Here is a 129,554-nt window from a genome sequence, read left to right on the forward strand (position 1 = left end):
GACGACTGTAAGTTGTTTCAGATCAGCTTTTGGAAGTTGAAACAAACATCTAAGGCCATTAGGTTTAACATAGTTTGTGTCTCTTTTCCCTCCTTTTATCGGTTTCTCTTCTCTATCCAGCTGTGTTGTACTTCCTGCTCCAGGTCAGCTTCCTAGTGGATGAGGGTGTTTCCCCAGTACTTTTGCAACTGCTCTCCTGTGCCCTTTGTGGCAGTAAGGTGCTGGCCAGCTCCTCCTCTTCATCATTCTCAGGAGGAGGATCGAGTAGTGCTGGACAGGCAGGAGCTTCTCAATCCTCTCAGAGCAAGTCCTCCAGTAAAAAGAGCAAAAAGGAGGACAGGGAAAAAGACAAAGAGGGTGAGACAAGACGCAGACTTTCTCATACTTGATTTTAGTTCCTCTTGTTTCGATGACACACATTGAATGCTTAACAATGAACCTGAACAGGATATATGGTTATCAAAAAAGGATAGTAGGTGCTAGTGTCTTGACTGTGTTGTGTCTTTGTGGACTGACCACAGGTGATGGAGTTGGCAGCCAGGAGGATCAGCTGTGTATGGCTCTGGTCAGTCAGCTTAACAAGTTTGCAGACAAGGAGACACTGATCCAGTTCTTGCGTTGCTTCCTGCTGGAGTCAAACTCATCTGCTGTGCGCTGGCAAGCCCACTGCTTGGCACTTCATATCTACAGGTACTATAGATATCTAACACAGTGGGACATAGACAGCCTAGTTTAGTCCAAAACTCAAACCCAAAGCGTGTCTAGTTTACACAAGACAGCCTCTTTAAAGGTATAATATGAAGTGCTTTCCTCAAAAAACAATGTATAGAATTATACTCAAGTAATAGTAATAAGTAATCCCTCTCAATCATCACTTATGACCCAGTAGATGTGCATAGTGGCTTTCCCCCTCCCGTCTCATATCAACGCACAAGTCTAACTGACACACACACACACACACACACATACACAAAAACTGCATTAGCTCATAATCCGAGAATGTGGCACCTTCCCGCGGAGGTGTGGGTTTGTTATTTGTAGAGATGTTCCGATACCGATACCAGTATACCAGTATCGGTATCAGCTCAGATACTGCCTAAAACGCTGGTATCGGTAAGTACTGAAGTTTATGCACCAATCCGATACCACATAATAAAGCCCTAAAGAAAATCTACGTTAAAGTAGTTTATGTTCTTTTTCCATCATAACCGACTGTGAAACTGGATAATAAAAGAAACTTCTGTGGCATTCATTGTTTGTGTTTGTTCTTGTTTCACAAAGAGTTTAACCTGAGCCAGACCGACAACAAAGATAGAAATCATATCACATCCATACAGGGATAGTAGTATACAGTTGTTAAAACATAATAAAATATATGACACACTGGTATCGCAAGTTCAGGTATCAGAATAGGTATCGGGAAGCAAAAAATGGTATCGGGCCATCTCTAGTTATTTGTGCTTTAGAACATAACCCCCATGCAACAAGTTTTATTCCTGCTTTGCGCAGCGCTACCTCTCTTCATTCTCTGTCTACCACGCTTGACCCCCCCTGCGTTCTCTCTGGCTGTTGAGTCGAGAAGGAGTGGCCAACTTTGACCACTGTGTTTACAAACTATAAGCGATACTCAATACATATTTTACCTTTTTAAATGCTTCCTTTTAAATTTAGACTGCCTCAACCCCTTTTTAAACTAATGTGATTGAACATAATGTTGCAGCACCCATGAACAAACAATGGAAAGAATGTGGAAATTAAATCATTAATACATTATTAAATGGTGAAATGACATCTTTGACATGAATATCTCTCTCCAGGAACTCCAGTAAATCTCAGCAGGAGCTGCTGCTGGAACTGACTTGGGCCATCTGGCCTGAGCTGCCTGCATATGGTCGCAAAGCTGCCCAGTTTGTTGACCTGCTTGGATACTTCTCGCTCAAAACCCCTCAGACAGAAAAAAAGGTTTGTTTGAAGGCCTCACAGGCTATGGTTGTACTGGTTTTAGTATAGTAATTGTCATAAAATCTGACTTTGGAACAATATTTTATTAGTGTTTGTACTTTGCCTGGGAATGTAATTTGTGAGCCTTGTGTGTGATTTAAGTCCTTCCTTTTATGTGTAGTCCCTTCCGATTTGTCTTATAGATCGTTTGGCTGCGCTTTAATGTAGTTTGGCCATCTTGCTTAAAATACAGGGATAATTGGACACAGGAATGTCCAGACCTTTCAATTAATAAATGATGAGTTTGACTGTGTCCAAAATATATCACTCAGAGCTCTTATCCTGGATGATTAAGCCTTTTTATCATTCAGCACAACATAGCTATGGCAATGATACTGCTACAAAGTCTCTATAAAATAATGTTCATTGTTTCTTTATTTTATTACAGCTAAAGGAGTATTCCCAGAAAGCTGTGGAAATCCTGAGGGCACAGAACCATATCCTGACAAATCACCCTAACTCCAACATCTACACGTATGTCTACACAAACATGCTATATTGTCAGAAGGATAATGCAATTTCAAGTAATGACATAATATCAAAAACATAAATGAATGATTTGATGTTTCCTCCTGCAGCACTCTGTCTGGATTAGTGGAGTTTGATGGATTTTTTCTGGAGAGTGACCCCTGCTTGGTGTGCAACAATCCAGAAGTACCCTTTTCAGTATGTACAACACAAATTCACTAAATGGACACAATCTCTAGCCATTAAAGCAACACTAAAGAACTTTTCCTGCTTCAGTCCCCCTACAGGTTGGATGCGGAATTGTCCATTACATTACATTGTCCAGTTCATTCGAACTATAGATCCGCTACCCAATCTGGCAAACTTGCATATTGTAATGTAATGGACAGTTCCGCTTCCAACCTGTAGGGGGACCGAAGCGGGAAAAGTTCTTTAGTGTTGCTTTAAGTAGACAAGACATTTAGCTAATAGAATTCCAGTGTACGTTTTTACACACTTGTAAGTTTGTACGGTTTTTGCATTGGTTAAGGTTAGTTAAACTATGGTGTAACATACAGCTGTGGCTAATACAAGCTGTGACAGGCTTAGGATGCTCACCTGTATATATACTACTGTTTTTTTACTATTGTTTATAAACAAACCATGGCAAAACTACGAATATGCAGACAGAAAAAGGACAAGTCACAAGAACACTAGCCATAGTGTCTTTGTAAGACCCTACTGGCATAAACAGTCTATTATTGTTTTAAACATCGTCTTATGTGTCCTCTGTTTGTCCTGCAGAATATAAAACTGTCATCTATCAAAGTCGACACCCGCTACACCACCACACAGCAGGTTGTCAAGCTTATCGGCAGCCACACCATCAGCAAAGTCACGGTTAAGATTGGTGACCTCAAACGCACCAAAATGGTCCGCACCATCAACCTCTACTACAACAACAGGACTGTGCAGGCTATCGTGGAGCTGAAGAACAAGTACGTTTTAACAAAGAGTTCCTTCCTTTTCACTAATTATGTCTTCATAACAGTTATTTATAAATGAACTTTTAAGATACAAAGATTACGTAATGGCCACTTGCCACAGTTTCACTCTCATTCACTTGACCATATAAAGTAAAAGTTCTGTCTTTCTGTCTGTTTTAAGGCCCGCTCGTTGGCACAAAGCCAAGAAAGTTCAGCTGACCCCAGGACAAACGGAGGTGAAGATTGACCTTCCTTTACCCATTGTCGCATCCAACCTGATGATTGAGTTCTCAGATTTTTATGAGAACTACCAGGCCTCCACCGAAACCCTCCAGTGTCCACGCTGCAGTGCCTCTGTGCCGGCCAACCCTGGGGTGTGTGGCAACTGCGGTGAGAACGTGTATCAGTGCCACAAGTGCAGGTGAGCAGCAGGTTTCCTCTGCAGGTCTGAAAAGGTTGGGGAATGTGTGGAAATGTTTGGAGACGTTGAAGTTAATTGTATTTTAAATTTGTGGTTGTTGTCTATTAGGTCTATCAACTACGATGAAAAAGACCCCTTCCTGTGCAATGCCTGTGGTTTCTGCAAATATGCCAGATTTGACTTCATGCTATACGCTAAACCTTGCTGTGCTGTGGATCCCATTGAGAATGAAGAAGACCGGAAAAAGGTAAGCATGCACTCGTGTGAAAAGGAAAGGAGACAAAAAGGGGCTTGCCATTCCAAATAATCAGCTTGCATGGCAAATCATAAGTTTTGTCCACATGTTTTTCTGAGTTAGGCAAATCTGCTTCACTTCTTCACTCCGCATCTCTTAATATTTAATGTATTATTTTCCTGCAGGCTGTGACAAACATCAATACCCTGCTGGACAAAGCTGACCGGGTTTACCATCAGCTGATGGGCCACCGGCCCCAGTTGGAGAGCCTCCTGTCTAAAGTCAATGAGGCAGCACCAGAGAAACCACAGGTCAGTCACAAAATGGGCCTTAACAGTACTTTTTTTGTCTAATGCTAGATGTTGGATAAGAAATTGTGGCATGATTAATGTGAAGGAGGCCACTTTGAACATATTTGCTATTAATTGAAATGTATACAAAGCACAGTTTTTTATTATTTGGATTAGTCTTTCTAAAATCTATTTTCAGCCTATGTGAATCTCTGAAATACTTGATTGCAGTTAACTAACAGTATTGGCATGGCAGTAATACATCATGTCCTTTTCATAAATCCCTCTCTAGCAGAACTGCCAACGTTTTAGTTATAAGTGTTATTTCTACAGTTTTATCTCATGGTATTTTTTTCTTTTCCTCTGTTGCACTCAGGATGACACTGGAGCAGGTGCAGGACTTGGTACCTCCTCTGCTAATGTGAACAGATACATTCAGCAGCTGGCTCAAGAGTACAGTGGAGATTGCAAGACGTCATTTGATGAACTTTCCAAGATTATACAGGTTAGAGAGGAACAGAGTTCATTTCCCTAGAAACTGCATTAGTTTGTTCCCCTGCTCACATAGAACTCTGGCCTCTCTCTTTGTTTACAGAAAGTGCTTGCATCTCGTAAAGAGCTCCTGGAGTATGATCTACAGCAGAGAGAGGCTGCCACCAAGTCATCCCGCAGCAGCAGCAGCCACCAGCCCACCATCACCGCCAGTCAGTACCGTGCCCTCTCCGTGCTGGGCTGCGGCCACACCTCCTCAAACAAGTGCTATGGCTGTGCCTCAGCTGTCACGGGTCACTGCATCACACTGCTTCGCGCACTGGCCACAAACCCAGCCCTCCGGCAGATCCTGGTCCTCCAGGGTCTCATCCGTGAACTGTTTGAGTATAACTTGCGGCGAGGTACAGCAGCCATGAGGGAGGAGGTGCGCCAGTTGGTCTGTCTCCTCACCAGGTATGTCCCTCCCCCATCTTGTTAAAAACATTTTTTTATAGTTTTCCATAACATAAACTTAGCGTGGCACTCAACACGGTCAGAATTATGGGCATTCAATTCCACTGGGGCCACACATGCTCACCAAAAATTATGATATATCCCCATAATAATGTTGTACAGAGGGTACTGACCAAAAGGGTTCCCTGAGGGAGGGAAACAAGTCAACTCCCTAACTGCCTTCCACGTCAATAGGTGCAGTTTAGATTGAGGTGGAGAGACTGTGCAGGGTCTTTGTAGCCTAAAGGGAAGGAGGGGCTTCCTATGCCTATGTTGTACCTCATTTTCCTCCCTCAGGGAACATTGGTCATGTGCATAACCCCCAGGCACTAATGCTTGATAAGGTGTTGGAATGACAGCATATATTGTACATCTAGATTTATCTTTTCATACATACACCTTTAACTGTGTATGTATACAGTGTATTGCAGTGATGATTAAATATCATTCTGTCTCTTGTTTCCTTTTGTATTATCCTGCTTTAGAGATCATCCAGAGGCCACCCAACAGATGAATGACCTCATTATTGCCAAGGTGTCTGCTGCCCTCAAAGGCCACTGGGCCAATCCTGACCTGGTATGTCCTATTACATGTCCTACTAGAAGCTGAAGAAATTAAGTAAAACAAGCATTGAGATTCTGTTGTTGAAATAAATGTTTTTTGTTGGAAAATTACATTTTTGTTTAAAACAACAAAGCTCCTGGATTTAGCAGATTTTTTTAATGAAGGTTATGTCTTTGTTGTTAATAGGTCAGTAATCTGCAGTATGAAATGCTGCTGCTGACAGACTCCATTTCAAAAGAGGGAGGATGCTGGGAGTTACGGTTGCGTTGTGGTAAGCCTAATTTCCTAACCTGATCAATTCAAAGGCTGTAGGTGTATTTTTTTTTTAAGATCTGTGTGTCAGCATGTGGGGATTAGTTTAATGGGGAGTAGCTTATGCATTAGTCTGATTTACTTTTTCAGATTCCTGACTTTGGTCTTCAGACCCTTTTTTGTGTATTGTTGCAATTCTATGTTCTTCTGTGAACGATATTGGTCCAGTTAATAAACAATATGATGCATCACAACAATACATACTATACATCAATCTACCATAGACCTAGTCGGAATTACTGGGAACGCCCACTAAAACGTCATTTCTGTTTATGCATTGAAGGAAAACAAACCATTCAAATTAATAAGGGTCGACCTTGTTAGCGGTTGATCTTTACTCTTTCTCATATTTATGATTGTTTTTTTGCTTGGTACAATGCCGAAAAGTTGCCGTGTGGCATCGTGTGCCTTTAAATTACTTTTTAAAAATCCTGATCTTAAGTTTTATATACTGCCAAATAGATAGACGGTGTCGGTGTTGTCTTGCTACAGTTTTAACAAATTAAGCTCAGGTCTGATGGGGCTTTTCAGTAACCCTCCAAGATGGCTTTACATCACAATGAAATAAACAAATGTCGCTCCCTGATATTTTGTGATGTAAAACCACTCTCACAAAGCCACTGGCGAAAAAATTGTGAGCCTCCAGGGATCTGTAATTCTAATACAGTCAGATTGAATTATCTAAGATTAGCTTACGGTTAACGTTAGCTATCTCTTACCTGGAGACTCAATAAGAGAACAAAAAATGTCGGGAAACGACAACTCTGGCCATTCCATTGGGTCGTTTGTCCAGTCACACTGTACGGACAATACGGCTCAGTTTTTTTTTTTTATGCATCTTGCTCAGTCAAGCAACAAAAGTGCTTTTGAGTAGACCATACTGGGTTAACGCTATGTTATCCGGTCAGGGGGAAAGGATTGTTTTCCCCCATGGCGACTCTGCGCCAATCCACGCCCCCAGCTATGACGAGTCACCAACCAAGTGTATTCTATACTCTTCCCTAATACTACTGTTGTGGCTTGAATTAACACTTGGATCTACCCCTTCAGATTTTACAGTGTCATGTTTTCATTTAGCTATCACACAGACGTCGTTATGATTGGTTGCATTTTAGGTCTTTGTCTGATAGCATTGTAATTTTTGTTCTTGTAGCCCTCAGTCTGTTCCTCATGTCGGTTAATATAAAGACGCCTGTAGTGGTGGAGAACATTACTCTCATGTGCCTGAGAATCCTGCAAAAGTTGATCAAGCCCCCTGCTCCCACGAGCAAGAAGAACAAGGTAAATATGCCATAACGATTCAGCTACTGCTTTCATGGTTTTCCTTTTGCCCTTTAGAGAGTTCTAAATGGCAATGGTGCAAGCTGTAATCTAGAACCACTGACTAATTATACATTCTATATTTGATTTCAAAAACACCAGCTTGGGAAATGTAAGAATTACATATGCAGTGTCTGCCATTTTCTACTTCGTTGAATTATGTTTCCTTACACAACAGTATATGTTTGCCTCTGGTTATAGGATGCTGCTATTGAGTCCCTAACCACAGTCAGGCCCTACAGTAATGAAATCCATGCCCAGGCCCAACTCTGGCTCAAGAAGGACCCCAAAGCATCTTATGAGGCCTGGAAAAAGTGTCTCCCAGCAAGATGTAAGTACTGTGTCTGAACAAATATGAATTATATCAGTGTAGCAAGATGGTTCTCTTATTGTTTTTCAGTGAAATAATAAAAACCCACGATGATAAGATTTTCACTGTTGAGTTTATCTTGATAACCACAGGCCAGGAAACTGTGTCAAAGCCTCAGGGGAAGACTGAGTTGCGAAGGCAGTACCTGTTGGAGAAGTATGTTTGGAAGTGGAAGCAGTTCATGAGGTCCAAAAAAGGTGAAGGCCTCTTCCCTCGCCTGCTCAAACTGAGCCACAACAACTGGCTGCGACAGGTACAGTCTTTTTTCTGTTTGTTGTTAGTGTCAGAAGTGCATATATTTTGTTAGAAATCAAATAATAATAATTTTGAAATGATAATAATACTGACGTATAGCTTGTTATTTAACAAACTTGTTAAAGCAACTTGTTCAAATGTTGACTAAAGTTATTTTTGATGCAGGTCCTTTTCACACCTGCCACTCAGGCAGCCAGACAGGCAGCTTGCACTATTGTGGAAGCCCTTACCACAATCCCCAGCCGCAAGCAACAAGTCCTGGACCTGCTCACCAGGTATGAGCCTCAAACAGAAAACCAGCAAGTTAAACAAACGTCACATTATGTGGTATTTAGATTTTTAGATCAGATTTTTATCAGATTAGATTTTAGATTAGATCACAAAGATTTCCTCATTACTAAAATAATATACAGTATGTTAGTGCATGTACTCTTTGTTGCCTTAGTGTACTCTTTGTTACCTTAGTGAATATGTTACCAACAACAGAAAAATAGTTAGAAAAATTGTAATGCAGCCGACGTATGAAAACTGTTAAAAATAATCAACTAATATCAAGAAAAGTAAATGTAGTGTGGAGACTCAAAGTAGGTTTGAGCGCTTAGAGCCCTACTGTAGACCTGACTTGGTGTAAAATGACTCTTACTGTGTGTCTGTCAGCTATCTGGATGAGTTGAGTGTAGCTGGAGAGTGTGCGGTGGAGTACCTGGGTCTGTACCAGAAGTTGATCAAGCCAACACACTGGAAGGTTTACTTGGCAGCCCGTGGAGTCCTGCCCTACATCGGTAACCTGATCACCAAGGTAATGGTTAAAATAATATAATTTTTATAGAATATATAGTACTATTTAGTATATGTAGATAAACTCAGTGTTTTTCATAGAATATCTGTACGTGCCACTGGCTTTCTTGATTACAATATTTAGGTGCAGTAAATTGTGTAAATTAATGAAAATCTGAGCTTTAATTTCATGAACATAACATTGTGCTTTTTGTACTTTTCATCATATTTCAAAAAAGGTGGTACTCATGCTATTATTAAATATGGCAGTAGAGGTATCCATATGTTTATATCATACTTGATGTCAATATAGCAAATGTAACTGGATCTTTCAATTCTCTGTCTAATTCCTTGTTCAGGAAATCGCCAACCTGCTGTCTCTGGAGGAGGCGACACTGAGCACAGACTTACAGCAAGGCTATGCCCTCAAGAGTTTGACTGGTACGTTAGTTTTGGTCCTGTTTTTCTGACCATGACATTAGACATGACAAGGTACTGTAGGGTTTAGATGAGACTTTTAACACCATTTCAGAATAAATGATACAGATGATTTTTTTAATTACCACAGATAAATGTTGTTCCCATGCCTTTTCTTGAATATTTTAATGATATGAATGTTGTCGGTGCCACTGCAGGATTGCTTTCTTCTTTCGTCGAGGTGGAGTCCATTAAGCGGCATTTCAAAAGTAGGTTGGTCGGCACGGTGCTCAACGGCTACCTGTGTCTGAGGAAACTGGTGGTGCAGCGCACTAAGCTCATCGATGAGACTCAGGACATGCTGCTCGAGATGCTGGAGGACATGACAACAGGTCTGCACTGACTCAAACAAAAAAAACAGACATGATTATCTAACCATGTTTAATTAATGAATTAATTGTTGTGGTTCCAATGCTGCATTTTGCTGTTTCTAGCTGTTTCTTGTTATTATTTGTGTCTATACTAACATAAAAGACAAAGTCCAATCACAATTAAAGCTGCAAGCAGCAATGAACGGGCCCTCGCCCCTCCCGGCACGTCAGGAGTACTAGCAGGACGCCGGTTTATGCAGCAGTAGATTTTCTAACCATCTGACCCTGCGCACACGAGTTAGACATTATTTGCTGGGTAGATTGCATGGCACTGGAAATGATGTATTGCACATTTTCCAACACTTCCTCGGTCCATGTATAAACACTAAAGATTTGCAGTTTGGCATTGTGAAAGTCCTGACATGCTGACCTAATTTGAGAAGGAGCTGTTGAGTCCTGTAGGATGAGTTTTAAAAAGTCCCTTACCTGCAAAGGGCCTAAAATGGTGTGTGGTTACATGACCAGTGAAATCATCTTTCTTCGCAATTTTGGGTTACATTAGTTGGAGGATTATAACAAATTTGAAATGAATCCGATAAACACCCTGGAAGGAGTTTGGAAATATTTGAATAAAATACATGAAAAACGCATAAAATTGAAAATGTACTTGATAATTGGAGCAACTTTGTCAAAATTAGGGCCTTCCATGTATTAGGGGGTCGCTATGGAGCCCGCTAAACAGGCATGGACCGAATCGCTCTATAATCTCGCAATACTCTCAGGTGAGTGCCATCAAAAGTATTCAAATGCTAAAAGTAATGGGGGGCCGCTAGATCCGACGTGCCATGTCCAAGCCCAATTGCGATATCAATCAATATACTTACTAGTTTGAACATTGGTGCAAAGGTTTGTCAGTGTTTGTGCATCCCAAAGTCCTCAAACGTGTTCGTAAATTGAAAATGAATGCACAAAATCCAAGATGGCTGGCTGCCTGGCTTAAAATGTTTTTTTAAAAGTGTATATGTTCCTAAAGATGAGATCAATGTTCCTGCCATATTTCCTGAACATCAAAGGAACTTCATCCCAACCCTGGCTTTTGGGAGTGCTATGGAGCCTGCAGAACTTTGTGTGCCTTTTTATTGTGAGATTTCAAGCATCCCAAGTTCCTCAAAAATGCGATTGCGCAGCAGAAAAATAATATAATCCTTTCAAAAACAATAGATTGCTTGCACGTTTGTGCTCGGGCCCTAATTAGGAAGAGATTTGATTTAGTTAAGTCTTTAATTACTGCTTCCATATCCAAATAAATCTTCTACTGTTTCCTACGGATGAAAAACTCATTATGTGTTAAGAAACATTAACATTGTAAATCTTGTTGTGCTGTTCATAGGTACTGAGTCTGAAACCAAAGCATTCATGGCAGTGTGCATAGAGACAGCAAAGCGGTACAACCTGGACGACTACAGGACACCCGTGTTCATTTTTGAGAGACTGTGCAGCATCATCTATCCTGTGAGTTACCTTTACTCTGGTGCATTTCAGTTAGAAAAGTCCTACTGAAAAATGCTTACTGAATTTGTCTTCATCTGGGGCTTTTATTTTCATCCTTTGTGTTTAGGAGGAGAATGAGGTGACAGAGTTCTTTGTGACACTGGAAAAGGATCCTCAGCAGGAGGACTTCCTGCAGGGCCGCATGCCAGGAAACCCCTACAGCAGCAACGAGCCCGGCATTGGCCCTCTAATGAGGGACATCAAGAACAAAATCTGCCAAGACTGTGACCTGGTGGCACTTCTTGAAGACGACAGTGGCATGGAGGTAAAATGTATACTTTAAGCTGCCCTTTCTATCCCCTGTATATTTAAAACACAACTTCTTGTTTTGATGCTAGCTTGCATTAAACTCTTAACAGTTTCTCATTGAATTCTAAAAGCTGAGCTGTTGCAAGACACTTATTTAACGCAACCCTGTTTTCCTCAGCTTCTGGTAAACAACAAAATCATTAGCCTGGATCTGTCAGTGGCAGAGGTCTATAAGAAGGTCTGGTGCCCTACAAATGAGGTAAGAGTCTTAGTGAGTTTGACAGTGAATGGTTGACCCTTTTTAAGAGCATTTTGAATTGTGCCAATTGTCATTAAATGCTTAGAGTAAGCAGTATAGCAGTGTAATAATGCAATTACTGTTAGTCATGGAGCCTGCTGGCTTTTTCCCCCAAGGGTGAGCCAATGAGAATCATCTATCGAATGAGAGGTCTGCTGGGAGATGCCACTGAGGAGTTCATAGAGTCACTGGACTCAACCACAGGTTAGAGTAATAGTATTTTGTCCTAAATATCACATATATTAGTGATGCTTACCAATGTGTAAGCCATTAGCCTCAAGGACCTGCTCTTTGCCTTCACACGTATTCAATCCCTTCTGAAAGAGGAGTAGAAAAGATGAATGTGCAATGTCTCATCACAATTGAGTTTAACCTGACCTTATTACAGATGAGGAGGAGGATGATGAGGAGGTGTACAAGATGGCAGGAGTCATGGCACAGTGTGGCGGACTGGAGTGTATGCTCAACCGGCTTTCTGGAATCAAAGATTTTAAACAAGGAAGACATCTGCTCACTGTAAGCCCTTTACAATAAGACTGTAATCTTTGTTCGTCGACCTTCAAAACATACTGCAACACGTTTGGAAATTTAAACTATCTTCTGCCTACATGAAAAATAAAATGAGTTGTAACAGATTCCAACAGAATAATGTGATTGAAAGTCTGAAAAATTATCATTCAGCCCAATCGGCATTTCTCTCCTGTAGTCTAACACGGGTTATTTTAACATTTTAACCCTTTACTCTCTACTAAGCAGAGCATGGCTATTAATACTGACAATAAAACCACTGTAGAAAAAATTCCAGACTGTTTATCCATCCAGAATTCCTATCTCCTTTTTAAAAAGTATTGACATCATAAAGAAAAGGTTTTTTAAATATAACACAAAGTTACTTTTGGACGTCTTGGTTTTCCAACAACAGCAGAAATGCAGCTATCTCTTGTGCAGTTGTCATAAATACCAACAGCAGAGCTGCAGAGTGACAAGTATACATCTGTCTCGCTCACAGGTTTTGCTGAAGTTGTTCAGTTATTGTGGGAAGGTGAAGATCAACAGGCAGCAGCTGGTCAAACCAGAGATGAACACACTCAACGTCATGCTGGGAACTCTAAACCTAGTGAGTGTTTCAGTGACTATGTAACTGTGTTGTGTAGTCTGATTAGTGGGGAGGACGGTGATTCAGATACAGTTCAATTGATCAAATTCAAATTGTAGTGCAATCTTAACCAGCCTTTCATAATACAGTTTATTAGTTACTATAAGTGCTTTAGAGAACTGTTTTAATGTCCTTTTCCCTCAGGCTTTAGTGGCAGAACAGGAGAGTAAGGACAGTGGTGGAGCCTCCATAGCAGAGCAAGTTCTGAGCATAATGGAGATCATTCTGGACGAAGCCAACGCTGAGATTTCAGAGGACAAGGTGAGCATCTAAAGCAGATTCACCCTTTTGAGTAAAGGAAAAACGTTTGACACCATTATTAAAATCAAAGACAGTAAATACTTTATGCTTGTAACTTGTTTGATTCAAACAGGGACTGGTTTGTCTTTTGCAGGGTAACCTGCTGCTGACAGGAGACAAAGATCAGCTGGTCATGTTGTTAGACCAGATCAACACCCCGTTTGTGCGCTCCAACCCCAGCGTGCTGCAGGGTCTGCTGCGCATCATCCCATACCTGTCCTTCGGTGAACTGGAGAAGATGAGGATCTTGGTGGAACGCTTCAAACCATGTTGCAACTTTGACAAGTGGGCATCAGCTTTCACTAAAAAAATACACACGTATTTCGTGTTTTTAAAATGAATCCTGTTAAGGACTTTAAAGCTTTAGTGTGTAACTTTGTGACATTAATGAACGTCCGTTACATTCAAGCCATTTCCACGAGTTGCTACAGAGCTAATTAAGACTATCAGCTCCATACAACTCTCTCTGCATTTCTCAGTATGGCTATGTTCAGAAGATTGTGTCGTCCGGTGTGTTTGCAGTTTGTGACAAAGTAGAACTGATCCCTGGCTTTGTTTTCTAAGGTACGACGAGGAGCACAGTGCAGATGACAAAGTGTTTTTGGATTGCTTCTGTAAAATCGCTTCTGGAATCAAAAATAACAGCAATGGCCATCAGCTGAAAGATCTTATTCTCCAGAAAGGAATCACACAAAGTGCACTGGACTACATGAAGAAACATATCCCCAATGCCAAAAAGTAGGTCTTCCCTCATCTTCATTTGCCCAAAGAGTCTTATCAAGACTTGTTGGTATAATTAAATATATGTGCTTGATTGTTTAAACCATTCTCTTCTTGTTCTGCACTCTCATTAGTCTGGATGCTGATGTCTGGAAGAAGTTCCTCTCCAGACCAGCTCTACCCTTCATTCTCAGATTGCTCCGTGGTTTGGCTACCCAACATCCCCCCACACAGGTACTAAATATTATGAATGTTCCATTGTAAACAGTTCCCATGTATGGAGGAGTAATTAGATAAACCATTTAAACCCATTAGACCCAGCACGCAAACTTAGAATCAACAATACCTTTGTAAACAAACACACCTACCTACCTAACATGACTGGATGTCATCTTATCTTCTGTTCAGGTGCTGATAGGCACAGATTCAATAACCAACTTGCACAAGCTGGAGCAGGTATCCAGTGACGAAGGCATCGGCACGCTGGCGGAAAACCTTCTGGAGGCGCTGAGGGAGCACAGTGATGTCAACCTGAAGATTGATGCAGCCCGCAGAGAGACCAGATCTGAAAAGAAACGGATGGCGATGGCCATGAGACAGAAGGCCCTGGGAACACTGGGCATGACGGTACACACCTTACCTCTTTCATTTAACTTTTCCCTTTTTTTTTCCTCTATTTTCTTTTTCTTTACTTTGTTAAAATGGTAATAATTTGTATCTCTACCACTGTCACTTTGTTTCATTTACACATCCCAGTGTTGTTGATTTTTGTTTAATGTGTGGTTTATGTGTTTGCCTTTCAGACCAATGAGAAGGGTCAGGTGGTGACCAAGACCTCACTGTTAAAGCAAATGGAGGAACTGATAGAGGAGCCGGGCTTGACCTGCTGTATCTGTAGAGAAGGTTACAAGTTCCAGGTACACATCCAGGATTAAGAAAATTGCACTCTTTTAGTTTGGATTAAATTATTTTACGTATCAGCTGCCACTTATAGTAGTTGTAGGCAGATACAATGATATAACAGCATTCTGAATCACTGAGTAGGACATGGCAATCTTCTTGTATACTGAATCAAGGTGTTTTGAATTAACCCTTCGGTCTTTGTCTCTTTTATCCTAGCCAACCAAAGTCCTGGGTATTTACACTTTCACGAAGCGTGTGGCCTTGGAGGATTTCGAAAACAAGCCTCGGAAGCAGCAGGGCTACAGCACTGTGTCGCACTTTAACATAGTCCATTATGACTGCCATCTGGCAGCTGTCAGGTAGCAACAAACACCATAATGTACCTGCTGATGTTTAGAGTGCCCTGTAACAAATGTTCTGCTGTAAACTCACTTTTCATTTGTTCTAATCTGATGTTTTTTCATTTTTCCATTTCCCCGGGGCAGGCTGGCTCGTGGGCGAGAGGAGTGGGAGAGTGCTGCTCTCCAGAACGCCAACACCAAGTGTAATGGGCTGCTTCCTGTGTGGGGGCCACATGTGCCAGAATCAGCCTTTGCTACATGCTTAGCCAGGTAAAACCATACATCAACACACACACACACACACGTGCACAGGGTAAAACATTCCTTCGTGTGGCACACAATAAATCATTCCCAACTGGATTTCTCTCTGGCACACAGGCACAACACGTATCTGCAGGAGTGCACGGGCCAGCGGGAACCAACGTACCAACTTAACATCCATGACACCAAACTGCTGTTCCTCCGCTTTGCTACCGAACAATCATTCAGTGTGGACACAGGCGGAGGAGGGCGAGAGAGCAACATCCACCTCATCCCCTACATCATCCACACTGTGCTCTACGTCCTCAACACGTATGTACCTTTTTGATTTAAAAATGTACAGTATCGTGGTGGCCTCTAGCTCACCCAGTAAGAGCGTTTGCCCCATGTTGGCTGAGTCCTGCAGCGGCGCAGGGTTCGGATCCGACCTGCTGCCCTTTGCTGCGTGTCATCCCCCATCTCTCTCCCACTTTCATATCTATCCACTTTCAAATAAAGGGAAAAAGCCTTAAAGTCTTAAAAAAAAAAAAATATATATATATATATATATATATATATATATATATATATATATACCACAGAAATTACTCGTCACACATTCAATCTGTACCAGTGCCCAGATGCCAGATGACACAAACCCAACATTCAGCTGGTATAGTTCATGTATTTCCCTCATCTCACTTTGCTTTGCAAACTCTGTCACTGCAGTACAAGGGCTACGTCCCGGGAGGAGAAGAACCTGCAGAGTTTCCAGGAGCAGCCATGTGAGAAATGGGTGGAGAGCTCATACGAGGTTGAAGGGCCGCACTATTTCACCATCTTGGCCATGCACATCTTGCCGCCTGAACGCTGGAGGAGTTCACGTTTATACTTCCTGCGAAGACTCCTGGTCAACGCACACGCTCGCAAGGTCTCGGCAGTCTGCACCAACAAGTATGACACCTCCTTTTTTATTTTTCTGTCCCTCTTTATTTTAAAACTGACGCATGGTTGATGCAGCATTTTTGTCCATATTAGTTAAATCCCTTCACTTTGGATCAAGTTGCGATTTGGGAAGCATCAAATGATCATTTTGCTCCCATGGGGTTTAAGGATGGCTGCCAACGGCAATAATGAAGCCTGTTTCAAACATTTCTGATATACCGCTGTTGTGTGAAGCAACTGAGTTAACTGAGTTAAGAAAACCATACTGGATGCTGTGTACTGTATTTTGGATTATCATATCAAACAAAAGAATACAATATATTTTGAAAGAAGTTCCTACACTCATCATCTCTTTTTATTATCAGACTCACAGATAAAGCACCAAAGGAATATGCAGTCTATCGCTCGCCTCTTCTCTTCTGGGGCCTGGTGGATCTCGTCTACGACATGTTCAGGGTAAATGTGTATGGCGATGCCACTAACATCATTCAGATGATATTCTACTATGTTTATGTTTTTTGTTGGCATGCTTTGATTGATTGGGCCCTGATCAGTGTTGGTCATATCTTTGTAAAAGTTTTAGTGTGTTTTAAAAATGAATCAAAGTTAACGCCTAAAGAAAGGCTTAATGAACAGTAACAGCATAAAACAGAGCTGAATGTTGACACGGCCAACAGAAACCTCCTTTTAATATAGTCAAGTGAAGTTTGAGACCTCTTTTCTTTGACATTAGTAGTACTGACATCATGTATGATAGAACATGTATTTCCACACTAAAACTACAGTGACTGAACTCACTGCTTTTTTTCTCCCACTTCTCTTTTTCATCTCTTTGGCCGTACAGAAAGTACCCACCAGCAACACAGAGGGGGGCTGGTCCTTCTCGCTGGCAGAATATGTCCGTCACAACGACATGCCCATCTACGAGGCCTCGGAGCGCGTGCTCAGGGCCTTCCAGGATGAACTCATGCCTGCCGAGTCCTTGTCAGAATTCTGTGATGTTGTAGGTCAGTATACATACACACCTGATTAACTTTATAACTGCCCAATTATTATCAAAATTCAGATGATAGAAAGATTATACTCGAAATCTGAATTAATTTGGGAAAAGGGACAAATCTGCAACGAGCCAACTGGCTGAACTGGAATGGTCTCTGATGCAGCTTTACTTACTTTCATTTGTGACGTATAAGTTCTCAGATGTGATGTGACGTGAATGTTATTAAGAAGCTTGACTTTATGTTTTTCTTCCAGGTCTCCTCGCTGAAATTGCAGACCCAGACCTCTTCCTGCAGGATTTGTTGAACTCTTTGCCCTAATGGTCAACCTCAACCCACACCCCTCCAAAACACAACAGCCCTGCAAATAAAGTTGGGACACCTACCAACTGAAAAAACAACAACAGATTTTCTCTTTTTACACACTGACACATGCCGAGTACACACACAGAGTATACACCATGCCTCTTACTTCCCTCCCCCATATGACCTCTTCAAATTAACTTTAAGCAGAAACTATCTGTTGTCTAAAAATCATCCACTTTTGGCAACATCTCTGTAATGTTTAACACAAAAACACAATGGCGTTAAAGGGTAAAGGGGAACACACTAAAATAGAATTTACGCTTTGCCCCTCTGATTCAGTCTACAGTTGATGACTGAGTTTCTCGCCAAGCTTGAGACAAGAGATCTGGGACTCTGCTGAGACATTTTGTGTATTACTATCAGAATGGCGAGCTGAGAGAATTTAATGTTTAAAAAATAAACAATAGTTGTTCGGTTGATGGGAATAACTCGTGAATTCTGTTTTAGGTTGGAAACTTTTTTGGCTTTCAAACCCCTCCCCCTCCTCCCCTAATATTGGGGTGCCATGTTAAGGTAACTAAAAAGGTTTGGGGATTTGACCCACCGCGTGTTAAGAGTGGCATTTGATTTTATCTTGTTTTCCCTTTTGTTTGTTTGGTTGAAGTTTGTTTTTGGTCAGATTTTTTTAAAATGACATAAGGTTTCACTGTCACGTGGTTGCTAACCTGTCCTTTTCTCCGGGGCTCTTGCTGTTGGGTCTTCATGTAGGTTCGAACTGGAAATTGAGTGATGGACAGAAAAAAAATGTTTTTTTTTTTTTTTTTTTGATTTAGTATGTGTAAGGTTTCTTTTATCAACCTCAAAAGCAAAATGGGGAAAAGAATGAATAGTTTTTTATTTTTTTCCATAAAGCTATGCCTTTGTGACAAAGTGAACTTTGGACTTGTGAAAGATTCCATTTGTTGCAATGAAATACCAGACATGTCTAAATTAATAATAAAACAGACCTACATTATATCCTTTAACACTTTTTTCTTTGACTATTTATTTTGTTGAGTTTGATTTCTTCCCCAGCGGTTTCTTTATTTCTCGGGCCAACACTCTTGTGTCAATCCCCAGAATAGATTTCTGGAAAGCAAAGTGCCGCTGAGTTTTATCTTCAGCGATTGATTTTCAACATGCAGACCGTTACTTTGCCGTCCTTGTACTCAAGCTAAATGCATGGTGTGAAGTACACCCAGTTTATTGTTAGTTCGCCTATTCCCGCTGCTACAATGTTAAACTGTTGCTGAATGTCTGCTTTTTGAATTTAGCATATGATTAATAAAGCTGTAATAATTCCAAATCAGATCCAGGGTAACCTCTTCTGTCCCAGCTGCTGTTTACACAAATGTGCTGCTCTACAGACAGCATATTTGTTTTCAACTCGGCAAAGGCCTTTTTCACTGAAGACTTTTTGACATGTCCACACACTGTTACTGAATTGTGTTTTATTTTATATGTACCAATAACAGAATGGCCCTCATAATATCCTTGCATATTATTGTACTTTTTCCACTGTCTGAGAGCCAGTCAGGTTGGTGTTAGGTCTGGCAATGCGAGACTACATGAAGGCAAACTATAAAAGGCCACCAGAGGGCGATATTCATTAAGACAGTGATAATGTGAGATATGGAAATTGTAACCCCGTATTTCCTACTCCCTGTGAATCAAATACACTCCAGTAATAAACTGAACGCATTAAGTTTACATTTGAAAATGGCTATTCAATATAATTATCATTTTTAATAGGAAATCATTTTTTAATCAAACTTAATGTGAGGAAAACATTATCACTTTATTCTCAACTTGAATATGAAAGCGCACATTTAGCACACTTTCAGCGACATTTTATACTTGACTAAAAATAACCACTCAACACAATGCAAAAACATTTACAAAACAAAGTATGCATTGGCATACACATTTCCCCTTTTATACAAAGGAATATGGCTTTAGTTTAACAACCTCAACAACATGGTCTTCAGGTGACCCGTTTCAATGAGTACTAAGGCTTGAGGCATAAAATGCACATTTTAAGGCCAATTTGTGAATCAATAAGATCACAGGGTATATGGTATTAATCTCCCATCTTTTCCACATTTTCCACAAACTGAAGTGAAAACACCCAAGAGAACATAAGAATTAAAGTCCTTTTTCATCTGAAGAATGTTTTCCATTTGGAGCTTCTTCTTGACAATGTTCAGTACTATGAAGCTTGTAGACAGTCCCACACATCCCATCTCATTTCATGTCCTCTTTATGTGTGTGTCCACCTCTTACTGGCAGCACAGCGGTGTCACGTCCTCAGCAGGTGAGGGGAACAGCCGCATGGCCTCTCTGGAGGATTTGGTGTAGCCGTTATGGAAAATCAAGGCCTTCTTTACTGTGAAGAAGGAGACCGTCTTGTCCCACACATCAGAGCTGGATACCCCAGTGTTGAGTTGGCTCTCCAGTGCTGAGCGGAGCCTTAGTGCTCTGTCTGTGCATTTCCTCTCCAAAACCATCACCTTACACATGCTGAGGAGGAAAAAAAGGAGAAACATCAGATTAATGCTGGATACCCAGACAAAACACCAGTTGAAATTTTGCTTACAGAATCCACAAGTGTAACAAGGCTTGGTTGATCCAATTTACAAAACTGGAACATTTTCTCTCTTACCACAAGCGGTATCAAGCTGTTTAAAAACAGTTTTTTTTTAGTTCTCCATGTATGATACTTCTGCTGTTGCCCTAACACAAAGGAGGTGAATTGAGTTTTGTTTGTGGTGCTCCCAGCAGTGAAAAAATTACAAAACTTATCTTTCTAGAATTAGTGTCCCTGTTACTCTGGATAGTCCACATGCCTTTTTGTGAACAGTTTTCCTTGGTAATACTCCCTGTTGTTAGTATGATCTGGGCACTGAAATTCACCTCCATTGTCTTGGAGTGGAGGCAGAAATATCAGAAACTGGGCAAATAAAAACAAATCTGCAATAGAGCTAAGTGGGTGAACTGAGCCTTTAACAGATCACTTTGATCTTCTGCCCCAAAAAAGTCAACAGACGCTTCCATTCGATATTGGTGTGTTATTCGTGAGTCAGATTCCTGTATCAAGTGGCAATCATGGCCCTGATAACCTAACAAAACCCCACTAGCGAAAACCGACCCCGTAGTGACCTTGAATGAGACAAAAGTTCCAGGAAAAGAAATGAGTCAAATGAACTTCTTCTTCAGATGAGTTTTCTCCATTTGAGCTTACGTTGTGTGCTGATCCCTCATGGTGAATATGCAGTCAAATGGTGTCCAGTCAGTCCAGGCCTGTGTCAGCTACAAGAGGCGTTCAGAGTTATGATTTTACCCACTACGACCGCCCTCCTTTATATACTTATACCAACTTTCCCATCGATTTAATGTGATGCTGGTTCTCACAGTGTTTGGCCAATCACAAAGCAGTGTTATGACAATAGGATGTGAATGAATTAGTTGAATTCATGGGGTACAATGGCCCCAATCCAAACAAACAGGTGGGAGGGGCCCTTCGCTGGCCTCTTGTCGCTCAGCTGATATGCCACAACGAGGGAGATATCCTTGTCATTGTATCGACTGGGAGTGATATATGTGGTGGGAATGTGGAGATAAAATGTCAGCCTGATGACGTCCTACATGGAGAAGAAGTTTGTCCATTTGACAACATGGTGGACAAATATGTTCAGTCTAAACCTGAATGGCGTTAGACCTGCGCTTCCATTTTTTTATGTAGAAATGTAGACAAAGTTGTGCCTTTTTAAAGGTCTGCAATATGTAAACTCATCACAGGATTAATCACAACTGACAATAATATTGCTTCTCAGGTTGTTGACACTTGTTACAGTTGTGTCCTCAATGTGTGTATTTTTCCTGAGTCCACTTTTTACAACTTTTTTATTTCATGCAACTTATAATTTTTAGGCCCAAACTGTGAAAACACACACACACACACACACACACACACACACACACACACACACACACACACACACACACACACACACACACACACACACACACTCCGTCCCTTTTCTTCTCATTTAACTTTCTGTCTCTATTTCAGCCTCTCCAATTCTCACGGTGAGCGTCTCCCATGCTTGATTGGCTGACAATAGCTTACGATCCGTCCAGATGGTGTGCCTGGAAGCACTGTGTTCCTGGGTGTGTGTGTGTTGGGAGGGGGGTTGGTCACTCAATCTTTGTTCGATGGGGCACACTTCCTTTGTGCAGCCGGCCTCAGTGTCATTAACACTGAAGTGTGGGAAGCCTGGGACCACAGCGGCTCCCACGTTCCACACAGGCAGGAAGGGAGCGTGTGACTGAGACGTGGCCAGCGGCGGGCAGGTCAGCCAGCTGTGTGTCTGTGTCTGTGTGTGTGTGTGTGTGTGTGTGTGGGAGGGAAAGTGAATGAGAGTGTGGCTGTATGTATAAGTATGTGAAGGTTTTAACTGATGTGTGAACATGTGCTGGGAGTGTGGAGACTGTTAGGATGTTTACAGTTGAAGCAGTTTCCTTCTCTAATGCTTCAAATGATGTTCACCTGCAATCAAATTAAAAAAGACAGACTGAATTTCAAATGCATGACAACTGAGTCCTTTTAACAGAAGTGTCAGAACTGATTTGTCAGTGACACATATTTAGAATGAGAGCATCTGTAACTGTAAATCTGTATTACTGTAAATAATGCCTTTTGCACAGGAAAACAGCAGGCTATGATAGTTAAAAGTTAAACCAGGAAGTTAGATCTCTAAAATTCACCTGATCGTCCACTCCAAACCAGTGAGAAGAGAACAGACAAAACAAAAATACAGAAACTTAACATGCGAAAGAAGAATGAATGTTGCTCTATTAAAACGGTGTGTGGGCCAAAATCACACAGAAAGAGTCCATACATTCTCTTTTCTTTATCAAGTAGTTTTTATTTGAGTCCTTAAACTTGCAGAGAAGCTCTTTTGTTATTCATCTCTGAGACGTCTCAACTGTTGCACAGCTCCATGAGGAAAGTCTGCCGTGTCAAACTGGTGGAAGTGGCTGCATGTTGGCCCTTTTCTAATGGTTGGCCCTCTGTAACACCCACGTGTGCCTGGTGGCAGAGGCACTTTGTGCTCAATTACGTGGCGGTTGAGATGACATGAGACAGCGGCGTGCTTCCCTCTGGGGTCACCACTTTCCCATATCAACACAAGCACTGGGTCAGTCTCCCAGCTACACCCCCTCCTCCCTCCCCACCACCCCACCCCACCCCGGGCTCTTTCTCTCGCAGTCTATTCCTCCACCTGCTCCCCGGAGACACACTCATTGTCCCCACGGCTATAAACACTTCATTGAGCATGTGGCAGCCCTGCGTTCTTCAAAGCCCTTCCCAGCGCTCTCATTGGCTGGTGGACTGTGAGAAACTCCAACAAGCCCAAGACCCACACATTCATATGGAGATTTGGGTGTATAAATACAGGGCAGAGGCAGAGAAGAAGGCAGCTCAGATTCAACTGGCTCTTCGCACCGAGCAGGAACGCTCTAACTCTACAGCAATGGCGCCCACTGTTTTTGGACAAGCAAGCTATCCTAAGGAACACCTGACTCCTGCTCACAAGGTAAATTAGATTTCTATAAAGTCACTTTATAACTCCCTTATTGAATAGTGTTCATATAATATGAAAAGGTTTGATTTTATATTCTAAATGAATTTTTTTTCTTCAGCTGAGAAAGCCAATGGTGGAGAAAATGCGCAGAGACCGCATCAACACCAGCATCGAGCAGCTGAAATCCCTGCTGGGTCCTGAGTTCCTCAGGCAGCAACCCGACTCTAAGCAAGAGAAGGCGGACATATTGGAGATGGCCGTGTCCTATCTGAGATGCTGGCAGCAGCAGAAGCAGCAGCATCAGACCAGCGCGACCCCTGGCCTGATGACGGGCAGCGACGGCTACTCCCGCTGCGTGCAGGAGGCCGTCAGCTTCCTGTCCCACTGTGAGGTCCAGACTCAGGCCCACCGACGGCTGCTCAGCCACTTCCAGGGCTTGCAGGGGTCCAGCCACAGTCCCTGCACCCTCTCCCCTCCTGGCTCTCCACTCCATCAGGTCAGCTCCAGCAAGGGTCAGGCCAGCAGTGCTCTGTGGAGGCCCTGGTAGGATGGAGGCAGCATCACCTCCACACAGAGAGAAAGAGAAATACGTCTGTGAACGTCATGGACAGAAAGTTGAAGACTTACTGAAGTCTGTTTTATATTGTTGAGTGTTTTACTAGTGTAAAAGGGCACAACGTACCAGTATTCCTTTGGAAGGACTGAAATGATTCAGGTTTTACTGAACATGTACACCATGTGTATGCACAATATACACTTTATAATTTAAAGTGGTTACTCTGTCATTGTGTTAAATGTTCCTCTGGGGAAAGACAACTTTTGTTTGTTTGTTTTGCAAACGTCACTGAATGATCTTGTTGTAACACCCACATTGGGTTGAAACTATTTAAGTGTCTGAGACACTGTTTGATTTCTGTGTTTAAACTACTGTCTATCTTTGGTACTGAGTATCACTGACTGATACATTTCATCAGCTTGTTGTTGATGAATCAACAACATCCCATAAATGGATCCCATGGATCCTCTTTTACTGTAAATCTTATTATGATTATACTTGATTATGACTATGTGTAACCATTTTTTGGCCTACTGTATATGTGAAGGAGTGTTGTACCTGTTAACTGTTCAGTTGTAATGTTCATGATAGATGTTTTTTCATCTTCAAGTGAATACCTTTTATAAAGGCATTTTATGTCAATCTTCACTGAAAGAATCTGTTAAATTGCTTCCTTGAGAAGTTTGCCTTTGAACTTGAAAAATAAATGGAAAACTTCACATGAAGTTTTGCAAATATAAACAATAGTAGTGTCTTTACTTTTCTCAGTGCTGACTGAGTGTCAGAGGACAACGTTTATATAAAAACATACATTAGAACTGAAGTTTGTGTGTTAGTGCCGACATTAAGTCTTGAATGATTGAATGAATAATCAATGAATTCCTGTATGTAGGAGCGCACAAAGAGTTTGTGTTCTAGGCAGGGTTTTGGCAATAACTCCGTTAAGGACCACACATTTATATCAAGTCACACCAGAGAGTTTATCAGCACAGCATTCAACTAACATCACCTTCACTACTGTGCCTTGCTCAACAACATAGAAATCAAGGTTTGATTCCTCTTCTTGGATAATACTAAAAAAATGTGCTACATCGTCAGGTATTCATAATTTATTCTAACTCTGCACATTCACTTTGTTGCCATGTAGACCCCATACTTCAGTGTGCTCATATTTTAACAGTGTACACACTTTGCATTGTATGTTTTGAAGAATTATTTCAAGAATTGGAGAAAGCCCAAATTCTTCAGTACAAAGGAGCAAAGGAGAACACAGTTGTATTTATTCTGGTACCAAAGCAAATGAAACATAATCATTTCTACAGGTATTGAGTGGTTTCTTATTAGGAGCTGAACTGTTTTGCTGCACATTAAAACTGCATTTAAAATAATAGTCTTACTATAGTTAATTGATGTAAATGTGTGTTCTGGCACACAGTGATTTGCTTGCAGTGCAGATTATTCATTTTTAGTGCAAAATATCGTAATGACCTGATTTGACTACAAATGAGTTTTAAACCCCTCAGAAATATGATTAATGCTATTCAGGTAAACATTTTTTACTTCACTGACTTTTATCTTACTATTTGCCCCAGTATTTCCCACAGTGATCATTAAAGTTTCCTCTTATTTGAGCTTACTGGTGCACAGGTGTTCAAAAAATGGAAAAACTGGGGGGACACCCCCACATGTCACCCACTTGTGTTGTGGTGGTCGTGGCACGCTGTCTCCTGCTTGAATTATGTCTCAAGTGCCACAAAAGTCTTTCACAACTATTTGTGTGTGCAAAAGTTATGGAGAATGTGGCATGCCTGGGACTTTCTCAGGGTCTAGTTGGCCAGGCCAGATGGTCTGGCTGAAGCTGCCTCCCCTCCCTCTTCAACAGGAGATCAAACGCCGTAGCTAATGTGATGTGTAACAAGACACACTTCTATTGTTCCCGTCTCAGGGCCAGTGAATAGGCACAGAGTGTGGGAAACGAGAGATATCACACTCACAGAGAGATGGCTGACGGGAAGCCTCTCTGCGCCGCCGCAGGTCTGAGCAATGGGCGAGACTTTATGGCAGGAATTCAGAGCTCTCAGGCTGCTGGTGGGAGGGTAACTCGTCTTCACACACACTTGTAGACAAAGACCCCCAGCAGCCGCGTAGTGCACACTAACTTTCAGAGGAGGCACAAATTCACACAAACATGTCTACAATGAAATCAATGGAGGGGACAGATAATAAAGCCAAACATGGACGTGACTTGACAGTTTCTGTGCTTTTAATGCTGCAATGATGAGAGCTACAGACACAAATTAAGAGAGAGATGTTTACTTACATATGGCTAAATATGCAACTGAAGAGCAAGAAAACAAGTACTAGAAATTTAAAGCACCAAATGTGACACCAAAAATATCAACAGGTCACAAACCTGCTCAGAAGAGTACAGGAGGAAAGTAACTACTGTATGTACATTTACTCAAGTGCCGGTGTAGCGTATGATCGCAAGGTGCTGGTTCCTCATTTAAATATTTGTATTATTTGGTTTTCTATTTCAAGTTTGTTTTCCTTCTCATTGTCTTTTGCAGACTGTTTCAAATCAGTAAAGCACTTTGAAATACTTTCCATTTCATTTATTACACAGCTGTAGTTACAGGTTTTACATATTTGTATGGTGTAGTATTTCTGTTGTGGCATTTCTACTTTGACTTATTGAAAACTTCTTTTCAGCATTGTAGATGGGTGTCTGAAATGTTAAATTAAGAGAGTCAACACAGACTACGGGCAGACAGACTGCTCTGTGCCAGGCAGTGAAGCCAGTTGACTAGATTTTCCCCAGATGGACTGAGACACAGAGTTTCTGTTTGTCCTGCAACAAAAGATCAATTAACATTCCTAGTGGAGCGTTGAAGAACGGCATGGCTTTTGTAGCTCATTTACCCTGATGTTGGGGACTTGTGGGAAACTAGGGAGACGGGGCTTCACATCTGGGGCCAGCCAGTGATGGGGGCCCTCAGAGGCACACTGCCAACCCGCTCGTAATGCTATTAACTTGACACTAATTTGACACAGGGTCTGCAGTCCCACAGGGGACATTAGACAAGAGCTTATGATGAAAGGTTGCCTACAGTTTTTCAGCAGAACTCAGTGACTAATATGTGACTAAAAACAACAATAATCCAAATGTGATTTGTTTCACCTAATTAAACATTCAGTACAGTGTCTAAATAAAAATCCTCACAAAACATGAAACTAAATTAATGAAATATTCATAACTTGAAGTGAAATATAAAAATATAAATTATAAAAATATTTAATGCAAATTTTGTTTTAAAAATCAATTATTCAACTAATCATTTTGCCAACAGTCTCTATGAGGGATGCACTCATATTACAGGTGTCACATCTCCTGCCATTAACACTGACATCTGTGTTTAGGCCACTTAGGAGTAGGCTACATTTTGGTTAAGTAATAGGCCTGTAAAGTCTCATGAATAAAATCGTATTCATGACTTGTTTCCAGGCCCATGTAGACCAACATATAACTCCTGTCAGTTCTCCTCGTAGGCTACAGGTTTTCAATTATTAGAAATTAAATGTGTTTTCTGTCATGGCTTCTTTCTCTCTGAGTGTGATGTATTTAATATGAAAACATTACGTCAGTTTAGTCTTTCTGCATGAACTCAGATGAAAAAATGGTTAAAATGCGCCCCCGTCCTTGTTTTTTTTTTTTCTTAACGAGGGCAACAACAAACTACAGTAAATCAGAAAGTCATGCTGTGCACACGAGATCATTTGTTGCCCTAATCGCACCTCCGCCCAGCACGCGGTCTTCGACTCGCGCCGCCGAGAACGTGCGCCACTTGCCTGCTTTCACACGCGAGTCAGCAGTAGTCTTTGATCAGATTCTCTCTTCAGATTATTGCAGTCTTTCTTCACACATTACTGCTGTGGGAAACTGGCGTTTTCGAGAGTAAAGGTGAAATGTAACGTAAGCAGCGCGTGGCTGGAAAAGCAACAGTTGGGAATTTAAATGTTTCATCTGCATCCAATTGACGTCACTCTGTGGAGTTGGTGACCTCACTACTCTTTTACTTTATCGTCCTTATTTTAAACGTAATTTAGCCTAACTCCCAACTGTGACCAACGAAGGGAGTCACCTGTTCTTCTGAAAACAACATGTTTATGTGTCCAAATGCTCCTGTCTGCTACCAAAATGCTTTTTGGAGGAAGGGAAGCTTTCTTTGAAGAGAAAATGAAAGCCTTCAGCTTATATTGTTTTATTGCAGTGAAGCATTTGGTCCTTAATTGCAGTTACCCCCCTTTGAAGATGCTCACTTTTGTGCGCATCACTTCTCCTTATTTTACATCTAAAAAATATAATTTGGACCTTCAGTCCATGATTAAATCTCAGATGACCGCATGATAACATGTTAATTACCTGTTGCTTATCTTGGGAAACATGCCTCGCACAGATACATGCTCTCTGAGTTATTGACATGTCTCCCATTGTTGTGCTGGGAGTCCCACTGGTCAGAGTGTGGGAACCCCAGCCCTGCCTGAGCCACATGGCTTTGTTATGCTAATGTCTCAGTATAAAATGAGGAGCAGCCCCTCCAGGGACATCAGAGCTAAACACTGCAGTCCATAAGAAGCTGCTAACTTCACCTGCACAGACATGGCTCCCTGCTCCACCAACTACTCCTCTATTCACCACATCAGGATCTCTGAGAAAGACAACATCAAAGTGAGTACTGGAGGCGATTTGAAGGGGTTTTGCAACAGCTTGTATAGTATGAATGTGTGATTGTTTATTACCGATTTGAATCATGAACTTACCTACCTGTCTCTTCTTTCCCAGTTGAGAAAACCTGCTGTGGAGAAAATGCGCAGAGATCGCATCAACAGCTGCATCGAACAACTCAAGATCATTCTGGAGAAAGAGTTCCACAAGCAGGAGCCCAACTCCAAGCTGGAGAAAGCTGACATCCTGGAGATGACTGTGAGCTTCCTGAGGCAGCAGCTGCAGCCGGGCCTCTGTCAGAGCGACTACAACCAAGGCTACTCTCACTGCTGGAGGGACTCTGTACACCTACTGTCTGCTGGATCCAACGCAGAGGCCTCTGTCACTCCTCTGCAGGTCCTCCAGCAGCAGGAGCAGCAGCTCCATCAGACCCAGAGAGCCAGCAGCTACTCCCCAGTCTGCTCCCCCCTCAGACCCACCACGCTGCAGGACAGCAGCAGCAGCAGCAGCAGCAGAGGCCCCGTGTGGAGGCCTTGGTAGAGACTCTCTAAGACCTGAGGGGACTTTCCCTCACTATGTAGGAAATATATTTCCAGCCTGCTCACTCATGATGGGTTTAATTATTGTCTCATCACATTGATGGACAAGTAGTAAAAGCAAAGGCTCTCACTTATTGGAAGGTTGTACTGCTTTGACTTTGATTCACATTTGATGTTTGCTTTTCCGTTGTGTTTAAAGCTGAAAGTTGATTTTGAGTGATAATGGTTTTGTCAAATTTTGTGAAATGACTGTTTACTCCAGTGGAGTTTATCTTTGGACCGCTTGAAGTAACAGTATCTGCCATACTGTGTTACACTGACAGCTGCTGTTGAGAATATTTCTCTTGTGTTTTTGAATTATCTATGCCAAATTGTATGTGAGGATGAGGATCATGAGGATGATGATAATGGTGTGTGTGTTTGTGTGTTTGTGCAAATGGATGTACATATTAACATTTTTGTTGATATTGCTGTTTTGCTATCACATTTAGGCTCTTAAAATGCATTTCTAAGATTTGTATGACAATTAACAATAAAAAGATACAATCATTAAAAAAACACTGATTCCAGATTGTTTATTTTAATGAACTAAGTGTAAATATTTGTATTGTTATTTGAGAATTACATAAACCTGTCACATTAATAATGCCTTTCCATTTTTGGCCAATTTTCATTATGAACCTTTTTTTTTTAAAACTGTCCTAAGCTTGTCTTTACTTTGGAGAAGATCACGTGATGTTTGGCCTAGGAAGCAAGAGATATCAGGATGTTTCCACATACATAATACTCAGGTTAAAAGTCATGCTTTGACTTAAAATACTGATATAGCAGTGGCATTTGTTTTTTGGGGGGAGGGGGCAAAAGTGACCAGTGCCCCCATAATATTAAGCTTCGACCCTCCTCTGGGCCCCCTAACTGTGGTAAATATATTTTCATACATTTTTAACCCTACCTTTATCCCCAAATAGAGGTTATTATTCATGTGCAGTAATAAATAAAATAAAATGTAGGTTAAAACTGAATGAGCATTCTTGTGTTTATTGTTATATGTTTATCGTTAGTCTTTTGTAGAACCAAACCTATGGAGGATTGGTGGTAAGTAACACTTTATATATTTAGTCACCCTAAAATCGCATGTGGCCACAGCCTGGCCCCTCCATTTGAAATGGTCTAGAACCGCCACTGTAATATAGACATTCCCACCTTTGATTTAAGTCTTATATATAAGGAAACATGACAGCATGTATTTGAATTGTACAAACTGTATTAAATACAGAGCTCATATCACGAAAATTGTAAAACATGTTTATGCATTGAAACACAAGCAAAATTTTGAGTGGCCTTGTGTACAAATAATTAGAGATGTATCGGTATCGGCTCCGATACTGCCTAAAACGCTGGTATCGTTAAGTATTGAAGTTTATGCACCGATCCGATACCACGTAATAAAGCCCTAAAGAAAATCTACGTTAAAGTAGTTTATTTATGTTCTTTTTCTGTTATAACTGACTGTCAAACTGGATAATAAAAGAAACTTCTGTGGCATTCATTGTTTGTGTTTGTTCATGTTTCACAAAGAGTTTAACCTGAGCCAGACTAACAACAAAGATAGAAATCATATCACATCCATACAGGGATAGTAGTATACAGTTGTTAAAACATAATAAAATATATGACACACTGGTATCGGATCGGTACTCTGTATCGGCCGATACGCAAGTTCAGGTATCAGAATCGGGAAGCAAAAAATGGTATCTCTACAAATAATATATTTGACTAAAAACTAAAAAAGTATCAGTTGGAATTTATAGATTTATACATGAATTGTATCTGCATTTCCCAAAGATCTCCCAGATGGCACTGCTTGGAAAAAGCATCCAATAACACATGAATCACATCAGATGAAAAACACACATGCACGCACACACGCACACGCGCACACACACACACACACACACACACACACACACACACACACACACACACACACACACAAACACACACACACACACACACACACACACACACACACACACACACACACTAACTAATGCCTAAAAGACATGTTGTTTTTTGACAGCATACAGACTACATTCACAAAACAAAATTTAAGGAAAACATATTTTATTGAAATCCAAATGTATACCTTAAATTTGGATTTTAATAAAATACTGTATGTTTTCTTTAAATTTTAAAAGAAACACTTGCAAGCATGTGTTTCACTTTTAAATCCTATTTCCAACACACAGCATTGACTTACAATACAGTGCATTACAAAATAATACACAGCATACACAAGTGACCTGCATTTAGTCAAATACTTTCTTCCTTTATTAAAGGCAAATAAGTCACAGCAGTTATGTTCAGTAAACCACTCTAATAATTTGACATACATTTTAAACTTCAGAACAAGTTTACATATTTGTAGTTACATAAAGGAACAAACACTGATAACAACCTCACTGTGAGGCATGAGGATATACTGTGATATCATTTCACTGAAAGAAGCAGTGTTGCACATGTGTGCTGAATGATCTCCAGTGTGTGAATCCCTCTTACGTATCTTCTCATCAATATGATGAAACACTAAAGACACTCAGTGACCACATGAGTGAGCAGGCTGGAAATATATTTCCTACATAATGAGGGAAAGTCCCCTCAGATCTTAGAGAGTCTCTACCAAGGCCTCCACACATGGCCTCTGCTGCTGCTGCTGTCCTGCAGCGTGGTGGGTCTGAGGGGGGAGCAGACTGGGGAGTAGCTGCTGGCTCTCTGGGTCTGATGGAGCTGCTGCTCCTGCTGCTGGAGGACCTGCAGAGGAGTGACAGAGGCCTCTGCGTTGGATCCAGCAGACAGTAGGTGTACAGAGTCCCTCCAGCAGTGAGAGTAGCCTTGGTTGTAGTCGCTCTGACAGAGGCCCGGCTGCAGCTGCTGCCTCAGGAAGCTCACAGTCATCTCCAGGATGTCAGCTTTCTCCAGCTTGGAGTTGGGCTCCTGCTTGTGGAACTCCTTCTCCAGAATGATCTTGAGTTGTTCGATGCAGCTGTTGATGCGATCTCTGCGCATTTTCTCCACAGCAGGTTTTCCCAACTGGGAAAGAAGAGACAGGTAGGTAAGCTCATGATTCAAATTGGTAATAAACAATCACACATTCATACTTTACAAGCTGTTGCAAAACCCTTCAAATCCACTCCAGTACTCACTTTGATGTTGTCTTTCTCAGAGATCGTGATGTGGTGAACAGTAGAGCAGGGAGCCATGTCTGTGCAGGTGATGTTAGCAGCTCCTTCAGGATGACACTGTAAGCTCTGACCTCTCTGGAGGAGCCGCTCTTCATTTTATAGTGAGTCATTAGCATAACAAAGCCATGTGGCTCAGGCAGGGCTGGGGTTTGTAACAAATGGGGACACACATCAATAACTTAGAGGTGAAGCAATCACAGGCTGACCAGTAGAGATAAAAACCATTCCCAAGATATATATCAAGACTGAGAATGATGTGCTGTCAGTCTCTGATCAGGCTGTTGCTTATCTCACACTCCAGTTACACAGGGGAACACAGGCAGTATCTCCTGATGTGCTCCCAGGGAATAATTAAACAGAATTTAATGCATTGGTGGCATCAGGGGAAAAGGGATTGGAAGTAAGCATGGTATTATTGATGTAATTGCTAGTGTGGAACTAAGATATTTCTTCAACTTTGTATTATACTAGTTTGGAATTTCTTTGTACATTTGGTCTCCTTTGCCAAAAGTCTAAAAAAAAAAAAAAAACATAATTATCTTTTATGGCCACAGTTACGTGATGAATGCATTATTACTGAAATAAACAACAAATTCCATGCTGCTGAACCTGCAGTCTTAATTGCATCTAGACTGTGATTTGTTCTTCAGTTTTTTTGTTTGTATCATGGGACATCTTGGTTGTCCTATTGTAGTCTTTTGGAGAAAAAGATGAAACACGTGTTTTATATATTGTGTTATGATGAATAATACTTGCAATGGATCAGAAAGCTTGTGAAATAAAACTCCTGAGATCTTCCCCACAGCACATTGCTCTGGTCCTTGGTGTGCTGACAATAAAACTCCTGCTTGTTCACCCATGGCACACTTCTATTGTTGACTGAGGGAATTAATCCGTGAGGGGACAGAGAGACTGTGGGAAAACCAAGCTCGGACTCTACTCACACATCTACTGGTCAATGGCGCTGACCTCCCAGGCACAAAAGGCCTTTTTATCTCTCCTCTCAAACAACAGCCAACAGCACTCTGCAGTGTGTGTGTGTGAAGACAGGCCAATTGTGCATTTATTTGATATGCAATGAGATGTTACGATATGGTGCAATACTAAAACTTTTCTTTTTGTGACCAGCTGCCACTTGTTGTCAGATCCTTGGAAATATGATCATATCACTTGTTTTGTCGACCGAAGCCGACATTTATAAACTAGAAAAGCTTTACAGGTCATTTAACAAGATAAAACAATCTCAAAAACAATAAAAACAGACAAGACATACACTTGTTAATCAATAATTGATTTTATAGATACTAGTGAGGCTTTTGTCCTAGTATTTTCAGTTTTGAATATTCTGGAAACAAGTGAAACTTCCTCAGAAACATGACATGGTCTCACACTAGTGGCAAATTTATTCAGTTTTTCTTTTCCCAGAAAAATGACATTTCAACCATCAGTATTAGTGGGACAGTCCTTACAACAGCTGCTAAGGGCACAGTTGATTTCCTCCAACAGCACACACGTCCATTCGGTTAGTTTCACTACTTATAAAATATAATTAATTAATGGTGGAAGCCGACTGCCAGCTTGATTTTTTTCTGTCCTCTGTGTTAAAGGGATGTAAACTGTATCTTTCATTTAGTGTTTGGTTTATGAATCAATGCAAGGAAATCAGAGTCTAAGAGTTTTAGAAATATTAAATAAGGATGATTCTGACACAGCAGACATTTTGACATGGTACAGTAGGAAAAGTACAGGTGAAAACAATAAAATGAATGATGGCTGAATTCTATTTTGTTGCTTAAGTGTCTGGGTCCTTTATTTGTGCATGATGGCTCATTCAGTGTGTTTACATACACACTAATATCCTAGTTCTGAGTCTTATCCTGGTATCCAGGTGTCTGGTTATCTTTGTGCAGTTTGTGTCTTAATTACTCACCATCTCAGACACTATATTCTGTAGCAACAAAAACCTGCGACAGTGTCCTGATTTGCATCGGTGTACTCCAGCTAGTGTATCCAGCTCAAAACCAGTATAGGGGTTATCCAGTTTTCTGAAATCAGGATATGATGTTTACATGTGCAACTCAGAACTAGGATACAGAACATCTGATCATAACCAAAATGTGCATGTAAAAACACTCACTGTCATGCATAAGGGATGGGCCACTTTGGTAGAACAGAGTCAAACTTAATGTCATTCATTACACCTGTGTTTCTTTCTGCTATGACAAGTCAAAATGTCTGCAGTGGAAAAAGCTTATTGACTCCTACTTTTTAATTTGCTTGTCGGTTATATCACACAGTGCTGTATCAAGGGACCTGGATTCAGCTGAATAAGAAATGACTGGAGCTATAACTAGTAATTAAATGATTAATTTATTAGGTTATAGTGATTAAATCATGAATGTCGAAAGACAGAGACAAAGATAAAGTTTATTTAGTTATTTTCTTTTCCCCTACTGAGACCAATCTAGTAAAAATATACATACAATTAACTTTTTAAACATAAAAGTGACACTCACCCTATTTCTATTATTGTACCTGCTATTCCTGCATGATACAATCAAACTATTTCTCACCAACTGAAATAATTACAACCTTCATGGTTTACTCATGGTATACATTTGAATACAGTTCTGGAAATGGGCAGTGGTGTTCATTTGCGGCCTCAGGACAATAATATAAATTTTGGGCAGGAAGTAGCCCGCCAGGAAGGCCAGGACGCTGAAGAGTATGGCGAACACATTCGCAGCCATTGTGAATGGGCCTCTGCTGATGAGGTAGATGGTGAAGAAGCTCATCCAGGAGACCATGTACACCATGAGGCTAAAGGTCACACACTTGGCCTCGTTGTAGTTGGCTGGCAGGTCTTTGCCCATGTAGCTGAAAGAGAAGCAGAGGATGCTGAGCATTGATACATAAGCGAGCTCGAGGCCTGCACCAGGTGAGAGTGTGTTACTGCACTCCAACACAATGCTGTCCTTGTAAAAGTTGAGATCTTGGGACGGCTGAGGACTGTTGACGGCCACACGGAGCACAGAAATGAGCAAGATGGTAATGGACAGCAGGAAAATGGTAAACTCTGGCCCATGTTTTTTGGCCCACTTGTCATAGGCTGGCGGCAGCTTGGATGCAAATTTAAAAATGCAGACGACCTGGAGGGAGCGCACAGTGATGCAGGCCAGGCACACAGTGAAGCTAAAGATGAATAGAGGCTGCTTGAGGATGCAAGCCAGAGGAGACGGCTGGCCAAAATGGCACAAAGAGCTCATGGCAGCGGCAGTCAGGGCTGCCAGCATCAGGAGGCAGGTGCGGCCTCCGGCAGATTTGGCCACGGGAGAGTTCAGGTTGAGCAGGAGGATTATTGCGGAGCTGGAGGTCATGAGAAGACAGGTGGCCAGAAAGAAGAGCAGGGCGATGGAGAGGGGGGCGTCCCAGGCGAGCAGCAGGACGGTCCTGTTCAGACACTGCTCGCTTTTCGGGGGAGCCCACTCCTCCGGGAGACACGGCTGGCATGTAGTGGATTCTGAGGAAGAGAGACAGCATAGATGTAAAAGATAGGCTATTTTTTGTCCAGCCAGTGTGTCAGAGTTCACATTTAACATTGTGGAGTCATCAAGAGAAAATGTTGCCTTTTTTTAGGCATTTGTGACATGTTTAGGCACAGCGCCACTTTTCAAAATGGAGCCTTGCATCCCTTTAGCGCCTGCATCAGGACATAGTATGAGTACTTAGCGCCACCTGCTGGTCAACCTCACACAACAGCTGAAAAATAGTGTGTTGGAATGATGGTCATTTTCAAACACCTCTCCTCTCTCTGTTAGCATGGACAACAGACCTTTTTCACAGCAGACATTTTGACTCATAGCAGGAAAAGCAGATGTGAAATAAATGTTCTTTTTTTGTTATGTCTTTATTTACACATGTAGAAATGAATAAAAAAAGATACAATATATAAATTGCAAGGGAAACTGAATAGGTTTCTGGTGTGTCTTTATGTTACCACTTATATTGAGAAATGTAGCAGAGGGGCAGGCCTGGCAGTCGAAGCAGCATGTGTGTTGCCCTGTCAGCAGCTTCTTGTTGCCTCTTGGGCAAGGTGGAGAGCAGATGGACAGGGGCACCTATAGACACAACCGACAGGGTTCAAAAAAGAAAATATGTAACGTTGATTTAATTGGATAGAATTAACATTTTCATTTGCAGTGTCTGATTATTATTATTACTGTTGGAATATTTCCCTTTCAAAATACATTGAGTAGGCAGCTGAATAAACAATTTATTTCAGTCGGGGTAATTGTGCTCAGGTCTCTTTCAAATCAAGACAATTCTTTTTACATTTTCATAATTTTATAATTTTATAAACCCTTTGGCAGATTTCCATTAATGGTTACACCATATTTGCACAATATTAGATTCGAAACTAAAGAGTTTTTAAGCTTTTCACACAAACACTTTACTCCAAGATACTCCAATAGGTCGTACTGGTTTTGGATCTCCCGTGTCGTGCCACTTAATTTGATCAGCATCCACTGTGAGCGTAATGGGATCTGGGCTGAAGGAGCCCACCACTCTGACTGACCAGTCAGTCCCCCTCCAAACCCAGGAAACAATGTCATATACTGTGGGCGGGTCACCATTCACGTCGAAATACACAGAGGTGTTGTGCAGGGAGAATCGCACCTCCTTAAGCCACGAGAGCAGCTGAGGTGGAGAGGAAGAAGAAAACATCAGTGCCTAACAAATAAAGTGGTTCTAAGAGATTTTCTTCTTTGCAAAAAGTTTATATCTGCTCACCTCCCATGGATACACCCTCCTCCTTTGGCACTCTCCAGAATCACAACCAAGTGCTTGGTGCAGAGCATGAGCTACAGCATACACTGCCGTATACACATTATAGGAGGAGGTGATGTCATATTCCTCCAGAGAAAACTTCTTCCTGGCGAGGCTGTACAGGTCAGTGCTCTGTAGACAGTCATTATCTGGGCTCATGGTAACATTGGAGACTTGGGTGTCACTGTGTTGCATTGAAGCCTCAACTACCTTTCTCTCAAACTCCTCAAAACCAAATATGGCTGCAGATTTGACGGCTACGCCAACCACAGTGCCGATGGTGTGGATCCCAGGTATCCCTGATATGAGAGTAGCCACTGACCAGTCCTCTGACCCAATCCACACCTTACCTGTCACGTTCCGCTCAATGACAAACGGGAAAAAGTCCTTGAGTTTTGACTTGCTGGAGAATACCACAATGGTGTTGACTTTGGTCGTCAGTATGCTTTCCACCATGTTCCCCATGATCTGGATTGTGTCATCGCTGTACTTGGGGATGATTCCTTGGTAGGCAATGCAGATGCCGTAGTCTGGTGCTTGCTGGGACAGACTCTGCATGCCCTGCAGGCCATAGTCATTGTCACTGCCTAAGAGAGCGATCCAGGTCCAGTTGAAACGGATCAGAAGCTGAATCATAGCTGCCACTTGATTCTTGTCGCTGGGGATTGTGCGGAGAAAGGCTGGATAGAGGAACTTGTTGCTCAGCATTTCATTTGATGCTTCATAAGAGATCTAAAATGAAGCAAGAGCATGTGAGGAATGATTCTGCATTGTATGGACGCCTTTTCACGTCATGTGAAATAAGCAATAATTCAAGGGCTATGATTTAAACTTTCCAGGTAAGTACTTACTTGTGGTACAAGATAGGCCCCGAGGAAAGCAGCGGGGGTGAAAGATGTGCTGCTGCTGTCTGGCCCAATCACAGCCACTGCCGTTTGACTGTTGTTGTAGTTTGGCTCTCCCTCTGTCTCAGGTGTAGAGGGGCTTTGATACTGCTGCTTCAGCAGGTCCAGCGTGGCCAGGACACTGGCTGGTACAGAGCAGATGTCGTAAAGCTGGTAGCCCAGCTTCACCCCTGGTAAAGGCTGCGGTCCGGTGCTGTTGTTGATTTCTTCCACAGCAAATCTCATGGCTTGCAATAGGTGAAATCCATGTTTGTTGGGTGTACCTCTAGAAAAGGTAACATTTAAAAGGGGAATTCATAATATGAATTAAGACATATGAAGTAAAACTCTAGACTATAAAGATAAATAACAATATTTTGGTTGATTTTACAGCCAGACCACCAGTGAGATACATTTGATCAGTGGAGTTGGAAGTTAACTGTGTAGTTTAACTCACTCATTGCATGGACCCAATGCAGGCAAAGCAGCACTTGGTCCATTTGTGTAGTGAAGAGGAAAGAGTCCAGCGATGGAGAAGTTGCCCTGCAGCTGCATCCCCTGTCCCTGAGAGATGTAATCCAGTTCCCCATCAGCGAACTGCAGCATCAGACAGCCTAAGGAAAGAAACACAGCACCAGACAGATCCATACTTCACCTCCACCTCACACACACACTGCTGCTGTGGAAGCATGTGGAAGCTCAGTGAGGTTTGCAAAACGAATATAGGCCTGTTTCTGAAAGTGTGGATTGATAGAGGGAGGGATCAGAGGATCACGTTTGCATCTTTCCGCAGATTGTTGCTTAAGTGAAGAGTATTTGCATGTCAGATTTGTTTGTGTGACTGTAGAGTTTCCCTCCCATTAAAATTAATTGTTTAAATGTAATAAGCCATGAAAATGGAGACCTGTGTTTTTTTCCATTAATCTCTCAGAAATGGCATACAACTGTAAACCAGAGCAAACACAGACCATAAAGCTGCTAATTCCATTAATTAAAGCTGTTAAAAAAAACAATTTTGAGCATTTTGCCTTATTAGTGTCCCTTTTAAAGGATTTTTGGCTGGATCAGCTGAATAACTTCCTCAATGCACGGTGGATGATGTTGTTGTTGCTGTTGTTGTTGTTGTTGTTGTTGTTGTTGTTGTTGTTGTTGCTGCCACAAATTTCAACAGCAGGCTTAGCAGCATGGGCAGAGTATGCTATATGCAGATGAACGGCACACCAATGTGTGTGCATGCGCGTGTCTGCCAGCTGCTCTCTGTCGCTCTCTTATCAGACACAAATGAATGTGTGAAACAAGTAGGCCTATGTTATAAAAAATAAAAAACAATCACAAACAGTAGTGATACTCGGCTATTTCTAAATAAATATGGTGGGTGGTCATGTTTTTTTTTAAGATTATTTTTTGGGCTTTTCCACCTTTAATTTGACAGGACATTTCTACATGTGTAAATAAAGACATAACAAAAAAAAGAACATTTATTTCACATCTGCTTTTCCTGCTATGACAAGTCAAAATGTCTGCTGTGAAAAAGGTCTGTTGTCCATGCTGGCTCACTGGCAAGGTTTACTGGGAAACTAGAAAGGAACATTAATGTCATTAGTTAATAATTAGTGTTTTTGTTGTTAATTTACTGTAAAATGTCCTCCAGGAAAAGGTTTGTGCAGGTGTAGCTGAATTTGCATTTTGGTTGACATTTGAGGTTCATTTTGTTAAACACACCTGTTGTACTAACATACAATTTGCCTGATACTCACCTGCGTGCAGGACCCAAACCCATTGCTTTGACAGGAATATTGCGCATTTTGTCAACCACAGCATTATGGAGGCAAATAGACATGTAAATGTACAAGTCAGTATAAACACACCGATTTGAGTGAAAATATTTGCATTGTAAAGCTTTCCTGAAAAAGAAAAAGTACTTGGTGACTGCTTTTATGATCATTTCTATCAAAACATGCAAGTCAGGCACCTGATTTTAAATTCAATTTTCAGAACTCTTTCTGAAAATTTAGAAGAACTTTCAGAAAGAGACTTTCAGAAAGTTTCAGAAAGTTTTCACAAACAGTGTCAGATTACCTGTACACATCTTTCTGATGAGAAATAGATGAAATCAGTAACATGTTACAGTGATTGGTTTAATAGTAAAGCAGGAGATTTCTTAGTCCTCCAATTGTCAGGATCTATTATTTAATAAAAGAGGGAATCATTATAATTATAATGTTTCTACAATTTGTTGTTGAGGACTTTAAAGTAATTCAAGAATAATATTCAGTCATGGTGAACGCTCTTATGGGCAGTCTAAGTGTGCTGCTGACACTTTCTGCTCTATGTAAATATCACAATTTAAGAGCAACTAATGAACAAATGCATCACAGTTTCAGGTTCATCAATCAAAAATATAATTTATCATCAGTGTCAAGTTATATCTAATTATTTAAATAATCAATTCATTACTTTGTTTAGGGTTAATGTAACAATACAGCATTCAGGTACAGTATGATGAAAAACAAACCATTATATTATTAATTAAGAAGAAGAAAAAGTAACCAAAAGAATGAACAAACTAAATTCTAGCTTCTAATTCATAAATCAAGCTACTGTATTGATATATCCATGAACTATATATATTTCATTATAGTATATAATATATATATTTCATCAAATACAAAGTAACTTTAATCCCTTTTTGCAGCGTTTTTTTATTAAACAATCAACAGCAGCTATATCATTATTGTGCAAATAATGGTATAGCCTGCACATTCAATTGGAGTACATAAATAAGTAATATAATAATATAAAATGAACGAATATTTGATAATAATAGTAAAAAAAAATAAGTGAATGGAAAATAAATAATGGTTGCAATTGATTAAACTGAAAAAAAGAAGATTTATATTAAGGGAGACTTAAATTGAATTGAATTATTATGCTTTTATATAACATCATTGCTCTTTGTGTGTGATATATGCACATTCAAAATATCAAATTTACAATAAAACACATTTAATTTGAGCTAAAATATCTTTCCTTTTTAATTTTAACAGAATTCCCAGTTTTATTGAAAACATTGCTGTATATCAATGATAAAACCAGTTGAGACCTGCTTCTGGCTCAGTGTTACAGAATGTGCATTTATTATCAACACAATATTCCAGCAACTATATGATTCGGTACAGTACAGAAATATGCATAACAAGGAAAATTAATAAAACAAAATAACATGGCACACATAAGGCTTACTTAATAATCAGGCATAATATTGAAGTTTGCATAATGTTTTTATTTATAATATTTTTTATTACAGGTTTTAAATGTGATGGGGTTTGAGTTCAGGTTCAAGTTCAAAGTTGTATTGTCATACGCACAGTAAGGAAACATGTTTCCCTGTACAATGAAATTCTTCCTGTGCTGTCCACAGAACAATGTCAAATCTACAATATATACTACCAATATACAAAATAAAAATAAAACAATTTTAAAAGGCAGCATGTGAAAAATAAAGCAACAACAACAACAACAATAATAATAATAATAATAATAATAATAATAATAATAATAATAATATGTAACAATACAGTAACAGTAACACAGTGCAAATGTAAATAGTGCAACATTAAGAATGTGCAAACTGGAGAAATGTAACAGTTATGAGTATAAACTCCTATCCGCTGTTTGGAGTCTGATGGCAGCAGGAAAGAAATAGTTCTTTAGTCTGGAGAATACCCTTATACATATGCATGCTTATATGCAGGAGTACAGTTTTATATTTCCATCCCTGGGTACAGGCAGAGCCCCTCAAATTCTCTGGAAGAGAGTACATGTGGCATTGATGTATAATACACGATTAGGCATACACGATGGATGTATTAAGCATAGACAGTATATAGGTATTAAGAGGCCTCCACAGGGTACAGGGGCTGGCTGTCCATGGGGTGCCAGGCTCTGCCTGCGTCACTGCTGTGCGACGCACATGTCGAGGTGAAAGTGCAAGCTGCCATTTTTTCGAAGGAATCTTGAATCCTATTCCTGATTAGACAAGCAAAGACAAACTGTGAGTCTCACCGTCACTGTTTAGCAGTTTAGTTTAATCTGTTTGCGTACTAAAGACATACTCTGCACGAATATTACAGAAGCTCGGTTTATTTTAACCCGGGTTAAAGCGCACAGGCTTAGCCCAGGGCTGCACTGGGCTGCTTAGCTCGGCTAGCTAACGTTAGCTGTGGCTGTAAACAAACACTACAGACAGCGAGGAAACAGCAGCTGATAAACGAGCTCGCACTTTTCAGGTTTGTTCAGTAGATGTGTTCGATAATTCCGTTAGAGAACGAGCTAACGTAACGTTAAGACGTAACGTTAGGTGGAGCGGGCGGCAGGAGGCAGTTTGATGCTGCATGTCTGCAGGTTAGCGACACAACTTCAGTTTTGATGACATTGCGAGTTTCTCCAAACTAGGTCGGAGCTCAGTTTCTTTAGAACGGGTCGGGGTCAGTCGGGTCACGGGGAAACACACACTTACACCGGCATGTCGTCCTTCTCCGAGTCGGCCCTGGAGAAGAAGCTGACGGAGCTGAGCAGCTCGCAGCAGAGTGTCCAGACTCTCTCTCTGTGGATCATCCACCACCGCAAACACTCGGGCCTCATCGTCAAAGTGTGGCACAGAGAGCTGAAAAAAGGTGAGAACTGTCAGTGCTGATTGTTGCTGCAACGTATATTGATATATGTTGTTGATTTTGTGCGACAAAACACTATATTGGTAACGTGAAAGTTGAGGTAATGTATCAATGTGCCAGGATAGCTACTACAACTTGTAGTTAACAACAGTGGTGGAGAAATATATCCTTAAGTAAAAGTAATACCACACTGTGAAAATAATCAACTGCAATCTAAAGTCCTGCATTCAAAACCTTACTTAAGTAATTCAGTAAGTACTATCAGCAATATGTGCTTTAAGTATCAAAAGTTAAAGTACTCATTGTGCAGTAAAATGTTCCATGTCAGTGTTTTGCTAATATATATGATGTTTCTGGATAAATATTACTTGTGCATTAATGTGTATGTTGCATCGGACTGCTGTAGATGTTTAAGGTTATCCTCATTTTAACTTCTCTGTTGGGTAGTTTAATCTACAGCAATGCATCATATTCTATAAGATAAGAAAAGGGCACCATAAAACGCAACACATCACATTTAGTTAAAAACAGGTCATGTTGACATGGCTTGGTATTATTGATGGTGTATTCTGTTTGAATGGCTGAACAAATCTGAGATAGGTGGCGATTCAGATGTGTTGAGCCTAGCTAGATCAGGATGGAGAGCATACACCAGAAACCTGTTGCTTTTTTAGTAAAGAGGCATGACTTCCTCTAAAAAACTGTTCCTCCACTATGACTATTGCTACAATGACAAAACATACTGGAAAATAAGTTGCTTAACAGTACACAGGTAGGTTTAAGAAAACTAATACAATAATACATTAAACTTAATTGCAAACTAATTTAGAGTGCATTGTCCATCACTTTTGATGATATAGTGTAAAAGTGTTTTTTTCTTTTTAAAATCTTGAAAATATCATGATTTTATGTGACCCTCCAGCTAAAAGCTCCAGGAAGCTGACATTCCTGTATCTGGCCAATGATGTCATCCAGAACAGCAAGAAGAAAGGACCCGAGTTTACCAAAGACTTTGAGACTGTCCTCGTCGATGCCTGCTCCCATGTTGCCAGGTAGTTGTGATGTGACCACTCTATGCTTTCAGACTGCTACAAATAATTGTGTGTGTTTGTGTGTTGTGTGTGTGTGTGTGTGTGTGTGTGTGTGATGCTTGCTACCAGAGGCTTTTTGAGAAATAGTTCATTATCTTAATGTAGTCCTACTTAAGGCTTTTATGCTTCTGCGTCGAACCGACGGCGTACCCCCACACACCTCTCTGCATCGCCGCGAACCCCCCTCCGAGCCCTCTGCTGTAGCTCGACGTGCACCTCCAAAAATGTGTAACTTTGCATTGAGGTGCCGCAGACCGCAAGGACTGTGGTTGGTCAACTCGTCCTGTGTGTTGATAGTCGGGGTTTCAAGCAGCCTACTGTTGGGAGTAGCAACATGCTAGCTCACTGACATAAGCTTTGCAAATAAACTCAGACATATTTTGGTTACAATGACGGGGTTATCCGTTTGTAAAGTTTCTATATGTAAGTAACGTTTAGAAATTAGCACTTCGCCAGTAAGCAGTACTTTGTGGGCAGTTGTGTTAATGTTTGCTTGCTAACATAAACTGGCTGGCAGACACCTCGCAAATAACCTCAGACTGGTGTAGCTACGGCTGTAGCTACGGCGTGGAGTTGACGCAGAAGCATAAAACAGCCTTTAGAAACCTGCCTCTACAGCTAAAGGTTGTTGTAGTTTTTCCTTTTCGTTTACTACAAAGAATTCTACAAATGGGACTTAGGTGTCTCTCAAATTAAAATGAGCTAAAACAATAGGCTATGGGTAAATATAACACATTTGGTCCAGTTGTCTGGCAACAAAACACTGTTTCACGACACCCAAGTTGTTGGGAGGAATTTGCTACGTTTTCTTGAAACACCGTTTTTTCTATGTTTTGAAGTGTAAAAATGATCTTTTTAATCAATCTTCTCTCTTCTTCTACTACTGTACTCTACTGTCCCACCTTCCTGCAGTGAAGCAGATGAGGGCTGTAAAAAGCACATGGAGAGACTGCTGAACATCTGGAAAGAGAGAGCCCTCTACAGAGGAGACTTCATTCAGCAGCTCAAACTAGCCATAGAAGACTCTAACAGCCCCAGGCCTTCAGGTTAGATGACTGTTAGGTCATTTGTTTGTTACATCATTACATTTATATGTACAGTAGTTGTCATTGGGTGTGATGCCACAAAATTTGGTTTTGATCTGATGCCAAGTAAAATCAGGGACAGGATCACTAATACTGATACTAACACTTTTTATTATTAAAAGCAGCTAATGTAATATGCATTGTAGGGAAGTATGTATTGATTCATGTAGTGAATTAATAGGCTGCTTTTAAATATATTTTAATTACCACTATAAAGTATCAGTAGTACTGATACTTAAAGTGCTCATATTATGCTCATTTTCAGGTTCATAATTGTATTTAGAGGTTATATCAAAATAGGTTTACATGGTTTAATTTTCAAAAAACACCATCTTTTTGTTGTATTGCACTTTGCTGCAGCTCCTCTTTTCACCCTGTGTGTTGAGCTCTCCGTTTTAGCTACAGAGCGAGGCATCGCGCTTCTGTTCCATCTTTGTTGGGAGTCGCACATGCGCAGTACCTAGGTGAGGACTACTAGCCAGTCAGAAGCAGAGTATGAGGGCGTTCCACGCTAGCAGCTAGGCGAGCATTATAACATGTGTTACAAAGTGACGCACGTTCATCTCTGAAGTAAAGGCTGGACTACAATAGAGCTGTTTGGAGCAGTTTGTGAACAGTGTTTTCTGTTGGAGATGGTAAGTCCCTTTGGGGTGGACTTTGGGCTTTTTCACTTTGTAAACCTATTACATGCACAAAAAAGATATATAACACAATAAAGGTAAGGGAAAATGCCAAAAAGCATAATATGAGCACTTTAAGGTATTGATCCGCTAACCCCTAGTATTTGTTGCTTCAAACCTTTTATACTGATCCATAACACACATTATAGCAGAAAAATCCTTGAAACTGTAATGGTGTTAGTTTACATATTGTGGGACACTTTGACAGTCCTAACGATTCGACTTTTGTTAGAGGTGGAATTGCGTGTTGATTACTTAATTTAAAAATAGCTCAATGGTGACGTAACTGCTATTTTACTATAACTTTCCCTCTGCTTCTGGCAAAATTTCAGAATAACCTAAACGCTAAATCAAGTGGAATAGCTTTTCACACTCAAAAGATCATAAAAAAGGCAAACAATTGCATTTAATTATTGGTGTTGTGAAGAGGCCAATTTGTTTTATGCTGTTGTCTCATATACAGTGAGGAAAAGAAGTATTTGAACACCCTGCTATTTTACAAGTTCTCCCACTTAGAAATCATGGAGGGGTCTGAAATTGTCATCGTAGGTGCATGTCCACTGTGAGAGACATAATCTAAAAAAAAAAATCCAGAAATCACAATATATGATTTTTTAACTATTTATTTGTATGATACAGCTGCAAATAAGTATTTGAACACCTGTCTATCAGCTAGAATTCTGACCCTCAAAGACCTGTTAGTCTGCCTTTAAAATGTCCACCTCCACTCCATTTATTATCCTAAATTAGATGCCCCTGTTTGAGGTCGTTAGCTGCATAAAGACACCTGTCCACCCCATACAATCAGTAAGAATCCAACTACTAACATGGCCAAGACCAAAGAGCTGTCCAAAGACACTAGAGACAAAATTGTACACCTCCACAAGGCTGGAAAGGGCTACGGGGAAATTGCCAAGCAGCTTGGTGAAAAAAGGTCCACTATTGGAGCAATCATTAGAAAATGGAAGAAGCTAAACATGACTGTCAATCTCCCTCGGACTGGGGCTCCATGCAAGATCTCACCTCGTGGGGTCTCAATGATCCTAAGAAAGGTGAGAAATCAGCCCAGAACTACACGGGAGGAGCTGGTCAATGACCTGAAAAGAGCTGGGACCACCGTTTCCAAGGTTACTGTTGGTAATACACTTAGACGTCATGGTTTGAAATCATGCATGGCACGGAAGGTTCCCCTGCTTAAACCAGCACATGTCAAGGCCCGTCTTAAGTTTGCCAATGACCATTTGGATGATCCAGAGGAGTCATGGGAGAAAGTCATGTGGTCAGATGAGACCAAAATAGAACTTTTTGGTCATAATTCCACTAACCGTGTTTGGAGGAAGAAGAATGATGAGTACCATCCCAAGAACACCATCCCTACTGTGAAGCATGGGGGTGGTAGCATCATGCTTTGGGGGTGTTTTTCTGCACATGGGACAGGGCGACTGCACTGTATTAAGGAGAGGATGACCGGGGCCATGTATTGCGAGATTTTGGGGAACAACCTCCTTCCCTCAGTTAGAGCATTGAAGATGGGTCGAGGCTGGGTCTTCCAACATGACAATGACCCGAAGCACACAGCCAGGATAACCAAGGAGTGGCTCTGTAAGAAGCATATCAAGGTTCTGGCGTGGCCTAGCCAGTCTCCAGACCTAAACCCAATAGAGAATCTTTGGAGGGAGCTCAAACTCCGTGTTTCTCAGCGACAGCCCAGAAACCTGACTGATCTAGAGAAGATCTGTGTGGAGGAGTGGGCCAAAATCCCTCCTGCAGTGTGTGCAAACCTGGTGAAAAACTACAGGAAACGTTTGACCTCTGTAATTGCAAACAAAGGCTACTGTACCAAATATTAACATTGATTTTCTCAGGTGTTCAAATACTTATTTGCAGTTGTATCATACAAATAAATAGTTAAAAAATCATACATTGTGATTTCTGGATTTTTTTCAATTTCAGACCCCTCCATGATTTCTAAGTGGGAGAACTTGCAAAATAGCAGGGTGTTCAAATACTTATTTTCCTCACTGTATAGTATAATATGTAGGTTAAACTACATCATTTAGTGATATTGATAATATGTGGTGATTTTTCTGTTTTGGTCTCCAAACTTGACTTTGCAGAAGAGAAGAAGGCTGTGAAACGCAGCTATCAGAAGATCCAGGAAGAAGAAGATGATGAAGATGACGACTACAGAAACCACGCCTCCCCTCACAACTCGGACATCTCTGCAACTCAACTGGTAGGAGGCCTTTGCGCTGCTTTTGTTGTTCTTCTCACTCTCGTTTCTCACCCTTCCTTCTAAGGCTGAACGATTTTTGAAAATAATCTAATTGCGATTTTTTTCCCAAATATTGCGATTGCGATTCGATTATTTTTTTAAGCTCTTTGTCTTCCTCCAGCTCCTCCCCCTCGTGAAGTTGCGTGCTGCCGAGTGTACTTGCTCAGAGAGGCTATCGTTAAGTTAGCTAGTTGCTGGTGTTCTTGCCGTGGGATTAACTGTACTAATAAAACTGTTGAAACACCGCGGCCGCGCTGCTGTGAAAGCTCCCCGAACGTCATTTATCAGAGTCTGGTTGTTACCCCTCTCAGTGGCAGCTCCTCCATTCCATATCTTTATAACAGAGCTAACCGCTAACCGGAGCTAACAGCTAATCAGAGCTAGTTGCCAACCGAGCCTTCAGTTCTGCGTTCCTGTATCCATTAACTGCACGTATGGACTCGAACCAGAATAAAACCCTTCATTTTATTAAAATGGCTGTAAAAGTTTTAAACTACAACTCAGAGTTGTTTGAATGACAGAAATCAGCTCAAGGTACAGTGTAGCGTTAGCGTGCTAGTTGATGCATTCTCTGCGGAGTGCAGACTGATTTGCTTGATTGACCAAATCGCAGCCTTTGCGATTAGGAAATCGCATTTTAACATATCGCGATATTATCGCAAATGCAATTAATCGTTCAGCCCTACTTCCTTCCTACCTTCTTATTCTCCTGTTTTATTTAAAGGTGCTGTAGGTAGGATTGCGAAGGTCCAGGACTTAGCCAAACAATTTGAACATTAACTTCTCAGTCCCTCCCCCCTTTCTGCTAAAGCCCAAAACGGTCTCCTAAGCCCCTCCCCCCACAAGGGAGAATGAATGCATGTGCATGAGCAGTTAGACACCCCCCCGGCCCTGATTGGTGCATCTGAACAGGGAGCTGTGGATTTTTGTAAATCACACAACAGGCTGTAGGTGGTACCAGAGGAGCTGGATTTTTTTTAAATTACCTGCTTCATGTAGTTCTACTCGAACATAGGGTCAGTTTCAGCAAATATGACAGAAAGTTAGTTTTATAAGGCTAACCTGCACCTTTAACCTCCTCTTTGACTCCTGTTAAATTTATCCCTCTATTCTCTTTAAACACACTCTGACACACACTTTCAGACAGAGGAGCTGGTGAAGGCCCTACAGGACTTGGAGAATGCTGCATCAGGCGACGCAGCAGTTCGTCAGAAGATTGCCTCGCTGCCGCAGGAAGTCCAGGACGTTTCCCTGCTGGAGAAAATCAGTGGTAAGATCTGAGAGCTCAGCTTATTCTCAGCATGGATTTGCAGTATTCTTTTTTCCTCGTTATTAAAACATGCTAAATTTTATTCATTTGTTATATTTTAAAATTCCTTACACAGCCTCTTGTTCTTATGCAATTTCCGCATCATTAAAATCAGATGTATAGATAATGCAATAACAAAAGTAATATGATAAGGCTCTGAAAAAATAACAAACAAATGCACACACATGCAATAGAAAGTCAAATAAGTTGAGCTGGGATGAACCTTAAATAAAACAATGCATACAGTGTTGAAAGTAAAATATAAACAATTAAGAATTGTTAAACAGGTGTTGCTCGCAATTAGCTTCTTACAGATAGTAATTTTATTCAGTTTACACAGCAATATCCTATACGTGATGTTAGAAAATTTACACTACTAAATAAAATAAAAAATAAATAAATGTTGAGACAAAATATACCATCGTAAAAAGAGCCCTGTACATAAAGAAAATGAAAATAAATGGCATATTCTGTGACCTTAACGGCCCACTTTGGCACCAATCTAGACAAGGAGGCGGCAGACAAGCTGTCGAAGACGGTGGATGAAGCGTGTTTGCTGCTTGCGGAGTACAACGGCCGACTGGCTGCAGAGCTGGAGGATCGCAGGCAGCTGGCCCGCATGCTGACTGAATACATCGGCAGCCAGAAGGAGGCGCTCATGGAGAGAGAGAAGAAACTAGAGGCAAGGCACCGCATACACAAACACAGCAGTCGACAGCATGCCGAGAACTGAAACAAAGATCTGTCTGTTTGTTTTAAAGTTTCTCCTTGGCTAATTAATAATGAGCGTTCAGTCACTTATATATGTTATAAATATAACAGAGCACTTTCATTTCCTGAAAAAAAACAAAAAAAACATTTAAAGGTGTTTTTAATTAACTGTCCTTCTGTTGAGAAGTCAGCACTCTGGTGGTAATCAGACAGTCAACCTGTAATTAAAATGGCAAAGATCTGAATGCAGTCAAATCTTAGTTTTTTTTTTTAAAATCTTGACACACAATACAAAATGGATTGTGCAATCCTCATGCAGCTTGTATTTGAATGTACAACTCCTTACTTGTCAGCACTGTCAAACAGTCTTTAGCATAGATTTGTCAGAATTTGTGACCGCCCAGCTTGTCAGAGCCAATGTGATCATGGAATGGAAACACAAGTGAACCGTCAACCTGATTTAATTATTAATTTAATAAATTAGGTCTAGTTACAGTTTTTGTACTTTTGGCCATGATTACATTTTGTAATATTGTTGTACTTGCCAGTAATTGCTGACATCTGGAAACTTGGTAACCTCACTGAAGTCAGACTGGGCAAAAAACACGAGCAGTCAGAACAAAAATCATAACTAAAAACTGTGTAACACCCACCACAGTTTATAGACTTCCTGGGTCACCTTTTACCTTCTTTTGAAATCAGGGATTATTGCTGACATTTCCGGTGCATCCACTTTTTAATCTCCAAATAAAGTGGTTGAGTGTACCACCTTGTTTTAAACTTCTCTGATCATATGACTGCTTGTATTAACATATATGTTTTTTTAGATTTCAGAAATGACTTTGAGCACAGTATAATTATAACAACAACAACAACAACAACAACAACAACAACAACAACAACAACAACAACAACAACTCATAGACATGATGGCCAAAACTAGAAAAATATGACCCAAGTTGTACTGCACCTTAATTATCTTTTAAAGCCACATTCTGTCACCAAAATGTGTTTCAAACTTGTCAGAAAGCTGCAGTTACAAGGTATTTTGAAGGAATATTGCGATAACTGTAATTTGTAAATGAGTAATATTCATCTTTAGCTAACACCTGTGCTCTGTCCTCGTTTCCTCTGCAGGAATATAAGCAGAAACTGGCGAGGGTGACCCAAGTTAGGAAAGAGTTAAAGTCCCACATCCAGAGTCTCCCTGACCTCTCTCTCCTGCCCAACGTGACCGGGGGTCTGGCCCCGCTCCCGTCAGCCGGAGACCTCTTCTCTACCGACTGAGAGGTCTTTGCCCAGACAACCTAGCCCGATGCCCCTCTCCAACCAAACCCAGCCCCATGTTTGATTAACAGAAAACTTCCAGCTTTGTCACCAGCCCGAGGACACGTGGTCAAACCTCTCCCGGCAGCAAGCTCACCTGCTAACTCCAAACCTGCAGGACAAGAGGGAGGAAGGGACATTTAAAGCAAGGTTTGGTGAAATCAAAATGCTTTGCAGAGGAGAACGGAGACTCTGTCAGCCTGGATTTTTCCAGCACTTGCTCGATCGACAAGGATTCCACTCCACCAGCTTGGAACGACTTTGTTTCCCATTTGTTTTTATTATTTTTTTAATGCTGGAAATGTCAGTGATCTAAGAAGAGGGGCGGGGTAAAGAAGCAAAACTTAGACAGACATGAATGTTTGCTGTCAGGACGTGTCTTTCTGTGTGGTATATTGTGGATTCAGTAAGCAAAGGTGGGCCGTTTGCTCTCACAGTTCTCAGAGATCGTGACTACACTGTGAAGAGGATTTACCATTCATTAGTTTTATTTTTAGCTTTTCAGTTGGTGGCTTTTTGTTGACCCATTAGGTGGTTTTGATGTGTTTGTAAAATTAGAGAAGATATCAGATTAGGTTCAGTGTATGTTGCTTTTTGGTTGCTTCATGAAACAACATTGTCAACAGCTGCTAGTCAGCACTCACATTTCAGTAACACTTCATAGAGATGGTGATTAAATTTTGTCCTCATAGTTAAAATCAAAAGACATGATCTGGAGTTTGTGTCCCCATTTGCAAGTGTTTTTCTCATTTACAGACTAAAACTTTGCAATTCAAATTTCCCGTTTGTTTTCACACATTCTTTTGAACAGATGCTTGTTATATGATAATTATGTAATAAGTGTGTACTAGACAAGGTTCGAGTTTTACAAATAAATCCTGGAAGTTTGAGGAAACAATTCAAAACAATGTTTGCTTTCCAACAAACTACCTGGTCTTTAATTGTATAAAACCTTAACACTCACTATATCTTCTAAAGCCGCTTACACATGATCCGCGGTAGAATTGTGAGGTAGGGCGCAGAGCGGCAAAGCGCAGCGCAGGTATACGTCTTCATTGCGTCTGGAATTGGTTGTGCCATAAAAGGTCAGCGGCAACAAGGTCAAAGTTGAAATAATTTGAACAGTGATTTGAGCACTCGGCGACGCCAAGGGTAGCGCTCCGCCTAGTTGGGTGGCACCACTCTCCCCATAGGAAAACAATGGAACGCCCAGCGCAGAGCGGTTTTGCTGAACATGCGTAGGCAGCTTTAGAGGGCAAAAAGGTAAGAAATTTAAAAACTAAAGTATATTAAAGATCATTACGTTTTTTTTTTTTTTTATTAAGTGTGTGTTGTGCTGGACAATATGGAAAAAAGAAATATCTAGATAAGTTGACCAGATGAAGACCTTTTATAAATCACAACGCGTTTTGGTATAAAAACAAACATGGGAAGTAACGTGAAATGGACTGACATCATTTCCAGCTATTCAGGTATTAAAGAAATTTGTGTTTAGTGATTCACAATATTAACTTCCTACAATATTAAAATTATGAATAATTTATACATATTACTCAGTCCGACCTCTGTGTAGATGTTTAGTGATGATTTTTTTTTTTACTAAAAAGTAGCAGCAACAAATTCACCTCTGCACTCCCTTTCTCAGGTTTTTTTTTTTTTTAAATGAGGAGACATACCAGATTACAAATCCCTTAATTGAGATATTAAGGTCAGGAAGTGACAGGAAGGTCAGTTTTTCCCCAAATCATATTTGAACAGTTTATGATTTTCTTAACCGTTCTCTGTCAAGGCCAGAACAATATGTATCATTTGTTAAGCTCATATTTGATTTTCAGTTGTCTTGTAGACTAGATACTCATTTTGTTAAAGCGTTCAGAATGATGAGTGTTGACGGCTCATGCTTCTTTTTAAAAAAAAGAAGAGTACTGTTGCTGTAATTTACCTGCTGATGCAACAAGCTCGGGCGAGAAATGCTACTGCAAATCCTTTTCAGTAAACTCAGATCGATTGGTGTCTTCCGGCAGTCAACAACAGGAACTCCCAACAAAGCAGGAATAACAACATTTTTCACACGGCACGTAAAAATGTGAATCGAAGCAGTGTTTGTGAAACCAAAGGTGTGGATGTAATCATTTCATTGGTGTAGTCGCAGGACAGATATTTGGGACTGTTTTGGGGGCGTTTAAATTACCCCTAATGTCAAATAAACTTTCTGTGGCTTTGGATGTTAAATGTTAAAGTTTAAAGAACAGAGAATAGATTAATTTTGTCCCATTATTTGGTTCAGTCTTGATTAGAATATAATTTACAGTGAATTAAAGATAAAAAAAAGTGTCCAATACAACCACTTTGTCAAGAACAGTGGTGGAATATAACTATAAGTAAATTTACTCAAGTACTGTACTCAAGTACAAATTTGAGGTACTTCTATTAGTCTTCTCTTTTCATGCCACTTTCTACTTCCACTCCACTACATCTTAGAGAGAAATATTGTACTTTTTACTCTTTTAATACTACTACTTTAATCTGAAAGCTTTAGTTACTTTACAAAGGAAAATGTTTGCACACAAAACACATGTAGTTTATAAAACTATTATAAATGAAACTACCCAACAATATAAAGGCCTATAAGTCGAGCTGAAATAATTCGACGATTTAACACTTAGTTGATTGACAGAACTGTTTGGATCGTTTCCAGTTTCTAAAATGTGAGGATTTGTCTTCATTGTGTACTTTTACTTTTAATACTTTAATTTTCCTGATGATACAATTTCAATGCAGGACTTTTACTTTCAACAGAGTATTTTTTACAGTGTGGTATTAGTCCTTTTACTAGGAAAGGATCTGAATACTTCTTCCGCCACTGGTCAAGAAGGATTTCAGCAACATTTTGACCCAGGTGTGCTTTACTGTAGATATTAGTTAGATCTTTTCTTACCTACTTGCTGTGTGGTATGTTTCTCTCTGCAGAATCATACAGTACTAGCATGACTCTACCAGTAGGAGTAGTGCTTTTCTGTAATGAAAGTGATTCAGTGGATGCCAATAAACTGGAACCATTTGAACATACGTGTATTTTGCATGAAGTCATTATAAAAGCTATATATAATTCAGACACAACAAAAAAAACACTGTTAGACAGTTGCTTGTAGGTTTTCTGTCTGTGAAAATATGACTATCTTTAGTTTCTACCCTTTATAAACCTGTTACACAGTATGAAATCAAAAAGTGAATACAATAATTGTCCACACTGGGTGACAGTCAGACATATACATTATGCTTATTCCTAACAGCGACTGTACATGGTGCACACACAGTGACAAACTCAACTATTTTTAGTCAACTATTTTTTAGAGTTGCACCATTACATCTGAAATAAATTCCAGATATCCTGTCCATCAATTTATACACATTTCACCGGAGCTGGGTCTCACATTATCAGTAATAATTTGAGGTCAACACAATAATCATAAAAGTTTTTAATGAGGGGAAGAGCTGGCTAACATGCATCAGTAATGATGGACCAATCAGTGGGTACAGTAGTGTGAATGGTGGTAATATATTTAAAACCTTTTGATAAGTGTTTCAGATCAGCATTGTATGTCTGTGTCTATACATAACATAACATAGCCATGCCACATCTTGCTCTTTCATTGTGAAATTGAGAAATAAGCCTGTAGTGGTTAGATGTGTTTCGAGGATTACCTATACACAACCAACCACAACAGTAAACTTTTATTTTGATCTACTCAGATGGCTGTGCATAAAGCCGCCTATGATTTTTGAGGCAGAAGGCCGTCCACCAAAAGTCAGGATCAGAGGTTTCTGCCTGTTAAAAGGATTTTTTTTCCTTGTCGCTGTGGCACCAAATGCTTGTTCGTGGGGGGAATTGTTGGGTCTCTGTAAATTATAGTGTGGTCTACATCTACTCTACTCTAGACCTAATCTGAAGTGTCCTGAGATAACTTCTGTTGTGATTTGACACTATAAATCCAATTTAATTGAATCGATCATAGACAGCTTTAAATTGTTTATCTATAGAACTTGTCATTGGAATGGTGGGTGCTGTTCATGATAAGATTCTGTGATGTCATAATGAGCCATTCTAGAATCTAGAATCCTGTATGTGGAAGCATAAGTCTTACACACAACTAGAACCAATTGTTGAGAGTCAGGAGAGAAACCTGTACCTAAGTTATAAGGAGTAACAGTCTTCATACTAAAGAGCAAAGATGTCGGTGTATAATCAGCTCCGTCTGGAACAAGAGCTTTGTGACGCGGTGATCAGAGTGGACAATGTTGAATTTCACACGCACAAAATCATCCTCTGCAACTGCAGCCCGTACTTCAAGTAAGTTAGTTATTGGGTGTTAACGGGGGAGGCTGCTGGATTTAAACTCTTTGAATAAGCAGAAAAACATCAGGATGCTTAGCAGCAAAGCAGAGTTATTTTTTTTTATGTACAGGTTACTGTTATATGATGATGATGTAATGTTATACACTGATTTACAAATTGTTTTAAATAACATCAGTATTATCCTTTGAGTTGAATTTGTGATTGTAAATACTGCATTCCAATTATCATGTGTAAATAAATGTTGGTAAATACAACACAGCATTGATCAATATTTAAAGGTCCAATTTGTGCATTACTCAAAAAAGAGAAAACCACATTACAAATCACAACCCATCGATGCAGTGGCTGGATGCAGCTTTAAGGCACTTTTTTTTGTTAGTCACATCTGTTCTGAAAAGTCTAATATTGGGGTTTATATTTATTATATTATTATATGAAGTGTGAAAAAGAAGGAAAAACGCAGACCACTTTATTTTTAAAACCCTTGTTTTTTTCCTGCTTCACAGAGCCCTTTTCACCCACTGGTCAACCCCAGACAGTCGGGTCTTTGACATTCCCAATGTGTCCCCCGGCATGATGAAGCTCATCATTGAGTTTGCCTACACTGGCTTTGTTCCTGTGACACAAGACATTATACAAGAGCTTTTTGTCGCAGCAGACCGGTTTAATGTAATGGGCATCATACGAGCCTGCTGTGACCTCCTGGAGAAGCAGCTGACCCCACAAAACTGCATTGGCATCTGGTGGTTCACAGACATCTATTACACCCCTGAACTGAACCACAAGGCATTCCTTTACATGCTGAATCACTTTGAGGAGATTGCTGCCACCTCAGAAGAGTTCCTGCAGCTCTCTGCGCAGGAACTTGCTAAAATCATTGCGAATGACCGACTCAATGTGAAGCAGGAGAATACGGTGTTTAGGGCTGTCCTTCGCTGGATTGCCTACGCAACTGAGGAACGCAGAGAAAACATCTCTCTGCTTTTGTCCAACGTAAGTGAGGAATGAATAATTACACAGCTGCAACTACATTAACTTTTGATATGCATGTTTTACCTCTCGCTAGTTATGTTATCATAAATACAACAACATAATCATAGCTGTAGTCAAAACCTCGTAACAGGTGTTTTAAGTCAAGGCCAGATGTAAAGAGGCCAAGAAAAAATCGAAATTGAGACCAGGACACATTGAGTACTATTCTAGGCCAGGCAATAAATGGTGTTCTTGATGCAAAATGCTTAATGAGTTAATTAAGATGAAGAGAGATGTAGATATATCTGTGCAAGCTCTATTTTTGGATTCTGATGAATCTAGTAATAGAAGTATGACAAATGTTATGATCAATTTGGGTTTTCTTTTACATTTTGGAAGAATTTAGTAGGCTGGAAAAATTATGCGGTGAGAACCAAGACAGATCTGAATCTGAGTTAAACGTGTAAGATGGCAACAACAATCATCCACAACTTTTTGGTTAAATTAATGAATTACAGTAAATAGTGTATGTAAAGGTCAAACAGTCCCCAGATGAACAATGTAAAGAACATTAGACTATAATGTGTTTTTAAATAATCTATAAATCTTTTCAGACTAGATAAGACAGATACTGGATGTTTCTAAGCAAATATTGATATTTGAGTGTAAAGAAAAATCCAATAACAATATATTGGCCAATAGTAATTTTGATAATAATCCTTTACATTTTTCAGTTAAAAAAGTTGTCAGTGCTCTCAGTGGAGAAACTATGTAGGCCTATTTGCAACATTTGGGATTTCTGTAGCCTACTGCAATTTCTTGTTACTGAAAGGCCGACATGCTAGTAGGCTACAATATATTTGTGTTAAGCTAAAATCATCTGATTATATCAGCTATGTCGAAGTATTAGTTGGGCTCTATTTTAGACAATTTAATTCCAACTTTTGTCCTCATGTCTTTGTGCAGGTCAGGCTGGCTTTAATGAGTCCAGAATACATCACAGACAGTGTGAGCGACAACGAACTGGTGAAGGCAAGTAAAGATTGTCGACCGATTCTCCTGAGGACCCTGGAGGCCATGCTTGACCTGCGAACAAAGGGGTTCTCTGACTCTATTTCCTATAACCTTTTGGCCCGCCCACGATTGCCCTCTGCCATCCTGTTGGCTGTTGGAGGCTGGTGCGGAGGCAGTCCCACCCATGATATCGAGGCGTACGATGTCCGTGCTAACCGCTGGGTCAATGTAACAAACAATGAGGAGGCTCCCCGGGCCTACCATGGCACAGTTTTCCTCGATGGATCAGTTTATTGTGTCGGTGGCTTTGACAGTGTAGAGCAGTTCAGCTCTGTGCACAGGTTCAACCTGGGCACGCACATCTGGCAGGAGGTGACACAAATGCATTCGAGTCGCTGCTATGTCAGCGTAACTGTGATGGACGGGTGCATATATGCCATGGGAGGTTATGATGGACATAATCGACTCAGAAGTGCTGAGCGCTATCAGCCCAAAATCAACCAGTGGACTTTAATTGCGCCTATGCACGTACAGAGGAGTGATGCCAGCTGCACAACCCTCCATGGCAAGGTGGGTGGTGTTAAAGAGCAGCTCTGAATAACGGAGATTGGTTAATGTTTTTGAATACTTGTCTTCAGTGGAAGTCTTAAAAGATTACTTATTCTCCTATTATTCTCTCCAGGTGTACATTTGCGGTGGCTTCAATGGGAGTGAGTGCTTGTCATCGGCTGAATGTTACGACCCAGAGACGAACCAGTGGACACTGATCGCCTCCATGGCCAGCATGCGCAGTGGAACTGGGGTCATCACCTATGCAGACCATGTCTTTGCAGTAAGCACATGTCTTAACACTGCAGATACTCACATCACAACACAGAAACACTTTGAGATATCGAGGCATGAAAATATGTTGTTGGCAGAGGTTTTCAAATAGGGCTAAGACCTATATACTAGTTAAACAATGTTGGCCTTTTATTACAAATCAAATCAAACCAGCATTGTACCTCTGATATGTTGGGATGTTCGTCCCTAAAAACATTTACAATGAAGGCAGTGTACAATTGATAAGTCGAGCAACAGGCCATTTATGGCCAACCATTTTGATAGTCGTTTAAGTCTGTGATTCCCAACCAGGGGATATGTCTGTTGTTGCAAGTGGGTACGTGGAAAGAAACTAATTTGAAAAAAGAAATAGAATAAGGGACTGTTCTTTATTTAATTAAGGGGCCACCGGAGGAGTTTTGTGGCCTCTAACCTAAAAAGACTTGACCCTCCCCTCGTCAGTAATAATTTTTCTATGACCCTCCAACGTGATTTGAAAAAGAGGCATGACCCTCCCCTTGCGTGCAAGTTTGCACTTAGCAAAGAAGTACAGATGCCATTTGATCTTTACAGCCATGACATACAGGAGTTAACCTCTGCATTCCCATCTTACACATCACACTCCTCTATTATGTGGTGGCCATTTCAGTAGATTTACTCACTAACATTGTTGTGGAAACACAATAAGCATGGAAATTAAATGCACACTTCATGCATTACTGCATTACTTCAAATACTAAGTTACTCCTCTAGTAAACTAGTATTCACATTAAATAAAATAATAAAACATTGAGAAAATTCAGCAAAAGACAATGGGAAATCACAATTCAACACTGGTTGCTATAGACTTGTTGCTTCGTCATTGTATATTTTAGCACATAAGTAAAGGTGCCGAAGCTGAACATTATATTCCAAAACACATATGTTTATTTTTAAAGCAGATTTTAAATTACATTGTAACAATTTAACAATTCGCCCTTATGAAATCCAATCGCGGCACGGCTGTTTTGGAACGCAATAGACAGACGCTTAAATTCAACTAAAATGTAACGGTGAACAATCAGTGTTGGACCTACAGTCTGTTGAGATGCCTCTCCAAACTCACCATAAAACGTTAAGACACATTAAGAAAAAAGATCCATATTTTGCGTCCTGCTGCTCCCATCGTCAGCCAGGTAATATTTTTTTTACTGAAGCAGTATATGAAATCTGATGTATTACCTACCACCATTTAGTTGGTTTGTGTTATTTAAGATATTTATAAAAATATCTGGGCATGCCAGACGTAATTATTCCACTCATTTTTAAACAATGCAATTACCCGTTTGAGCCACCAGGGGGGAAGTGCTCCTCCTGCCCCAGCAAACTCCGCGTATGTGGTCAGACCCATCTGCTAGGGGGCCGAGACTAAGAGCTACATGGATAAATATGCACCAAACAAGCCACTTTGAAATTTTGCTCTTTTCATGAATAAAAAATGTTGGATGACCCTCCCCTCAACAAAAAAATAAAAAGACATGACCCTCCCCTATTTTCCTCCGGTGGTCCATTCCATAAATACCGAACGATCCCTAAATAAAAATTATGATTTGATTAAATGAAAATATCTGCTGTAACACTACATGTTGCAGTTATGGAAGAGTGCGTGCAAACGAGTAAGCAAGTGAGCACAGAAGTTTTAAACAGGTAGTTTAAAGTAATCAATAAATGGTAGAAATAAATAATTAAAAGTAATGAATAAACAGTTCAAATGATTTGCTTAAAGTAATGGTTAAACAGTTGAAATAGCTAGTTTATTATTCAGTTATGCATAAGCGGTTGAAACGGTTAGCTAAAAGTAATGACTAGTTGAAATAGTTAGCTAAAAGTAATTGCTAAATGGCTGAAACATTCAGCTTCACTCCAAGTAGTAGCCTAATAGTAGTATGATTGCTGATCAAACCAAACTAGCCTAAATATTGACTGTTTGACAAATATGAAAACATTAACATTATGTATAGTGTTATACATTTGGAAAATACGTTGGGAATTGATAAAGGGGTATGTGAGTTCATCTGACAGGGCTGTGGGGGTACCTCAGACCAAAAAAGTTGGGAACCACTGGTTTAAGTTATTTTTTCAAGTTTTGTCCAGTGTGAAGGAACATTTGAATTTGTCTTCTTGTGCTTTGGGGAAATTGTAATGACCATTATTGACTATTTTCTGATACTTTATAGATCAATTGTTAGGGGATTTATCAATAATAAAATTGTTAGTTGCTGCCCTATAGGCTACAGTAATGCACTGAACAAATGCACTGTTTTTAAGAACTCATATCCTCATAAAAACCTCTTTTTGTGTGAGTTTCAATGGACAGTTTCAATGAACAATAACTTTGTGCAAAACAGTAAGTCTTGTCATTCTGGCAGGAAAGTTGTCAAATCTAAAAACAGCCAAAAAATATTAACAGTTTTCAGATTCAGAGTGCTGAGTAGGCTATGAAATAAGAAACAAAAACAGAAAAATACTAAAAGCAGTCCCGACTTCATATTTCACCTTTTCTCTCAAAGGTTGGTGGTTTCAATGGAACCAGTCGTCTGCGCACTGCTGAGGCCTACAACCCCCACACTGACACCTGGCACGCTGTGCCCTCCATGCTGGGCTCCCGAAGTAACTTTGGTATCGCAGTGATCGATGACCGTCTCTATGTGGTCGGGGGCTTCAACGGCTTTACCACCATCCCAGACGTCGAGTGCTTTGATGTCGAAGCTGGTGAGTGGTCTGATGTCCGTGACATGGAGATCTCCCGCAGCGCCCTGAGCTGCTGCGTGGTGTATGGACTCCCCAACTTGGCAGAGTATGCTGCCCCTCATCACTCCCTGCACTCCATGGATGAAGTCGAATGATGCTGTATTTTTTGTAAATAAATGTCTTTATGCATCAAATTACAGCAGTGCTTCTGTTACTCGAGTAATAACATTTAATAACATTTTCAGTTTGTGTGACTCAACTTTATGTTATGGGACCACTAACTGGCCCCTGTGACTCTTTTACCTCCCTGCTAAATGGTGAAAAAGAAACTAGTCTATGAGCAGCAAATTTTGTGCATTAAACATTACATTTCCTGCATTCTGGTGAATTTGTATGCACCTATTTACCTTTTTCTGAATCAATGTATGCTGGAAATATATTTATGTAAAGGGAAACATAGATTACAATCCAAATATAAAAACATAATGGAATATATTACAATAAGGCTCTCAGGCATATTGCTATTTATTCTCCTGTAGATCGACTTTTCTAATTATATCTGAGTCAGCACACGTTGCCTAGCATCATTTACTCTTCCCTCCTCTTTTGCGTCTTTTGTTGAGGAAGTAACCTCCTTAAATGTGCACATGACAATTATTCACCTCAATGATACATTATTAATTTTAATGGATTAATAAAGCCCTGGACTGTAATATTTCAGATGTGTTTGAGCAAGATTACTGCTCATGTTCAAAACTTTGTGTACATTCAAAATATATCCCATTTGTGCTCTCTGTGATTCGGAGGAGTCGTGATATTTTGAGAAAAATAAAGTGATAATAGGCTATTACAAGAATAAAGTCACTATATTTCAGAAAAGAAGCCACCTGCACCATAGCCTGCTGTGCATTACATGCTCTGCTGATAACGGTAGATCTCAGACCTTCTGACAGACTCAGAGCCCCGTTTGAGACTGTGGTCTCTGAATGAGACAAAGTTTAGGTAAGTGGCTACATCTACATCTACATCAGAGGTGGGAAACCGAAACTATGACAGAAATACACGGAGCACAAACGTGACACATCTGCCGCAGCATATCGACAGCTATTATAAGCTATAGACAACTATTATAAACCTGAAGCTGTACAGACCACGGACAGAAGGCGCGCTGCTCATCTCTATTTTCTACAGCGAGAGTTGCAACCCAGTCTCACGGCAGTTCGTGTAGATGTCACATTATTTTTAATCTATTGATACGTGTTCACGGGCACGTTTTTCTCGTTTTTTACGTGTAAATGTCACGTTATTTTCTCGGGGAAAGGACGCCGGGAGACGGCCGGGAGGCGGCCGAAAAGGACGCTCCTTAAGCCGGGAGGCGACTCGGGGAAAGGACGCTGGGAGATGGCTGGGAGGCGGCCGCGGGACGCGAATCCCGCTCGCCCGGATGAAAGTCCTGTGTTGTCTATAGTACTCCCTACCATTTTCGTGCTGTGGCCACTGATGTGAACATGAATTATTTGGTGGCACAGTGGATAGCACAGCTCTAACAGTGAACCAGCAAGTACCCAGGTTTGATATCCAGTCCGGGCTGGCCCTTGTCATGACACAACATTTTTTTCGACATACTATACCATGGCTTTTTTTTTTATCACTTTTTACAACATTCTTTATGATTACTTTTTTTTATCACTTTTTTCAACATACTATACTATGACTTTGTTATCACTTTTTTGACATACAATGACTTTTTTCACTATACTATACTATACTATGATTTTTTTAAACATTCTATACTATGGCTTTTTCGACATACCATACTATGACTTTTTAATGGCTTTGTTCGACATACTATACCATGACTTTTTTTTTTAACTTTTTTCAACATACTATACTATGACTTTTTTCGACATACTATTTTATGACTTTTTTCAACGTACTATACCATGGTTTTTTTCACTTCTTTCGACATACTATACTATGACTTTGTTATCAATTTTTTCACTGTACTATGACTTTTTTCGACATACTATGCTATGATTTTTTTCTCGATATACTACACTATGATTTTTTTTTAAACATTCTATACTATGGCTTTTTTGGCATACTATACCAGGACGTTTTATCACTTTTTTTTTAACATACTATACTATGACTTTATCACCTTTTTGACACACCATACTATGACTTTTTTCGACATACTATACTATGACGTTTTTCGCTATACTATGCTATGATTTTTTTAAACATTATATACTATGACTTTTTAATGGATTTTTTTGCTATCACTTTTTTCGTGTCATACCATGACTTTTTTCGACATACTTTACTATGACTTTTTTATCACTTTTTTCAACATACTATACTTTGATTGTTTTTTTGACATACCATACTATGACTTTTTAATGGCTTTTTTTGACATGCTATTCTATGACAATTCTTAACATAAATTATTTGGTGGCACAGTTTCACTGCTCCAACAGTAAACCAGCAAGTAGTCACTGCAGACGCAGGTTCTATACCAAGTCTGGGCCTGCCCTTGTCATGATGGTTTTTTTTCAACATACTTTGATTTTTTTCGACTTTCATATCACGTTTTTCGACATACTATAGTATGACTTTGATATCACTTTTTATCGACATACTATGACTTTTTTCGACATACTGTACCATTACTTTTTTTTGCTATACTATACTATGATTTTTTTAAACATTCTATACTATGGCTTTTTCAACATACTATACTATGACGTTTAATCACTTTTTTCAACATACTATACCTTGAATTTTTTCACTTTTTTCGACATACTATACTATGATTTTTTTTGATATTCAACATACTTTACTATGACTTTTTCTTTTGTCAATGTTCAATTCCCAGTCTGGGCTGGCCCTTTTCATGACTTTTTCAACATAACATACTATGACTTTTAAATGGCTTTTTTCGACATACTACACTATACTATGACTTTGTTTTCACTTTTTTTTAGTACTATATTATGACTTTTTTCAACAGAGTATACTATGACTTCATCACTTTTCTCAACATACTATACTATGACTTTTTAGGACATACTATGCTATGACTTTTTTATAATGTTTTTCGATATACTATGACTTTTTTCATCATGCTATATTAAGACTTTTTATGACTTTTTGACATTATACTATGATTTTGTTTGACAAACTATACTTTGTTTTTTTTCCGAAATGCTGTACCATGACTATGACTTTTCGACATACTATACTATGACTTTTTTGGACATACTATACTATGACTTTTTTATGACCTTTTTCCAATATGCTATACTATGACTTTTTTGACATACTATATACTATGTCTTTTTCACGATTTTTAGTGACTTTTTAATCCATTGTTTTCAATTCAATTCAATTCAATTTTATTTATAGTATCAAATCATAACAAGAGTTATCTCGAGACACTTTACAGATAGAGTAGGTCTAGACCACACACTATAATTTACAAAGCCCCAACAATTCTAGTAATTCCCCCAAGAGCAAGCATTTAGTGCGACAGTGGCGAGGAAAAACTCCCTTTTAGGAAGAAACCTCGGCAGACCCAGGCTCTTGGTAGGCGGTGTCTGACGGTGCCAGTTGGGGATGTGATGAACAGTGGCAATAATGGTCACAATAAAGATAATGGAACACTGACTGCAAATGGTAGTCGTTTTAGTTCATGTCATAGCAGGGCACTACAGGGCGTTACAGGATGTAGCGTGGCACAGCAGAGCATAGCTGGACGTAGCAGGACGCAGCAGGACACTGCAGGGCACCGCAGAGCGTAGCAGGGTGTAGGAGGGAGTGCAGCAGGATCACGGCGACAGCTGCAACCAAGTTGTTTTGACATACCTATACCATACCATACCATACCATACTATGATTTTTCTTTTCAAAAAAACTTTAAATATTCCACTTTTGGAATTATTATTATTGATATTATTCAACATTTCAATGACATTCCTACAAATTAAAACCATTCCCACTTTTCCAACCAATTATTACTACTTCACCTTCTTCTTACGCAGTTACGCCAGCAATCCAATTTAGCTTTAGCAATTTAGCTTTTCAGCATTCACAAGCATTTTCTGCAGGAAATGCATTTTCTAGTGTATTATAAGATCTTTTTACTGTACTAATTCAGTTACTGTACAGTAATTAACTGGTCACATCTTCATCAGTAAATTACTGTATATTTACAGTATGTATTTGAATCTATTGTTTCCTGTATTTAATGATAATTAAGGATGTTACTGATATATTACTACTAATAATAATGATAATACTAATATTGACAAAGAGACAATATTCACTATGCAGTTCCTTTTCAAATATGTTTTAAAAAATGTCATAGGTGTAACACAAGCAAAACTAGACCTGAATCAACCTTACCTCCCTGCCTGTTTACTTATCTTTTCTTTGTTTCATTTTTTCAACAGATTGACAATTTTCTATTTAAATTACAGTGCATACAATATTTGGTAACTCAATTTTGTTTTTGTGAGAAATGAACATCAAACTAACTGTTTTTAATTATGCATGTGTGCAGTAATGTGAGCAAAAAAACAATTATTTTTGCTTTGCACTTTCTCGTGGCTTGCTTTTGTGCCCCTCTCAGGATTAATGTCATGCAGGTTCTGAAAAACAAAGTACAACAACAAAATTATTATTCTTTTCAGCTGACATTAATCTATGACTGTGACATATCAAACAAGACCCTCTTCTGTACAGAAGTGGCACAAAATATTGAATGTTGACATTTAAATTAGTAGGTATGTATCAATTCACACCAATGATCAAGTTATAAAGAAGAATGTGATGGAAAGTTAATAGTAAGGATATTTGTAGAGGCAGCAGTAATGTTTGTAGTTGCTGTTCTTGTGTCAGAGGACCAGTGGTTATCAAGCTGTGTGGTATGTGTGAAAAAGCTCCTTTCTCTGAATCAATTCAGTGTACATGCCGCATCAGGTTAGTGATGTTAATCCAACACACTTTTTGTCAAATTCAGCGAATTACTACTCACAGTCACCTTGCTCTCTATTGTCTGTGTGCACTGAAAAAAAAATCCAGTGTTTATACAGTACATAGCCCTGGCTGTGTAAATGGGAAACCAACAGAAAGCAGTGCACAAGCTACAAAATACTATTGCAGCCAATCGGTAACAGGTAGCGACAGTTGATGATAGGGGGCGAGAGGGGAGGCGGCATTTAAATGTGCCGGCACATTAAATTCAACAATCTTTGCACAGCATTGCTTACTGCACCTTTAATACTAAAGACTACAGGAAGCCCAAGCACAAAGAATGTTCCTTCACACAGCACATGTTTTTCTATGCTCATCATCTATCAGTGGTTTGTCTGTGTTATTGGACTTGAAAAAAAAATGACAGATTAGAAAAATAACAGTTTATGTAACATACAGAAATGTCAAAAATAATGGAATCAATCTCTTCTGATTGAGTATGTTTATGTAACAACCTATCACAAGTCAATTACTTCAAATTTGAGTCTTACAATATGAAAGTGCTTGAATAAGACAATACAACAAGTGTACAATAAACATTTAATAATAGGTATTCTTTTTTGCTGTTTTATTGTTCTGTATTGTTGACAATTATAAATAATTTAGATACTTGTTTGTATTTTATAAGGGTGTTGTAGATTGTTTATTTTAGATACTGTAAGACCTGAGATACATATGATAGATGTAAACTATCTGGCCAACCATGACCTTAACAATAATAAATAATTACTTTGAATTATATATGTATTATTATTTTATTATTTAAAAGTAATAAATGCTTTGAATAGAAAAGTGCCTTGACCAAAATTTGAAACCGTAAATTAAAGGGGTGAAAATGGCAGAAATCCACACCATACAGTGAGATGGCTTCTTACAAACTTATAACACTAATTTGACATAGGTTTATACTTTTTATTAAGTGTTTAAGATCAGCATTGCATGTCTGTGGATTAGCAGCTATACAAAAAATAACCACATCTGTACTGCTTTCATTGTGAATTTGAGAAATGAACCCTGAAACTAAAACGTGCTCTACCCAGATGAAAACCAGTTACCGGGGGTTAATAACACATAGAATAACTGTTTATCTATAGAACTTGTGATTGGAACAGTGGGTCCTGTTCATGAGATTCTGTGATGTCATAATGAGCCATTGTAGAATCCAGAATCCTGTATGTGGAAGCAGAAGTCTTACACAACTAGAACCACTTGTTGAGAGTCAGGAGAGAAACCTGTACCTAAGTTATAAGGAGTAACAGTCTTCATACTAAAGAGCAAAGATGTCGGTGTATAATCAGCTCCATCTGAAACAAGAGCTTTGTGACGCGATGATCAGAGTGGACAATGTTGAATTTCTCACGCACAAAATCATCCTCTGCAACTGCAGCCCGTACTTCAAGTAAGTTAGTTATTGGGTGTTAACGGGGGAGGCTGCTGGATTTAAACTCTTTGAAAAAGCAGCATGCTTAGCAGCAAAGCAGAGTTAAACACTGCAACATCCCAATATTAAAAAGTGACACTGACTCATGGAGAAGACATGTAAACGGATGAGCATGTGAAATAACACATTTTAGATTATTTTTTCTTTCAGATGTGATTTTTTTACTGCCAGTCTTTTTGTGTAAACTGTAATATGATGATAATGTAATTGTATGTGACATTTATACACTGATTTACAAATTGTTTTAAATAACATCAGTATTATCCTTTGAGTTGAATTCTGATGGTAAATACTGCATTTCCAATAACCATGTGTAAATAAATGTTGGTAAATACAACACAGCATTGATCAATATTTACAGGTTCAATTTGTGCATTACTCAAAAAAGAGAAAACCACATTACAAATCACAACCCATCGATGTGGCTGGATGCAGCTTTAAGGCACTTGTGTGGGTTTCAATGGACAGTTTCAGTGTCTTGCTGTCTACATGTTGTAGGCTACGTGAAACTCCACGCTGCTTTGAATACAACTTTGTGCAAAACTGATCATTATTGTTATATTCTTGCAGGAAAGTTGTTAAATGTAATATTAAATATTAATAAATTTTTTTTTGCCAGAAAATATCAACAGTTTTACGCAAAAATGTTTACGTGAGCTTCCATTCCATCCTACTTCTTTTTCTTTTCTTTTTTTACATTAATATTACATAACTTTATATTAGGGACACAGTGAGGTCAGTTGCCCTTCTTCAAAAGAGTGATGAATATAAAATGAGAAACAAAGACAGAAAAATAGTAGATGCAGTCCCGACTCTCAACTTCATATTTCACCTTTTCTCTCAAAGGTTGGTGGTTTTAATGGAACCAGTCGTCTGGGCACTGCTGAGGCCTACAACCTCCACACCGACACCTGGCATTCTGTGCCCTCCATGCTGGGCTCCCGAAGTCACTTTGGCAGCGCAGTGATCGATGACCGTCTCTATGTGGTCGGGGGCTTCAACGGCTTTACCACCATCCCAAACGTTGAGTGCTTTGATGTCGAAGCTGGTGAGTGGTCTGATGTCCGTGACATGGAGATCTCCCGCAGCGCCCTGAGCTGCTGCGTGGTGTATGGACTCCCCAACTTGGCCGAGTATGCTGCCCCTCATCACTCCCTGCACTCCCTGGATGAAGTGAAATGATGAAGATCCACCTCACTATGAGCTGTATTGTTTTGTAAATAAATGTCTCTATGTATCAAATTACAGCAGTGCTTCTGTTATTCCAGTAATAACTGATTTTCAGTTTGTTTGACAGCTTAATTTTATGGGCTGGCATTGCCACATCTCCACAGCTGTGTCATCTTCTCCAGGCAGTGTTTAAAGTTAAAGTGTTTACATTACAAAAACAAAAAAACATTTCTCCTTGAAGAATAATCAGAATATCACAAAAACAGTCAAAGTGCAGACAAGCAGACAAAGTGAGACTTGATATTACTTAACAAAAGCGTGAACGTTCATGTCTCCTGTGTGTATTTCATGTGTGTTACATTGTCTTGTGCAAGGCCTGGATCTTTGGAATTTAGTCCATCCAGCCTACATGTATTTTGTTGACTCATGTCAATTGAGGTGTCTTGTGGGGGATACAGCTGGATCATGGAGTGTCAGGGCCCGAGGAGAGACCAATCAATAGCTTACTGGATTTTTGAGGCGGATAATGATAATAATATTTAAAAGTAAAAAATATATATTATAATGATAGATCAGCTTGTATTCTCTTTTTATAACATGGACACCAACATTTTAGACAAGGATCTATTAAATTTGGTTATCATCAAAGAGTTGTGACCAAAATATGCACTGAAAAGGACATTTTACAGTAGTAAAATTAACGTTGATTAAACGTGGTTTGATTAACCAGAATGGCCAACCATTTAGAAGACAGGGGCCCTTAAATTTGAACGATATTGGACGCCAACCCCACCTAAAAATAATGGCCCTCCTCCTCAGTCAGCAACGCTTTGAAATACCTACACTTACGTAATAATAATATCACAATATGGACACTGAGAAAGGCAAATAACCTCTTAGCTGACACAAATCACACAAACAAACAAAAAAAGATTATCTTACCTTTAAGCAGATTTACAACCCCACCTGTCGTCTTCGGGTTTATCAGATTCCCCTCCTGTCGTGTTATCCTCGGTTGTCACGTTGTGTTCCAATGTGAACAGTGTACAATTTAACCTCTCTAGGTTCACTGTACTGTGGACGGCACACTTTGTGGCTGTAGCGTCGCTGTAACCTCCACTCATAAACGTTTTTATAACTTTAAAGCATTAAATCTTCAAAATATACAGCCATGCGACACACCAATTGAAAGCTTAGTCTCTCATGATTCAATTAAGCCCACACACAAAGCATAAGATGATTTGTAGCAGTTATACAACTGTTATAAAATTAACAAAGAAACAAACAACCTCTGAGAATAAATATCGCATCTGCGAAAGTTGCCACTTTAACTACCGAAAGGGACTCCTGTGTCTTGATGGAAATGTTTGATTTACAGTATTATCGCCAATGCCAACCAAAGCAAAGGTAGAAATAAAAATAAATGGTTATTTTTTTCATATGAACTACTCTACTTGAACTGGAAGCATGCTAGAGAGAGAGAGAGAGAGAGAGAGAGAGAGAGAGAGAGAGAGAGAGAGAGAGAGAGAGAGAGACACACACAGACAGACAGATAGACAGACAGATAGACAGATAGATAGATAGATAGATAGATAGATAGATACTTTATTCATCCCTGCAGGGAAATTTGAGTATCCAGCAGCTCACACATAAACACATACAACACATTAACAACAGGTTAAGAGCAGCATAATTACAGCTATTGCACACAGCCCATCTCTTTCCATGTGAACAAACACACCACAAGACAACAAATTACACCAAGCATCAAATTTTAGTTTTCATCATTTTCTTCATCACCATCAATAAAAAATGTTTTCGTAGAGGTGAGAGGAAGCGCTGCTCCCTTCAACAAACAATTGCTTTACTCACAGCTTTGGCAGCAGTGGCTTTGTCACATTTAAATGTAACCAAATCAAAAGCAGTTCCAGTACCAGTTCCACAGATCACAAGTGGTCACTCAGGACCATTTGGAGACACATTCTACTGCCAGACGAAAACAGGTACGTAGAGCTGTCCACTTGTCATCAGATCCCTCAGGACAGATGTTAAAACCAGGTCAAAACAGGCCCAACATGTATACACTATTATAGATCATTCAAGTCAAGTAAATTTGTTTATGATAGTATCTTAATGATAATATTTATTATTCATTATTAATAATAGTATTGCAGCCTACTACAGAGGCACTGGAAAGGTAAGTCAAGAAAAAAAGGATATTTTTGTGGATATTATAATAGTATGGTACATTCTAATATAATATATGGATAAAAATAGTAAGTTAATAAAAAAAGCCTCAAACCACTATGGGCAGCCCTGTAATCCCCACATTCTGTAGTCCCATTAAACCATTTTAAAACTATCAACCTGCTAGGGACTGCAGATGACAATTAGCCTGCATGGCTAAATCTGGCACATTTACATGTTGGACTCTGTTCTCATGTTGATTAATGTGCGTTGTCCCTTTTAAATAAAGAAATCTAAAAAACAACACAAAACAACAACAAAATAAAAAGCAGTCTGTTGTTAGACTTCTGTACGGGCTCATTCCTTCACAACAACATTGATGGAGCTTTTGATGTTCTTCAGATTGTTGCTGTCAAAGTTCGCCAGCAGCACCCTGGAGCCGGCACTGGTTGGACTAAACTTAACCCTGGCCTTGGCTTCCTGTTCAGGGTCCACAGTTCCAATCCTGCAAAAGTCATACACAATACACAATGAGCATCACCAGCCAAAAAATCAGAAATGAGTTATCTGTTTTCTGCCATTTCTATTTGTGTTTAAACAGCTCAGGATTTTTGTTTTTTTAAATTGTATAAAGGTTGTCATATTAGTTTTTAAAATATTCTTCTTGTACCTGTGATTATGTACATCTCCACAAATCACAGAACTTTTTTTTTTACTGAAATATAAATCATTCTGTGATCTTGGATGCATTTGGGTTTTTGTAAAAACTTTGTATAAACAACATTTTGTACATCAAACTGCAAATAAACTGTAATGGGAATTGGATGACACAAGAAAAACCATAAAGTATATAGAAATGCTAAAAGAAATAATTGACACGTAAATCCACTTAAACAGTTGGGATGGAGTTGACATACCTCGCTGTTATGGGTTTGCCGTTAGTTAGGCCGACCCCCTCTACGGTGAAGCTGCAGTCCTGCAGCGACTTTGGTAAGGGGTTCCACAAGGTCAGCTCTGCCGTCACAGACTGATTTACTGTGGCTTCACCCAGCAGCTGCAGAGAGGTGTTCAGATAAATCCATTCATTCATCATTCATCCATCATTCAATAATATACGGTACAACTGTACCATATTATTAGACAGTTTTATAGGCTATTAAAAAGACAAGAAGTTGAAAGGTTTTAATTAATTTTAAAATGCAAACTGCTGTGCTTTGAACTCATGTGCTCTGACATCTTACTTAAGTTCTGTTTTCGGTTCGGATGTAAAATAATTTATTTATTCATAATGTTTTTTTCTAAAATGTTACACTAGAGAGCTTTTTTTTATTGCTCATGAATACATTTCTTTCACCTGTGCATCGCTCATACCTCGATCTCTATATCTGGCTCGTCCAGCACAATGGTCTTCTCAGCCTTATGGTATTCTGCAACCTGCTTGTCGATGGCGATGGCTGACAGCTTGATTAACCTGTCAGAGGTAATCACCGATCCATAACGGTCATAATCCAGTCTGAGAAAAAGGCGCCTTTCTGAAAAATAACATACATAATGATCATACTAAATTAGGTTATTAAAACTATTTCTATGCAATTTAGCACAAGAATGGGATTTGAAGGCAGATATGAATACTATGGTGGTGTAAAGTGTTTGCACTTATATTGTAGCTAACCTTCTCCAGAGGGTACCTCCACTTTGTCTGAAACAAACCCGCAGCTGTTTCCTAGTTTTCCATTGTAGCTGACAGCTTCGGCGAAGAACAGGAAGGTGCAGGTCCTTGCCTCCAAGCAGTTATTAGTGAGGACAGTGTACACCTCAAAGTCTGAGCCCACGCTCATGTTTTTAGCCAGTTTGATCTAAAATTATAATTATAAGATAATTTGTTTAATTACATGCATGGACTATACAATAATATTAATGCATTTTTCTATTTTTTTATTATAAGCAGGTAGTTCTTAAGCATGTTGAAAAGGATGATCCTGGGATCTTTGGAATGGATCATGCTGATTAAATTCTTTATGGTCAAATGAATTTCAAAACTTGTCATGAATCCTGCTGTTTGAGTCTGTTTCTCTGCTTGAGTTGCCTGTATTCTGTCCTGGAGTCTGTTTTCCTGTGTTTCCTGAACGCACCCTGTCTGGTTGCCTGGCAACGTAGCAAGGCGGGAGATCTCTCTACTACCCACACCTGCATCTCATCAGCTACCTGCACACCTGGTCCTGATCACCACCTCTCCACTACATAAGCTCTGACCTGACTTCCATTCCCTGCCGGATCGTTAGCCACTAACACAGTTACTCTCCCGGGATATTCACTCCACCTCTGCCTGGTCATCAATTGCTTCAGAAACAACATTGGATCTGCTCCTTCCCTTCCACCTACTCACCTCCACTGCCTGCTTCGTCACCTGGATTCTCCTGCTTTCACATTTGAGTCTGTAAATAAATACTCACCTTTACTCAACTCACCTTGTCCTGGTCTGCTTCTGGGTTCCGCCTTATGATTCATGACAAAACTAATGCAGCATAGACATTTCAATTAAGGATACATTTCCATCTAACCACCCATCCATTCATCTAGCTACCTAAAGGGGACACTTAATAAAACTTGTTTTCATATTAGGTTACATGCAGTTAGCATCTAACAACCAGATGTGCACTGTATGTCTGTCATACCAATCTTGGTTATTTTCAACTTGTGACTGTTGTTCCTCCTTCTTGCCACAGTTTGCATATATTGACATTCATTTTGATACAGTTCACTTTGACACATTAAATATTGTTTCTGTTCTTTTGACTTATTAACCTGCATTCAGGCAGTGATGGTGTGGCCTATTTGGAGCTGTAATGCTGTCTCGTGCTGCTTTGTAAACTCTGATATCGACTATGTTTACATGCACATCATATTCTGGTTTTTGCCCTTATTCCGAAAAAGACGATATTCCGACTAAGCTGTTTACATGACCTGTATCAAATTTGGATTATTGTCATATTCGGAATAATAGTGAAATATTGGTGTGCATGTAAACGCACACATTGTGTCCATTGTCAGAGCTCTTTCATAGCTAGAACTGACCCATCTCTGCAGTAAACTTTTAAATAAGTTACTTCAGAGTTCTTTTCTATGATGTGTTTCTACAGTATTTGCTCTACCACCTGTATTTGTATGAACAGTAAAAAACACCTTGAGAGTGAGTCCCGGCTCTTCTCCTAGTTGCTGTAGCTTGTTGTGGTGTTGAGCCTTCTCATACACCTGCCTCTCCTCCTTTGAGCCTGAAAACCATCATGAATCAAGGAAAAGTGCAACAGTCTTGGTTAAGCTCCTGTGTAAAATACAGGTTGTCTCCTTCAAAACTATCATCATAGATTTGCTGTGAAACAAGATAACATATGGGGCGACGCCTACGAGCTAGTTCAGGCAGCCAACTCCAGCTGCACTGCTGTACACACACGTGACATGCCTCATTCCCCGTATCATTTACCAAACACACCCCGTCAATTCGGCAGTCTATTTAAGCTGCACAATTTCCCCATCTCTTCCTTGTCAATGCTACTGCTGCCCTGCACCTGTATTGCTGCCTGCTGTTAACCCCAGCATCCACTTACAGGCTCCGGCCATGGGGAAGCTACTTTATCATCACTCCCCAATATCTCATGTGAATCCAAACTGCAGGGAGTGATGAGGTCGGAGTCTGGCCGCCAAACTCAATGTTCTGCTGTTATAATAAACATTTCAAACGTGAGTTGTCTGACTGAACTTTAAATTGTTTTTAAATTTTTTTTAATTGGACAATGTTTTAATCAAAATATTGAAGACGCATTTAGGATCCATTTAAGTGTGTGATTTGGAGTCACGTGTGTGTCTGTGCACTCTGCAGTACCTTCCGGATACTTGTACTGGTGTGTGATGTCGTGTCTCTCATCTGAGCCCACAGCTTTGGTGCTGATGAAGCATCCAACATAGTTGGAGTCAGTTGAATCTCTGAACTTGACAGTCTCTCCATTTGACAGGCACACCAAATCCACAACATCTGCATTCACCTGAGTCCACACATGTCATGAGATGACATGAAATAATACTGATTGACAACACAATCAACAGTCATTAAAACAGGCTTGCAATTTTTGACACAACCTTGACACAACCTCTAACAGCAGGAAGAAATATTTTTATATACACATATTGTGTGCATAGGTTACATTCCATTTTATGAAAACTCTGAACAAAGTATTTCTCATATGAAATCATAAATTGTTACACTGATTTCCTCCCTGAAGAATGAAGTGGCCCTTACTTCTATCTACTCTTACGTCATATGAATGGAGCAACTGTTGCAAAATGTATATATTATTGTGTGTCTGTTTTAAACTTTTTGAATTTTTTAACTGAACCCTGTTTTGTGTCACTTTGTTCTCTGAGCTCGTAACTACTTTTAGAATCAACTCACAAAGGTCAAGCCAGTAGATGATAGGATACAAACCACAAGACAATCATGATCGAATTGTTTTATAACACATACACTCAAACAGAACACAAAATGAATCAGTCTCTGTTTGGTGGGTTAGCTTGGCGCAGATCTTGTCATTACATAAAACCTCTAACTTGGACCCTCATTGAAAGCATTAATGTGCAGCTTAAATGTAAACTATGTACATTTTCTGTGTGTTTCTCTTTAAAATGTTATACTAAAAGGTTCAAACAAAAACTCACCTCAGCAAAAATAAATGGAGCATCATACTTCTTGGTCAGATCACCTTCCCTGATGGCCTTAAGAGAGGATGGTCCGCAACAGAAAACACCTGACATCATCACATATCCAGAGACAGACAGGGTTTACGTCAGCAGGAGTAACATATACAATGCCATGCAAGTCATTCAAGTGGTAAAATACAATGTATTAAGTCACTCATGCAAGATATTTTTGGTCAGTTTAATACAAAAATGAGGAGTAGCCAAACTATATAATATCTCACCTAACAGTAACAGAGGTTTACCTAACCACATTCGATACAGGTGACATGTACAGTAACAGGTCTCCAAAAATGCCAAATCATCTGTGTCAGGTGGATCAGTAAAAACAATACAGTTATTGGTGATGCATGATTTATATATCTCTTTTTTCTTACTGTGTCAAGGAGAACAGCCTCGAGATGAGTCATGTGTCTAACACAATCGGTCAGGTTGGCCATAACCATACACCAAACCTGTGACTTCTGACTAAAGCTGAAACTAACCACCATGGTTAAATACTGTGACTTGGCATGCAACCGCTTACGAGTTACGGTTAGAGTTATTTCTCATGAAGTGTTTCATGATTTTGTCTTTGTTCTGTAACTGGTCTGCCAAAGCAGCATGGAAACTGTCGGTTCAGTCCTACATGCAGGACATTCTCTTCGAAAACTTTTTGAATGTTTTGGGGAAAACAGGACAACAACCGGACATTAATATCAAAGTTTACCTTCACTTTTCTCCTGTGGGGTTGGGTCACTGGCTTGCCACCCATCAAACTCTGGCCCCAAATCAGGACGAGTCATCCAGCTATCCACCCAAACATGGAAGTTCCTGGTAAAAAGTCAAATACAAAAACACAAGTTCAGAGAAATAATGGAAGATAACAAGAGAAAGAATAAAAAAAGATGTATTAAAAGTCACAGTTGTGTTTATGCATTTAGTGTAGACTATGTGTAACAACCTAATCACTAGCACAGACTCACCATATCGAATCAGCATTAGACATTCTTTTTCCGCGTTCATCATACAGCTTTTCTATCATCAGGTTGCCGTTGGTATCGTGAGCCGATTGGAAGTTAGTAACCACTCGACATGGGATGCCCAGGGCACGGGACACTGGAGGAGGGAGGAGAGCCACACTTCATCACACCAGCTAACTGAAGCACATCCTAAAGATAGCAACTGTCATCAAAGACTTGTGGGGGCTTCAAAGCCATGAGATTAGATTCCAAATTTAGGGTATTGATAAGAAAGGTTGAATTGTGTGGCAGTGGAGGTGGACTAGAGAATGTAACTGGGATTAAACAGATGTGTGTGTTTTAAGAGAGAAATGCAGCAGGTCAGTACTGTTGGTACTGTATCCTTTTAAGAAAGTGTTTCTATATTGCCTAAGATGAGCGATGGCACACAGTTAGCTTATTTAAATGTTTCAAATTAACTTTGAAACATTGAAAAAATGCATTTTCTTTCTGTTAAAATGTCATTATGTCAACATGACATGGGAATATCATCTTTGTAAAACACAATAACTCAGTGCACATCAGCCTGCGCATAGATGATTTTCTGAATCCACAGACAGTCAAACCAAGACTTTCATGCACTCTCTGCTGTGCTCCAACCTGTGCATGCAAGAGCAGCAAAGACCCAACACTGGCCGTAGCGGACGGGGCCACTTTCTGCCCACTGGCGCAAAATGTCCCCACTGCCGATCCATGTTCCTGGATGAACCCCATCTAAAACCTCTCCCCAATTTCCCACCAGCACACCTCTGTCATCATTACTGTTGATCTGTAGGCACAGACAGAAGGGAGACGAGAGAGAGAGAGAGAGAGAGAGAAGTGAATGGGAGAAAGGGAATCTAAAGGTATAATGCTGAATATTTTCACAATCATTTACATTTCGTCACATTCCATTGTTGAGTGTTCATTTATAAATCAATATGAATTAAAGCTGCAAGCAGCGATGGACGGGCCCTCGCTCCTCTGCGCGCATCGGGGTCACCGGCGGTCGCCGCTCCTTGCAACCGTGTATTTGCGTGGCACTCAGACACCGCAAATCGTCACCAATGAAAAGGGAACTCCCTGCTGCGTTCAATGATACCTCACACAAGACTCTACCTTAGATGGGTCAGCATGTATGAAAGGGGGCGTGGCTTGAACATAGGGGGCGGGCCAAACCATCACCAATGAAGAAGTAACTCTCTGCTGAGTTCATTGATACAAAACACAATGGTCAACCTTAAATCGTTCAAACGTTATGAAAGGGGGCGTGGCTTAAGCATAGGGGGCGGACCAAACATCACCAATGAAGAAGCAACTCTCTGCTGAGTTCAATGACACCTCACACAAGACCCTACCTTAAACGGTTCAAATGTTATGAAAGGGGGCGTGGCTTAAGCATAGGGGGCGTGCCAAACCATCACCAATGAAGAAGCAACTCTCTGCTGAGTTCAATGACACCTCACACAAGACTCTTCCTTAAATGGGTCACCAGTTATAAAAAGGGGCGTGGCTAAATTATAGGGGCCGGGTCAACCCATCACCAATGAAGAAGCAACTCTCTGCTGAGTTCAATGACACCTCACACAAGACCCTACCTTAAACGGTTCAAATGTTATGAAAGGGGGTGTGGCTTAAGCATAGGGGGCGGGCCAAACCATCACCAATGAAGAAGCAACTCTCTGCTGAGTTCAATGACACCTCACACAAGACCCTACCTTAAACGGTTCAAATGTTATGAAAGGGGGCGTGGCTTACGCATAGGGGGCGGGCCAAACCATCACCAATGAAGAAGGAACTCTCTGCTGATTTCATTGATACCTCACACAATGGTCAACCTTAAATCATTCAAATGTTATGAAAGGGGGTGTGGCTTAAGCATAGGGGGCGGGCCAAACATCACCAATGAAGAAGCAACTCTCTGCTGAGTTCAATGACACCTCACACAAGACCCTACCTTAAACGGTTCAAATGTTATGAAAGGGGGCGTGGCTTAAGCATAGGGGGCGGGCCAAACAATCACCAATGAAGAAGGAACTCTCTGCTGAGTTCAATGACACCTCACACAAGACTCTACCTTAGATGGATCAGCATTCATGAAAGGGGGCGTGGCTTAAGCATAGGGGGCGGGCCAAACCATCACCAATGAAGAAGCAACTTTCTGCTGAGTTCAATGACACTTCACACAAGACTCTACCTTAGATGGATCAGCATTCATGAAAGGGGGCGTGGCTTAAGCATAGGGGGCGGGCCAAACCATCACCAATGAAGAAGCAACTTTCTGCTGAGTTCAATGACACTTCACACAAGACTCTACCTTAGATGGATCAGCATTCATGAAAGGGGCGTGGCTTAAGCATAGGGGGCGGGCCAAACCATCACCAATGAAGAAGCAACTCTCTGCTGAGTTCAATGACAACTCACACAAGATCCTACCTTAAACGGTTCAAATGTTATGAAAGGGGGCGTGGCTTAAGCATAAGGGGAGGGCCAAACGATCACCAATGAAGAAGGAACTCTCTGCTGAGTTCAATGACACCTCACACAAGACTCTACCTTAGATGGATCAGCATTCATTAAAGGGGGCGTGGCTTAAGCATAGGGGGCGGGCCAAACCATCACCAATGAAGAAGCAACTCTCTGCTGAGTTCAATGACACCTCACACAAGACTCTACCTTAAACGGTACAAATGTTATGAAAGGGGGCGTGGCCTGAGTAAGTGGGCGTGGTTATATTATAGGGGCCGGCTCATTATCACATGTAGACCACACATTCTAAGTTTCATGTAAATCGGATGATGTTTGTCATATAAGGCGCATTTCCTGTTGCCAGCGGGGGGCGCTATGACCAAAAGTCAAATATGGCCTGTAGGTGTCCTCAGGCCTGGACCCTTGTCAATCGTGAGAATTTTCGGGCAGATACGACAACGTACACTCAAGTTACAACAATTTATTTGTTCATCGCTCAACACTCAAAATGGCCGCCACGCCACGCCCACACCGTCAGAAGAAAAGTTTTTCTTTTAATAACTTTTCATCTTTAAAGTGTTGGGATGATAGAGACCAAGTTTGAAGTACATCGGATGAAATCTCTAGGAGGAGTTCGTTAAAGTATAGCACCTTGACTTTTAGGCCTACTTCCTGTTGCCACTAGGGGGAACTATGACTTTAAGTAAATATCGGCCTTTATTTGTCCTCAGGGTTGGACTCTTATGAATCCTGAAAAGTTTCGAGCCAATCGGACAATGTACACTCGAGTTACACCCACTTCCTGTTTCGGCGGCGAAACGCACAAAATGGCCGCCCCGCCACGGCCATGCCCTATGACGAAAAGTTTTTCTTTTAACAACTTTTCATCTTTAATGTCTTAAGATGGTACAGACCGAATTTGAAGTTGATCGGATGAAATCTCTAGGAGGAGTTCGTTAAAGTACGACATGTGGAAATGGCCAAAATCGCACTAATTTCGAACTTTGAAATCAAAATGGCGGACTTCCTGTTGGGCTTAGGGTATGGCTTCAATGACGTTTTTTGTACATCTTGACATGATACAACCAAGTTGTACCAAGTTTCGTGAGTCTACGTTAAACGCACTGCAGGGGCTCAATTTTTTTAACATTGTAGGGGGCGCTAGCGAGCCATTTTTGCGCGCATATTCCCGAAACCCTTAAAATACGTAAATTTTCACCAGACTTGATGCGACCGCCAAATTTGGTGAGTTTTTGAATATGTTAAGCCCCTCAAAAAGCCAATTCATTTGCCGGGAAAATAATAATTCCTTCAGTTTCAATAGGGCCTTCGCCGCTGTCGGCGCTCGGGCCCTAATAAAGGTTGCTTTTCATTTGCTTTTTTAAACTCCAAGTGTTGGTCTTTCATGGGAAAAGTCTCCTAAATTAACAATTTTGACAGCAACACAGGTTTATTTGGGACAAATACATTTTACATAAACTAACCTTATCAAGCTCACAGAGGCCTTAAACAAATGTAAGCAAAAAATGTGAATAGAAATACAGCAACATGATAGGGAGAAAACCAGCTTTTGAATATATATATTTTTTCATATCAGATTTTCTCCAGACATCCATCAGCACAAATTGACTACAGTATAAAATGTGGAAAATATATTTCCCTGATCGATTCAGATGGAAGGGACACAGGGCTGGACAGATTTAAAGTGCTCATATTATGCTTTTTGGCTTGTTCCCTTTCCTTTATTGTGTTATATATCTTTTTTGTGCATGTTATAGGTTTACAAAGTGAAAAAGCCCAAAGTCCACCCCAAAGGCACTTACCATCTCCAACAGAAAACACTGTTCACAAACTGCTCCAAACAGCTCTATTGTAGTCCAGCCTTTACTTCCGTGCATCACTTTGTAACACACGTTATAATGCTCGCCTAGCCACTAGCGTGGCATGCCCTCATACTCTGCTTCTGACTAGCTAGCAGTCCTTACCTAGCTACTGTGCATATGCGACTCCCAACAAAGATGGAACAGAAGTGAGATGCCTCACTCTGTAGATAAAACAGAGAGTTCAACACACAGGTTTTTTTTTTTAATTAAACCATGTAAACCTATTCTGATATAACCTCTAAATACAATTATGAACCTGAAAATGAGCATAATATGAGCACTTTAAAATATGTAAATTAGTACTGGTAGATAAGAGCACAGGGTTCTCGAGACATAGAAGTGTGAGTTTATAATTAGTGTATACATTTAGGGAGAGAAAGTTAATTTCCAGGATTATATAATGTTGGCTTTGTGTGAGTGAATCCTTAATATGTTATATAACCTATATATAGTGCATGATCATGTCATGGTTTATCTTGGAACAAGCCTGGTACTGATTTATTGTATAGTGAAAACTACTGGACCAGTAGAAATAGCCCTGGATTTCTCATTCAGGTATTTTGACTTGCCGCAGGAAAAACATGCTGACAGACTTGAATTTATCTAGTTCGCTGCTCTTTGCCATCTGCCTGGAATCAGAGTTGCACATGATGTTAAAAAGGACTTTTGTTGCAGCATCTTTTGTTATCACAAAAGTTACCCAGGGAAACGAAAAAGGAGAGGGGTCACCCCTGGTTCCCCCTGCAGAATAATATAACACTCAAAATATAAAGGAGCTGACAGAGGGTTTTCTGTTACACTGTGACCATGGTAATCTCTGCCTGCATTCACAGGCTGTTTAAATAGCATCTACAGGGCATACTTAAGCCTGGACACAGACCTACCATACCTACCATAGCACTCAGCACCCTGGTCACATAGATGGGATTTCTCCTGCCAGAGCAGTCCTTGTCGGCATCAGAGATACATTTCGGGTTTTCATCCAGGATCTTCAGACAGATATCCAGTACTCCTGGTTCAAACTACAGACAGACGCACAGAAGAGACAAAAGGTTATTAGTGGAGCAGCATGTAAGGATTTGTTTCAGCTATCATTTTTTTATTTGGTTAATGACATCTTATTTGCTGAGTATACTTTAGGGAATTAAATCATATAACTGATAAATGTAACTTATTAAAATAGTGTCATGTTTATTGCTATTTTTTGTCACAGTGAAGAAGCATTTACAGTAGAGATTATACATTTTTCTGTGTACAGTTTACTGAACTTTATTGAATGGGTAACAATTGACATTATGTGTACCTGTCCAAAGTTCCAGGGTTTCCCTTTGATTCGTCTATATGTTCCTCTGTAGATTTGCCCATATTGTGCTAAAACATACTCCTGCCTCTTCGTCTCACTGCGCATGTAGACAGCATCTCCTGTGAGTCAGTACAAACAGAGCATCAACACATTTAGACCAGCATAGTTGTATTCAATATAACATTTCAAATCTGACAACATATATATGCTTTAAAGCTACAGGTGGTTACAGCTTACATTTTTTTAAAGATTATTTTTTGGCCATTTTAGGCCTTTATTTATAGGACAGCTGAAGACATGAAAGGGGAGAGAGAGGGGAAATGACATGCAGCAAAGGGTCGCAGGACGGAGTCGAACCAGTGGCCGTTGCAGCGAGGACCAAGCCTCTGTACATGGGGCGCACGCTCTACCAGGTGAGCTACCCAGGCACCCCACAGCTTACATTTAAGTTACATTGTGCAAATAATGTTAACACAATGGTCATTAAAAAAAAGGAAATACAAGCTGCATGTGGAGCACAAAACATAAATAAATCCTCATATACAATTTAGAGAGACAAAACGTAATGTACTCACTGGAGCACCAAGCATTAAAAAGCAGGATGAACTGCCCTAAACTGGTCTTCTGCCCCCCCTGGTCCAGAGTCAGAGAATAGACACCTATGGGGGCATTGGGTGAGGAACTGATAGATACAGACACTGTGTTTCCAGAGGGATCATTAGTGGCAGATGCGCTCCACTCACTGTCCACTGTGGAGTCACGTAGACCAAAAGAAACCTTTGTGCCTGATTCTGTTCTGGGTACTGGACCTGAAAAGACAGAGATGGACATGACTATTAAATCTAAACCCAGATTAGAAATTCACACATTCTCATTCGTGCATACATACGGAACTCCCTCCAAATATTTCTTCCTCAAACACTGCACATAAACATGTAAATGTAATCACTGGGAAACAAGAAGCTTACCAGTCTCAACGATGAGTGTGAAGCTCTTTTCACTCGGTTTTACCTCCTTGTTGCCAGGTTTCAGACGTAAAAGGATAATGAAGGGCTGTCCCCTTCTTACAATCAAACGCTCCTCTCCATATAGCTCTGTATGATGGCTGCTGCTGTTGCGCATAATGTCAAGATCACAGCGCTCAATATCCAAGCCTGTGAGTAGAGAATGTACATGTATATTTTAAATATAAGCAATAATCAGGGGTTAGCCAGCCAGAGCCTAACCCCTGAATGCCTCTCTTATCTTAACTATACACATGTAAATTTTTATTTTTTTTATCATGACTTTATGTTGATGAGGCTGCTTGCCCTTACTGCACAAATTATGTACTCTATTATGACGACTATTATGATGTGTTGTACAACAGGGAGTGTGCAAGTTTGTTGGCTGGCAGCAGTCTGTGCACGTAATATGAGTGTGTCCACGCGGAGTGGTAACATTATGTGTCTGTGTACTGTATGTATGTATGTATGTATGTATGTATGTATGTATGCATGTGGTGTTGAATTTCATAAATAGCAGATACCATTTGTGTATGCGTTCAAGACAAATTTCCTTTGGGACAATAAAATCTAAAATATTTTATCTTATGGAGACTTCTTACATCAGTTAGAAATTCAACACACGTCAACAACTAAAACTATGAAAATTTGACTTGATGACTTTATCTAAATTTGATCACCCCCAAAGTTTCTCCAGATGATAAATCTCAAGAAGTCATTAGCAAGACATTCCTCAACGAATACAGTGTAAAAGTCATTCACCAATTCTGCACATCACATTTTACACTTGACACCCAATCTGATACTGGTTCAAAAAAGTTTAACTCTGTAGTCAAGTATAGAGAGAAACTGTACCTTCAGTTGTAGATAATACACTACTAATAACATTTGAATCTCTTTCCTATTGAGACCAAAGGTTTTCTTACTCCTTACCTTGACTCATGTCTACAGTGAAGTTCTTGTCCCTCGACGTCGGTGTGGAAAGTGACACTTCAGCTGCAGCCTGTGCTTATTGGTTAATGGCTCCTGCAGTGTGACAGGCCTATTTGTAGGCGCCCCAATTTTGTTGCATCAGTAATTTTTTTTTAGACTTAAAACACTCCTTCCTCTTTCATCTTTGATTTGACCCTGGCCTTTCAAGCCTTTTTGAAATTTGTCTGCTGGAAACAAATGCTTTAAAAACTCTAACATTCTGTTACTAAAGTTGGTCCTTAGTCAGCAAATTACCAGTGATGGACAATTTTGAGTTTTTTTTTAAAATCTTGTGTGTGTAACATAATACATCAAACATATCTACATGTCCCTAATATCTACTTTTTTTAGTGTAAATATAAAAATAAAAAACAAGTTTTGTCATAAATGATTTATGCCATTTTCTGTAGCTACAACATACTGTAAATTATTATGACTCAACATAAACAAAATGTTAGAATTTATAATGAATCAAAAACAGATCTATTCAATTTTATAATGTAAAATAGGAAATTCCACATTATACAGTTAAACATTCGTATCCAACTTAGCAGTTTTTTCTTTTGCAAGGCAGTCAAATACTTCACACAGTTTTCTCAGGTCACATTAAAAGACTTTCACTTTTACATTGTACAGTGTTGAGGGAAATGAAAATATTGTGTCAATTTAGCGTTGTAACAGAGTGGAACAGAGCATTCACAAAAACAAAAGCTCTGCAGACATTATCCCCAACTAGGCCATAGGGCTTAGATTCAATTGAAAATAAAAAATAACATGAATGTCCATGAATATGTATATCCGTAATCGAGCCAATAAAACATAAGCGAGCGGACGGTGCAATGTGGGTATCGTGACAAAAGCATACACAATACATTGTCTGAAACTTAAGTAACCACCTTCTTCTTTCATACTAGGCTATTTTCCCTTCTGCATATTTGCAGCAGCTGGGTAAGGAAGTAGGCCTAGGTTACTCTAGTAGCGATTTATGACTATTTTAAGATGAGGGGAGAACATTTCTCTGCTTGATTTCATTAAAAGTAAAGTTGGGCCCTACTGCTTTGCTGTTGGCTTCAGACAGACAAAAAAAAGAGAGAGATTTGCTTTACCCAGCAGCTGCACTGAACTGCAGGTGTCTCGTGCCAGAGAGAAGGAGTAAGAGCAGCGGTGCATAGAGGATTAAACAAAATGTATTTCTATACGTTTACCTTCCAACGCTGGGTTTTTACAGGCAGTTTTGCATGGGTCGCGAAGCCGAGCAGTAGATCGAAGAGGGTTACCACATTCAAACACACAGTCGACCTGGGTATAACCCCCCGCTCTCTCTCTCTCTCGATAGGCAGCGCAAGGCATCCTGTCTTACAAAATGTACTGGAGGAAGTTGTACAGTATATAGGTCATGAAACTGAAACACAAAATAAAGACTCAAAACCAGATTTCAACTGCAGGGGTGTTCAGTACCAAACTAAAACATGCACACAGGGAAATAAAAACCTTTTGCAATAAGTGTCTAGATGTCCTTCTGAGAAATCATTGTGTCTGCGGAATAGGGAAGCGAAGCATCGTCACATGCTGTATTCTCATGTTCTTACAGTCTGTCTGGTCAGAGTTCAGAGGGAAGAAACCACACAAAACGAGTCTTATAATGTATCTTAAAAAAAAAAGAACATTAGAGGAAAGACAACTGTACTGACCCCACATTTAAATAAGCAAATAATCGAATGAATGAACACATTAACAAAAGAAAAAGCCTAGAGGAAAAAGACAGTAATAAAAAAACGGGATCTGCCATGTCATAAAAGGTTAGTGGCTTTTAAATAAAATAAACAGAGGTCGACATTATGACCTCAGTTTTTCAAAATCCTGTTATGATTTGTAGGCTATACTGTACATTTTGCACAGACAGTAAAGAAAAATCACAGAACTTACAAGAAAATTGGCACCTTTCATCAACAACTTAAGAAAACAATCCGAAAAATAAATTTCGTAATGGTCATTTTCACGAGAGTGTAGCTGGAACATTGATCAGTATGGAACCATTAGTGGACCCTTAATAACAGTAAGTGGTTTTCGCCTGGAAGCTTGTAGTCATACACTATATCTGTTAGTATATGCAGTAGTTGTGTGATTACAATTTGAAACCCAATCTTTCATGTTCTTTCTCTCTGTATGATTAAATGCATTACAGAGTAATTCAAATCCAGATGTGAAACACATAAGTGGTCTGTCCTTTCTGATAAATTAATAAATACAGGGCTACTGTAAGAATCTCAGAGCCAGACAGATACAAATACAAATAAATAGATATACCCTTATATATTAATTACTTCTATATTAATTAATACAATTACTTCTCCGTATCTGCACACATATCCACATGCGTCTCCATTTATGGTCATCAACTTTAAGTTTGGATCTTCAGCTAGCTCTGGGCTAATGGCCAGTGGATAGCTTGCGAACTTGGACTATATCTTGGAGTCCATTAAGTTTCCCTTGTCATCTTGTAACCAAAACAATGTAGTCCAGATGTCAAGAGAATAATGATGTACAATTGTTTCTCAAACAATGCTCTGAAAAATGAAAAGGAGCATGAAACTGAGCGATACAGTTGAAGTTGTCTCCCACATGTGTGGTGGTCCTGTGTGTTTGTTCCACACAAGCTGTTGATTTCCACGAAGATAATAAATACAACCTTTTTGATCCCCTGCATATTAATAACTGTAAAGTCTGTACAGCACAGAAGATCCCACAAAATAGTGTGTGTGTGTGTGTGTGTGTGTGTGTGTGTGTGTGTGTGTACACATCTCTCTGTCAACCACATCATCCATGTAGCAGCCTCTTCTTCTTTCTTGCATGGTCATTTACATGTGATATACTGTAAGACAACCATATTTGAATAACTGACACATGATACCAACACACCAAACCTCATTTGCTTCAATAAATCATTAAAAACAAAACATTGTGAGCAGACAAAGCTGACTGCCTTGTGACTGTGTAGCCACTATGTTCACTCAGATAAACTGTCCGTCTGCAGGGCGGCCAGAAGATCTCCAACAGGACTGAACAGCTTCAGTGGACCGATGATCTGCAATAATATTTAAAGGCACAACTTGTTCTCACAATAGAGGCCATTGATGATGATAATAATAATAGTTTTTTTTTTTTAAATGTATCATTTAAGTGTTACTGTGCATCCTGTTTAATTATGTTTAACTTTTCTAAGGAAAAACTAACAATCCATATTAGAATTAGAAAAAAGAACTTATATCTTTATTATTTGTTTTACATTCTTACCTCCTGCAGGGAATCCAGGGTTAAACTTCTGTTGATTTTCCGATTATAATGTCATCACCCTGCAATGCAAGATATCAAATAAAATATTAGGATATACTTCAATAAAATGGCAAAACAACAACTCCATAACATGAGTTCTTGATTAATAATACTGATTTGTCTGTTTTGGGTAAATTGCTGTGTGCTAATGTAATAGAGCTAAGTTTTTTTTTTTCAGGGACAGAGTTTAGTATTTAGGCTTTCAATTTGACACTGACACACATTTACACCTTTTTCAAACCATCGCACCTGCTATCATTAGAGAAACAACAGATCATTGAGTCTTGACCCATTGTCATTAGCTCATACGTAGAATTCAGGTCATTTTGTTACACCTTCAACTGTACCTGAGCATTAGCCAGATGTGGAGGTTTTGGGGCAACACTTGGTTTCTTTCTGCTAATTGCTGGTGAGCCGTCTCTCCTCAGACTGGGGGTCCGACAAAGTGGTGGGCGAGGCTTTGAACTCTGGGATGCATTCAAGGAGGAGTCGTCCACTACTTCTCCACCAATGGCAGACAGGCAGTTGCGGTCTGAGCTGCTATAGAGGTTGATGCATTCTCCAGATGATTCAGTGCTGTCCACTAAAGCAGAAACAGATACTTGAAACAATGAAAGCAGTGGTGTGCACATTACTTGACACTCTGAGAAAATTGATATACATTCAAAATCCATAATGGCATCCAAAACATTTTCACATTGACCAGATATGGTACATTATTGTGTCATTCTTGGTACTACCATCAGATAGCGCCAAACTAAAGAATTTTCAAATCAACAGTGGCTTTTAAAATACCTTCTCATATTTCAATGTCATAACTTTAGGATGATAATCATATTAACATGTTCACTGGATTTCGTCGCAGTCATATTGAGCTAAGAAGTCAACTGCAAACAGACCCTTCTGTTATCTGTCAAAAAAATAAAACATATTTTTCAAACTCACTCAGTGGATGATGACTTTTCCATTGTTCACAGTTACGATGATGAAGATGATGAAGATGCTGATTGTTAAGTTCATTTTCAGTCATAGCCTCAGGGTAGGAGCAGACAGCAGGACTGTTCTCCACCCCCTGTGACAGGTTCCCGGGATAACCAGCAGGGGGCAGCGAGCCCCGGCCAGAGGAGGAAGATGATTGGCTGAGGGTGGTGGAGGCGGTGCTGCCAGAGCCAATGGAGTGTGGTCGTGGGTATTCTAAGCTCCTGTGTGAACAACAGGCCACAGGAACTGACGACACACCTAGATCGGTGTCATCAATGATAAATTAATGGGCTGGGTCAGTGAGTAGTGAGGGCAAAAGCAGTTATTTCAGAAAAAAAATATTAAGTGTTTTTGGATTTTAGTTACTAGTTTTGCTTAGTTAAACACAACAACAACAAAATGTAAAAGATCTAAAAAAATTAAAAATATATATATTTAAAAAAATATGTAAAATTCGAAAACAAGGCTAAGAGTCTACAGCCATGCTAGCCGCTCTGTGAGGCTGTACACAGCAGTGCTTTAAGCGAAATGCTAACATGCTCACAATATAACCATGCTAATGCTTAGGAAGTATAATGTTTACCATGTTCATCATTTTAGCTTAGCGTGTTAGCATGCTAATATTTGAGCTGAGGCTGATGGGAATTAGTTTTGCGGGTATTTGGTCATAAACATTGAAATATTAACCTGATGATGGTGCTAGATGACAGAGGGGAAGATGAATGTCTGAATGTATCAAATTTAATGGCAATCCATCCAACAGTTGAGATAGTTCACTACCAAACACAAATGTGAACCACAATGTGCCGCTAGAGGAAAAGTGATGGGATCAGCAAATTCAGCAGGATTGATCCCATGAGGACTACAAATGTTAACAAATTTTGTGCGAATTCATCCAATAGTTGTTGAGATACTATGGCTATGATACTATAATGGCTAAAAACATTGTCAATGTTATTATTTACCAAAAAAAAAAATCTAATTAATTTCCAAGCAAATCCACAATTCAGGTACTATCCAGACCACCTATTTTATTTATTTTATTTAAATGTATCTTTTAAATAAAAAAATAAGGGAATACACATGAAATGTATTATATTGCAAAACACACAATACATGTACAGTACATAACTACAGTAGTCCAGAAAATATAACAGACACTTTCAACTGTTTGAATGATGGCTTACACATTTGCCTTTGTTATTTTCCAAATGGTTTAGATCATTTTTTTTCAATTTGGGACTCTCTGCAGTTGTGTTTTCTTGCTATAATGAACCATTTTATGAAAGAAGAAGATAAAGTTAGACAAGCCCACATACCTACAATCAATTTGGTAAATAAAATCCTCATTAACTAACAGGAATGATGGGGCACAAACATGGTCATGTGAGGTCCTGCTGTACTAGATAACATTCAATCCTAACACATACTAAAACCTTTTGATGTATTGTTATTAAAGTGATACTGAACTTAGTTTACAGTGTAAAATGTTTTCACTTAAATAGCTAGTCTGAAGAAAATATTCTACTACAGCTCTGTCATAAAGAATTGTTTTGTGTGTGCAGCTCCTTACTTCGCCCAGGCAGAGCGCAGTTCACGGCTCGGTCACAGATGGCAGCATCACTGGGTTGAATGTCCATAAAAGGTTTGCGGCCCATTCCCATGAACACCCTCTCCTGCATACGCAGCTCTGGAATGTATAGTGTATTCACAATCTTTTTTTTTTTTTTTTTACCTGTAAAGCCTTTTGTAAACTGTAAAAGTGCTTTATAATTAAAATATGTTGTTGCGTTGTTGTTACTACCTCGACTGTGAGCAGCCTGATCCCACAGAATCTTCTCCAGGTCAGTAGTCCAGGCTTTCTTCAGCTCCATGCTGGAGGCCTTCAGGGTGTAGGTGTCCTCACTTTTTCTCCTGCGGAACCAGATCTCAAAACACAAGCTGCTTACACTTGAGTTGTGGGTCATCCCGATGTCGCTTGTCTGGGAGAGAAAACACACAGAGAGACACACAGAAATTGCACTGATTGAAATAATCACATGTGGTTAGATGTTTTGGCTTCACTATAGGAGCTTTGCATCAAAACTACTGGACAATGCCTGTGTAATAGAATATACTGTATATTATGACAGCTTTTGATAAACAATGATGTGTGCAGACCTTGAATGATTGCTTGTAGACATAAACATCGTTGCCAATATCTGTCCTCTTGGTCTTGCTGAAGAGGATGAGATCTTCAAAGAGAAAGATGCGGCGAACACATTTCTTCTTCCTAAAGAAAACTGTGAACTCGTCCTGGCGAATGAGCTGGCCCTGCTCTTTTAAATTTACCTGATAGAGCAGAGAAATGTACGGCAGAGCAGAAAGAAAAAACACTATTAACTTAACTGCTGGATATCAAGTATATCTTAGTTGTCATTCGAATATCTTACATCACACTCCTGGATGGCGTCCATGGTGAGCAAATCGTTGCCGTGGCGCATCTGAAACCGAACCAGGTCTGCAGCAGCTTGGATCTCAGTCCTCTCCCGCTCCTTCTCACTGCTCGTCAGATCAGGCACAAACGAACCCGGGCCACACACACTTTGCGCGCACACACTAGATGCGAGCAGTGTTTCCTGGATCATGTCTTTTGGCCTGTATGAGCCAGCCAGAGCCAGTATGTCCTGCAGAAGGAGGCTGTACTTGCTGATCCTCTGGATAGGCCTCAGCAGGTAGGATGAAAGGTCCATCATGTCCCCCAGCTCCTGCTGCTTCTTCTATGAGGGGAAACAAAGTGGGACTATAAAGCTGGAAACGCACTAATGCTGCGTTCCAGACACAATTTTTAGCCCGTAAGTTACAACTTCAAGTCACGACTCACGACTTGGTAGCATTCCAGGCAGCGATTTTACTAATCCCCCTGGAAGGCAAATTCACGACAAACCCTTCTAGCTAGCGCTAACGTTAACGTTAGCTAGCGCTAGCTGATACTAGCTATTTCTAGTCGGCGACATATTTTGGGCTTCATTTAATAAACATAACCTGTAGTAGTACACAATCGTATGTGTATTGTTTTGATTACAATGTGTGGAATTACTTTACGTTGCCTATTTATGTCTATTTATTTATATTTCTCACCGTTAATCACCGGCGTCTGTACAGCATCAACAGTGGTCACCATTGTTGTTTATATGTGTGTGATGTCAAAAACTGTAACTGGGAGTACAACAATCTGGTACGAGTTTACGGGTAGTAAGTTACGGGTTTGACTGCCCTTCCAGAGCACTTTCACGGGTAGAAGGTTGTGAAAACACGGGTTGCCTGGAACGCAGCATAACACTTCCAGGGTTCGGGGAGTAATGACTACTGCAACCAGTTGAAAACGTAACTTTGAACCTACTAAAATGAAAAATTAGGTTGGTGTACAGATAAAATGTCCGAGCTTGCATAGTGTAAACACAAAAGGAAAAGGATGTAAAACATCCGCTCGTATTTTTCAGTTAAGAAAAAGACAGGACACATAAACTGACCTTGAAGATGTCATGGCGACGGTGCAGGATCAGGGCGTCTGACAGAGGTTTGTTCTTGCTGTACAGAGCGTACAGGCCGAAACTCTCACTCTGTGGAAAGTTAAACCATATTAGAAAATGTACAGTATGTTATTTATAAGACGCCTTTAACACTTAGTAGTCATATATATCTGCAATAATCACATAATAATACTAATCATCTCATTATCATATGACTGAAATCCTGCTACTATACATGTCAACTTCTGGTCTCTTTGCATCTTGAGAAGAAAGGTGGGACTATTTTGTATATTACAATTAGATATTTTGCCATCAGTTAAAATACAAATTTCTCACAGTAAGTTATTTCAATTATACAATAATAAAAATAGAAATAAACACAATCAGATAAAAACTAAGCTAAAACCATTAATATGCTTTATACATATAATGAACATTACATACAAAAATAATATACTATATACACTCAACTTGAAGATTATTAGGAACACCCTACTAATAGCGTGTTTGACCCCCTTTCGCCTTCAGAACTGCCTTAATTCTTCGTGGCATTGATTCAACAACGTGCTGGAAGCATTCTCTAGAAATGTTGGCCCATATTGATAGGATAGCATCTTGCAGTTGATGGAGATTTGTGGGATGCACATCCAGGGCACGAAGCTCCCGTTCCACCATATCCCAAAGATGTTCTATTGGGTTGATATCTGGTGACTGTGGGGGGCATTTTAGTACGGTGAACTCATTGTCATGTTCAAGAAACCAATTTGAAATGATTTGAGCTTTGTGACATGGTGCATTATCCTGCTGGAAGTAGCCATCAGAGGATGGGTACATGGTGGTCATAAAGGGATGGACATGGTCAGAAACAATGCTCAGGTAGGCTGTAGCATTTAAACGATGCCCAATTGGTACTAAGGGGCCTAAAGTGTGCCAAGAAAACATCCCCCACACCATTACACCACCACCACCAGCCTGCCCAGTGGTAACAAGGCATGACGGAGCCATGTTCTCATTCTGTTTACGCCAAATTCTGACTCTACCATCTGAACGTCTCAACAGAAATCGAGACTCATCAGACCAGGCAACATTTTTCCAGTCTTGAAAGGTCCAATTTTGGTGAGCTTGTGCAAATTGTAGCCTCATTTTCCTATTTTTAGTGGAGATGAGTGGTACCCGGTGGGATCTTCTGCTGGTGTAGCCCATCCACCTCAAGGTTGTGTGTGTTGTGGCTTCACAAATGCTTGGCTGCATACCTCGGTTGTAACGAGTGGTTATTTGAGTCAAAGTTGATCTTCTATCAGCTGGAATTAATCAGCCCATTCTCCTCTGACCTCTAGCATCAACAAGGCGTTTTCGCCCACAGGACTGCCGCATACTGGAAGTTTTTCCTTTTTCAGACCATTCTTTGTAAACCCTAGAAATGGTTGTGCATGAAAATCCCAGTAACTGAGCAGATTGGAAAATACTCAAACCAGCCCGTCTGGCACCAACAACCATGCCACGCTCAAAGTTGCTTAGATCACCTTTCTTTCCCATTCTGACATTCAGTTTGGAGTTCAGGAGATTGTCTAGACCTTGACAACACCCCTAAATGCATTGAAGCAGCTTCCAAGTGATTGGTTGATTAGATAATTGCATTACCGAAAAATTGAACAGGTGTTCCTAATAATCTTCAAGGTGAGTGTATATTTATTACAGTTGTACAGTTACTGTACTACTCACATGTCTGAGAAAGCAGCGTGCCACCATGGCGGGCTCCCTCTGGCAGGCCTCCAGCTCGGGCAGGAAGTAGTGGCTGTGGAAGTCATAAAGCTTCTCCAGGTTGCCAAAGATGACACCTCGCTTGCCCCTGAGGTCCTGGGGGATGTCTGGTCTGTCCAGCAGGGGGAGGTAGTGGTTCAGGATGTAGCCCAGTGAGCGGACATATTCTCTCTCTGTAAACACCAGCTCCTCCAGGACACGCTGCAGCCTCCTGATAACACAAACAGAACAAATATCTATTAACTTCAAACACAGACCTTTACCTAGTACACTGCAGTACATATTCTTCAATAATATATCTATACAGTAGTATTTGTAAATAATTTATTGCATGTCCTCATCCATGGAATACCTAATTTGGGAGTTTTTCTGCATCTGTACAAACCAAATAATATTAGGAAAATTGTTTAGGGTGTTTTAGGCTTGATAGTCTTTGCACAGGATCTCTCGCCACCATGTTACTCTTTTCCCCTTTGCTTTGTTTTATTTGCTGAATGATGCTGAGTTATTTATTATTTAATTTCCTGTTGTACTGAAATTGATCTGCATAGGCTCTTTGTCTTTTGAAAACTGCTTGTGATGAAAGGATATTGACCAATGAACTGAACTAATTTTTAAAGAACTAATGTTTAGCCAGAATCAGTGATGGGTGTTGTCAGAAGTGTGCTTTGTGGCACCTGTAACCACCTCCAACAGTGATGTCAAGGGGCCCTAGTGTACACCTGTACATCACTGCAGTAAGGTGAGAAGATGTACTACTTTTATATTTCAGCAAATGATACAGTGACATGCTGTCATTTTACTCTCTCTACATGCACAATGATAGAAAAGAAACATGCCAAGTATGGATGGATTATGAGAATGGGCCCCTGGGCACAGACAAGTAAAACACCACCCCCATCCTACATAGCAGCTCCTCTGCTGACAGGTGTTTACATGAAGTGCTTCAGTAAGTTTACTGTAGGCTTACCGTAGCCTATATATTTTTTTTAGCTTTAGACAGAGGGTGATTACAGGTATATTTAGACAGACAGTATAAGAGAAATAGAGTTTGAGTTTGAACATCAAAGCCTGTAAGCATGTTCTAGTTGAAACCCAAAACACAAGTATGAACCTAAAAATGAGCATGATATGGGAATTTTAAAGGACTCAAAATCAGGAGTTATCAGGAGCCAAAAATGTAATTGGGATATCTCTACTTATGACTGAGCCCATTAACTTTCCAATGTGATGTATAGATCTCATTATTAGCAGCCACTGTAAACAAAGGGTCTGTGTCTGGTAGGCCTGTTCAAAAATCCATCATGTTGACAAGTAGAAAAAAAAGTGAGGAGAATCAGAAGAAACAGTACCTGTAGTACTTCATTGGAAGCTTAGAGACAGTAAAGAGCAAATTAAATCTGATTAAGACTCTTTTAAAGGCATGTCATTTAACTAAGAATATCATCTTGCAAAGCAAATGTTTGATTACATATCTTTTTCCTCAATCGGTAATGCAAGCACATTTCACCCACATGTAGTAAACTTACAGGGCATTGCTGGCACTCTCCTGTGGACCTGCCAAACAAAAGGCCCCCTCATATCTCCCGATGGGGAGGCTCGAGTGTTTGCAGCATAAAGTCCCGTTACCCCCTACAGCCCCCCGGTCACTCATACAGGAGTCTTCTGAGCAGAAGCTCCCGTGGCGAGAGATCTGGAACTTCTGAGCCTCCTGGAGGATCCGAGAAGACGGCTGACCATGGTGGGAGCAGGATGACGGGGGTCGAACTTGCTGCTCTGGAGGAGTGAATGACCCCGCCGTCGCTACTCCAGTGGTGCACGAGTCCTGACTCACCGACCTCACTCCAAGACCTAGTCCCCATGAAAACCACTGACAGCCAACAGTGTGGGACTGAGACAGAGCAGCGGCATCTCTCTCACTCCTCGCTCTGCTTGTCTGTCTCCTCCTCGTCTCTCTTTCTGTTCTCCTTGCTGACCTATTATTAAATGATTTGTTTAATAGTGATAATTTCACACAGCGTAAACTATTAAATCAAGTGAGATGAATGGATTAACAAGTTACCTGTGAGGTGACTGTGGAGTGACCTTTGACCCCTGGCTGGTTCCAGCATCACTGCGATCCTCAGGTTTGATGTTACAGCAGGCTACAGTTGTTGAGTTAGTGTCGTTGCTGCCCAGGATCGGCCTTCTCTTCCCTAAATCCACCGCTCCCGACACAATGCCCTCCCACTGTGGGTGCAGAGGCCCGGGAGTTGATTGTACCACCAGACTCTGGCCACCGGGGGACGGTGTCTCAACATTAGTGCTTACCACATCAACATAATGAGGTTCACACCAGCTGGTAGAGTCTACCTGTTGGTGGTAAACTTTCTCCACATCCTGCATCCTCTCCTTAAACTGCTGCCTGGCCTCCTGGCATCTCAGCCAGGCTACGTTCCAGACCTGCATCCCTCTGGAGCCCTGTAGGGCAATGGCCTGGGCCTTCACCTCCTGAAATCTCTCTGGGCTGAACTGGAGGAACCTGTCTTGAAAATTCTGCAGGATGGAGGTGTCATTGCTTGACAGTAAAACATTTGGAGCATGAGGTGTGTGGACATCAAACGGGCAAAGGGATGCAGCGCTCGGTCCAGAGTCTTGGTTTTGGTGTTGCGTTGGCTGAGTGTTTGTGTGATTGACAGGTGTTGTAGTCTGGTCATGGTCTTGCATTGTGTGGATTCTGGATTGAGTCTGGTCCAGGTACTCAATGCATTCGCTGGCCAGAGCTGTAGCCTGTTTGGAGATTACAGTTGTTTTCTTTTGTCATACATAAGAACAAAAGTGCATGTTCTAATTTACTTTTTATTATCATGCTAATCTACTCAGGTGATTCTTTATTGTATGATGTGTAATATAAAAAGAAAACTCATTCATGCCATATACAGTGCCTGACAAAAGTCTTGTCGCTTATCTAAGTTGTAGGAACAACAAATAATAACTTGACTTGTAGTTGATCAATTGGAATCAGAAATGGCTTATATGAAAGGCAAAGGCTTCTGGATTATGCTTATTATACCAAAATAAAGTTTTGTATCATTCATTGAGTTTTATCATTGAATTAGGACAGAAAGGTCAGATTTGGCTTGGACAAAAGTCTTGTCGCATACAAAAGTACAGTAATGTACGGTAGAAACTATACTTTATTGTGAATACACAAACATGCTACAATAACATCAGAGCATACGTAAAGTCATGGTGCCTTGGGAAAAAGAAAATGAGCTTGGAGGACTACATCCATACGTCTCGGCAATCTCAAATTGCAATCTGGAATAGCAAAGAAAGCAGTCTTGCAGGACTCCCAGAGTTCATCAAGATTCGTTGGTTTCATCTTCCAAGCCTCCTCCTTTATCTTACCCCAGACATGCTCAATAATGTTCATGTCTGGTGACTGGGCTGGCCAATCCTGGAGCACCTTGACCTTCTTCGCTTTTAGGAACTTTGATCTGGAGGCTGAAGTATGACAAGGAGCGCCATCCTGCTGAAGAATTTGCCCTCTCTTGTGGTTTGGAATGTAATGGGCAGCAAGAATTTGTTGATACTTCAGGCTGTTGATGTTGCCATCCACTCTGCAGATCTCTCGCACACCCCCATACTGCATGTAACCCCAAACCATGATTTTTCCTCCACCAAACTTGACTGTTTTCTGGGTGAATCTTGGGTCCATGCGGGTTCCAACAGGTCTTCTGCAGTATTTGCAGCAATTGGGATGCAGTTCAATGGATGATTCATCAACCTTCTGCCACTTTTCCACTGTCCATCCTTTCACCAAGCTGTGGGCCTTTGCAAATGCAACACACTTTTTTAGTTGTCTTCTGTTTAATGCTGGTTTGTGAGCACTAATTCGGCCATGGAGGCCACTGCGTGAGAGAATTCGACAAACTGTTGTTATAGATACAGGGGTTTCTGGTGGCCAGCCCAGAAAAAGGGCTGGCCCTGGACTGTCGAAGCAACAAACGGTCCTCTCGAACAGTTGTCTTATGGGGTCTGCCTGACCTGGACTTGTCATGAACTTCACCAGTTTCTTCAAATCTTTTTCTTATCCTTTCCACTTGACGTTTGGATACATTGAAGATGTCTGCCACCTCAGCAGCAGACTTGGTCTTCAGGCTCTTGATGATCAGCACTTTGGTCTGTGGTTGAATCTTTGGCATGTTGTGAGAGGTCAGGTTGCACTTCACATGAAGGTCTGGTGTGCTGGAGTTCTTTTTATACACACCCAGGAATGTGTTAATTACAGTATTTGTCACAGGTGAAACTCTAATCTGTGATTGGTTGAATCAAATAAAGACACGACAAGACTTTTGTCCAAGCCAAATCTGACCTTTCTGTCCTAATTCAATGATAAAACTCAATGAATGATACAAAACTTTATTTTGGTATAATAAGCATAATCCAGAAGCCTTTGCCTTTCATATAAACCATTTCTGATTCCAATTGATCAACTACAAGTCAAGTTATTATTTGTTGTTCCTACAACTTAGATAAGTGACAAGACTTTTGTCAGGCACTGTATGTTCTGATAAAGGGTTCACACAGAAAAGCTTCAGCAGATTTGTCAGTTCTTTGGGGGAAGGGATGTCTTTATGGGCTTGGTTCCCAAACTGGGCCGAATAAATGTTTCTACGGGGTAAGAGAACTAACTGCATAGTGATCTTGAATACTTGAATTTTGAATGCTGATAAAATATCTGACACCAACCTGCTCACAAAAATCACACACGTTGACCATGACCTGCAGCTCCCTGCCGCATGCCTCTGCTCTGCACAGAAAGTCCTCTAGGCCTGATTTGAAGGTGCAGACTAAAGTCCCAAATGCCTCCGTCTCTGGGTAGGAGAACCCAATCTGCTGGAGTTGCTCTGCCTCTGACACTAACGTCATGGCGTGGTGCCTTCGGTCCTGGAGGATGAGGAGACGGGGAGAGACAGATTGAGACAGGTGGACAAACAGAGACACACAAATACATGACAGCCACAAGAAAATGTAGACTCACATTAGCTTCAATAAGGAAACGAGTGAAGTTGTTGAGGATCTGCTCCATTCGGTCCCCAGAGTCCTCGACTGATTCAGCCTCCAGCAGGTGGCGCTCTCCCTCTACGTTAAACCATTGTAGCATCTGCAGGGACAGAAGCAAAACAATATTGTGTTTAGTAGTATGGGCATGGACATGTGTAACTTCTTTTTAAAGTCCTCATCTAATAATAATACATAATAAATTATAATATAAGTTTAACTGTGTGTACTGTGTGTTTTACCTTGTTACACTTTCTTAATATAGTATTCTGCTGTAGAGAGTTGGTGGGTGGGAGAGTGTGTGCTTCTTTTATTCGCTTACTTTTGTATGTGTTTTTCTTTTTGATTATGTGTCTTAAAAACACAGTTGGCCAATATATATCTCAATTAAAAATATAATGAATAAAGTCCTTCATCACTAACAGTCCTTAAGTGTTATTAGTAAACAACAAATAGCCGACCCAGAGCTAAGCAACTTAACTGTCACAAAAATATGTAATGCGGTATGCAGTGACATAAAACACAGGCAAACATACACATACTGTCACTATTTATTCACATTACTGAACTGTTTCACTTTGTGTTCCCTGATTTATGTGAGAAAAACAACAACAGATGATTCTAATTTAAACAAAATATTTAATTCATTTTCCATTCAAATGCAAAATCCTGAAATTCAATGAATGACATTTGATCTACTCATCACCATACCCACATGATGATTTGTTATCATTAGATCGCTGGGCCTTCATGAACCCAGAGACTGTAATGTCTTTCATAGTCCCTTAGAACCATTACTGCACTTACCAAACCTAATATATTTTGAAATAAGTGCCATTCATCTGAACATCAGTAGGCAGATTTGATGGTCAGCTATTAACAAAATGCACCTGCATTAAGTGTCCCTCCACCTCTCTGAGTTGCAGCAGATACTCCAGGTGTTCCAGTGACATGTTGGACCTTTGCACGAGGATGTGAGCCTGCTCCTCCACGTGGTTGTACAGGCTGCTCACCGAGTCTACTGCGTCACTGCATGTAGGAAAAAGACAGATCAAAGGCTTAAGGAAAAAAAATAACAGAGTAAATGAATAACTGGTGTTCTGGAAGAAGAGGATTAGGCAGCATATGCATAACAATAACACAGCTAGGCTTGGAACAACTGGCTTAAGACAGCAAACTATGGCACAAAAACATTTAACTTTTGCTTTTCAGCTTTTGTACAAAGTCAAGAGTGTTATGACTACATTTTGATCTCAAAATAGTGCAAATATGATGGTGTGTTGTCTTCACAAAGACAATAGGATATGGAATGTTTGTTTCTGCCCTGTGTATCTTAAATCCCCTGCTATTAAATAATGAGTCTGAAAGTGTGCTGCAGCTGCACAATTTACACAATTAATAATTAATCATTTTTGCCACTTATTTGTGGTGTGGTGATTGGTAGGAATATGTTCAGTCTAGTGGTTTATTTTCTAGTAGCTAGAATATTTAATCACAGGATATCAAAGGTCATATAAACAAGTTTACCCCCAAAAAGAGTGTAGAGCCAATACCTGGGTTGTTGTGTACACGAGCAGGTGAGAGTAGGAGTTTACCTGAGGTCCTCGCAGTGGGGGTATCTGAGGTCACTCTCCTTCCTCAGCCTCGCCAAGATGGCTCCGCCCTCCCTCTGCAGGCTGACCAATCGGCTGTCCTCCAGTACATTCCTCATCAGTGTCCTCTGGTCCATCATGCACTGCTGCACAGTCTGTTTGACAAAAATACATTTTAAAGATCAGCAAATTATACAATAAATACTTCACATAAACAATTTCCATGTGCATTCGCCAATACTTTTATATAACTACAGAAGTTATTATCCTCATAACACACACAGTATTTTCAGTGAAGACAGTTACATAACTGAGGATAAACCCAGCTTTCAAGGCCCAAATAACAACATGAATAAACAGTCAAAAGACAGCATGAAGGTACCTGTACAGTGTCTGTCCTCTGGGGCTCTTCTAACTCACTAATGGCTCTCAGAAGAAGGCTGGATGCCTCGTGAAGATCAGACACAAATGGGAAGAGTTTCTAGAGAATGAAAGATGTGGACATGAGTAAACCATGAGTAGTAAGAGGCAACTATTGCACTACCTGACTGGAGAGAAGAGAGGCAGGTAATGTATTGATGTGACTCTGTCTCACCTGGTGCAGCTCTATCCAGTCACAGTGGCTGTGAGACAGCGTGCCATCCAGGCGGGCGCTCAGCTGACTCACCTCCGCCAGCTTGAACAAGGCTTTCATCGATGTCACCACTTCAGTCTGCTTTGAGGCAACAAGTGTCAAAGTAACATCAACGCGTTTTCACAGCTACAGAATGAAAAACAGGGAGATTATTCACCATGCCAGACCTTCCTCCACAGCGCTGTGGAGGAGGGTCTGGCTAGTCCACGCAGCATTCCGGGATGGGAGAAAAACTGCTGTGGTTTATGGGCATTTCTTTAAACCAATCACAGTTGTCTTGGGTGGTGCTAAGCGTCGGATGGAGCCAAGGTGCTGCTGTAAAATAGCCTTGGAAGGAACTTGTTTTGGTGGAACATGTGTACGTTCAAAAGTTGTTTTAGTCGTGCAACAGAAAACTCAGATTGGACAGATAGTCTAGCTAACTGTCTCGATTTACCCTGCAAAGATCTGAGAAAAAGTTAACCATAGTCCTCATAAATCGACCAGAGTTTAAAATTCCCACACACAGAAAATTGCTGAACATTATTTTTTAGACCACGACAAGTATTTCATCTATTTGGTTTAACAATTGGTCAATATTTTAGCCTATTAAATGCAAAAATGTCTGATAGTAAATGCATCTGAAGTCCTGTTGTGACTCCTAAAGTTGATGGTCAGGCGATGTTGATATATTTCACTGGAGAAGTGGAAACAAACTCAAAACGTCATATAATTCATCCTCTGGGGACCGTGAATGTCAAATTGTCATGCTAATCAATGTGTTATCAAGATATTTTAGTCTGGACCAAAATAATGAGCAAACAAACTAACTGACATTGCCATCCCTATAACCACGCCGCTAGCATGGCTAAAACACCTTGATTAAAGAGATCAATAAAGTTTATAATCCACTCAAATTAATTACCCTTTATAGAAAACCAAACAGAGGTATTTCTCCACCTGGAGTGTCTTATAATAAAGATTGTAAAAAGTGAAAAGCTGACCTGGATTCCGGGACACCTCTCTGGCCGAAGGCTGCTCTCCTTGTCCACCAGCAGCACGAAACTGTTCACTGCCTGGGGAGTCTGTTCCTGCAACAGTTTACACTCCATAAATCCTACTTAACTACATTCATGCATTCTTTGAGTTACAGCCTTTAATTGATTACCACAAATAAATAGCACAGTCAGAGTACAAGTCAAAAACATATGGGTATCAATGGAAATGAATTTCTTTTTCAGTAAATTGAACTGATATCAACACTAGAAATTGTATAACACATTAATAAAAGCAAACTTGTATATTATACAATAAATTGCACCTTTGATTACAAATAAGTAAAGGAAAAGATTTTTTGTCACATTACACATAACTATTAAATAAACCGGAGGACGTCAAGATACACTGATATGCTCAGGAGCTGCTACATTATTCAGCATTGATATTTTACCCAGAATTAATCGCCCGTAAACAGCAGCACTCCAACCAGGAGTAAACACCCTTACAACAGTTCTACAGAAATGTCTGTGCGTCTTACCTGAAGTGTCATCAAGGCCTTATAGAGCTGCGGTTGAGGATTTGTCTTCCTCGAATCAAAAATGAGTGTCATCCCAGCTTCTCTGATTTCTCTCCTAGATACAGAGATAAAAAAAAAAATATTAAGTACACAACAGTCACCACAATAAAACAGACATGGCCACAATGATGCCAAAACTTCCTTCCATTATGACTTTAAATGTACAGATTTTTTTCAAGTCTGGTTAATTAATTTTTCCTTAATTAATTCATTGATTTACTGATATGTTACCTGGTGATGGTACGGAAGTAGAGCAGCATCTGGAAGAGCTCCTGGCTTGTTACAGCTGATCTCCATCCTTGGTGGTGTCCATAGAGCTCAACTATTGCCCTGCCTGTCCTGTCTCTGCCACCTGAAGGGGTTAAAGAGAGGAAAGATCAGGGAACATGCTGTTCTCGGTGAGAATTTTAAGTAACCTATTGACCATCTCCAAAAGGGGAGAGCAGAGAGAGTAAAAGCATCCGGTTGATTTCTCTTTTTAATAGATTTATTTTACCCTAAATCCCAGTAGACATCCACCACTGCCTTGCTCATACTGATCCTTGAGGAGGACTACTGTATAACGGAATGAGATGTCTTTCTATTTAAATAGAATTGAATCAAAATACAGAGAGGATTCAGTCAAACTATTAAGTAAAGTTTTCATTAGAATAGTTACTATGTATATTTGGAACTGGATCATTTTTAAAGTACATTTTCCAAGAAGAGCAAAAGGCTCATAAAATGTGCAACAACAGCAAAGGCTTGAAGGACAAAGACAATGCCGGTATGCTATCTGAAATGAGAGAAAATCATAAGAAAGAAGAGCAAACAGAAAAGGTAAATAGAGACAGAGAGGGTCAAAGCTACTAGTCGTGAATTTTACTGCCATGTCAGAAAAAAAGTGAATGTTCAAGAAAATGTAATAGTCATAATCAGCCTTAAAAATAATGATAAAATCAATCATGACTCTCACATGCTGATGTACTCTTATACATTGGTGAGACTTCCATGTTACTTCTGTATTAGTGATGTTTTTAATGTAATATCTTACATTAATCAATGAGTTATTTAATACAAATAACCTTTATGTAATCTCATTTGTATATGTTGTCTTTTTATGCACAGTGAAGAACTTGGTTGTTATTTGCTGTGTCTCAGACTAACTTACCTGTGCGAGATGCTACTCCTAAGTAGAGGGGGTGGGCTCTGGGGTCTGGGGATCCCAGGGGAAGGTGGTCAGGTCTGGGACGAGTAGAGGCAGGCTGGGAAATCTTCCTTGTCTCTGTTGTTGGAGGTGGATCTGTCTGTAACGGGTTCTTCGTCTGATGGCCATTTCTACTGGTTATGAACGTAGTGCCAGGCTGAGCAGCATCTATAAAAAATGTACACATTTTGCTGTAGGGAGGCTGATTTTCATCTGGTAGTAAACAATGAAATTAACCCAATAAAACCTCCATGCTAAAGATCAAATTAGAACAACATTACTGTACCTGGAATGACCATCTTCCTCCTGTTGATCTTGGGTGAAACCAGTCCAAAGGCTGTGCTGTTTTTACATTTGACCACATGCAGCTGGGGAATCTCTGCACAGGAGCCAGTATTTTCTCTTCTCCTGACATTTTGACCTTCAACAATGACCAGCGCACACTTCTCTGAGGTGTCCACCACAGCTGTAGAGAGGGATGAACATCTTCCATCTGACATGGACTCCCGTCGGTTCTGTGGCGCTGAAAGAGACTTAGGAAAGTTTGGACTCGCTCCTGTGGAATTAGTTCGGCTTTGTAGCCGTTCACGAGGCTTGAGGGTCATCGATGAAATTTCAGTGGAAGGAAACTGTCTGTGGTGTTTGGCAGAGATGACATCTGACTGATCATTTGAACTTGACAAAGCTCTATTATTGTTTATCCTTGTTCCTGCTGCTATATTTGTCCTGTTCACAATGTGTAAATTGCCACAAGTTTTGGCAGAGTGTGCATCCCTTGGTTCCCTAAATGGCAAGTAAGTGTTCCTTTCAGCTGTTTGTTCTGGTAGCGCACCAATTTTTAAAACATTGTTTCCCCTGTAATCCATACAGGGGGCAGTGTTTGTATCGCCTGTTTTCCAATATGGAACAGCGTTCCTTTCTCCTGACTCCTTACAGATGGCTCCACTGACAGAGGAAGGAGACTGGTGTTGCATCCCTGAATCAAACCACATTCCTTGAACATTACACCATGGATCCCCTGTTTCAGTCCCTGGTAGTCTGTCATCGCACTGTGAGAAATCACCATCCTCCTCCACCACAGCTAACATATTCCCACTCTCCTTCTCCTTTCCAAAGGTGACAGGGTTTTGTATAGCAGCCTGGTAGGAGTCCCTGTATCGACACTTAAGCTCCTGAGCTCTGGAAGCCTTTCCGCCTTGTCTTCTCCTCATGCACGGGGTACAGGGTTTCTCTGAGAACTGGACAGTGCGGACACACTGAGAAGGTTCAAGGGAGTCAGGGTGAGGGTGATAGGATTGGGAATGGCGGAGAGCTGTTTCTGCAGACATGTTGGGCCTTAATGACACAGCAGCCTCTGATCTAGAATGACTTTGTGGTTGTGGTTTTGTAGGTGACTGCACATGTGCTTGTGACTGTGCTTGAGGTGGTATCTGTGTGTTTGACTGTCTCTGTGCTTGCCCGAATGACTCCATTTCTACACGTGGTTGCATTTGTGCTCGTCTTTGTGGATGTCTTTGCATTTGTGGTTCGATTTGTGTGTGCGATTGCATTTGCACTTCTAATGTCTGTTGTTCTTCAGTTGCTGACTGATCTCTATTAAAAAGCATAGTTGCCTGAAGAATATCAATATATTCCCCTTCTGCAACAGCGTGGCCTGCTGGTCCTCTCCTGCATATATCTTTGTTGTTTGGCTCTTTATGTTTATGTGGCACTATATTTTCAGACACAATTACACCCTTATCTTCACGTTTGTACGTAGTTATATCTCCCCTTGCTGGGGTGCATGTACCTGAAACAGTGCGAGTTTCTGTAGCTGTATTTGGATCTGTCCCAGTAAAGTAGCTGTCCCACGTATTAGGGGACACCCAGCCAATAGGCTTAAGCTCAGTTTCAGTCTCTTTCACTTTCACCAGCCTAGATGAAGAAGCGGCACTAGTATCCACCAGGCAGAGTGACACAGCAATGCCGTGCCTCGCCGGACATATTCTGGTCTCCACAGTGAAGGCAGAGTGCTGTGAAGCAGATGTTAAAATAGAATTTTGAATGGTTACAGGATACTGTTTTGGTGCAGATTCCTTTGAAGGAGAAAGAGGAAATGAACGATTTGATGCAGAATTCTCAGGGAAATGAGGAAGAGGTGGAGGATGAGGATGAGGAAGCGGAGGTGGTAAAGGAGGATTTGAAGGAGGAGCAGAGGCCATACTACTCCCAGCACACAGTGGCACATCCACAAAATCAGGCAGGGCCACCCGTTCCCATGGTAACCTCACCACGCCCTGCTCGGTGGCGAGCAGGCATTGGCTGAGAGGCGTTCCATGGCGGCCCTGGTTGATCTCCTCTAACCAGTCACGGCTGAATATACAAGGATAGGAAGTTTCAGGGATCGGGGTCTCCTCCACTACTTCCACTAAAAGCCCCTCCTCTTCCAGGAGGCTGCAGACCACGATGCGAGCTGATTGGTCACAGAATGGTGCCACCTGGAGATAAAAGTCACCAGGCTGAAGTAGCAGGGGGTTGATAGGAGCGAGGTGGATGACAACTTGGTCATGCAAACACAGAGGCCAGCCCTCACACAGGAAAAGTACATCAGAGTACTGAGCCTAAAAGGGGACAAGTACATTGACAGTACAGGGTTTCAGAAATTAAAAGAATGTCAACTTTATTTTTTCTATTTTAATTATGATATTACGTCCAGCAAGAAGATCTTTGGGCAGCTTTGTTCCTTACTAACACGAAGTGAAAGTCTCTTTAAACTCACACATAAGCTTAGCACACCACTGTAGCGTACAGTATAAGATAGTGACTTACACATGCAGCCTGCTGCACGGTGTCTAAGATGTTCTTGGCTGGGACCAGAAAGTCCAGCAGGCATCGCAGGGGATCTCCATGATAACGACTATCAATGATGTGGAAGAGCTGGCTGAGAAGGGTGGGGGCGGTGGCCTCGAAGGGCGGGTACAGCACCGACAGCAGGTTCTGGATCGAACTTTCCAGAGATTCAAAGTTCTGAAAACACAAGAGAGAGAAAGTAGATGTCCTACTGGTTCATTATTGATCCCCACTACATCAGTTACAAGGCAGGCAGGCCGTGATCTGTGGGTGCTAATAGACGTGCACTACTAACCTAAAAGTTGAATACCTGCAATGTACCTTTAAAAAATAATTCTAACATAAACTGTCCTGCCACATATTTACATGTTCTACCACTTAGCAATGGAAGATGATATAAAGAAGCCACTGTAGTCATTCAACATTTTATCCTCAATTCAAAAAGCAGATGATGATTCACTATTATAACCTGCAGTAAGTAGTTTGCTTTGACAGTTAAATGGCCTTTTAAATTAAATATTTATGCTGAAACTAACAGATAACATGTAGATTTTTTTTTCAGTTAATCGAGTAGTTTACTATTAAAAACTATAAAGAATATAGGTGAAATTGCTCGTTACAATTTTCAGAAGCCCAAGGAGAAAATGTAAGAAAATTCTCCCATTTGAGAATCTGGAGCCATTTTTGCTTGATAAATGACAGGTAACTGATTATTAAAATTGCTGATCAATATTCTGACAATCGGCCAATCAATTTATTGTGTGTTCTCTATTTAAATTGTGACTTTATCATTTAGGTGAACTACAGAAGTCAACCAACAGCATTTACTTAAATCCTCTGTAATGCAGTAATGCTAAACAATAGGAAACTTGGAGTCACTTTTATCTCATTGGCGTCTCTCACAGTAAATTACACAGGCCTTGTCCTCAACCTCAGGACCGGGTGAGAGAATAGTTACACAAACACGCTGTGTTCATCATTAAACATAAAGCCAGCCAGCCTGACAGGAAACATCCAAGTAAACAGTGTGTAATAGCTGGTCTCAAGGCTAGCTATCCTCCTGGTTTATGGTTTCACATTCCCTTTGACCTGAACTCATGGCCCGCTACCCACTTTTAGGCCCTGCTTTATTTAGCATCCTGCAAAGGCCACGGCAGTGGACCTTGGGGGTTAATGTATATACATGCATGGCTGAGGCTCCGTTGGGAGATATATGGCATCTGAAAGGGTTGTGTGTGAATGTCGACGCATAGCATGAAATCTTGCTGCCCCTTTTTTTTCGCGATGCATGTTCAGCGTCATTTACTAGATGAGACTACATCAATGTTAATGTAGGAGCAAGGAAATTAGTCGTAGTTTAAAAACTTCCCTGTCAGTGGTGAACCCCAAAAGAGGAAAAGCCTGAAGTATGTCTTGGAGGGTGATGGCAAAGGTGCAGTTTTTATTTATTTTTGTATTTATGCATGTCATGGCTTTGCTGGAGGTGCCATCGTTCTGAAAATAAAATTAAAAAAATAAATAAAACTAAAACCTTCCTGTCCTGAGTATAACGAATCACTTATACAACATTTTGGAAAATATATTTATTCACTTTCTGGTCAGTTAAATTAGAAAACCAAGGAATAACAGTTCCATATCTGTTTGTTAAAATCATTCCACTGAACTCACGGGTTCCCAGCTGTGAAGATGAAGCAAGACAGACATGGATGTAGGGAGATGGAGACAGCTAGGGTGTGATGAATTATGTCCCCTCAGACTAACACTTGCTCAGTGCCTCTCCAGCTCTGCTATCTGTTGTGCATTTCTTCTCTGCACCTTTGAAAAGGAAGAAATGTATCACCCTTTGGTCTTCAAAAGGCTTTCAGACTTGCAGGATCTACACTGTATAACAAGCAGACTTTCTCATTGAATTCTCTCTCCTATTCTGTGCATTTTGTCCCTATGTTTGTTGCTTCTGTCTGTTTTCATTTTTTTTCCCAAGAAACAATGGCCATCCACCCTATATCTGTCTTATCCCCTTACATTACGATCAAAAAATGCTGGGCTCGCAGCCAGTCCGCAGCCCCCACAGTACCAGAAACAACACTGTGACTCAGAGCTTTCTGGTCAGTCCTGCCACACCCCGCTGGGACAAAACACAGTGATGGGTCATCATGATAACATGAAGGAGAAGGAGAAGGAGAATGGTAATGTTGTGAAATGAGAGGAGGAAGATGATAGTGGAAGGCTCAGCAGCACAATATGTAGCCTACTGAAAAGCAAATTCAGTTCACAGCTCATAAAATTAAAATGAAATGCTTTCCAATCCTGAAAGTTAGGAAGGTCTGGGATTCTTGGAAAAGGATAGCTTGTAAATTGCAGAAATGTAAATGAATGTGACCTGTAAGGGGAATTATACAATAACACATAATCATGTTTAAATATCTTTATATGTAACAGAAATGTATGCTTTTGTGTTGTGACTAATTGCAGAGTGTGATCTGCTTCTCATGTGAAAATGTTCCCTAGAGAGGTAAAATGTTACTCTTAAATGTTATCAAAAGCGAAGCTGTGGGATTCGCCCTTTAACTTTTAATTAGGCCTAGGGAAGAAAGATAGAAAAAGCTCCAAACGGCTATATTCAAAACAGCCTAATATACTAGCAGTATGTACTGATTTGGCCAAAATGTAGCAGGTCATATTCATTCTGCAAACAAAAGCAAAATCTGCAGTATATCAAAAATACCCAGATGTTGTACTGCTTTGGAAAAAATCTCCAGTATGCACCAGTCTACCTCGCCTACTGTGTCACACAATGCAAAGCGCTGAAATGATCACAATAATAAGTAAGTTAGTAAAATGTATTAATAAAGTGTTTTTCACAGATAAACAAGTGAATTGATATAAATTAGAGAAGAGTGGGTTCCTGGGAAAGCGTGTTCTGTTCATGTTAGAATGTATCAACAGGTTCTCAGCAGTGACACTAAACTGAGACTAGATATCTGTAACCAAGGGAAGTGCCAGCTATAAGAGTTTTAGGTATTAACAATCTGAATGGTTGCTGAGGGGAGATTGACCAAAACAGGATACAAGGGATGGGACCGCTCTATGGTATAAAGGAGGCTTTTCTTAGGTGGGCACTCTACGAACTAACCTTTGTTTTGTGTCCTTTGCTCTAAGTAATAATTGTGACAACAAACGTGTGACAATACTTCAAGAGAACTTAGTCTTGTTCCTCTTTTGTCAAAGTGGAAATTGCAAATTTGCCACAATAGATCTTAAGAAGAAAACTTAACAGGGATGTTGGGTTGGGTCCCCTGGCAACAGTGATAGGACATGCAAATGCTAGCTTTTGGAGTGCTTACAAAACAAGAGTGAAATTTAGCTTGTAGCGTGTCAACACTGCTGGTAATATGAGTCAGCTGTGAGAAGCAAGCCACATCACCAGTTACTGCATGTCTGCTTACAGAAATATATACTGTAATGCTGTTTCCAGCATAAATACTTTGTTGCTTGATTTATGTGTGTATTTGTGTGTCTGTCTCCAGTATGTGGTGTATGATTGGACTGTATGGACCTGTCTTTCTGCCCGGGCCAGCATACTGTTGCTGCAGATTCACATGGCTCTATATAAACACCCAGATCTCTCTCACTCCGCCACTGAAATAAATGACGACTCACATTACTGTGGATAAGATGTCCCAGTGCGGGAGCTGAGGACAGTTTGAATGTCTCTGTCCAGTATCATTATGAAACAGAAATAGTCTTAACACATTCCTGAAGTCAAGCAGTTTCCTGCCTGGACAAGAGCTAAATATCTAACAATAAAAAAGGAAAGCATGCATAGTGACTTAATACATTGCTGTGGAACATTTCTCTCTTGATGAATTCATTAACTGTGATATTACTTTTTGAAAGTGTGTTTTTTAATTTGATAGTATCTGGCAGAGAGTGACAGGAAATGTGGGGAGAGAGGATGACATGCATTCCAAAATAATTCATTAATTTCAATCCTGGTAAAAAGATATGGATTAACTACATCCTGGGAAGAATGAAAACATTCACATTGTATTTATAAAAGAGAAACTCAATCCCAAATTAATTGTTTTAAAGAGTTTAGAAATAGAAAACCGAATACACTGTATTTGGTTCCAGAAATGGCAGTTTTCATGATTGCTACTGTACACTAACTTCCAATGAAGTATCCTCACACATATTCAGTTTGTGTAATATTATGTATTCAAAATGCCTGAGAAATATGTGAAGCACAATAAGCAAAATTTATGTGATTATTTGGCCAAACTTCAAAGCCTCCACAAACACTGATACTGCTTCTAAATAAGCATGAAAAGAATCCATTTCCTGTGTTTACGTTTGTGGTTTTTCATCTTTAAAAAAACAGCTGACATACACAGATTCCTTACTGGATTACACAAACTGCTTAAAATGGCTTTCCTGCTGTCCACTGAAAGAAGAGCTGGGGACAAACATGGATTTATGTACAGGAAGCAGTTCTTTCATCCCAATTCATTATTACAACTTCTGGAATTATGTATTCCAAACAATCTTGACTTTTCAGGAAGAGAGTAGAGTAGAGAGTAGTAGAGAGTAAAACTAGTAGAGTGCTGTTTCTTTTGAACGTGAAGATTAATCGGCTGACTTAGATCATTTTATTCACATTCAGGAGCCTTCAGCCTTACGGCTCAGTTAAACACGCCTACAGTGACACCGTTAATTATTGTCACAAGTCAAAAGGAGTCTCATTCTGTAGCACTTAACACATGATTTAAATCCTGTAAGATCAACTCTTTGGAGAAGACATTCGGTCTACTTACATCCTCTGACTTTCCTATGAATTTCTGAGTGTATACATAGGCAGACTTATAAATCCATGTCCGTTACCTTTACATTTCACCTGTGTATCTTCCTGCTGTGCCCTTTAGAGGACAAATCAGAGGAGGTATGAGTCCTTAATGTGATTTTTTACCACCTGAGAAATTCTTTAATACTGGTGGATCATTTTTAGATGCTGAGTCAGGGGGATGAAGGATGCATTTCGGCCAAATGAAATGCATCAGCTATAAATTCATGTTGACTCCAGGGGCATTCTTCTGTATCCGACCTCTGTTGGAAAAGTCTCCAGACTAAAACTTCAGCAAGTTTTCCACCTCACCATTCTCAATATTAGAAATCTCTGCTACACTGCACACAGGTGTTTGCTTCTGGTCTGTATTTCCCACTTGATTAATACTTCATACTTTAAGAGCCAGTGAACTCCATTTTACCGTATATGGCCATCTTACAAGAGAAGCCGGTTTTAAGCAAAAGAGATTGATGGTGTAATGTGAGTGCAGAATGTTTCTCTATTATTAAGTATTTAAAAACTATTTTGGTAATTAACTGAAATGCTGAACAAAACTAAATGAAAACTTCCATTGTTTCAAATCCCTCTTGTTTTGCAATTTGTGTGATTTTAGACTTCTGTGCTCTTCTTTTCAGCGGGAAGGATTCCCACGCTAACAACATCATCACAGCAGTCTGATGAACTGCTGTTTTCTGCCTGCTGCTGTGATGAGCCATTCACTGAGAATGACAACTTCTGAATGACAACAGCTCTCGTGCCCTGACTAGGAAACACCGATAGTGACAGACAATCTTAACTATTTTGTAATTTGGAGGAAAATTCAATTGTGCAGTAAACAGATTAGCACTGACGCAGAAGTTGTGCACAGGAGTGCCTCACACCAGGCATGGTACAAAATGTGCTGTGATGAAGAGTCCCCTTGTTAAAACAGATAGAGGCCTATAAAAGTTGAGATTCTTTAATGGTGAAGAGGCAACATGTCAAAACTATTCATCACATTTTCTGAAGTTTTTCCTTCAGTTGTGAATTACGTGCATCTACAAATCTGTAAATCAAACTTTAAGTATTATTTTAATACTAACAAACTGAGCTAAAGAACTAATACGCATCATGAAGGCACTATCTTTACTATGATTTTGTTAATGTTTAAGCATTTTGTGTCTAAGGACCATTTTGAAAAGGAGATGGTTCATCTCAAGGTATTTACCCTTCAGTGCTTTAAATGCCTATTATTATAAAATATAATTTGACATTATAAATAAGCATACATATGATTAAATCATTGGAGCATGTCCTTTAACAATTACATTTTGAATATTCATATATTGGAATCAATTCTTTGGATGTTTAATGCTAGTTTGTTGGCTCCCCAGATTGTTGCTGCCTTATACTGTCAGCCCAAATAGAGTTCTGAGATGAAAATACTTTATGACACACATTATCAGATGTTTTCAGGTTGCCCAAAAACATCTGCTATCTGTTTTGAGGATTTCTTGTGTAAATAATTTACTATGTTTGTGCTATTTACAGCTTGGAAATCTGAAGCATGAAAAGAGAAAAGGAAGCAAATTCCAGCTTTTGTCAAGGTGGGCTTTACTTTTTTGGAGTAAATGGATGTACCTATACAGCGTTGTACCTTTTATAGCCTACTAAAAGCTGCACTTTTAGACTAAAAGGTACAAAGAGAGTCACAAAAGTTGTTTTTCTCTTTATCTGTTCTGTTATCTTTTTCTGAGTGCGTCTTGTGGCTCTCTACCTCAACACACCCGGTGACACCCGAGCAAAAGCACAAACCAGATTACACTGAGGTCGCACATAAACACAGGCTGAGTAGAGCTACTGTACATGACCACTGAGGCACCGAGATGGCCAGACGGTATATTTAGTAGCTTCACAGGGATCAGCAAATCGGAGCTTGCGGAAGGCAAACACTAATCATGACGGCCTTGATCAGCAGGACGGTTTGAAGGTGGCTGTAAAGTAGCAGTCAGGAGGCAGCAAGGCCTGTGTTTAAGTCATCAAAAACACGTCAGGGAATTATAAATGAGCCGAGATTTTAAGCACATCTTTAAACTCATCGTGAGTAAGTTGACATGTCTGCGCTGTGTGTGCGTGTGTGTGAGGCGTGTTATTATATCAAAGTGTGGCTTAGCTTTCACTGACACACTCATCTCATCTGTAATTAGCTCACAGCTGTGCTTAATGTAACTCACACCGGCAAATTTCATAACAAACAACCAGAATCAATCAGTTAAATACAGGAAAAACAGGTGAAAACACTCAGTCATGCTAATCAGACCATCATCATCACAATACATGACATCAGATCAAATGTATCATGTTGAATCCTAAAACTGTGCAGACACAGGCTACAGATCAAATCATCAATATCTTAGTAATTGGGACTTATGAATATAATATAATATAAAGCTTTATCTGATGTTTGAGTGTATTCACATGATGTGCAGCTCTGTACAAACCTTGGCAGGGAAAAGGTCAGTGTATGTTTTGCTCAGAGAGTAAAAATGAACACTTTGCAGTTGTCCACACCCATCAGTAAAGTTGAACACTTTGAGCAGCTGCCTCAAAGCTACACCATCTCAGTCAACTCATCAACTCAGTTACTGTTGCTCAAACGTTCTTTGTATCATCGGACGTGTTGCTGCGTACTCTGAATGCAGATGCCGCCTAGTTCCTAGCCAAAACGACATAAATGAGTGGGCTCCAAAGGCCTGGTGATGATTTGTAGTTTTGCAAACAGAGCTGTTGAGCTAACTGTTGTGTATTTCCATTGAATCACTAGGAGGGGACAAGACGTCTTTCTGCAGAGAGAAAAAGGGTGCTCTGTGGAACCTGGTCAACACAGGAACAAATACCCAAACATTGAGGTCACTTCCAAAACAGGAATAGTCAATGGACTCTGGTTTCAACGACATGGCAAATATGTTGGAAACAGGGCGGGAAAATCACAGTGGCACGCACACACACACACACACACACACACACACACACACACACACACACACACACACACACACACACACACACACACACACACACAGTATCCTGCCAAATCAAACCTACAGGAGAGCTGGGCGGGCATTTTAAAATTCAGCTCCCTATAACATCCTCCCAGTCAGTAAGTGCCAAACAAAATCTACTTTATGTGCAACCAGGCACACCCTCTCTACAGCCGAGGTGTGACAACACATACACATACAACACATTCAGCAACTTCCTCATCAGGATATGCAGGCTGATAATCTCAACAGGCAAAAATATAAGAAAGTGTTAAACTTTCCAGATTCAAATCCATAGATCCGACAGCACTGATTTCCAACATAACCTCCCTGATGCCTGTATGACGGTTTCTCCTCCTGCATGACTCACATGCCAGTAAATGGGGATCGAGGAGGCAGGTACAGTGGCTGGTTTGTGAAATCTGCCTTAATGCTCTGTAACCTGAGACCTTCACCTCGTGTCAAAACACTGCAGAGAGCAGCAGCCAGTGTGAGCTACAGTAGCTATGCTTGTACACAGTCAGTGTACATGCATGTTTCAACATAAAAGAGTACTTGTTAGGATGTAATAAATAAATGACTGCAGTACTATTTGAAGAAAAGACAGTGTTGTAACTATCACATCTTACATGAATGAATCATTCATTATGTGTTAAAAGAGGCAAGGTGTGTATTATAAGATAGTTAGGGCTGCTAGTGATGATCATGATTTATTTCAATTAATTAACAATTTAATCTATAAGAAATGTCAGAAAATAGAGGAAAATGCCCATTACATTTATTCAGAGGGCAAGTTAATGTGTTCAAATCACTTGTTTTGTCTGATCAGCAGTTACCCAAATGTATTCAATGTACAAAAGATAAAAAAAGCATATCTTGAATAAGCTAATGTGTCATTTATGCTTCACAGAGGCGTATATGACAGGAATATGATGGATTATGAGTTTAACGCCAGGAAGCTGAAACGCCACTGGACATCCAACACCTCTAGACAGGTTGGTCTTAATAAAAATACAAGCTCAGGATTTGACAGAAGTATGCCAAAACTTTATATTAGCTAAATAAACCAATACCAAGTGTCTAAGAGCTCTGCTTAAACTGTTAGTAACAGCCACTGTATAACAAGTGGAGGAAAGATGTAATTGAACCAATTCTGCAATGTTTCTTAACAACTACACATTTCAGTGAGTAAATGTTAAACTTTGAGATCAGTAAAAAGTTCAATTATGATTCAAGGTTGAGAGTTAAAGCAAACAAAAAAAGACAAAATCCTGCATGAACAAAGACGGAACAGGATGCAAGTAAAAGCACGTCACAGCAAATAGAGCAAGTTGTCATATTACCATCTTCCTTTCTGCATGCTGTCATTCCCATTCATCACAACAGCACCGGTGTCTGAAATAATCCATAGTAATCTACAGAGCTGCTGCTCCTGCTCGGTGTCTGTTGACCAAAAATGAAATCCATTCTGCCGAGACACTCGTTTGCAGAGTAAGTGAGGACAACCTTAAGCCAGCTGGATGAGCATTCGTCAAGCCCTCAGCTGCGCTGCACTTTGATTTGTTTTCTTCTCCTTCTCTCTCTGTCTCTGATTTACTGTGCTCTCTCTGCTTCTTTCTCGGTGTTTGCTCTCGCAGCACCTCAAGTGTTGGCACTATGTATGTCTGAGAAGGGCAGTGCGATCAAGGAGAGAGAGAGAGAGAGAGAGAGAGAGAGAGAGAGAGAGAGAGAGAGAGAGAGAGAGAGAGAGAGTCACAGTAAATCTAAGTACATGCAAGTGCAAATTCTTAGGTTTTTCTCTGTGGCACCTTCTTACATTACACACACACACACACATACACACACACACACACACACACACACACACACACACACACACACAAACCTGTCTGTGTCTGTGTGTGTGTGTGTGTGTGTGTGTGTGTGTGTGTGTGTGTGTGTGTGTGTGTGTGTGTGTGTGTGTGTGTGCAGTTGTATTGCTCACATTGTGGGGATCTGGTCAAATTGTCACATTATGAAAACAAAAAACTAAGGGATGAGGTTAGGCATGTAGTGCTTATGGTTGAGAGGGAATTCATGTAAGTTGATAGTCTGGCTATCACCAGACCAAGCTCAATCTTTTAAGATTGAACATTAGTCTGGGGAGTCTGCTCTGTATTTTCTCTGCACAAGAGGCGTGATCAACGAGCATAGTTCAAATGACTCTGTACACAATTGGATAGTCCTTCAAGGACTATACAGCGGCATCAACGGGTTGCTGCCATGGAGTGCTGTGCTTCGGTGGCCGCCTTGTTGAATGTAAACAAAAAGATGCTTGGTCGCTTCTCTATCGTCATCGTGTTAAACCCGCCAATAGCGCGCCAGGTGGATAAGCCAGTTTGTGATTGGTCCCTGCAAATTTGTAACGGAAGCAGGAGAGATAAACGTACAGGTTTCCAGCCTGAGCTGCTGGGCAAAATCAAATCACCGGCAGATCGGGCTGGGTTTACTCAGTCTAGTAAGTTGATGTTCTGTGACAAAAATGACAAAAATAAGTTTTAGTGTGTGTTGGTGTCAGATTGAAGGGAGATGAAGACAATGAGAGAAAAGACTTAAATTAAACATCCAGCCAAACTTTTCACTTGACTTTAAAAACTGCACTCTTGCACTCAAAAATATATATTTATGTTTGTTTGCTGAAAACACAAAGCATTAAACATCATTAAAGCTTATTAAACAAGTGGTGGTTGATTTTTAAGAAGAGTTTAAATGTCCAGGTTGGTTACATAGGCTTCATCAGAGGTGAGAGTAAAAATATGTGCATGCACTAGAGCTCTCAGTGCACACTGTTAACAATACAATATTTGTTTATGCTGATTGGCTGATTAGCTGACAAAAGAGATATTAAAATCCAAAATGCTGTCACTGTGGCAGCAAAACCACACGCTTACATACAAGTACAACGCAAACAATAAAAACATCAGGAGAAGCACTCCAGCTGAAGAGACAGAAAAGGGAATGGCTGGAGGAGGAGAGGTGAAGACATGATGAGGGGGAGAAAAAGTGGTCAAACAGATAAGGGGGTTCTACTGGGTTAAACATCATACTGACTGAAGCTGCTGTGAGACAGTAGCAAGAATATCTCATCTCTGTATGTTTGACCGGGTCATGTCAAAGTGGAGACAAATATTGACAGTGATCTCTCTCTCGTGTTTCTGGACACCTGGTGAATGTTAAGTGTAATATTCACTCTCCTTTTAGCTCTGCTTTTGATCTCCACCAAGTCCTGAGGGAAATAGCTGGCTCTTCAGCTGCTAAATGCTCCGCTATGTTCACCAGCTAGTTGCTAACGTTGTCTGCCGTTTGGTGCCGAGCAGGTAGCGTACAGTACAGTCGTCTGCTGCTGAAAACAAAGCTATGAGAGTGATGAAAGTGAATCAAAAACAATGAGCTGAGAGATGCTAAAACACTGCTTAAGGCTGTCTCTGTGTTGCTATGACCGTCCCCTTTCACAAGCAAGCAATCTTTGATCCACTGTTAACTGTTAATTGTTTTAATTTAATTGTTGATAAGAGCAGCTTTAATCCATTTCCCATTTCTATAATACATACTAATAGTCTACATGTACTCATTGTCATGGTACATTGCAGTATTTTTTTTTTATTAGTTCATCCATGTTTTTCAACTGTGGAAGCCTCAAAGAGACAGCAAAAAAAAAATCTGTTTTTACACCACCATTTGCAATTCGTTGTTCAGTACTGCAGCTGTAAGTATACTGTACCTCCTCCGTTTTCTTTGTGCATTGCATTGTGGGAGAACAGTGTCCTTCAACAGCACACTTAAAATTCAAGCAAATGTAGTATGCTGACATCTTCAACCGTGCTTCAATTTGATACTTTTCCAGTATGAACACATTACATACTCAAAACTAGAATTAGCATGTAACACAAAATAGGGACATACTGATAACCATCTGTGCTTATTTTAGGATATACTGTAGAATATTTAGTTCATTTATGGCTGCTTGTGCTTGTGTTTAACACTGATACATTTGAGAATCTTGGCTCATGTTGTTAAATATGAAAATATTTTAATTGATTAATCAACTAATTGTTTCTGCACTAATGGGTGCCGAAACTAGGGTTTTATATCATCATATTTAAACATTTCCTTGCCCTAATTGTGTGCCGATACCGAAATATCAGTTGCTCCTAAGTTGGCAACTGAACAACTTATTCATCATAATGTATCTGAGAGTAGCGTGCCCTCTGCCTCGACTTCTGCAGTTGAGAACAAGCCCGAGGAAAACCATGTGTGTTGGTGTTGTTGTTGTCATATACTGGAGCCCCCTCCCTCTCCCTCTCCCTCTCTCTCTCTCTCTCTGGTGCTCCTCCAGGCTGTTAATGCACTGACTCTAATGGGTGACAAGGCTAATGTGCAAAAACAAAGGGACACAAAAAGGGGGAAAGAGAGGGAGAACAGGAGGAAAAAGTGGCAAGGAAGTGTGGGTAAGAAAGAGAAACGTGTGTGTGTGTGTGTGTGTGTGTGTGACAGGATGTCAGTGTTATTAAGCTTGAGCAGAGCGAGCATGTCCTCGCCAGAGGAGAGAAGCTGTTGATTCGACTGGTCGCAGCCAAGGCCTTGTTGTCCTTGTCCTCATCTCTCTCTCTCTCTCTCTCTCTCTCTCTCTCTCTCTCCCCTCTCCCCATTTCACTCATACATATTATAAACAGGATTTAACTTAATCCCAAATCTCTGCCCCTACTGCTTTGCTTCTTTGTCAGGTTGTCATTGTGAATTACAATCTGCACAGAACCTTCTGTCCTGGTTAAAAATAAATGTTTAACAAAAATAAATCCATGAAATTCTGTCGGTGTGTGTGTGTGTGTGTGTGTGTGTGTGTGTGTCTGTGTCCTTAGAAACTCACTGTTCACCCTAGCAGAGGATGATAACCGCTTCACTGTGACACACTCATACAGAGAGGACATGTGAGGTTCAGATAAAGATCACTGCTGAAATAAAAATGAAATAGCTACTATATGTTGCTTTTCATGTTGTTGCTGCATCCACATATCCTTAGTTCAGGGTTACAAATTTCTCAAAATGTTACAGTACATGCTAACTGCACTGTAGCTGCACTGTTTGCACTATGCCGTTGGAAACAGTGCAAACACTACAGCTAGATTTGTCCATCAAATCGGGAACAATTTGATAATTAAAAGCAAATTACAGAATTTCAACCTGGCTGGAAAACCAGGTTGAAGGAAAATTGGTGTCACTTAAATGGTCAAAATGTACTAACTGAGTCTTAAATAATTTGCTTTATGTGTCATAAATTTCACACTCACTGCACTTAAAAGCAAAGAAGCTTGGAAGCCTGGATTTTTAAAAGGTGTGTGCATGTTCATGAGTCCCTGTACTTTGTTACAATAGCCTTAATGGAACAGAGTGTTTAGAAGCTGCTAATCCCAACCAGTGATGGAAACAAATGCACCTCGAGCCTTGGCCTTCTATTTTTGCCTCCAGCATCCTCAGCACTTCAAGCATGCATCGTCCTGAACCCTGGCTTAGGCAGCTAGCACCTCATTACCATTCTGTAAAGCAGTTAACATAGCCGGGGATGCATTTCCTCCAGGGAGCAGGCAGGAGTCAAAGCTGGGCTGCACAGGAAATTCATATAATTTGCATTTGTATGAGCAATTGGCTGCTTCAGTGTTTCTTAAAACTTATTTATGGAGTCCTTGGGATGCAAGCATGTTCCTGGTGATAAACAAAACAGGCATATTTTTAAGACTGACGTTTTTGACAGTAGGTGATAACTGAAGCTAAACGTCCTCTGTTAGTCAAGGTATTATCGAAATTTTACTGTAATGAAACAATTGAATCATTACAGCCCCTTCCTCAATTGTCATTGGGTTTCTTTAAACCAGTGAAACAGTGCCCCATTTATGTTGCCACATTTGGTAAATATCACTGTGTGAAAGAGTGTCTGTCCTGCGCTCCTGATGAAGGCAAATATCAGGTTTAGCGAGTGAAGTTGGCATTCTGTATTGACATATTTAACAACAAAGCAGCAACACTAGATCAAAGCAGTTTTATTCTCAAATAAAGTCCGATTGAACAACTTCCACTGGCACAGGACAGCTGCAACCCAGACTTGGAAAGCTGCAACTTATCTGTCTTATTCATTTTTGTAGCAACAGGTCTATTTTCAGATTTAGAGTGTACGGTCCTGAGCAAAAGCTCTTGTTCCTGTTCTACTAAAAAAACATCATTAGATGTCGGATTACTGACTGAAAAGTCAAATTCAGTATCAGGGTGCAGTGATTGTCAAACCATCTGGAGAAAAAAGCAGAAACGATATGAAAAGAATTTGGCTCTAACTCGATCTGAAAACTTTCATCCCTGTAATCAGTGGTCAGTGGACAAGAAAAAACTGGCAAACCCCTTGGTTTCTCTGCTGCAGAAGTGCATTTAGCTGCATCCACATTGGCTTTCACCCAAGCAGCAACCACCACAGCTGGTTCTTTTTTTTTTGTATTATTTTTTTGGGCATTTTCAGCCTTTATTTTGACAGGACGGCAGAAGAAACGAAAGGGGAGAGAGAGGGGGAATGACATGCGGTAAAGGGCCGCAGGTCGGAGTGGAACCCGGACCCACTGCGTCGAGGAGTAAACATCTATATATGGGTGCCCGTTCTACCCACTGAGCTATCCGGGCACCCCACAGCTGGTTCTTTTAATGTCAATCCAATGTGCAAGATGCATTACCAGTAATAACCACTAGATGCTGGCTCCAAAAAAGATCTCTATGTGGAGGTCAAAGGTCAAATTTCTTTCTACAAGTCAATATAAGCTGAGCTTGTTTCTCTTTTCTGTTTTGTATTTGTTGCAGTTTTTACATCTTTTTGTGCCATCACGATTTAGCCTCTCAAAACCCAACATCTCGTCCAAGTTGTGAGAGATGGAAACAGGTAAAGTACGGGAAAGCTAGGTGGACCAATCATCTGCTTATTGGAACAAAAACAATTATAAAAACATTCATTAAAACATACAGCAAGGTTTGGAAGTGGAAGGTGTCCCGACTGCCCCACATCGAACCAGCTGGAGAAAGTTCATGAATGACTTATGCTCCCCAAAGAGCAAAATGGGTTAAATGAAGCCTTCAAGAGAGGCATATGTTGGTGTGTGTTCAACTTGACTTGACAGGTGTCTGAACACTTCAACACTTGGCTGTGGTGATCACCACCTGCTTGTCCCACCTCACCTCCGTTCAGGCTTCATGCTGTTTTCTTACTCCAAACAGGCAAATTCAACTTCAGTTTAGTACAGCAACACAGTAAGCGACCTAGTGAAGACCCTATAGGTTACATGTGTTGACTCACGTTGCAAAGGTGCAGACAGGAATGTCATCATTATAGTTGTGACACCCACGTGACATACAAAACTGTTCAGTATTCCACTGGGTGCTATTATTATACCACATCAATGGTCAGTGTGGGCACAACAGTGGGCTACAGAAAAACTCAAACAGTTTGGGTCTTTTTAAGCCCCTGACACACCAACCCGATGGCCAACCGTTGGCAGAAAAGGCAGTCGGACTGATCAGTCGGCTCCCTGAGGTCCAAAAAGTGCCTCAGAACACACTGAAGCGACGCCGACTTGAGAGTACGTTCTGCGGGTGCAGAAGACGTAATACGTCTCCATAACAGCAGGCGGCGCTAATCTGTATTGTCGCCCAAAAAATAAAAACCGGCAGCTGATTGGACAAACGCGTCACGTGGGTCTGGCTGCTCCCGGATTTTTCAACCGGGCAAAATGGCGGCTTCGTTCGGAATACGATCTCATATTTTACAAAGATAGTTCACCGAAACGTGTTTCTGAAAACATTTTAAGCGAGAAATAGGCCATACAGTTGCTGCATCTGTCTTCATTTCAGAACGACAAAGGTCAGTTTAAACGATTTTCGTCAGATTTTGAGACGCTTAGTCACGCTCATCCCACTCGTCATTTCCAGGTTAGCACTCCACCAATCAGATTGGTCATTGAGTCCAACTGCCCGCCCTCCGACCCAGCAAGTCAGGTCGGCCAAAATGAAGGCCGACAGCTCCTCCGACGGACGACGGCACGGAACACACGGAACAGACTCGAGTCACTGACCTCGCCAGACTGTCCGACAGCCGATTATCGGGTTGGTGTGTCAGGGCCATAACAGACTGACCCAAAAGATCCAGGCATTTGCTTTACAGCGACAGCTCTGGGTTGAGAGAGACAAATCTACCAAGTGGGGGAGTGAAGGAGAGGCGTCTATTTTCGCCGTCCAACTGACTGTATGACCTCTCACAGCCTCCTCTGGAGCTGACCCGGCTAGTCATAAATCACCATAAGCTGTTTGGGTCACTCTGAATGAACTGCTGGCTGGATTTTTTTAAACATATTGTTTTCACAGAGATGTATGTGCCTGTTTATGTGTCTGACTGAAATATGACGCCTACAGTAGCCGGATGGACAAACAATATAGACAGACAATCATGACAGGAAACTGGGACATTGATTAATGAGAATAAAGACAACCAAAATTGACTAAAAGAAAAAAGAGGTCTTCTGAATGATATTCCTAGAACATGCCACAGTAAATTAATGACCAACTGTTATTTCTAAGAAATGTAGTCAGTCCATAGTCTTGACCTACAGTAGTTCTGGCCTGTTGGCGAGGTCTTATGGATTTATGTTTGACTCATTAAGTGCATGTTCCTTAGGCTTGTTCTAATACCATGACTCCCATATGATTCACATGCAACCCTGGCCTTGAATGTCAAGTCACAGCAGGTCTAAAGAAAAGTCGTCAAAAAGCCATATCACTAGCAACATCATCAAAATTCATTCTCTGGGCCTCATGAATGCCTGTACAAAATGTCATTGCAATCCATTCAGTAGATTTTACGATATTTCAGTCCGGACCAATATGCAGTCCCTCCAGGATTTCGCGATGTCGCGATCGCGCCAATTCACGCGAATTCAACCAATCACCGCGAATTAACCAATCGCCGCAACTTTTCCACACATTTGACCAATGACCTTAAATTTCCCGCGACTTCAACCAATCACAGCAGTCCCACGTGCACTCTGAGAGCCAATGACCAATCGGGATTGAGAACGGGTTGATCATTTCCTTGTTTTTGATATGAAGACGAGACGTGTGTGTGACTCATTTACCAACAAAACGTACAGCGAAAGACCGTGCAAAACATTTCAGACCGTCCGATACATTTTAACAGCAATGTAGACTTTAACGATTTAAAAGTCGCTGAAGTTGCTGCCGTTATCATCCTGGCTTTCGGCTCTCTGCAGCGGGCGGGGCTACTGCTCCGTGCCCCCCGCGACTGACGCTTGGACACACACAAACACACACACAGACACACACACAAACAACACACACATGGTGGATGCAGGAGAAAAAGGAGATGAGACGACACAATGACCTAAATTGAGGACAGCTAAGCTCTTTATTGTAAGTGCAATGATAAGTTAAGGTCAGTACTTTATCAAACCGTATGAATGTGTGTCCCAGCCCAGGCCAGGATAGGAAAATAACTAACAATGTAAAGATCAACAAGCCACTGACAGATATGTTCAGATTTGATTCATTCAATAAATTATTATTTTTTGTCTTAAAGCCACCAGTCATTTTCATATTATACCAACATTTGCAGCATCCTGAGCCTTTTTGGTAAGGTTACTAGGAAAACTCAGCCCAGAGTAATTTTATTCTCCCCAAACCAAGTTTCCTTTTTATTTTGAAAGAACTATACAAAAAAAAGAATCGCAACTTTTTTGCAACTTTCACTGTCTCCTGCAACTTCATTGCAACAAACATACAAAAGACATCGCAACTTTTATCGCAATTTTTTACAAAAGCGCCCGCGAAATCAGGCATTTAGGACCGCAACAATCTCAAAAAAAGGCCGCAAAATCCTGGAGGGACTGAATATGGTGGATAGACCAACAGTCTATCAGACCAACACTGCCATGCCTAGAGCCACGCTGAGTGTAGCTAAAAAGAACTTCTCAAAGATGCTGGAGGTTTAGTGAGGCACAGTTCATCTCACTCCTATCACAAAAGTCTGACTTGACTGAATAAACAAGATGGTAAAACTGGTGTGACAACAGGCACTCCCAATAGCCTTTGCTAAACATCTTGAAAGAAGTAATGTTCTTTTGAAAATCATCTGACACCTTTTAGACACTGGGGTAGAGATTTGTTAACTTCTCTGGGATTGGAGAAAATCAATACCTTACTTAGAGGTAAACTTCATGTCTTTGCTAAGATACTTATTAAAAAGTACTGGAAGACTCTCTGACTCTCTGACTCTCTGACTCTCTGATCTCTCTGTTGATTTTATGTTACTATTTTTTTTCTTTTATATTGTTTTTTTCTGTGTCTCTATATGTTTGTATGGCTATGCATGAAAACAATTCTGAAATAAAATCTGTGACAACATACAACATACTGTAAGCACATTTGATGAGTTTGGATGAAAACCTCTATGGTCGCTCTTATTATAAAAAAAAAAAAAAAAAAAGAGTATGGTCCTGTTATACACTGTGGATATCACTGATATCAAGCTGTCAATATGTACAGTATATAAATAATGTATATGTGACTGTCTCTGCTGGTGGTCTGCCCTGCAAAGTAGAGGGCACTTTTTTCATGCTCCTCTCTGTCTAGACACACACACACACACACACACACACACACACACACACACACACACACACACACACACACACACACACACACACACACACTTAAAGGCTATAATTTATCTAAGGGGATCAGAAATAGCACAAACACCTCAAAATATAGGTTCTTAAACTTTTTCTCTGCTGTATGTATTATCAGTAAACTTCCCAGCAATCACTACAGAGGCAATTCGCCCAAACTCTCAAATCACTGGAGACTTCTGGAGGTCATCGTAATGTTTTTTTGGCTCTGGTGTCTCAGAAAAAAGGACAAACTACAACCCTATGACATCACTCATATCTGGATATCACCAATCAAAGTGTATCTATAATTCTACATACTTATTTAAAAGAATTGCACATTTTAAAATATGTTGCTAAAATAGTAGGTGGAGGAAAATATTTTAGGCTTTTTGGACAGATTTCAAACAATACATTTCAAAAAGTCACACACATACACACACAGCCACACACAGCTAAAACACAGGAGACAGGTGATGCTGACCCAACACAAATAGACTCAAATCCTTAAGATAAAAGCCGGGTGGTAAGTGCTAGCCGGGGGGGGGAGTCTTAAAACAGACCCGAGAACAGCATCTAGAGGCCAGCGGGTACACCTGCACTCAAGAGGAGACAAACAAACCTCCCCAGCAGCTGGTTAAACAACACACACACACGCAAAAACCTCTAGCTTCTTATTTATAACCTCGCCTACACAGCAGAGAAGAAGCAGCCACACAGACAGACAGACAGTAACAGCTGGTTACTGGAATGAAGCCAAAGAGTTCAGGTCACACAGGAGGAACATTGAACATTAGGTTCAACACATAGAGCAGTTTATGGCTTTAATAATGATAATGAGAAATGTCCACGACAAGTTTCCAAAGTGATGTACTAAAATTGCATACAGAGGGTTACCAACATATTCAATTTAGATATTTGTATATTACATTTTTACTTTAAAAGAAGAAACTCAATTCTTCATATTTGTAAAGCTGAAACAAACATTCTTCATTTAGACTCAGTTTTTTCATCTATTACTCGACTAACTGTTCAATGACTAGTTGTCTCTTTGATTTCAAAGCAATTATGATATCTAGGTAGAAAACAAATCTATCAAAAAATGAAATGAAAATGCAAATTACTGGTGCTGGTTTTAGTTAAATGAGTTAATAGTTTCTAAATTGAGTGTTGCATTTCTGTTTTTTGCAAATCATCATGTCCTCATTCATCTCAAACCTAAATTATGTTCACGACATAAAGTGTTTTGGCATAACTGAAGAGAGAAAGAAATCTGTATATGATCTAATTAATCACGCAATTGTGTCTAATATAATAAAAGCTTGCAGAGGTATAAGAGAACATGTCAATGGCTTTTTCCCAAACATCTCAATAAAGTAACGAACCTGTCCAAGTGGAATAACACCAGGTGAAATGATGAATATCAAATATCCGCTCTTTATAAAGGAGTCAGATTTTTAATCTCGCTAATTTTGATTCAGACAAGTGACCCTTGAGCATGCTGTCTTGCATGTGTGTGTGTGTGTGTGTGTGTGTGTGTGTCATCACATCATCAGTCTTACATTTATGTAACTGACCGGCTGCAGAGCAAATGGCTTGGAAGATTATCACCTCCTTGTTGGCTTCTGATTAAAAGGATATCTGCATGGATTAATAAATCCTCTATTGGAGTAAAACACAATCCTCTGGGTGCTGATGTGTGTTTGAAAATAGGACATACTGTAAATTAGCCACTATTAAGATACCCTTTGGCATACAGACTCGTTGATGATACAGTGTAACAGAGTTGTGTGATGTGACATAATAACCTTTGGCTGTGCAGCACCATATTATGTTATCAGATTGGATATATAGGCTAATATATATTGATTAAAATACATTTCAAAATCAAATAGTTTATCCAGCAGCTGAGCTCAGTTAAATTAACACTCTGCTTGATATTACAGTAAGTGATAGAAGATGACAATTATTCATAATCAGGCTAGATATGGGCTCTCCAGCAATAACATACTGCAGTATACAGTATGTATTTATAATGGAGGCTTGTGTAGCTTCAGTTTCAGTGCTGTGTAAAAATTAATTAGGCCTACTACAGTAGGCTATATATGCCTCTTTTACAGTTATGTGTGCACATTTACGTCCAGCACTGGGGTTTTAACAACTAAAGTTCCTGAAGACTACACAGAGAAGACAACACATGACATTATGAATCAACCAAACTATGATTTGTAACTTAAAATCGGTTTCGTTCTGCAATAAAATCTTAATTAGTGCGAGTCGCCAAAGGGCAAACAGTGCTGGGTCAGCTTGACACCATCATGCGAAAAGTCAATTAGTCACTGTGCCAACTTTACACACAAAGAAGCTTTAGTTCAACAACTTTATCTGTCGTTTTAAGCAATTTAAGATTAAATTCCTTTTATAATGTCATAGGCCATCCATTATTGACAAACTTAATGAATGTGGGAGCTCTCTACCTTGCGTGACGTTCCTCATGTCCGGACTGTGTGTTACAGCAGGAACATGCTGCTGCAGCGCAAGCAGCTACCGAAGGTTTCAAGCTGCGTCTGTGTGTCCACCTGGAGGTGTGGAGGGTGTCCTGTCGAGCCCTGTTGTTCGGGTCGGCAGTGCAGCGTCCTCCTGGTGCCGCAGAGTCTCCAGTGTCTGATTCCACCTGGCAGAGGGAGCGCGCAGCGGGGAGCGGAAATCAATGGGCGCTGAGTGAGTGCAAGTCAATGTGCAGCAGTGAATGAAACCAAACGGGGAGAAAATGCATTTCTGGAATATTGAGCATCGTGTTCACTCGATCATTCTACCCACTCACCCACTCACTCACTCAATCAAATGTAACGTTGCACGACACGTTTACCTTGTAGATGAACTCGGAGGGATATTTTTATTTACCAAAAATGTGGTAACACTTTACAATAAGGTACACAAAAATAGGTAGTTACTGTTTTGAAAGGGTAGTTACTGTTTTTCAGAAGGGTTACCCTTTTTCAGAAGGGTAACGAATGATTAGTTACCCTTTTTTCAGAAGGGTAACTACCCTTTAGTTACCCTTCTGAAAAACAGTAACTACCCTTCTGAGAAAGGGTAACTACCCTTCTGAAAAACAGTAACTACCCTTTCAAAAACAGTAACTACCTATTTTTTGTGTACCTTATTGTAAAGTGTTACCAAAAATGTATATGTGCTCTTATCTGAATATTGATCCTGTATTCATCACCTGATGCTTTATTCTCTTCCTGCTGTGTCAAATTAAACCATAATTATATCACACAAAAAGGAGGATGAAATATTCAGAGCAAATAAACAAGGAGAGAAGATTGATATTGATAATTTAAACAATATAGGAAGAGCCAGGTTAAAAGCAAAAGATTTGTATGTACTCGTAAAGCTGAAACTTTTAAACTCTTCATCCCTAAAGTCAGTCGAAAGACATCAGTTTAGATGAATATCTAATGTGTAACAGCTCGATCTTGAATTTGTTTAAATGTGGGCTAATTTGATTGTGTGAACATGAGAGACGCCGGTGAAAAAGCTCTGCACTGTAATTTAATGTGTGTTACTGTAAGGACATGCAGCAGCATCACACACATTCACACACACACACACACACACACACACACACACACACACACACCGCATTACAGTATGATGATGCTTCACATGCTGCTGCTGTTTACATCACTGCTTCCTTTCTCGTGGGAACGATGAAGAGCAGCTTATTATTATTTGAGACGCAAAGGAAGTTCCTTTGCAGAATGAGATTTTTATCATTTCAACAGAATTTGAGAAATGTGGGTAATGACAATGTTCATACAGAGAATTATTATCATGTATACATAATAATAACAGTAATCAGTGGGTTTAATGTAACAGTCTCAGATTTACAGGGTCACTCTTCTTATGTGATGACATAATAATTAAATATTGCTATTGTTTGATAAACAAACTGTCTATTGATTTAAAATATGCAATCCATGTTCAATTCTCAACATTACATAGCCATTATTAAGTAAACCATTATAGGGGAAGGTAGTTTGGTGATTACATGATGAGTCTTTTCCCCAGTATAACATGATGATGATCATCATCCCCTTGACATCTCCTTACAGT

General features: G+C 40.3%; 9 protein-coding genes across 25 annotated transcripts in view; 5 read left to right on the forward strand and 4 right to left on the reverse strand.

Annotated features, from left to right (window-relative positions):
• The window catches only part of ubr4 (ubiquitin protein ligase E3 component n-recognin 4), a 65,636-nt gene extending 46,531 nt beyond the window's left edge, over positions 1 to 19,105 (forward strand). For all 13 annotated transcript variants that reach the window (XM_036008124.1, XM_036008128.1, XM_036008127.1 and 10 more), the window contains 40 exons: positions 1 to 7; positions 121 to 357; positions 522 to 690; positions 1,818 to 1,962; positions 2,390 to 2,475; positions 2,580 to 2,667; positions 3,253 to 3,446; positions 3,616 to 3,855; positions 3,964 to 4,102; positions 4,276 to 4,401; positions 4,757 to 4,885; positions 4,976 to 5,325; positions 5,850 to 5,940; positions 6,115 to 6,199; positions 7,394 to 7,521; positions 7,762 to 7,891; positions 8,023 to 8,183; positions 8,351 to 8,460; positions 8,843 to 8,984; positions 9,322 to 9,403; positions 9,598 to 9,771; positions 11,141 to 11,262; positions 11,369 to 11,566; positions 11,729 to 11,809; positions 11,965 to 12,052; positions 12,237 to 12,364; positions 12,858 to 12,965; positions 13,149 to 13,265; positions 13,399 to 13,589; positions 13,869 to 14,042; positions 14,159 to 14,258; positions 14,433 to 14,651; positions 14,828 to 14,941; positions 15,144 to 15,286; positions 15,413 to 15,538; positions 15,647 to 15,841; positions 16,238 to 16,462; positions 16,819 to 16,909; positions 17,298 to 17,460; positions 17,708 to 19,105. The exon at positions 1 to 7 is cut by the window's left edge and continues 72 nt beyond it. In XM_036008124.1, coding sequence (XP_035864017.1) covers positions 1 to 7; positions 121 to 357; positions 522 to 690; positions 1,818 to 1,962; positions 2,390 to 2,475; positions 2,580 to 2,667; positions 3,253 to 3,446; positions 3,616 to 3,855; positions 3,964 to 4,102; positions 4,276 to 4,401; positions 4,757 to 4,885; positions 4,976 to 5,325; positions 5,850 to 5,940; positions 6,115 to 6,199; positions 7,394 to 7,521; positions 7,762 to 7,891; positions 8,023 to 8,183; positions 8,351 to 8,460; positions 8,843 to 8,984; positions 9,322 to 9,403; positions 9,598 to 9,771; positions 11,141 to 11,262; positions 11,369 to 11,566; positions 11,729 to 11,809; positions 11,965 to 12,052; positions 12,237 to 12,364; positions 12,858 to 12,965; positions 13,149 to 13,265; positions 13,399 to 13,589; positions 13,869 to 14,042; positions 14,159 to 14,258; positions 14,433 to 14,651; positions 14,828 to 14,941; positions 15,144 to 15,286; positions 15,413 to 15,538; positions 15,647 to 15,841; positions 16,238 to 16,462; positions 16,819 to 16,909; positions 17,298 to 17,460; positions 17,708 to 17,772 — 5,661 coding nt within the window. In that variant the 3' untranslated portion in view covers positions 17,773 to 19,105. The remainder of the gene's footprint in view (positions 8 to 120; positions 358 to 521; positions 691 to 1,817; positions 1,963 to 2,389; positions 2,476 to 2,579; positions 2,668 to 3,252; positions 3,447 to 3,615; positions 3,856 to 3,963; positions 4,103 to 4,275; positions 4,402 to 4,756; positions 4,886 to 4,975; positions 5,326 to 5,849; positions 5,941 to 6,114; positions 6,200 to 7,393; positions 7,522 to 7,761; positions 7,892 to 8,022; positions 8,184 to 8,350; positions 8,461 to 8,842; positions 8,985 to 9,321; positions 9,404 to 9,597; positions 9,772 to 11,140; positions 11,263 to 11,368; positions 11,567 to 11,728; positions 11,810 to 11,964; positions 12,053 to 12,236; positions 12,365 to 12,857; positions 12,966 to 13,148; positions 13,266 to 13,398; positions 13,590 to 13,868; positions 14,043 to 14,158; positions 14,259 to 14,432; positions 14,652 to 14,827; positions 14,942 to 15,143; positions 15,287 to 15,412; positions 15,539 to 15,646; positions 15,842 to 16,237; positions 16,463 to 16,818; positions 16,910 to 17,297; positions 17,461 to 17,707) is intronic.
• A 4,015-nt stretch (positions 19,106 to 23,120) lies between these two features.
• On the forward strand, positions 23,121 to 24,681 carry LOC116041076 (transcription factor HES-5-like). Its single transcript, XM_031286924.1, has 2 exons — positions 23,121 to 23,396; positions 23,503 to 24,681. Exons 1-2 carry the CDS (start codon positions 23,136 to 23,138, stop codon positions 23,929 to 23,931), a joined length of 690 nt encoding a protein of 229 aa, XP_031142784.1. The 5' UTR covers positions 23,121 to 23,135; the 3' UTR covers positions 23,932 to 24,681.
• Positions 24,682 to 28,557: 3,876 nt separating this feature from the next.
• her12 (hairy-related 12) lies at positions 28,558 to 29,819 on the forward strand. The gene is made up of 2 exons (XM_031286698.2): positions 28,558 to 28,669; positions 28,784 to 29,819. Exons 1-2 carry the CDS (start codon positions 28,601 to 28,603, stop codon positions 29,204 to 29,206), a joined length of 492 nt encoding a protein of 163 aa, XP_031142558.1. The 5' UTR covers positions 28,558 to 28,600; the 3' UTR covers positions 29,207 to 29,819.
• A 1,623-nt stretch (positions 29,820 to 31,442) lies between these two features.
• On the reverse strand, positions 31,443 to 32,746 carry LOC116040973 (transcription factor HES-5-like). The gene is made up of 2 exons (XM_031286721.2): positions 32,409 to 32,746; positions 31,443 to 32,295 (listed from the first exon to the last, which is right to left on the reverse strand). The coding sequence occupies exons 1-2, from the start codon at positions 32,463 to 32,465 to the stop codon at positions 31,882 to 31,884; spliced, it is 471 nt and encodes a 156-aa protein (XP_031142581.1). The 5' UTR covers positions 32,466 to 32,746; the 3' UTR covers positions 31,443 to 31,881.
• Positions 32,747 to 34,848: 2,102 nt separating this feature from the next.
• LOC116040925 (taste receptor type 1 member 1) lies at positions 34,849 to 38,826 on the reverse strand. The gene is made up of 6 exons (XM_031286659.2): positions 38,616 to 38,826; positions 38,126 to 38,444; positions 37,239 to 38,006; positions 36,927 to 37,145; positions 36,445 to 36,565; positions 34,849 to 35,967 (listed from the first exon to the last, which is right to left on the reverse strand). The coding sequence occupies exons 1-6, from the start codon at positions 38,804 to 38,806 to the stop codon at positions 35,042 to 35,044; spliced, it is 2,544 nt and encodes an 847-aa protein (XP_031142519.1). The 5' UTR covers positions 38,807 to 38,826; the 3' UTR covers positions 34,849 to 35,041.
• A 3,255-nt stretch (positions 38,827 to 42,081) lies between these two features.
• rprd1b (regulation of nuclear pre-mRNA domain containing 1B) lies at positions 42,082 to 52,902 on the forward strand. Of its 3 annotated transcripts, none has more exons than XM_031286202.2 (8): positions 42,082 to 42,447; positions 42,614 to 42,834; positions 43,754 to 43,886; positions 44,835 to 44,968; positions 47,805 to 47,923; positions 49,106 to 49,232; positions 49,778 to 49,953; positions 51,120 to 52,902. In XM_031286202.2, the coding sequence occupies exons 2-8, from the start codon at positions 42,684 to 42,686 to the stop codon at positions 51,267 to 51,269; spliced, it is 990 nt and encodes a 329-aa protein (XP_031142062.1). In that variant the 5' UTR covers positions 42,082 to 42,447; positions 42,614 to 42,683; the 3' UTR covers positions 51,270 to 52,902. The 3 variants fall into 3 exon arrangements, with proteins under 3 accessions (XP_031142062.1, XP_031142063.1, XP_031142065.1); XM_031286203.2 differs by having other exon boundaries at positions 42,083 to 42,212; XM_031286205.2 differs by having other exon boundaries at positions 42,084 to 42,834; positions 43,754 to 43,883.
• Positions 52,903 to 54,830: 1,928 nt separating this feature from the next.
• LOC116040670 (kelch-like protein 10) lies at positions 54,831 to 61,371 on the forward strand. Its single transcript, XM_031286201.2, has 5 exons — positions 54,831 to 55,659; positions 56,172 to 56,658; positions 57,604 to 58,221; positions 58,334 to 58,483; positions 61,023 to 61,371. The coding sequence occupies exons 1-5, from the start codon at positions 55,541 to 55,543 to the stop codon at positions 61,356 to 61,358; spliced, it is 1,710 nt and encodes a 569-aa protein (XP_031142061.1). The 5' UTR covers positions 54,831 to 55,540; the 3' UTR covers positions 61,359 to 61,371.
• Positions 61,372 to 70,438: 9,067 nt separating this feature from the next.
• On the reverse strand, positions 70,439 to 84,487 carry LOC116040668 (protein-glutamine gamma-glutamyltransferase 2-like). Its single transcript, XM_031286200.2, has 15 exons — positions 84,360 to 84,487; positions 83,391 to 83,576; positions 82,998 to 83,231; positions 82,423 to 82,541; positions 82,013 to 82,141; positions 77,389 to 77,557; positions 76,753 to 76,885; positions 76,497 to 76,600; positions 75,749 to 75,837; positions 74,919 to 75,078; positions 74,222 to 74,310; positions 72,711 to 72,894; positions 72,410 to 72,570; positions 71,956 to 72,092; positions 70,439 to 71,543 (listed from the first exon to the last, which is right to left on the reverse strand). The coding sequence occupies exons 1-15, from the start codon at positions 84,367 to 84,369 to the stop codon at positions 71,396 to 71,398; spliced, it is 2,052 nt and encodes a 683-aa protein (XP_031142060.1). The 5' UTR covers positions 84,370 to 84,487; the 3' UTR covers positions 70,439 to 71,395.
• A 388-nt stretch (positions 84,488 to 84,875) lies between these two features.
• On the reverse strand, positions 84,876 to 116,355 carry LOC116040667. 3 transcript variants are annotated; one of them, XM_031286199.2, is made up of 25 exons: positions 116,034 to 116,352; positions 106,807 to 107,004; positions 104,285 to 106,598; positions 103,963 to 104,166; positions 103,044 to 103,164; positions 102,774 to 102,867; positions 102,241 to 102,327; positions 101,219 to 101,335; positions 101,006 to 101,104; positions 100,627 to 100,778; positions 99,922 to 100,060; positions 99,012 to 99,134; positions 98,720 to 98,917; positions 96,048 to 96,754; positions 95,515 to 95,961; positions 93,947 to 94,196; positions 92,225 to 92,314; positions 91,145 to 91,471; positions 90,873 to 91,043; positions 90,517 to 90,694; positions 90,286 to 90,402; positions 88,677 to 88,958; positions 88,079 to 88,314; positions 87,693 to 87,751; positions 84,876 to 87,483 (listed from the first exon to the last, which is right to left on the reverse strand). In XM_031286199.2, the coding sequence occupies exons 1-24, from the start codon at positions 116,034 to 116,036 to the stop codon at positions 87,713 to 87,715; spliced, it is 6,693 nt and encodes a 2,230-aa protein (XP_031142059.1). In that variant the 5' UTR covers positions 116,037 to 116,352; the 3' UTR covers positions 84,876 to 87,483; positions 87,693 to 87,712. The 3 variants fall into 3 exon arrangements, with proteins under 3 accessions (XP_031142059.1, XP_035863742.1, XP_035863743.1); XM_036007849.1 differs by having other exon boundaries at positions 101,219 to 101,338; XM_036007850.1 differs by lacking the exons at positions 84,876 to 87,483; positions 87,693 to 87,751; positions 88,079 to 88,314 and having other exon boundaries at positions 88,689 to 88,933; positions 101,219 to 101,338; positions 116,034 to 116,355.
• Positions 116,356 to 129,554: the final 13,199 nt, after the last annotated feature.

The sequence above is a fragment of the Sander lucioperca genome, chromosome 12 (genome assembly GCF_008315115.2).
Source record: "Sander lucioperca isolate FBNREF2018 chromosome 12, SLUC_FBN_1.2, whole genome shotgun sequence".
NCBI lineage: Eukaryota > Metazoa > Chordata > Actinopteri > Perciformes > Percidae > Sander > Sander lucioperca.

Coding starts and splice junctions, on each gene's coding strand:
- rprd1b (XM_031286202.2), top strand. CDS start 42,684: ATGTCGTCCTTCTCCGAGTCGGCCCTGGAGAAGAAGCTGACGGAGCTG. Junction 43,887..44,834: donor TGCTCCCATGTTGCCAGGTA/GTTGTGATGTGA, acceptor ACCTTCCTGCAG/TGAAGCAGATGAGGGCTGTA. Junction 49,954..51,119: donor AGAGAGAGAAGAAACTAGAG/GCAAGGCACCGC, acceptor TTTCCTCTGCAG/GAATATAAGCAGAAACTGGC.
- LOC116041076 (XM_031286924.1), top strand. CDS start 23,136: ATGTGGCAGCCCTGCGTTCTTCAAAGCCCTTCCCAGCGCTCTCATTGG. Junction 23,397..23,502: donor ACCTGACTCCTGCTCACAAG/GTAAATTAGATT, acceptor TTTTTTCTTCAG/CTGAGAAAGCCAATGGTGGA.
- LOC116040667 (XM_036007849.1), bottom strand. Junction 102,868..103,043: donor TACTTCCGTACCATCACCAG/GTAACATATCAG, acceptor CTCTGTATCTAG/GAGAGAAATCAGAGAAGCTG. Junction 98,918..99,011: donor GTTTCCTTATTGAAGCTAAT/GTGAGTCTACAT, acceptor CTCATCCTCCAG/GACCGAAGGCACCACGCCAT.
- LOC116040925 (XM_031286659.2), bottom strand. CDS start 38,806: ATGGATCTGTCTGGTGCTGTGTTTCTTTCCTTAGGCTGTCTGATGCTG. Junction 36,566..36,926: donor ACACGGGAGATCCAAAACCA/GTACGACCTATT, acceptor TTGTGTCTATAG/GTGCCCCTGTCCATCTGCTC. Junction 35,968..36,444: donor TACATTTCTCAATATAAGTG/GTAACATAAAGA, acceptor TCTCTTCCTCAG/AATCCACTACATGCCAGCCG.
- her12 (XM_031286698.2), top strand. CDS start 28,601: ATGGCTCCCTGCTCCACCAACTACTCCTCTATTCACCACATCAGGATC. Junction 28,670..28,783: donor CTGAGAAAGACAACATCAAA/GTGAGTACTGGA, acceptor CTTCTTTCCCAG/TTGAGAAAACCTGCTGTGGA.
- LOC116040670 (XM_031286201.2), top strand. CDS start 55,541: ATGTCGGTGTATAATCAGCTCCGTCTGGAACAAGAGCTTTGTGACGCG. Junction 55,660..56,171: donor AACTGCAGCCCGTACTTCAA/GTAAGTTAGTTA, acceptor CCTGCTTCACAG/AGCCCTTTTCACCCACTGGT. Junction 56,659..57,603: donor TCTCTCTGCTTTTGTCCAAC/GTAAGTGAGGAA, acceptor GTCTTTGTGCAG/GTCAGGCTGGCTTTAATGAG.
- LOC116040668 (XM_031286200.2), bottom strand. Junction 72,571..72,710: donor GGAGGTACCCTCTGGAGAAG/GTTAGCTACAAT, acceptor GTTATTTTTCAG/AAAGGCGCCTTTTTCTCAGA. Junction 72,093..72,409: donor AGCCAGATATAGAGATCGAG/GTATGAGCGATG, acceptor ACCTCTCTGCAG/CTGCTGGGTGAAGCCACAGT.
- LOC116040973 (XM_031286721.2), bottom strand. CDS start 32,465: ATGGCTCCCTGCTCTACTGTTCACCACATCACGATCTCTGAGAAAGAC. Junction 32,296..32,408: donor CTGAGAAAGACAACATCAAA/GTGAGTACTGGA, acceptor CTTCTTTCCCAG/TTGGGAAAACCTGCTGTGGA.